Source organism: Phoxinus phoxinus (assembly GCF_949152265.1).
Source record: "Phoxinus phoxinus genome assembly, chromosome: 10".
NCBI lineage: Eukaryota > Metazoa > Chordata > Actinopteri > Cypriniformes > Leuciscidae > Phoxinus > Phoxinus phoxinus.
The window spans coordinates 19736126-19880304 of record NC_136885.1 but is presented as its reverse complement, the minus strand read 5'-3'; the positions used below and the strand labels follow the sequence as shown (position 1 = coordinate 19880304).

The 144179-nt window shown below is 37.7% G+C and overlaps 10 protein-coding genes and 2 long non-coding RNA genes across 16 annotated transcripts; 3 read left to right on the top strand and 9 right to left on the bottom strand.

Moving 5' to 3' along the window:
- The first annotated feature begins 114 nt into the window (after positions 1-114).
- On the top strand, positions 115-7304 carry rps19 (ribosomal protein S19). The gene is made up of 6 exons (XM_079625087.1): positions 115-231; positions 894-970; positions 1089-1189; positions 3971-4154; positions 6362-6416; positions 7248-7304. The coding sequence occupies exons 2-6, from the start codon at positions 894-896 to the stop codon at positions 7272-7274; spliced, it is 444 nt and encodes a 147-aa protein (XP_079481213.1). The 5' UTR covers positions 115-231; the 3' UTR covers positions 7275-7304.
- Positions 7305-8888: 1584 nt separating this feature from the next.
- Positions 8889-18265, top strand: LOC307005699. The gene is made up of 4 exons (XR_013799318.1): positions 8889-8971; positions 12318-12367; positions 13428-13516; positions 17827-18265. It is a non-coding gene; the product is annotated as an uncharacterized lncRNA (long non-coding RNA).
- A 9413-nt stretch (positions 18266-27678) lies between these two features.
- Positions 27679-77558, top strand: bcam (basal cell adhesion molecule (Lutheran blood group)). Its single transcript, XM_079626955.1, has 16 exons — positions 27679-27895; positions 61926-62053; positions 62542-62755; positions 65251-65327; positions 65486-65582; positions 66210-66392; positions 66513-66634; positions 66718-66862; positions 68298-68413; positions 69341-69482; positions 71579-71703; positions 71812-71965; positions 73155-73193; positions 73985-74126; positions 74215-74317; positions 74706-77558. The coding sequence occupies exons 1-15, from the start codon at positions 27832-27834 to the stop codon at positions 74312-74314; spliced, it is 1848 nt and encodes a 615-aa protein (XP_079483081.1). The 5' UTR covers positions 27679-27831; the 3' UTR covers positions 74315-74317; positions 74706-77558.
- A 4666-nt stretch (positions 77559-82224) lies between these two features.
- On the bottom strand, positions 82225-83740 carry LOC307006024. The gene is made up of 3 exons (XR_013799384.1): positions 83360-83740; positions 82789-82861; positions 82225-82513 (listed from the first exon to the last, which is right to left on the bottom strand). It is a non-coding gene; the product is annotated as an uncharacterized lncRNA (long non-coding RNA).
- Positions 83741-99664: 15924 nt separating this feature from the next.
- On the bottom strand, positions 99665-101600 carry apoc2 (apolipoprotein C-II). 2 transcript variants are annotated; one of them, XM_079625795.1, is made up of 4 exons: positions 101089-101600; positions 100564-100626; positions 100313-100472; positions 99665-100142 (listed from the first exon to the last, which is right to left on the bottom strand). In XM_079625795.1, the coding sequence occupies exons 2-4, from the start codon at positions 100610-100612 to the stop codon at positions 100046-100048; spliced, it is 306 nt and encodes a 101-aa protein (XP_079481921.1). In that variant the 5' UTR covers positions 100613-100626; positions 101089-101600; the 3' UTR covers positions 99665-100045. The 2 variants fall into 2 exon arrangements, with proteins under 2 accessions (XP_079481921.1, XP_079481922.1); XM_079625796.1 differs by having other exon boundaries at positions 100564-100646; positions 101089-101132.
- Positions 101601-104296: 2696 nt separating this feature from the next.
- On the bottom strand, positions 104297-105891 carry apoa2 (apolipoprotein A-II). 2 transcript variants are annotated; one of them, XM_079626623.1, is made up of 4 exons: positions 105770-105891; positions 105450-105486; positions 104822-105050; positions 104297-104719 (listed from the first exon to the last, which is right to left on the bottom strand). In XM_079626623.1, the coding sequence occupies exons 2-4, from the start codon at positions 105484-105486 to the stop codon at positions 104563-104565; spliced, it is 423 nt and encodes a 140-aa protein (XP_079482749.1). In that variant the 5' UTR covers positions 105770-105891; the 3' UTR covers positions 104297-104562. The 2 variants fall into 2 exon arrangements, with proteins under 2 accessions (XP_079482749.1, XP_079482750.1); XM_079626624.1 differs by having other exon boundaries at positions 105765-105853.
- Positions 105892-107067: 1176 nt separating this feature from the next.
- On the bottom strand, positions 107068-108688 carry apoc4 (apolipoprotein C-IV). Its single transcript, XM_079626080.1, has 4 exons — positions 108521-108688; positions 108363-108405; positions 108150-108231; positions 107068-108058 (listed from the first exon to the last, which is right to left on the bottom strand). The coding sequence occupies exons 2-4, from the start codon at positions 108403-108405 to the stop codon at positions 107875-107877; spliced, it is 309 nt and encodes a 102-aa protein (XP_079482206.1). The 5' UTR covers positions 108521-108688; the 3' UTR covers positions 107068-107874.
- Positions 108689-109861: 1173 nt separating this feature from the next.
- Positions 109862-111140, bottom strand: apoc1 (apolipoprotein C-I). Its single transcript, XM_079626240.1, has 4 exons — positions 111054-111140; positions 110601-110669; positions 110337-110475; positions 109862-110179 (listed from the first exon to the last, which is right to left on the bottom strand). The coding sequence occupies exons 2-4, from the start codon at positions 110653-110655 to the stop codon at positions 110119-110121; spliced, it is 255 nt and encodes an 84-aa protein (XP_079482366.1). The 5' UTR covers positions 110656-110669; positions 111054-111140; the 3' UTR covers positions 109862-110118.
- A 5769-nt stretch (positions 111141-116909) lies between these two features.
- apoeb (apolipoprotein Eb) lies at positions 116910-119266 on the bottom strand. 2 transcript variants are annotated; one of them, XM_079626931.1, is made up of 5 exons: positions 119165-119266; positions 118677-118746; positions 118307-118460; positions 117891-118178; positions 116910-117750 (listed from the first exon to the last, which is right to left on the bottom strand). In XM_079626931.1, the coding sequence occupies exons 2-5, from the start codon at positions 118717-118719 to the stop codon at positions 117390-117392; spliced, it is 846 nt and encodes a 281-aa protein (XP_079483057.1). In that variant the 5' UTR covers positions 118720-118746; positions 119165-119266; the 3' UTR covers positions 116910-117389. The 2 variants fall into 2 exon arrangements, with proteins under 2 accessions (XP_079483057.1, XP_079483056.1); XM_079626930.1 differs by lacking the exon at positions 119165-119266 and having other exon boundaries at positions 118677-118808.
- A 5937-nt stretch (positions 119267-125203) lies between these two features.
- LOC307005889 (uncharacterized protein) lies at positions 125204-126706 on the bottom strand. The gene is given in 6 exon segments (XM_079626396.1): positions 125204-125983; positions 126076-126226; positions 126335-126390; positions 126490-126494; positions 126498-126524; positions 126526-126706. Coding segments are annotated over 6 exon segments (936 nt in total). The 5' UTR covers positions 126646-126706; the 3' UTR covers positions 125204-125406.
- Positions 126707-130802: 4096 nt separating this feature from the next.
- On the bottom strand, positions 130803-132209 carry LOC307005795 (uncharacterized protein). The gene is made up of 4 exons (XM_079626254.1): positions 132118-132209; positions 131955-132010; positions 131696-131846; positions 130803-131603 (listed from the first exon to the last, which is right to left on the bottom strand). The coding sequence occupies exons 2-4, from the start codon at positions 131992-131994 to the stop codon at positions 131027-131029; spliced, it is 768 nt and encodes a 255-aa protein (XP_079482380.1). The 5' UTR covers positions 131995-132010; positions 132118-132209; the 3' UTR covers positions 130803-131026.
- Positions 132210-140641: 8432 nt separating this feature from the next.
- Positions 140642-141955, bottom strand: LOC307005796 (apolipoprotein A-IV-like; the record flags this gene model as incomplete). Of its 2 annotated transcripts, none has more annotated exons than XM_079626256.1 (4): positions 140642-141286; positions 141379-141529; positions 141638-141725; positions 141824-141955. In XM_079626256.1, the coding sequence occupies 4 exons, from the start codon at positions 141953-141955 to the stop codon at positions 140710-140712; spliced, it is 948 nt and encodes a 315-aa protein (XP_079482382.1). In that variant the 3' UTR covers positions 140642-140709. The 2 variants fall into 2 exon arrangements, with proteins under 2 accessions (XP_079482382.1, XP_079482381.1); XM_079626255.1 differs by lacking the exon at positions 141824-141955 and adding an exon at positions 141792-141806 and having other exon boundaries at positions 141638-141693.
- Between the last annotated feature and the right edge of the window lie 2224 nt (positions 141956-144179).

Here is a 144179-nt window from a genome sequence, read left to right as displayed (position 1 = left end):
TGCCCAGTGAACACATATAGCCTATTATACTAAATTACACTAAAATGTTATATTTAGATTTACGTTTTTTGTTTGTTTACAAAACATTCTTAATAGACCCCAACATGTGCACAGGCCCTGACTGTCTCACTGCACCATGTTCAAATCTCGCGATAACAAACGCGACCAGCCCCTGTTAACACGCCTTGGAAACCCTGCACGTCCCTCTTCGTTTTGCTGTCCACAAGCAAGGTAAATCATACTCCGTATCTTTCTAGGTTATAAAGTGACTTTTATGCATTTGTGTCACTAGTTTGATCCTATTTCCAACTTGTAATGTAGCAGTAATCATATTAACACCGAATCTCAACAAAATGACGCTGAAACGAGACTCTTAGTTTAAAAATAAAATAAAATTAGATCGCATGCTAAGAATCCCCGGTGTTCCAATGGCTGCGCCCATGCAGTCGTATTGAGGCCTGGTCTACTCCGCATGCATTACTTTACTTAACTGCGTTAAAAATACCGCGAGTTAACAGTAATAAAAAAATAGTAATTACATGGTCTAAAACACCGGTCTTATCATTTATTTGCTAGTCAATAGAGCTTGTTTGTGTACATTTTTCCCTCTTCGGTATTAACGTGGTCGTTAGCCGTATTGCTAACGCCGTTAATAAAACACACATACACTCAGAAACTCAAAACCGAACACTTAAGCTTAAGATTGAATTTAGTCTATTATTAATAACGATGTTTGTTTTTTCTCTGCAGGCTTTCTTATATGTGTAGCTCATTTTCGTATTAGCTAATAACGTTAGCTAGCTAATCGTTTTACATGTGACTTGCTCTTTTTAAAGGAAACTGTAAATTAGGCCTATATGTGACTTACATTTAGTATTGATTATCATTTTCAGATGCCAGGCGGTGGTGTAACCGTGAAAGACGTCAACCAGCAGGAGTTTGTCCGTGCGCTGGCAGCCTTCCTCAAGAAGTCAGTTTAACTGTTTGTTCAGTGTTGATTGTATTCGTCCATAAGTTTTTTTTTAGACTCCCTTTTGGGGTTGTATAAGTTATACTGTAGTTTAATTTGTAGCCTGTTGTTTTGACAGGTCGGGGAAGCTGAAGGTGCCAGACTGGGTTGATATTGTTAAGCTGGCCAAGCATAAAGAGCTAGCTCCCTGCGATGAGAACTGGTTCTACGTCAGAGCTGGTGAGTGCCATTTCTTTTTCAAGAGCTCTTGGACATGCATAACATTGAAAAAGATGCTCGAAACTCAGACATTGTAGAACGTTGCCTTTGTCAACTTCAGCCATGTACCACACTTAAAGGATAATTCCGGTATTTAACACCTTGAATCTATATTGTAGTTTGTTTTGGATGAACAAGAGTGGTGGACAACATTTTTTTGACAATGGTTCCTCTCTCGAGTTTTTGACTATAATAGAATTGGCCATGGACCCATTTAACATTGGAGTCAATGGGCATGTCTGAAAATGTCATTAAAACAACCTTTAACATTAGTTTTCAAAACTGTGCAACTCACCGAGTGATTAGTGATGTTAGTTGATGTTCCAGAAACAAAAAGTGTTGCGAAATACAGTTTCTGTCGTGTTTTATGCGTCATTTTGTAAAATCCCATTGAATTCTGTTGAAGGACTGAGTGCTCGTTAATATAAATGCGCTAACGGAAAGGGGGCTGTTTACATTTTGTCAATGTAGTCTTTTTGCTCGCTTCCGTTTCTCATAAGGCTAGCGAGCAGAGCAACTGTGCTCCGGGAGAGTAAGCGAAATAAACAAACAACCTTCATTAATTGTTACTTGTAATATGAAGTTGAATTCGACTGTGACCGTGAGTGTCCCGCGAGACATAAACATCAGTTATCGCCATCAAGTGGTCGGGAGTGTGCTAACGCTTCAGATTCAAATATTGAGCGGAAGTTACACGGTTGTGAAGTGTCTGAAAAAATAGTTCCACTATAGCAAAATAAACGGATTGGAATCATATATTGCGACGATATATTGTTTATCATCAACGAACACCACTAACCACTCGGTGAGTTTAACAGTTTTGTAAACGAACATTATTGGCTGTTTTAATGACATTTTCGGACATGCCCATTGACTCCAGTGTTAAATGGGTCCATGGCCAAATCTATTATAGTCAAAAACTCGAGAGAGGAACCATTGTCAAAAAAATGTTGTCCACCACTCTTGTTCATCCAAAACAAACTACAATATAGACTCAAGGTGTTAAATACCGGAATTATCCTTTAACCTTTCTGCAATATATTTTTTATTAAGTCTTGTAAGTGTCTTCATTTGTCAAAAGCCAGTGTAATTTTAGCTTTTATATTTAGTTATTCTTTACCAAGTATCATTATTGACAATAGACATGACTGGTATGCATGTGTTCTCAATACTAAAGTTTAATGATTGTTTATCATTTTAATATGCTATTGAATACATGGGCTATGTTCAGACTGTCAGTCCAAATGTGATTTTTGTGCATATCCGATCAATTTAGCAGTGTGAACGGCAAAAAAATCACATGAAATATGATTTTTACAAATGTTTCAAGCTACATTCATTTGTGGTTTGAAATCCGGAAAACCATATGTGGTTCGATGCCGGCTCAACATCGTAATGTCTGTCAGCCATCGCGATGGACGATGATATAGTGTAGTGTTTCCCAAACCTGCTTTTGAAAAGGACACCCAACACTGCACATTTTCTTTGTCTCCTTAATCAAACACACCTGATTCACACAAATCGGATCTGAACAGTTCCGATACACAGTGTAGACATCAATAATTTTAGATCAGATTCATATCGGATTTGGACTGACCGTGTGAACGTAGAAGTGTTAGAAATGTTAAATATGATTTATTGTTCTCAGTAAGTGTGATGTAAATGGTTCAGAAATGAGTGGCAAGCAGTGGTGTGTGTATATAAAACAATATAACAAATGGATAGTAATATATATAGGTCTGTCATGATTGATTAATCATCTGATTGTGTTTTTTTGATCCAATCGCAATTATTTGAGATGGCCGCAAGAATTGTTCAGTTTAAATTTGAGTCACATTTTGCCAAAAATTATGAACACTGTTATAAAATGCATAATCAAATGCTTGCCTTCATATCAAATGAATGTTTGTGGTTTAATCAGACTTATTGTATTATATAAATATTTTTACAGCATTAATGCTACTCGGCACATAAATTGCAAGTTTACATTTTATGTTAACGTGCGTTTTGAGCAATGAAGGCATTGAACTGCTTGTCCAACTTTTCGGTATGCAAATAAAACACTTTTTTTTTCTCTCTGGAGAATTTGCATGGAAATCTTTTGAGTTCTGGGCGCATTTCATTGTGTGAGCGAAAATACGAGTAGAGTACGTTATGAGCACCTCCCGATTATTTTCAAACGTTAAAGTTTGGCGTGCAGTACAGTCGTACTGTTCTAGCTGCTTTGACGCGACTAATGTTAAGCTCACAACCTCCCGAGTGTCTGAACTCAGTGTACGTCCCCCTTTAGTGTGGTTAACTTTGTTTTGCTGTTTTGTGGTCGATGATCCGTTTGAATGCTTTGTGCTGTAAGCACAAATGTCATGTTTTTCAAATGATGACAAAGTTTAGTGGCTTTTTAATGTTTACTCTGAGAATCTGGTGGAAAACAATGGATGGTAAAAGCAAGCAATTGTCAGGATTGGGCTCGATTATTAACGACCTTGTCCTGTTAATGTGTCAGCAGGTTCTGGTGTGTGCCGAGAAAATGATTAGACTTTCTGAAACAAGTAAAGATCCCACTTGACTCACTGTATATTTAGCTGAGTTTGAATAGTTGGGTACTGATATTAGAGAGTTGTGCGCGCTGCATTTTTGCTGTGAGTTTGAACTGACTTGCATTTGGTGGTTTCTTGGCATGTTGCCTTCTGTTGTCCTTCACTGCCCTGAATAAATCTCTTCTGACTCTCTGTCCTCTCTCAGCCTCTACAGTGCGTCACCTGTACCTGCGTGGAGGTGTTGGCGTGGGCTCTATGACCAAGATCTACGGTGGGCGTAAGAGGAATGGCGTGTGCCCCTCTCACTTCAGCGTGGGTTCTAAGAACGTGGCCCGTAAAGTGCTCCAGGCCCTTGAGGGCCTTAAGATGGTGGAGAAAGACCCCAATGGGTGAGTAGACTGCAGACTTGCCTTTGACTATATGATCTATATAAACACTAAGCCCAAGACAAATTTTCCTAAGGAGGCAATGAAGTGTATTGTATATTAGTGGTGTCCAGTCCTTCTCCTTGAGGGCCACTGTCCTGCAGAGTTTGGCTCCAACCCCAATTAAACACATCTGAACTTGCTAATCATTACTAGGCGTTAGGGATGGGCATTCGATTACAGTTTCTTAGTCGATCGTCAGGAGAATTAACAATCGACTATCGATTAATCGTATTTATTATTTATTTAACTTTTTATAAATGAAAAATGCAAAAATACAGCGTGTTTTTCCTTGATGAGATCTTTATTACAAGATCAACTTGTGGCAGTTAAACTGGATGTTAGCCTAAACTTTGAAGATATAGGCCTATGCGCTGTGGTGCTCTAAAGCAGCGGAACCTGCAGCTGCGAGCCGGCGTTCTTAAACAGACCCTTGTTTGTTCCAAAATAATAAAAAAAAGAATCATGTTAAATAGGGCTGTAACGATACGCAATATAAAACCGAAATCGCGATATAAAACGGGATCCACGAACCTGTGTCATGGTGTGGGAAGGCAGAATCACGACACACACCTTCCAACTCCCATAGTTATCCTTCCCGTCCAGATCCAATGCTAGTGCTACCACATCTTTAAATTAGCCTAATATTTTAAGTTAACATTACAAAATACGTAGACCTAAACCACAAAACTAGTTGAGGATAGATTTATAATTGGGCAATTCCAGCGCTATGGACGTGATATTTGCAGTCAAAACTTGAAATATAAATGATCAAAAAATGCATTTAATATATTGAAACTTCTGTTTATATATCATACTCCCTTAAGGAGTCCAGAGGTTGGCTCTCCACAGAACATAAAATATTCATTTTATTTTATTTTTCGTGTTCGCATTTATGAGGAAAAAAGTTACGGAAGTGACAGTTCCCTGAAAGACTGCTTTAAAACTTTCACAGACCTCAAACAGAAAGCACAAAGCCTTTCTTTAAAGTGAATTTCGTTTTGTATTAATTGTATCTTAATTTTAATCAATGTTTCATCAACAAATTATTGCCTGTATTTAATAAGTAAACATAGCAGACAATAGGTAATCACGACACGGAGGTGCCGGCGCCTGAAGTGCAGCTGGTCACATAAATGAACCGAAACTCAGCATATCCTCACAGACCTTAGAAATATATCTATTATCTACAGAACGCTTGATATCTCTACTTTTAAACACAACAATTCAAAACGAAAGAAAACTATGTAATCCGTATGAAATGTGCATTTCTCTCCGGCGCGTTCACTACGGTGAAGATCGCGAGTCAGCATCGTCAACTTCATCTTTGCAGCCGACACAGAAAACACTTGTTTATTAATAAACAATTAAAATGTATCCTTTCTATATTTTACATATTCATAATCATTACTTTTGCCGGTTCTTTGTGACTGCTTTTAGGTGCTTTATTGGCAGCGCCACCCTTACATATGAACGTGTCACCACTGCATCAGCACCGGAATTATGGAGAGATTTTTTTTTAGACAATAATCGCACAACCTATTCGATATTCTATAATTAAGTACTCGGTGACTCATCCCAACCATATATAAAAAAAAATGTGACACGAGCTAGTCTGTTATAGCCAACTCGCATACAACTTCTGCACCAGTCTACTGATTTTTGTTGAGAAAGATAAGCATGTTGACATGATCTGGGGCCACAACCTGTGACCGTCAGTCCAGTCGCTGAAAACACCCGCTCTGAGGGGACTGACGTTGCCGCGATGCACAGTTACCTCTGCGCTAACTTGGCCAACCCGGGCCGTGCCCTCTTCATGATTCTTCTTTACAAATCAAAACAGAAACTCGCAGGTAACTTAGTATGGCGCAAAATTTGTAATTGCTGCCACACAGTGAAATTCACTACGCATCGCAACCTACATTAATCGATAACAAATTAGCGTGATCGATGAAATTCTTAATGATCAATAATCGATCGTCGATTAATCATGCCCATCCATACTAGGCGTACTAGAAACTCCTAGGCAGGTGTGTTGAGGCAAATTGGAGCCAAACGGAGACACCGTGGCCCTCAAAGAAGGTTCTGACACCCGACCCCTGATGTACGTTGTTGTGACAATTGAGAATTAGTTGGAAAAACCGCAATATAACATTGTTTCCATTTCCCAGTGGGCGTAGACTGACCCCTCAGGGGACCAGAGACCTGGACAGAATTGCTGGGCAGGTAAGAAGCTGCTTATTGTAATGCTGTATTTGTCAACTTGATTTTTCATTTGTAAAAAAAAAAGAAAACATTGAACAAAAAAGGTGGGTTAAAAAATTGCTATCGATTTAGTCAAGTAGGGCTTCTGCAGTTAGTTAGATACTGTACAACAGATGGTGGTTCTCAGAATTCACATGAATTAAATTGTTGCTGTACAAATGCAGCATGAGTGAGAGCAGATCCAGGTTCTGAATGTGATGAACCTATTTTCACTTAAAAGGCCTTACAATTCAGTTTTGACTGCAGTAGCTTTGATTTAATATGTGGACACAGTACTATCTTGAGAAAGGAAATGCATGCACATCCCCTCCAAAGCCTTCGCTTGCGTTTCGCCCCTCTGTTGGTCCTCCATTTCCCTGCGAGCTACCGCTGTGCGCCAATCCGATGCTGGAGGAAGTAAACAAGCCGATTGAATTTCATGCTCGCTGGGCTGCCGTATGGCGGCATTTTATTCTGCCTGATCCCCTTAATGAGCTGAATTCAGATGAGTTAACGTGATTTTCTTGTGTTGTGCTTGCCTTGGCTGTGTTTTCTGCACTCTTGACTCTTTCCAGGGCACTGTTTATATGCTTGGCTTCTCATTGGTGGCATGAGCAAAAACAATCTTGGTGTAGACCCCAATGTTTTTCTTAATCTCCTGGCAAACATCACGTCCAGAACCTGAAAGGCTCCTAAATGTTTCTCCACTTGATTTGTTTCTCATGGATTTTGGTGCGACAGGGTGTAGGAAATAACCTGACTGATGTGACGATGTCTCTTAATCCTGATCTTTTTCTTCTTTTTCTGTTGCAGGTTGCTACTGCAAGCAAGAAATCTTGAAGTTTAAAATAAATTTTTTTGAGAAACCAACCACTGTCTTGTTTTGTTTTTCCTTCAGGGACAAAAGCTAAAAAAATAAAATAATGCTAAAGACATTGTCTTAATGTTCTTGAAAAAAATCATCCCTTCCCTCCATCATTATTAACTTGATGTTCTTTTTGTTTTCAGTTTAAATCATATTTTGCATTAATTCAGTCTCAGGTGCTTCAGGCAAGTTGCTTGCATCTTCCTAGAGTCTGAACAGTAAGGCTGGATTTGTGTAACTTGGCATGGATGCTGATTGAATAACTCATTAAGACAAGTGTCTTTATTTCCCTTCTGCTGGTTTTGGCAGAGGAATATGGAGCTGTTAATGGATAAATGCATGGCAGTCAAACCGCTGTGTCTTGAGCTGAACTGTGTTTCCTGTATGGTTGCAGTGCCATCATGTGGGCTTGTATGATATAAAGTCCATTTGGTTTGTTTCTCCAGCAAGAGTTCTCTCCTCTACCTGTGCTCAAATCATCCCATAATTATATTACAGGTGTGTGTACATATACACTATGGGCAATGTTCTTGCTCAGTTTTTTGGCTGAAGGTGGATCATGTTTTTCCCCCCCCATTTTTGTTGTATGAACTGTTGTTCTTTGAATATTAAAAGTAAAACCAATCATTTTTAATTTCCCCAATCAAGAAAATCTCAAATTATTGACTTCCAGGTATGGAGAAAAAAAATCTACTATGGAAGTCAATAGGGTCCATCAACTGTTTAATTAATGACATTCTTAGTAATATCTTGTTCAGCAGAAAAAAATAAATTCATACGGGTTTGGAACAACTTGAGGGTTGAACTTGGGTGAACTATCCCTTTTTTTTAAGTTTATTTTTTTGGTTATCTAATACAATGGTTTGACCATGGGACCCACATTTGCCTGTATAGTCATTAAGCCCGGACCTAAATTTTTAGGAATGTGAACCAAGTTAGTTTATTTCTCAAAAATGGCTCACTGTACCATTCTGTTTTACTTAAATGCACATTGATAGCAAGAATATTGATAACACTGAATTAATAGTCCTATAATAAGGTTAGGCAATTAAATAGCAGTCCAAAACTTGTATTTGTTAATGGAATAAAGGTAGTAAGTTGGTATGAGCCAATTTGTGTTTTTGTATGCGTAGCAATTTCGATCTTGATTCAATATCAATTCACAATGTATATAGCCTATTGTACAAGGAAAAATTTAGTTGAATGCAGTTTGCTTTTTTTTACTTTGGTTAAATTCAGTATTTTCTTGCATTCATTAATATTATTTTGTGTGCTTAGAGTATTGTTAAAATAATAGGATACAATGTATTCATTTTAAGTGTATAATTTGAAAAATGATAAATAATGAACACCAGAGGGTTTTATTTATAGCCAACAAGAAAAATATTAACATTAATGTTGCTTCCAGAATAAAATGGTATTATAAGTGTTTTCGACGTAATGATCAATGCACATTGCTGCAATATTTACTAAAAATGTCTGCATATACAGACACCATATACACCTGTATCCTCCTGACAGCGCTGGTTTGTTTGTAACTAATGAGAGCTCCATGAACCACGTGACCGTGTGTCGACGACGCCGGCGAGGTCAAAGCATGTTTTTCCAATGGCTCTGACTTCAACTGAGGCGCTACAAGAGATCTGTTATGCCCCATTAGTGCTCCTAAACGGTACGTGTTTGAATTTTGTATTAAAACTTACAACATTTGAAAGCTGAGACTTTGTTTCATACCAAAAGCAGGGATGACAATTTGGCGTGAGATTTACTTGGGCAGAGTGAGCCTGAAAGCGTGTCTCTCGCCAAATGCGTGAGAGTTGGGAATCTTAATCTTGCATTTTGTGATAAAGGTCGCTGGGTCGAGCAGCTAAATGGATGGCTTAATGTAAACAAATTGCTCCTCTGAACCAGCAACCTTTATTTAAAAATGTTTTTTATCGTAGCCTAGGTTATTAATTGATAACAATCACGTGGGCGTCTCTGCTAAAGAAAAAAATAGCAGTTATGCTATTTTGATTTTAGCTAAAGACTAGGCATGCAGCGAAAAATACATTCTTTGTAGGCTAATGGGGACAAGGACATCAAATCGCCAATAAAGTAATAATGTAGCCTACTGTTAATGGCTCATGGCTGGATAAGAACGGCAAATAAATTCACCAGTGGCAAAAACTTGGTATGAACCCTAGTTTTAGGCTAACTACGGTTAATGAACGCCAGATGGCAGCAAATATCAAGTTTTGTATGGACCGCGAAGCTGAGCTGCATCAAAAGAAAATCTACTCCTGGTGCACCAGTTACTTTCGTTAAGGAAAAAATGTAACAAGTTGAAAGAAACAAGTTATGTTTCTTACATAATAAATAACATACCGTCAAAACATACAATTATATCAATACATTTTGTTCACGTCGGTGTCACTGCATACAGTTGAGATGTTCCCCGGGTGATTTGTGTTTGAGTGCCGATTTGTGTTGTTTACTGTCCTGTGTTTGCTTGACACAAAGTTTGTTCAGATGTTCCCTGGGAAGCTGTTTCATTCTCTGTGTCCACAATGCAGCTCCGCGGCAGTTTATCAATGGTCGTGTAAATACAGAATCTCTTTTTACAAAATCAGTCATCAACATAATTGGCGTTATTGCGTTTGCCCTTCATCTCTCAAGAGATAGCCTGACTCATTTCATAACATTTTCATATCCCCCACTCAACTCGCCAGCTGTTTGGGAGCACCTGAACCACTCCTCTCTCTGTCTCTACCCTGTAATTTGGAAGCAAGAGAGAAAGATAAACATGTCTTTGAGTGATAGAGGAGAATGTCAAGAATGCTGGTTTAGAAGGTGTTGCTGTTTGTTCACTTGCTACTGTCTGAGTTCTGCTTGGCCTCCAACGATGCCGCCGCCGACAACCCCGAGCCCTGCAGCCTTCACGTCTATTACCTTTCTAGGGCATTGTTTTCAAAATGGAGCGAGCCTGTGGGTGTATACAGAGGAGATTAAAAACTGTAATTTCTACAATTAAAATTACAACATTGTATAATTAAGTTATTGTGCTCACTCCTGTTTAAAGTCACCATGAAATCAAAATGCACAATTCTTATTTTTTATGGAATATTGTATTTATTATAAATGATTTATCTGTGCACATCATCATCAAAAAAATTCTTATTTATTCATGTGCCCTGTGCCCTCGTAATTTTTAATAAAAAAAATGTTTCCTTTGAATGAATGAATGAATGAGGCATTTATATAGAGCTTTCATATGTAGCCTACTACTGTACACCCAAAGCGCTTTACAACCATGTCAGGGGATCATGATTGTAAACATCTCTGTAAACACCTTTGACATCTCAGATGATGTGTTTACTGGCCAGAGGGCGGGACAATCTGTCAATCTTATGAGATTGCACAACCTCACGGCAATTCATTTGAATTTTACGAGGTGGCTTACGAATTCATACGACCTTACTCGTATGAATTTGTATGATTCTTGCTACATCGTACATATTTTACGAGTTGCACAATTCATATGAATTCGTACAAATTACCTACCCGTGTCACATTTTACTCACTAATACGAATTTGTACGAATTGGTGGTGAGATAGCGTTGGATTGCAGCCAGGGCTGGTTCACACAGAGCGCGTTTTTGCTGTTTAAAATGTGAGATGCAGGTCATTGGAATGAAAAAAAGCTCAAGGTCTATGTGTTTTTTAAAAGTTGAACGTCTTTTAACTTTAACGCAGCGTTCTTAGACACTGCTAAACAGTGAGATCTGAGCGCAATGGTTTAAGACGTCCGTCTAGCTTGCTTTTACATTGAAAAACAACGGAAAATTATGCAGTGTAGTGCAAAAACGCTTTCTGTGGAACGGCCCCATTTTCAGTGTTTGTTCTGGAAATATTTTTTCCTTTACTTTTTTATATTTTTTTAAAAAAAAATCTTTGTTTCATAAGCCATTAAGGATTCAGATTCTGCTGCTGTGTGAACGTAATATTATTCAAATAATTTAAGAAAGAAAGGATGCTAGATAAACACCTATTAATTAAATAAAAATTCTTTCAAAAAACTATGTTTGAAGAGTTGTTTTTATTACTAGGGCTGAAAAGTAGAATAATCAATCGAATACTACTGTGGAATTGGTACTTCAAGCTTCAATTGCTCTGATGGTTGGAAAATGCCTTATTAAATATAAATATGGTTACCATATTAAATTTGTCAAATTGCAATGAAATGATAACTTAAATATATAATAAAGTATAAATGCAATATGTCTATTTATGTGAATGCTAATTAATATTAATATGTAATGCTAATTAATAAAAAAATATATTTTGTCTAATCCTACCAAATTGGCATGTTAAATTACCAGCCCCAATTTGTATCTTCCTAATAGTTTTTCTTCCTTTAAACTTGACTCTGCTCTGGTCCATCATTTGACAGGTGTTTGACTAGCTATGTCTGGCTGAACCCAGATCAAGTGCCAAACAGACACACTCAAACACAGTGTTTCTAACATGCATCTGTTCATAGCTCGCCTTTTGGCCTCAAAACAGGTGTTATGTCCAAGGGAGCAGGCCATGCCATGTGCCTGTTGAGTAAAGACAACACAGGCTTGTCTGCCCTGAGGCTGTGCCACACACACAGGGAGACATCACAGCCACACAGAAGATTAATACACAAAAGCACCAGGACTTACTACACCACCTGCCCCAAACACATACAGAGCATGATGGGTAGATTAACAAAGACGCCACGCAGAAGCTGAGTGTCAGCGACAGTCGGAGAGAAAGACAGTCTCAGGGAACATTCACAAAGACCACGCTCGTTTCGAAAGTGAGATGCCACGCTGTCGAATGGAAAAGAACGCTGAGTCTCAACAGAAAGTTGTGCTTCCTGTAAAGGCGCCGTCATATTTAACGTTGCTCGACTCGTTTTCACTGGCATTTCAATAGACCCCAGAGGAAACTAGCCATGCAAGTGTTTTGTGAGTGTTCCTACTCAAATCTGTTTGCTTTTCTTTTTTCAGAAAGATATTCAACACCAACAACAATGGCTGTTTACTTCAGCCAGTGGACGGTAAGATTAGATTACCCATGGCCAGGACAGAGGAAAAATTATATTTACTCACACTTCAACAGTGAAATGGAAGAGCTCTGTATAAATGGAGAACAGTTCAAACACACAACCAAACAAAAGCTTTGTTTAACAGGAACATTTGATTATATCTTAATCTTTTTATGGATTTTTTCCATGCGTTTACCCGCCCGGTCATCCTGACCCGCTGTCACAAATCTATCCTTGCGGAAGGGTGTTGAGTGGCTTTGAGACTTCACTGATAATACAGTTATTTTTGAGGAAGCAGCGCACGACCCAGAAATCCTCCAATCAACACAACACATTGCAGACAGCAGACAGTCTGTTAGCGCATGCAGCAAGGATTTAGAAGATGGAGCTTGTCGTGATGGGTGATTCAGAAACATGCTTTGTGAAGCTTCGAAACATTTGTGAATCATTTGTTTCGAACCACACGATTTCAAAAAACGCGGCTTCGTTACGTCATAACTTTTTCGATGGTTCAGTGGACACATTTGTATAGGCTAATAAAAAGGAAGAGTTTTAGTTAATAGTCTCTTATTGGCTTGATTTACCAAGCTCTCTATAAAACAAGCCCCACAATAAAAAAGTGCACATTACAGACACTTAATTTTTAATGTTAGGCTATGATTCGTTAATTGATTCAATGTTTAGAAATGTTTGTTTCTCCCATCACTACTTTTAACATTTAGCTGCAATTATGGAAGTTGCAATAATCTTTTCTTCCCTGTTGTATCATATTCAGGTGAAAATGTTTGGATCATTGTTTGGAACATTGTGGTTTGTTTGTAGAGTGAAACTGTCAGGATCCGTAAGTAAAAGGGGAGGGTTTTAAGGCACTATTCTCTGTTTGGGAACAATATTTATTCGGGGAAAAAAAAGCTAAACAAATCAAATTTAATTGAAAATGTTTCTTTTCAGTTTTGTACATCTAAGATTGCAGTGAATATTAATTATATATATATTCATAATATAAACTGAAAAGCCATTTCATTTTGCATAACTGTTGCTTATGATATCACACTGTTTGTCTTTGTTTCAGCACGGGGTCCATTGCAAGGAGATCGTAATATTCGAGGGTCTTCAAGTTTTAAATCTCATGAGAAAGAAAACAGACACACATTCATAAAGGTGAGATTGACTAAGATAAGTAGGCTGTGTACAAAAATATGTATAGATGCCACATTTAACCACTTCAGACACGTTGGCGCGCGCTCCATCTTAGAACGGTCAGCGTGTCGTCACTCACAGTAAGAATCAATGATGACACAACATTGTGTTGCTTCTGGTTGTGAAACCGCCAAGGTTTAAAGGCCGACTAGTGCCTTGAAATGCGCAACATTATTCCATGTCTTCCACTGAAACAGGAAGACAGGGCAGGACATCAGCTCCTCTCCCTTTTTTAAAATAGCCAATAGTGTTTTGTTTATACTACAGCTCGGCTTGAGCCGTTGAGCTCGGTAAAGCCGTAGTTTCCTCCTAATCTCACACTGTTTCTCTTCTTAAACTCCTCAATATCGCTGTAAAATATAGCATTCTGTGCAGAATTCAAATGGGTCCGATTCCTTTTCTGGTATGCGCCGACTCGCACATATGATCCGCTCTGTGCTATCGTATCTCTGGAACGGACTGTGTTCGTTGCGGCGGTTCACGTGACACTAACTTGAAACCAGACTCCATTTTGAACAATTGACCGATTTCAGTCACATCTTCAGTGGCTATAATGTAGGAGGCAGGATGCTTCAGATTCTAGAGAGCATTTGATTGGACAGAAAATCTTATGAGAAGCTGAAGTGCAGAGTGATATCATCAAAATCATTTATCCATATTGGCGGAAGTGAGAGACTGTAAGTTTTAAATGCTTATATCTTCTAAATGTGATTTTTGTCATTGTTTTGGAGCACACATTTTCATAATAAAAGCCAAAAAACTCGAAGAAATGCTATAACCTTTCACAGGTGAGAATGTGTTGGCTTTTGTTTTTATATTAGCCTAATTAACTCAATATTACAGGTTTTTACCATGGTACCTTTGAACATTTTTACTTTTACTATGGTAACTTTTAAATGTTGTGTTAGCTGACGCCTTTGTTTTGTTGTATTGTGTTAATTTAGCAAAATCATTTGCTGAAGTCTATTGCAGATATAGATATTCATACATGTGTCTAACTACGATTGCAGACGCTCAGTCAACTTGCTTTCGAATGTTCACGGACATTTGACCAGCTTTGATATGGCAGACGGCTTGTGTATAGTTGCCCATAGAAACAGCCACTAAGGAGGCATGCATCTATAGCCCCATTCACACAGCACTTTGAACCCGGCAAATTGCCGGCAAATTGCCGGAACGCCTTCTGTGTGAACGCAAACACGACCCGGGTTTAATGCCGGGATCGATGCCGGGTTGGGGACCTAGTAACATTGCCGTGTTCAGACCCGGAACGCGCGCTGTGTGAACAAAAGCCAGGACAAATGCCGTAAGGGGTGTGTCGTAGTGATGATGCACGAGCCTTCGCAATGTGGTAGTTATCGTGCGACTCTGTTACTCTGTTAGAAGAAAGTTTGTGTTCGTCATCGATACAAGAAAGAACGAAAAGATGTCTGCAAACTGGACTGAAGCAGAGACCCGAGAGCTCCTTGCAATCCGCGCCGAAGCTGAGATCGTTCGTTCGCCACCTTATACGTCACATCATAACGTCACGCGTCTATCCGGGACATACCCGGGTTGTGTGTGAACGCGCTCTCTGATTCCGGCAAATCACTGGCAGTGTGAATGAACCATTTTCAAACGAACCCGGGTCAAATCCCGGGTCACTTTATCCGTGTATTTTCCGGAATCTCTGTGTGAAAGGGGCTTATGAGTATGTAAACATCTGGTAAATCCAGAAGATGCGTCTAATCCAAAGTGAATTATATAGTAAGGTCTGAAATGACACAGTATGTGTTCTTGAAACATGATTTTATCAGAAACATCTACATTCTGAAGGATAATCTGTTCCCACCCATCCAAATAGCCAACAGTCACACACAAGCTTGTTTGGGTTTTGTTATGGGTTGTCTCTGTTTTTGCTCTTAAACAAGTGAGTCCTTCTTATCTAATCACAAAAAAAAGATAACCAGAAAACTCTCCTATTTCTGTTGTATTTCTCTCACCTGTGCCACCCCCCTTCAATGGCTACCATCACTTCACCCCTCTTTCAACTCAAAGCACTGTTCACTATAAGCTCTCAGCTGTTCTGATCCCCCCGAGTATGTGTGGTCTTATCTTAACAGCTTCTGACCCAGAGTCCTGCTCGCGTTTACTCCTATCAGCCCATTCCTCTCCCATTCACTTATGGAGACAATGCACATCCACCATCCCACTCCTCCGTGCAGGAATATGAATTTTGCAACACCTTGGTATTAAATATTTACTTCGGACAGTGTCCAGAGGAATGTGAACATAAGCCATGCACATACCTGCAGTTATTTATTAAGTCTCGTGTATCAGTCCAGATCCCTGCAGTTGGTCAGAGCAGCCCGAACAGACACGCATGAGTTAGGGTTATTAGAGTGGGTGAACTCTCTAGAAAGACAGGAATGGATTATTTATGGCTGGTCAGTGCTGATGGTATGATAGTTCTTCTCCAGCTTTAGCGATGTGTTGAATGGAATAATATATATATTTTACTTTGGGCAAAGTTCTCCCACTTTTCTCTACCCTCATTCCTTTCAGAGTTCAGGCATGCTGCGTGTGTAAGTGGGAGAGCCTCATAATGGGTGGATGCAGTGGTGAAGAATTGTACATGAAATGTGTGTGTGACAGTGTATTTCTCTTGCAAGATTATCTCTCTTACTGCTAACTCTCATTCCAAGTTAAGAAAGCTACCTTTGGGCATGAATTAGGACATAGGCCCGGTTTCACAGACAGATCTTAGATTAAGCCAGGATTAGGCTTGAACCTTAGTTTAATTAGGGCGTTTAAGTAGCTTTTATAAGCATGCAAGTTGCTTTCAGTTAAAAAAAGCTCAAACATGCATTTTAGTCCGGGACTAGCTTAATTCAATTAAAATTTATTTGTATAGCGCTTTTCACAATACATATTGTTTCAAAGCAGCTTTACAGACAATGCATTCAGAAATGTACATAGAAAAATACAGTTAGTTAATCATGTATTTATTTAGGGCATAACATATCGCCGGCGTTGGGTCATCTCTTCACAGGCGTTGGGGCATCTGAAGTCTCAATGAGAGGCTGGATACATAACTGGAGCTGACGAACTCTGTTTGAGTTATTATCCACAAAAAAGGCAGATGGGAAATAATTAGCGTAGCTGCTGTTCATAATATGAATGCATTTGATCTGATATAAATGTAGTATAAAAGGTATGAGATGCATTATGTGAATGCTTGGCTAAAGAGATGCGTCTTTAATCTAGTTTTAAACTGGAAGAGCAAGTCTGAGCCTCGGACAATATCAGGAAGGCTATTCCAGAGTTTAGGAGCTAGATGTGAAAACGCCCTCCCTCCTTTAGTTGACTTGGACCTAGGTACGACCAGAAGCCTCGAATTTAGCGATCTTAACGAGCGCGATGGATTGTTAAATACACAGGAGCTAAACCATTTAGGGCTTTATAGGTCAGTAGCAATACTTTGTAATTGATACGGAACTTAATAGGTAACCAGTGTAGAGATGATAAAATTGGTGTTATATGATCATATTTTCTTGACCTAGTAAGAACTCTAGCAGCTGCATTTTGGACTAACTGCTTAAGCCTTGTCTATTAAACCGCGGGATAGGATAGTAGGGGAGACTGCTACCCGAGTGATCCCTATACCAAAGGCTCATTGCTATTCCTACCTCCAGTCATATTCATACTTGCCGCCTGGCTTGCTGTTTCGCTGATTAATCAGGTATAGCTTTCATTATGAATATAAAGTAAAGTAGTAAGTAAAGATTTACAGTAAAGACCTTTACACTGGTATATATATATATATATTTCATATAAATGCTCAAAATGCTTTTGAACGGTCTATGCATCAACAAATCTTGAAAAATCTATTTGGTTTCCTCAAAGATACTGAGGAGCACAACAGTATTCGACATTAATATTGAGCACCAAATTAGTATTTCTGAAGGATCATGTGACACTAGAGACTGGAGTAATAATGCTGAAAATACTGTTTTGCCATCACAGGAATAAATTACATTTTAAAACATATTAAAATAGAAAATGTATTTTAATATAATAATATTTCACAACATTACTGTTTTTACTGTATTTTTGATCAAATAAATGCAGCCTTGAGAATAAAAGACTACTTTCAAAAACAACAACATAAAAAATCTTGCTAAACCCCAAACTTTCGAATGGTACTGTATGGTAGGCCTCAGTAATAGTCTTTTCAATGAATTTCTCTCAATCATCCCATTTCTCAATCTATTTCCTGTTATTTCTTACAGTCTGTATGCAGTTCATGCAGTTGAGCTGTATCAGAACTGGGAGAGAGAGAGCTGGTGAGCTGGAGAGAGAGTTACCAGGTCTGAGATCTTTTATCTTCCAGTCTTAGAGCTTGTCCATCAGGTAGTGCGGAGCCACCGTGAGACATTGAGACCACTGTCTACAGAACACTGACTGTCCCCGTGCCTTTGAAGGAGAAAGCTCAGGAGAGAGCTCACATGGAATGCTAATGCTACAGTCAAAGTCAGGACAGTGAAATTTTGGGACAGTGTTCCAGAAAGGAGACATTGTGTCATTGCTCTGAGATCCATTAGCATGCCAGGCTGTATTGCATTCCCTATCGTCGTCTTTTCAAAGGGACAGAAGAGACTTTGAAACCTGTGAAATGAAAGTGAGGTGTCTGCTACACTACAGGTTAATTAGGAAAATGACTAACAGCAGAAATGGAAATATGTGAGTTTAAAGTATACTTGTATAATTTCTGCGAAACCGTGTTAGAGAATATAACTTTGCATCTCACTTTGTCTCGTTCAGAAAGTCATCTGCATACTCAGAAGCAGATGAAAGTCCTGAACCTGCTTTAAGGCTGCGCAAATGTAACAGACAGACATTTAGTGTTACATTATGCGTTTGCCTGAGGCTCTTCTCCTCTACAGTAATGGGGAGTCGTGCTTCCCTCTCTTTTGATATATGAATGACCCTCTTTTTCATTTTTCATCACAACCGTGGTGCTTCTGTTACAGCTGTGTCTCATGTCTGGCTGTGTTTTAAATCTGTAGCACAGCACACACAGCATTTCATGAATAACAATGCACTGCTACTATTCCTTGCCCTATGGGAGTAATGGTTGGGTGAGTACAAAGACTCTTGCCCATTAAAGTGGCCTGCAACCTGCAAGCATAACTGCCACTCTGCTCTTGCAGCCTGATTTAAAAAAAAAAAAAAATGCAATAGCATGTTTTATTCCGTTTGTTGACCCATTGTTTCATTTCCAGCCCTGACTTTATTGCAGAATGAGTTTCTTTGGCTGTTCAGCATAGGTACGACTGTATGGTTAGTTTCTTAAGGTCACGAAATATGTACACTTGTTCCTTACCTCTATTAGCTTTAATGCTCAAGACCTTACAGCTGCCTTTAAACTACCATTTGAACTTTCTTTTAATGCTGTTCATTCTTTAATTTTCAGCAGCTTAAGTACACAAATATTGCCCTCTTTAGTGCCCTTCTGTGTGTTGTGTCCTGCATTGTACAGCCTAAGTAGTCCAGTTCTGACCTGAATTAAATACCCTTTCTTTCCTTCCACCTTTTCTTCTGACCCTTCTCCCCAATTTCTCCAACCAAGAGGCAAAACGTGTGCTGGAGGAGTGTAATCTGCTCTTCTGCTATCCTTTATTTCCATTTCAATCCCTTGTTCACAGCTGGAACCCAACCGCTTTGCATGCTGATGAAGAGTGGATCAGCCCATGTGGGGGGAAAAGCGCAAACAGACAGGAGGAGGGAATGAGGGATTATGTGGAGGAGTAAAAGAGAAGAAAGGGTGAGAGAACTGAGGAAAGAAAGAGTGTATTTGTTTGTACGCTTTTAAAAAGCACTCAGAGAAAATCTATTATTTCCACTTATAAACCAATCGATTGTTCTTGCATTTTCCCCCTTTCTCTTATATTCCTGCCAGTGGTAGCGCTCGTACTGTTGACTGCAGTGTGAAGTCATCTCTGTCGGGAAGAGTGAGAGATGCTGAGTCAGATTAATCATAACTTAGAGTATTAAGCAGCATTATTCCACCAGGAAGCGGTGAGCAGCGTTCTCTGTATGACAGAATAATTGATCTATTGTTAATAATGTCAGAGAGATGTTGAAGTTGAGGGTGTAAGAACGTGAGTCAGATGTTTGGTGGTTGTGTAGTGTTGAGGTGTGTGTGTGTGTGTGTGTGTGTGTGTGCGTGCGTGTGTGTGTGTGTGCGTGCGCGTGTGTGTGTGTGCGTGCATGCATACAGTATGTACTCTGCATAGTGTTGAAGAACTGCACCATTTCAGAAACACAGTCATTAATATAGGCCTACAGTTGCCCCAAAAAGTATTTGGACACTTAAGGCAGACTTAACAGAACTTTTCTTAGAACTTTTTTCTGAGTGAGTTTTGCTGGTGATTCAGCTCCTCTCACGTATACACAGGTATCCATGCATGTATATCATCACATCTATAAAACATATTGCACTAATGTTAACAGAAATTGTCCGGATTTTATCTCAGATTTAAAAAGTAGCTATTGTTTTATTTGAATTCATTTAACAAACTTCTTTTTAAAATATTCCTCATTCCCTGTGCTTTCTCTCTTTAAAAAAAATATATTGGTTATATTATTTGTTTATAGTGCTCACTTACTTTTTGAAGTCACATTTTTTTAAATATAATTTAAAGTCACCATGAAATGGAAATCTACTTTATAAAGGCAATCTTTACTTGATTTTGAGATGAAACGTGGTCTGGTGACTTATTCAGGTCTGCCTCTAGCAAATGGATAACCAATGGATAAAACCCCTGAAACAAAACAGTTATTACCCTGGGCATTAGCTGTTGTTTTGATCTGTATATTGTGGAGTGTCACTACTACCCTAGTAAATACCAGCCTTAATTGAAAGTAACATCTGGTTATTTTAATAATTGGTATCTTTGACGTGTTGAACTATATATACAAAATCTTCAGATTGCTGGACTAGGAAAAAGGGAGGACTATATTGTCAGATATCCTGTTTATCCTCAGTGAACTCTTTAAATAGACATTACATTTTACTATTGACCTGTAGATATGCTCAGTATTAACAGATTCTCTATCTGTATAATGGATCCTGTACTGATCTAACATGATTTGCCTCTGTTGAATGATTGAGTCTGATTGGCTGACAGATGTTTTAAGGTGTTAATTATTAGCATAGCTATATGAAGTAGTTCCAGATCTTGACTGAATTGAATTATTTGTTATTTCCTTACAAATAAATATGATAATCAATAGGATTAGTTCTATTTATTTCAAAAGGAATTTATAAAAAAAAAATGTTTTTATATAAAGCACCACTCGGATAACAAGATTTCGAGCTGTTTCTAAACAAGATGCTAAATCAATGATGTAAGAGAGAGGTTCTCCACACAAGATGTGTTTATGTGCTTACTGCGGTGTAAGCAGAATAATTGGCTGTTGAATTATTGATAATTAATGCACACCCAAGCTGTGACTTTGCTTCACGTTGTGGCTGCATTAGCACCATGCGCATTAACTTTTAATAATTCGTCATCCACCATCATCCCTTAATGCTTTCTTAACTGTAAATCCAAATAAAGCGTTTGAAATGTGTGTGTGAGAGAGAGACTGAGTGAGTGTGAGTTTTTGCAGGGGGCTGACAGAGACCCGCTTGCTTGATCAAAGGGACAGAAGCAGCTCAAGCCAACCGAGCCTGAAGAACACACTCACAATCACACACTCTCTCCCATGGGATGCTGCGCCTCACCATATGCTGAGTATTGATTATGATTCCTATTGATTTATGCTCCCGTGCCTAAGCAGTAAATGAAGCCTCAACCCTTTTCAAAAAATTACTGCAGTGAGCGTACTGTACATTACGCTGTCCTTGGCTTGTGAAAACGGCCGAGTTTCCTTTTAACCTGAATAATGTCATGTTTTTGCAGATCTCTGCAATCTATTTCCGCCAGCAGACGTGAGTGAATCATCTAGTAATTTGATTAAAGGAGCACATGGCCATTCCGCTGCCCTGCCACACTCGTCCTGATGAGCGGGTACGCCGGGAGCTTGGCAGCAGAGATCACAGTGCTAAATCATGGCGGTAAGAGGAGCTTGCTCACACTGACTGCTTTAGGCTGGGATTTCCAGCACTCTCTCTCTCTCTCTTCGGTCTCAGCAAAAAACTGGCTTTGGTGCCAGCGCTCCGTCATTGTGCCGGAGCGTGTGTCATAGGTTCTCGGTCCTGAATGCACCGTCATTGGCGGCTAATAAGATAATGACCATCATCATGAGTAATAGAGGGTGAGAGGATGAGCAGATATGGAATAATAAAGAAAGGGCTTTTTGAGCGACCGAGGAAGCAGAAACAAGGATAAATGGAATGAGGCGGAACATGGAAGGAGATTAGGCTAAGGAAATGTGGAAGAAAATAAGATTGTGAGAGGAAAACTAGGCGATGGGCAGGGATTAGCGCGCTGGTTGGGTCGATAAAGAGCAGAAGTTTGTGTGTGCGCTGGTTTGGGTTAGTCTGGGGGTCCTCTCAAAGGAGGAGGCCACTCAGGGGAGGTGACATCACTGGGGTTTGGCACTGAAACAGGCCTCACTGCACACAGATGGGGCCCCGATAAACCAGCTAACACACACGGACAAGCACAGTCTAATGGATGCACAGGTGGACAAACACTGCCATGATCTGACTCTAGAGACAAGAAATCTGAGATTAAAAATGCTCTTGTTTCCGCTGCATACTGCACTGGTTTAATCATCATGTGCAATTGTGGGAACTTGAGCTGTATTGTAGGTGTAAATATGTTTTGATGTGCCCACAGATCAGAGAGCAGTCTTTGTGTTTGGGATTATGCAATGTTTTGTGGCTGGCATGACTTATTGACACACACACTGGCTGCCTCATTAGTATGCTTCATACATAAACAGTCAAGCTTTGGTTCATCCATATTTACCACTTACTTCATTCCGTGAAACTTTTATTATTTCTCTTTAAAGCGAGTCAAGGAATTAAAAAAAAATCATCACTCTGCCTTAAGCTCCAACACCCCCATCTCTACTCAAGCTCACACACACTTTTTCTCGACTCTGTGCGGAAATGGACCTCAGGCGTGTTTCAGGCGTATATGTGTGGAAACAGAGAGTGCTAAAAGTGGATAAAGGTTTAAATTCTCCAGGCATGTTGTTTCAGCGTATGAATATTTCAATATTTTTTTTCAGAGAGAAATTATTTCATTTATGGAATTTAATGTGTGGTAAGTTTAAGTTTGTGGTATGGTTTTTAATTGAGCGGGTAAGTACTGTTTCAAGTATGTTTCTTCTGCTTTTCAGCATCATTACTCCAGTCTTCAGTGTCACATGATCCTTCAGAAATCATTCTAATATGCTGGCTTTGTGCCCAACAAAACATTTCTTATTATTTTCAATTATGAAAAAATTATGGAAAGCAAAAAAGCAGCATTTATTTTAAACAAATATTTTTTAATAATGTAAGTCTTTACCTTTAATGTCACATATTTACCTTTAATATGTGTGTGTATATAATAGTAAAACATTTAATTATTAATGCAATGTAAATAAGCCATATATGCCCATTTTAACCCCTCTAGTATGTGTGTATTGTGTTTATGTCGTATGCGAGTATTAAACAAAGGCTTTTATTAGGTGCATTGTTTCACAGGCTGTGAATTTGAAACCCACAGTTCTTTTGAGTGAGTCATCTCATGAGTTTACAGTAAACGTAAGTGTCATTGTGCACAGAGCTATGAATCCTGTTCTGTACACTGACTGTTTAATGAAGACCATGTCTTCCTCAGTTTCTCTTTTGACCTCTGGCATGAGTTAAGGTCAGGTCACCCACATTGAGCTCTGATCTGTGTGGTCTGTAGTTTATGATAATTTGCTCTGTGTGTAAAGAAAGATGTTCAGTCAGGCTGTGAGGGGAAGGAATGATAGGCTCTATTGTTCTACTGAAATCCCTCATGAGGATGAACCCTGCAGCCGAAATGTCAGCACATCCGCCCACGTGCCACATCGAAATGACTGGTACAAATATGCAAACTTTTTTGGGTTGGATCCCAACACTGCCGCCATGATGACAGACTGTTATGGCTAGATCTAAAGGATACACGTAGCTTGTGGGTTTAGTGTTGTGACGGTCATTCCTGGGAAATGGAGCAGAATGGATATGTCCTTGACTCATTCTAAAGCCCCTTTGATTTGTCCCGGGATCGTTTGATTTTGGTTCATTCACACTGCCAGTGATTTTCCGGGATCTGTGAGTGCGTGCACATCCCGGTAAGATCCCGTAAGGACACGTGACGTTCAGGGTGAGACGTGTAACGTACGCGTTGAAAACATATACACTAACGCATCGCGTACTGTTCCACAAAGCTGACGAACGATCTCAGCTTCAGCGCGGATAGTAAGGAGCTCCTGGTCTCTGCTTCGTTCCAGTTTGCAGACATTTTTTCGTTCTTTCTTTGTTGATGACGAACACAAACTTTCTAGAGTCGCGCGATGGCACGTGCGGCATCACTATGACACACCCCTTACAGCATTGATCCTGGCTTTTGTTCACACAGGGCGCGTTCCGCGACTGATCCAGGCAATTTTACTAGGTCCCCAACCCGGGATCGATGCCGGCATCAATCCCGGGACGTGTTTGCGTTCACACAGAATTTCACACTCTGGTAATTTCCCGGGATCAAAGCGCTGTGTGAAAGGGGCTTAAGACTGAACTGAACACACTTAGAGACTTTTCAACGACTGGAGCAGATTTTAAACACCGACTTTGAACACCGACTGAACGCAACTGTCTCCGACTTGACGCGTTTGGGCATGATTAGTCATAAGAATCAAATTACATTCATAATCAGCCTTACAGTCGTTAAGTGTTTTTTTGTGTGTAATTTTAACAAACAAAAAACGGTTAATTGGTGCACATTCCTCTCATAGAATGAAAGGTCCAGTGGTGTTCTATAACCGTAGGGTTCTTGACTCAATTTTAAAGACTATGTTATGTTAAAACGCCAATCCATTATTCACCAGGACACACAAGCTGAAATCTCTCTGAGGACCATCCACTGATAAGCATGCCTTCGACCGCTTGCTCAGGCTGGAGAAATATAAAAATGAAATATAAAAATGAGCGAAATCAGGAAAGTTGGTGTGGCACGCCAGGTCCAAAAAGTTCCTTGTGTGGTCCTCGAGGCTTTGCTTCTTTTGCTCAAGAGCAGCTGGACGGCAAGCAAGTCCATAACAAAAGGATATTATTTTTTTTATTCTGTAACGGAGTATAATGCACAATGAAGATACGTTTTATGAACACAGGAGAAACAAACGCTTCACAACCGTGTCTTAATTATTGATTTAAAAAGACCTCAGAGGACTTCATCAGTAATATGATTATAAAATTGATTCTATTGATATATACTATATGTTTATCTTGTTTGCGGGTTGTAATTTACTTTTCTTTATTGCGAAAGCTTTATGATGTTTGTACAGGTATGATCATAAAACAAGGGGAATAATGGCAGTTTTTTTTAAAGGCATTTTTGCACTGGTTTATTTAGGCAATTATTTCCCCTGCTTCTATACCATATCTGTCTATAAAAAGAGATGTTTTAAAAACAACAACATCTGTGGTTACAAGATTTTTCATCTCTGTGTATCTTGTGTATTCAGCATTTATACCAAAAAACTAAATTGCAGGAACACCATTATAATTTAAGTGATTTTGTGGGTAAACAAATACGCGACTGAAAAGATGTAGGCAAATACAAAATAGAGAGAGCGCATTTGAGAGCAGTTTACATAACCTATAATTGCGTCCATGCTCTTTTTGGTCTGTCCTTACTCGTTCTCTGATTTACTTGGCTGGTGTGCAGTCCTTTTTCCTTTCCCTTAAGCCCCAATTTATCATTCTGTTTCTCTCTTCTCCGCTCCTCTGTTCTGTATCCCCGTTGTTCCCCCAGGCCCCATGCTAGTCACACCCTGACACAAGAATCAAAGAGTTCTTCTAACCTCTTCTCTCCCTTTTCATCATTTTATCATTACATCCCTCTGTCATCCAGCCATGCAGAGTACTTCTGATGGTATTGTTCCCAAAGAAAAACTTTTGGTGAAACACACACACACACACACACACACACACACACACACACACACACACACACACACACACACACACACACACACACACTACAACATTCGGGGTCAACATGAGGCTCTGATGTTTTCAAAGAGCAGAGTCTGGACCGTGGAAAGGTCACAGAGTCGGTTTCAGTTACTAGTATGCTGTCCTGTCCTATAGCTGAGACAGGAAAACTCACAACTCTGTGCCACACAGCAGCTTTTCCAGGAGTAACTTGGGGCTTTGGGGCTTTTGAAGAATTTTCATGCTGCATTTTTTTTGGGGAACTTTCCGTGATTTCCGTTTAAATCTCATTTTACATATTCAGTTTGGCAGAAATTGGCACACTATGATTGGTCACATTAAAACCAATGGCATTTCCCATCATTAACATCAAAATAGTTTGAGATTATAGAGCTTCAGTGGCGGGTGGTATTATTAATGAATAAAGCTTTGGTCTGTTTGTCAGACAAAGCTATTGTATGGCTTGCGCACTACTTTTATGGTGCTCTGTTAGTTTTGTCCATTTGCATTTTCTCAGTGGCAGTTTCAATCAATCAATCAATCAATCAATCAATCAATCAATCTTAATCACTTAAGAATAAAAAATAAAAATAAAAAAAGAATAAAAAAACAACAACTAAATAATCTATAAAGGTGGTCTCTATTACCTATTGAATATTAAATATAACAGCTGACCAACATTTCAGTAGTAAATTATACATTAAAAATGATTGGTGCCGAACGTTCAAAAACAAATAAACAAATATGATATTTTATGATTATTTGAGCATAGGATCAGGAAAGTTTTACCTTATTTCGGAAAACCACATGCCACTGATGTATCCCTTTTGGAGCTTGACTGTTGTGAACAATCTCTACTATCAAAATACTAACTGGTATTGAGCTACATGAAAATTCATAATTTTTATTTAGCTTTCCACAGAAAATATAACATCATACATGTTTGTATCAACATGAGGGGGAAATGGTAACAGATTTGTAATTTATGGGTGAACTTTTACAGCCAAGCTGTTCATATCAGTCTGCCTCATCTCCGATGTTATTGTTACTGGAAAATATATATTTCTGGAATAAATCTGCCAAAGCAAGGCCTTATCATCTGTTCCTTAAAAACAGACTTTAACTTTAACCCATTTTTTAGAGGACCCTTTGAATATTCCCTAACTTCTGTGCATTGCACTGCATTTTAGGCGTTAGAGAGTATAGCTAAAGCAATGCGTGTGCATAGCCGGTGTCTATGTGAACTTTGAAGTGCAAAGAGTCACTTCAGGCGTCATGAGAAAGGCAGTTTAATACATTGCTGTGCTGTCATGACCCAAGAATAGTGCAAAATAACAGTAATGAATGACACAGCTGAATATATCACACCACATCCTCTCCCTCCAACACAAAAGATCCAGCCTCCTGTCTTCTCTCCTCTTCTTTCATCACTTTGCCCTACTCCATTTCCCAAGCCCCTCTCCTCTTATCGGGTTCGATAGCGCACTCCCTCTCCCGCACACCCCACTCTTGCCCTGAGAAAAGTGAAGCAGCTGTTTTGCTCCAGCTATCCCAGGAATGCCTGTTTGAAACCCAGTGTGGGCTTAGAGACTATTTCCAAAGGGACACACAAATGCATTGTCTAAACCGATGGAAGAGCTAGAATTATACAAGTAGTCTACATACTTGTCAATTACTCAAAGCCTGTAATCTATAGCCAATAACATGTTTTATTAGGCTACTACATATGTATAGAGCATCAAAACAGTCCTGTGATACTAATCTCACATGATTTTTATTCAAAGTAGCCTATCACCTTTTTTTAAATAATTTTTTTATTAGCCGTTGTTATACCGTGTAAAAGTCTTGCTCGTCTCTTGGCTGTATGTTCACTCCAGTAGCACTTTACTCGTTTGGGAAGAGAGAGGAGAGGGGAGGGGCGCACGGTCACCTTTTGTGCAAATATATCAGCCAAGTCACTGCCATCCGCATCAGATTTCTTGCGCCAAGAAGGACGGGGGAGCGCACTAGACTGCTGCGTGTGAGCGCGAAGGAGCTGTACCGAGACGAGACGCTGCAGAGAAATACAACGACGCGACGCTAAACAAAACCGCCAAGTTAAGACGCAAATATGGAGAGAACGATGTTGGGACGGTTCGGGGTTTGCTGCACCTTGCTTGCTGTAGCGCTGCAAGGTAAGGAGGCTACAAACGAGAATACTTTTAAAAAATCGATTTTACTATAGGCTAATTAAAAGCATAAGTTATTGTTTTTTTTAACAAATCACAAGCTTTACTTAATAATTGTCAGTCTATAAACGTAAATGGCTCGTTTGAATGTGGAGTAAATTAAGAGCAGGTTACTTTTCTGTTGGTTCTTGGAACAACCTGTTACCTTGAGCGCAAGTTGAAGTCTCGAAAGGAACTTTAGGGAGGAAGTATTAAACAGGTTATTTTGTGGCTGTCGGCGTCTATGAGGGTTTGTTGTTCATGTTTAAGTCAGGGAATGGTTCAAGGGTTAACACGGACTGGTCTTTGAGGAGGGGAGGAGGTCTTTGGTCTCTTGCTCCGCGCGCGCTGTCGCCGGATAGACGCGCTTCCTTTCATCCGAGTTGAAGTGTGCGGCTGCCAGACTCCACATTCATATCACCTCAGTATGATTATTAATATGCGTTATTGAAATTTGGATTAACAAACTCATTCTTCGGGTTTCTTTTTTCAAATCAGATAATATATTCTGAAATAGTGGTTTAAATTAAATCTTTGTTAACTCGTCACCTTGTGTTTACAATGTGGTTCACAATTTTCGACATTTAAAAATAGTTAAACTACTTATTGAATTTATTACAGACATCTTGTGTAGATGTAAAACTACCATAACCAGAATTGTGTGCTGCTGTGCCATTATCTTTTTATGTAGCCTACAATACAAATACCAGAGTTAAAATATGGGTATGCATGAACATTGTTTTTCTGTGTGACAAATACACTGTAGAATCAATTTCTAATGAACGCAACTCATTTTTCCTTTGTTAAATGATATATATTTTTCTTCAATTAACTATTTTATCAAGAGCCTGATAGAAGTCAAATAATATCTGTTAGGATTCTGTCAGAATATATGAACCTGCTTTGTGCTACCAAGGTCATTGGGCCGTATAACTGTCTGCACCCTGCGGTTCAGTTAGTAGTTTTGTTCTTTGAAGTGTTTGGCTGCCTAAACCTATGACCAATAATGTTTCAGCACAGGGGCAACGTGGCCCCTCCTCTAGCTCCGCCTCAGACTGACCATCTTTACCACCTCTCTCACATATGTGTTGATGTAGGCCTATTACCACTTTGAAAAGGCAGCCTAAATGCAAAGTAGTACACTGTTTGACTTGTGGATAAGATTTAATTTTGATACCAAATTTACATTTATGACAGACTATTTTCAGTCAGTATTGAGAATGTATTCCTCTTTAAAATGACTGTGAGTATACACTCATATAAAGAAGCTCCTTCTAAAAAAAACTTAAAAAACCCTCCCAGGCATACATTCTTCTCCATCCCAGAGGTACTTGTGTTTTATCTTTCTGTCTGCTCTTAAGGCTCTCTCTCTCTCTCTCGCTCCCCTCCCTTACTGTGGATCTGGTTCTTCCAGCGTTCTCACCTTCTTTCAGTTCTGCGGCTATCGGAAGTCCTTTTTTTTTTTTACCTACCTACCTATCTTATCCCTCTGCGCCATTCCATTGTTTGAGACTCTTCTCATGTCCAGAGTTTGAAAATACGCGTGAAGCAACAGACAGATGAAGTGTTTCTTCTGATGAGCTCAGTCAAGTCTCCAGGCTGCTGCGTTGGGGTTGAATGCACTGATCAGTGATGCTTCTGTTGCTCTGAAAGCAGGTCCTCTGAGATCTTCTCTTCTGTAGCTGTTTTCCCTCTCTCTCTCTTTAACTCAAACGTCATTAAGAATTCTCTTATTTTTTTGCATGTTCTTTAATTGGGCTGATCATGGGATCCGCAGTTACTTTCTTTTGATGCCAATATCTGTCAGATCTGATGTTCATACCTGTCCCACATGATCCGTGACTTCTCAAGCTCAGTGGGTTTGAAAATCGCTACACTTCCACAAACACTGCAGCATCTTTAATGCATCCTTTGTGCATGTCCTCAGGAAAACCTGTTTTGATGACTTTATCCTCTTTCCGGGCATAAATTTCAATTGATCTGTAGCGTTTAACTGCCAAATGACAGCGGCTGGAACTCTGCCCGTTCATTTCAATTTGTTGCCTACCTCTCCCAGAGGTGCGCTAGCCTCTGCTAGAGCTTTCATATAATTTGCCTTATAATGGAAGTCTCAGTGATTAGCATTTAAAATGGTTCCCGTCCAGCCTCATATCGGAGCCACATGACCTTGTTACTGTAACCACCAGCACTCGTCCCAAAGCAATAACCTCTCAGGTGATATTTCAACAATATTATTTGCGTTTTCAATCCCCAGTTGAGTATCCTGAGGCGGTATCGGTGCAGCACCTTGGTGGCTGCTCATTTGATCGTGGCGGGATGTCAGTAGGTGGCGTAAAAAATTGTTGAGACAGCTTGTCAGCTGAGTTTTAAAGAGCCGCGCAGAAACAACACGCTTCCCTTCTTTGTCTATTTCCCCCACTCATTTCCTTGCTTAAATTTTATCCTCAGCAGAACCTCCCCAACCGCAGCAGCTTCAAACGTGAGCACGCGCACAGACACATCACCCCCTGCAGCCGGCAGTAATTATTATGGCATTAGGAGGCTTCAAATTAAAACCTGCTCTTTGTGCTGGGCCAGCAGATAAAAGCCAATCTTATGTGTGAGGTTGCTTCTGCGAGCTCAAAGCTCCTATAGATATCCATCCACACCTGCGCTGCGCATAAAGCTAGTCACGCACACCTGTGTGTGCAGTGTCAACCCACACGTTGTGTAACTGTTCAAACCCAAGGTGCTAATTTGGCCGGTGATGATGATAGCGGTGGAAAGAGGCGGTAAAGTGTGTGATTTGGCTCTCTGCTCTGGGCCCCAGTCTCTCGGATCCGCTTTGTGATTCATGCCCGTGAGGAGGGGGGAGTCACTGCTTGGAATGAGAAGCATTCAGCAGGGGACAGGTTACATCTCGCCCCCTGACTCTTCAACCCCCCAGATTCTCTCTCTTTCTATCCCGTCTCTATTTCTCTGCCTCTCTTTCTTTCGGCACAGATGGACGCGCAGGCTGCCAGTGAAAGCAAGTCACGCAACCACAACACATGGTTTTGATCCAAGATCACAATATGGCACTTAGCTGTTAGACCATAGATACTTTTTTACACATAGGTCACATTTTCGTGGTTTAAAACCTTAATGACCCGGTAGAATGTGGAAATTAGACTTAATTATCAAAAAAACATTTTGATTTCATGTTTTAAATTGAGGACATTAAGACATCTCATCACGTGACCTACAGCATCAATTGCGTCGCTTCTCTGATTCACAACTTCTCACCTGTGGCCTCATGGGATAGTAAAGTGTCCACAGTATGCACACTTCACAATCTCGGCAAAAGTAGTAGGGTCCTTTTTGCCATCCGGGTCCTTTTTGCCCATTCTTTTATGTTGTGAATTCAGATATACTTCTCTTTTTATGTACTGTTTTTCACTTACAGTATGTAGTACGGAAGTTTTTCACTTAGGGAAGTAGGCATATTCGGACACAGGGTGTTGCTTCTTAGAAGAAAGTCTAAATGATTCATAACACCTTAAATAATAATCAAGAGTGTTTGGGCTTGTTTTAATTGTTTTGAGACCCATCATGAAAGCTTGTTTTTGGATTGGCAGCAGATCTTTTGGCAGCCGGTTTGAGGAAAGCTTGCTGGCACAAAGCAGCAGCAACCACATGGTCGCTCTGAATGAGAGATACTAAGCAGCCCATCTTTTCATCTTAATATCATCTATTCTAAACCAGTATTTCTTGATCTTTTTTTGTCTTGGATATCCCCACAAATATATCAGTAAAGCGCAAGTACCCTTTTATCAACACCAAACCATAAATGTGTTACTTTTTTCACTTTTATAATAGCCTATATACAGTACGTTGGATATCATTTAGCATTATTTTTAATGTTGTCCCTCACTATTAAAGTATTTCACTTTTAAACTAAAACAATTGATTCTCTCAGACATCTGAGCTCGCTTGTGTTTGATTTTTAACTATTCTGATGGCAATGGTGGAGAAGCTTTATAATCATTTTGTATAGTATGTTTTATATGTTTAATAATACAAAATCAACATGTTTAGCTCAAGCACCTGTGTTGGGAATTATTAAAGGGATAGTTCTGGCCCAAATTTTTTAATTATGTAATTTATTCCATCATGTTGTTCCAAACCTGTATGACGTTCTTTCCTCTGTGGAACATATTTTCAGAAATGGCTTCAGTTATTTTTCCATGCCGTGATAGTCGATGTTGTTCTGGCCTGATTGTCTTTCATTAAATTAACGAAATTCTCTCAAATATCTTATTTTGTGTTCAACAGAAGAAACAGTCAGTACAGGTTTGGAACAAAAAAGATGAGTAAATGATGACAGAATTGTCATTTTTGGCTGAACTATGTCTTTAAACAATTTTCAGTTGGGCTTGAGTCTAAAAAGACGAATTATTATTTTGGTCTACCTGAAATTGAAGTTTTAAAGTGAATGTTAACGTATTGACTGATCTGATGCTGCTGCAAATGTTACACTCCCAGACACGCAACACACACTGAGAGTTTTAATGCTGTGGATTAGCTCTGTCTGGCTTGCCTCTGTGTATGTTAGTCTCTCTCTTTGTTTTCAGTAATGGCGGTGCTGTTTGCGATCAGTGGGTGACCATTGATGTTTTCTGTGATTTACGGTTGGTATTGTGCGTGCTCCGGCATAGATAACTGCCTCGTACACACACAGAGGTTGACCGAAAGGACAGACGGCATGTCTATATAGAATCTGTAATGCCAGGAAAGAATTTATTCACGCAGACCTGCTGAGCTCTTTCACTCAGAATTTATAACCAGTTCTGATTGAGTCATTCTTTCATAAAAAAGCCGCATATCTCCCTCTCTCCTCCCCTCTTCTTCCCTGTCTGCACTCAAGCCCCCCCACCAATCCTCCCATCTTTCATGAAATCTGGGTCCTGCCCAGTCCTCCAGCATTCAAACTCTCAGCCCACACTACAAAGCATCCTGGCACGGCAGAAACAGAGATAGAGGAAGTTCGGTAGCCTGATGCCCTTTGATTTCTCCAAGGCTGCAGCTTCAAGGCTGTTATTAGGGGCATACAGGAAACAGAATGTGGAAGATATGGTGTGTGTGTGAGTGTGATGGGTGTTTTCTGTGAAGGATGTTGAAGTGGTCTGATACTAAAGTGGGGAGCCGAAGGATATGAGGCACAGTGAAAAGCTGCATCTGTGTGTTGGGGCATAGTGCTTTGAAGAATAGGTGCTTCAGAGGCTCTTTGGGGAGACGAGGTTAAGAGCGGCTGATCCATTTAGCTGTGGAGATTGTAAGGGCGATTGGCCGACGCAAATCCTGAGGCCTCTCTCAGGCATTCCTAATGGATTCAGGGCTGATGGGTTTCCTTTTGGGGAAAATATCGTTTTTTAGCGAGGAACTTAGGTCATGCTATACTATCGGCCATCTTGTAGTACATTGCCGCATCTCCCTTAGCTCTATTATACCAGTATCGATTTGGAGATGGACATTAGTTGTTCTGCATTGATTTGTTTCTCCTAGCAGTGTTTTGGGATTTGGCTTACAAGAAATGCTTCATCTTGGCGCACTTCTACAGCTTGTCTTCTGTCATCGGTGATATGTAGCTTAAATACATACAGGGCTGGGCAATATAGCTTAAAAATATATATTTTATATAAACTATTTAATATGTAAATAAATTTAAATATTTTAAAATACATATCCATAAATATGATATAGTAATATTATATAAAATATATATATTTCATATTTTAAATATGAGGATTAGAACAAAACACTAAACCTTGTTTAGGAGTTTATCTGACAAAATAATTTGGGCCTAAATACACTTTAGTCGATCTCATAATACTACTGTAGGGTGTAGGCCTACTCTAATACAACAAGCTTCAATGAAACAACCCAATGTTCCTTCATTACTCTAAACTAAAGTGACGTTTTAGAATTAGTAAAGGAGGCGTGGGCTCAACTGTTTCTGTGCAAAAGAGGGGTTTTAAAGACACTCCGTTGTTGTTTCTTATATATTTACTCATGTGTGCCGTCGCTGATCTAAACTACAGCCATTTCGCACTGCTACAAGTGTGATATTGCTCATATGTAGGCCTATATATTTCATTTATTTGCTTTTAAATAGTGATTTTGCAGCCATTGTTGCATTTCAAGATGTTAATGTTAAAAAAGTTCATAATAATAATCAAGTCATTATTTTATTAGCCTAAATGATTCACAAAAATTATTCACACTTATTAGGCCTAACTCTGATGACATCTGAAGTTTTCATGAGAGTCTTAACACTTCCATATTTGCAGGTTGTGAAACAAGTAAAAATTGAGACTATAGTAGACAATGGGTAATTAAAATCAAGCGTAGCTTTAGTTCTGGCAGGTCACGTGAGTCAAACTCGCATCAGCCGACTCTCAGCTAATCCACATCTATAGGAATACGACGCCTATCACTGTATCCATATATAAGCTCCTTCAGTATTATCAGCAGCTATCGCGTTTCTCAGGAGCCAATTACCCTCCTCCATCCCCAGCTCCTCCTCTCGCCCAGTCAGGATTTGGCATTCTGATTTCCCTTGAATCAGAATAAATTCTCGATTATGTTGTACTGTACTTTAAAATCTTGAATTAAATATATTTGCAAACATTCATGTTAGTTCTGTTCTGTTTACTCCAAGGGGGGTTATTGCTGCTCTCCATGCTAGTTCTCGCTGAGAATGGAACCATGCCGCCAATCCAAACTATGCTAATAGTCAATCATATTTGACGATAGTAGTCCTGACAGAAACAACTATTTGTTTTTATAACACCAGCAAAACCATCAAAAATACACATTCTATCACAAGCTACTTTCTCGCTATTGGTCATTTGGTCACATCTCAGTTGGACCTCCATCGCACCTGGTTTAAACTGTGCCAGCTTTACCTGATGTGACTGAAAACACAGTCATGTTGAAACAGTGCTTGTTTAAGAGCTCTTTAAACATCCTTTTCCTCACACAGACTGTGGCCATTGTCTTCATACTATCAGCTGGCAAACATTCCCTGGAGAACAGTCTTCTGATGCAAGGGAGAGAAAAGCCTTTATAGCCCTCAGCTTACGGCTGTTTGGTTAGTCGAGCGCACCCCCCAGGCTGAGCTATTCACTGCCCCGCACTCGACAGACCCTTCAAGATGTGGTCTTGCTGAAGATTACACACACATATTACAAACACTATTTGTAAACCTGATCTTTTGTTTGCACTCGCACCACCTGAAAAATATACAGACAGATTGTTCAGTTACGAGAAATGTAAAAAGTTTGGTTCTTGTTTGATGTTCACTTACACATTACAATTTTGTTTATCACTGTTTAAATATTGTTCGAATGAATCATAGTTCAGTGGGTGAAACTAGACGTCCAGGTTGTGTGTTTCCGACAGTGATTTATCATTAGCAATCTACTTCACAATCATTCTTTCTCCATTTTGCACAGTGTGTGCCTTTAACATGAAGGACACTTCTTTTCCTTGAGACACTATTTTGACTTTTTTTCTTTCTTTGAAAAAAAAAATCTGGTTAATGGTTAGCCGAGCATTGTTAACCTCTTCAACGAAAATGGACACTGTTTGACGAGCCGCATTGTTGCTTTAATAGTGCTTGACCCGTGAAGCACCACAAGGCCCTCTGGTGAATTTAAAATGGATGGAGTGCATTTGGGAGTATGTTTGTGTCTGAGGTACATTATATTACATGATTGAGAAATGGTGGTTTCTGGCCATTCAAATGTGTAAAAGCAACATTTATAATATTTGCACAGTATGTGGCCTGAGGGATTGTGTGCGAGTCAGACATTTGGGGAGGGTCTGAATGTCTGAGATTGGGGCTTCCCCGTTCACACGCTGAGATTGGGTGACCGATCACATTTCATTCAGGAGACACATGTTCAGGTGTTTACCTGCGGGAGAAGAGTGTCTCTCGCTTTACTCAACCTCAACCCCCACATCCTGCTCTGTCTCTGTAACACACACTTCGCTGTCCTGTATGCTGTAAAACCTGTGTGAACATGAGTTTAAATATGACCAGCACTAGAGGAAGTTATATAGCAAGGAGCTGAAGACTTATATTACCAACTTCTTGCTCTTGCTCTTTAAAAATTCACTTTCTTGATCAGTATTTTTGTCTCAGTTTCCACTGAGAATATGTAAACATCATTAAAACAACATGATAAATGTACTTCATTAGCAAAATTACAAACGACTTCAGAGTGTGTATATATACTGATATATATCACACAACACCTGTTTGGGGTCAGTAAGATTTGAAATGTTTTTTTGTTTTTTTACAGAAAATTCTGTCATTGTTGAAAACAGTTGTGCTGCTTAATATTTTTGAGGATTCTTTGATTAAGACTTTCATTAAATTTTATAAATGTCTTAGCTATCACTTTTTATCAACTTAACACACCCTTGCTAATATATAGCCTTTTTTTTGCAAATATGGAAAACAAACTAAACTAAATTATTGATCTTATGCAATCGTGTGCAATTTTGCTGCTTAAATATATTTATCTGATTTTTAAAGAAATGTATGCATTTTCACTGGAAAACATGACAAAGAAAATGATTTATTTTGGGGTTGCTCTAATTCTCTCTTCTTCGAAACCCTTCATCCCTGTAGATTAGCAAGCACTCTGCTTTAGTTTGTGGTTAATGACGAGTGTCCCTGGCTGATAGCTAATCAGGACGGTGGTCTGATGGACCCCAAGGACCGCAGTGCCAACTCTAATTCTGTTGCCTTTCTGATTGACACACAGCTTGATAATCATATTCAGGCCTGCGGGGCTCCAGCATTGGTCCCCCCCCCCCCCCCCCCCCTTGCATAATCTCAACCAATCAGTGATTTCCCTGTACGCTATACCAGCATGACTGACACCTAGCATGGCTACATTTCCTATTGAGTTTCAGGTTTCATACCTTGTCATTTCTTAAAGGTTGTAGCCATCCATTTGCTCTCAAATGAAAGCGTATTAATGGACAGTAATTGGTTTTGGATGTAATTTTCATTTGCAGAGAACACAGATGAAGTATGTAAGATTCACATTATGCTTCAACTCTTTTGGGAAGGATATTTCTTTACCAGCGCCAGGATCTCAGAAGATCATAATATACTGGTTTATTGAGTTTTGAGAACTAAAATGTAGCACAAATGAAAATCTGGTTATGCATTATCCAAGGATATGGGCTTTGTGCGATCAAATTAAGCTTTCATGAGGGCCAGTAATTCTTTGTTTGCTGTCTATTCCGCACAGAGTCCAGAATCTCTTAAAATACAATTAAACAGACAACGGTGGCATTTGGCTTACGATGGATTAGTTCAGTTCGTTAAAAACACAGAAGCTCGTGAAATGGTTCTGCACTAAGACACACAGGGCTTTGACTCTTTAAGACAGACTTCATTAGACGGATATTTTGGGAAGATGTCGACGCACTGGAATATAGAATCTGTTGGGCATATGTTTAAGGGACTTTGTTGGTGTCTTTGGTCCTCCTTGTGTCTCATATGGGGTGTGGAACGCCCGCTGACAGTGGCGGCTGTGACTCCACACCTTGGCTGAACTTTTTTTTGGGACAGCGGTCAGTCTAACCCCTCCGTTCCCCGCCAAGTAATCATGGTGACAGGCACGTGGAATTCCCTAGTCAATTAACAGTTGGAGTGGGAGTTGGAGTGGGCGTGTGGGCGCATATTGACTGATGCAGTGGGGAGGGCTGACGGAGCGAGAACAGAGGACACATGTTCATTAAAATCATCCATCCTGGATCAGATGGTAGATCTGGAGATTTTTCCCTCCCTCCCCGTCTCTTTGAAATGCTAGTGTTGCCCGTTTGTGAGTGTGATACTGTACCTCATTGGGCTGAAGGCAACTTTCTCACACTGCTCTGCCCTTTCCTTTGTCCTTCATTCATTCTCACTCGCTTTGTTAACGTCTCTCCTTTTCCTTTGGGGGAAGCCCCTTTCCTTTTCTGTCTTTTAGTTTTTCCTCTCTTTAGCGGCTCAGTCACTATATTCTGCAAATGGTGACATCATTTAAGTCATACAAATTGTACATACAAGCCAGTAGAATTCAGTTGCAGTTTTGCTTTGACATATATAACCATTATGAAGATATTTTGAAGAATATGGGAAACCAAACAGTTGACGGGCCCCATTGACTTCTATAGTAGCCCATGTAAAATAAAAATCTATGAAAGTCAGTTGGCATATTATTCAGCTTTGTCATCACAGGAATGCATTACATTTTAAAATATTAAAATAACAGTTCTTTTAAATTGTAATAATATTTCACAATATTACTGTTTTACTGTAGCTTTGATTACAGCAGCCTTGGTGAGCATTTTTTTGTATGAAATGTTTTGAAAGAGACTGCTATCAAACATGTTTTTGAAATAAATTTTTTTTTAAACTTAAAAAAAAAAAATTGTACCGACCCCAAACGTTTGAATGGTAGTGTTTTTATTTTATTTATTTGTCATGTGGGTCCAGGGCATTTATATCCATTTATGTCTTCTCACTTTCTGTATACATGTGACACACACACACACACACACACACACACACACACACACGCTCTTGTACCTGTGCAGCAGTTAAGGACAAGGCTACATTGTTAAGACATTCCTGGGGCTGCCGGAATGCAGGTATTAATGCGGAGTGATTAGACACAGCGAGAGAACAAGCGCAGAGAGGGGTGGGAGGGGGTAATGATAGAAACGAAAAAAGAAAGACAGAGGGGCTGGACTGGGGGGAAACGAGGGGAGTATGGAGCAATGGAGTTGGACAGATTGAGGTACAGAAATGGAACATATTGCAGAATGAGGAGGAGACCTTGTTTTGAGGAGAGGATTCTGTGTTAGTGAAGGTCAAAGGTCACTTTGTTTTCCTAGGTTTGGGACAATTCACCCAAAATTGAACATTGTGTCATGGCTGACTGTGTTTTCAGTGCTTTTTGGCATGCAGTTACTGTACAATGAATGGGAAATAAAACTTTCAAGCTTCAAAAGGGCCAAAAGCAATTAAAAGTATCAAACAAGTGACCCAAGTGACTCATGCATTTTATTTCAAATCTTCTGAAGCTGGACAAAAGCTTTGAATGAGAAATAAAATTTAAGTTATGCACTAAAAATCTTGAAATATGCCCCAGCTCTCCTCTTTACATTCATGAGTTAATGAGAAGTGGTGATGTCTAACTTGTGAATGAATTTGTTCAGTCTGACTGGCTGAGTTCAAATCACAGACTCAATGATCCAGTTGAGTTGCATTTTGAAATCAGTTTTGGTTTGTTTCTCACATTTTAAAGTACTTACGGTATATAGTGCATCTATCGAATTGACCGCTTTTATTATACGTTCATGGTCCTTTTTGGAGCTTGAAGGCCCCAGTATCAATAGACTCTAACTGCATGAAAAAAAGTCTTCAGAAATTATTTTGTTACCTAGAAGAAGAAAAAAGTCACAGCTTGGAATGATACGTGGGCGAGGAAATGATGGCAGAATGTTCATTTTTTGGGGGAACCATCCCTTTAAGTTTAAGTGTGTTGACAGTGTTTGGTTAGTATTTCAGGAATGCGTTTTGACATAAATAATATTACAGTATGTATATGCACGTGTTGATATTAGAGGTGGAAATATGCATGTGTTGATATTAGAGGTGTGTCGGTGGTGCAGTGCTATCAAAACAGGAGCGTGTGAAAATGGTCTTTTTTCATTCCAGAGAAGAGTTTAGATTTAACTGTATTTAAAAATAGGAAGTGGAATGCCTGGGAGGTCCCAGCGTAACGATAGCAGTACCAGCTGGTGATCGGATCTGCCATGGATCTGTGAGAAAGGGAGGACGAGAGCGGGCAGGGGAAGGCGGGGGTTGCCTGTTGGTGCTTCCATGGTGAGGGCAGCATTGCCAACCAATGTCAGTCGTGCCATCTCTGCTATATGGCCAGGTGGCATCAACCAGCAACATGTCCTGGCATTAACTACTACACACTCCTTCCAACACACAAGGTGGTGTAATCAATGTCAAAGTCAACCTCCTCTACCCCATGATCTGCCCTCACCCCTCCTAGAATCCCCACCCATCTCTCCATCTGCTTCCTGTATGTGCTGGACAAATGGATCGAGGGTCCATCTAACATTTGTGGGTGTCCCATATCAAAAATCAGAAGCTTGCTGTTCAGAAAACTTTCCTTACCATAGCCCTTCGTCAGAATATATGCCACTTTTAACATTCAACCCTTAATTTTAATGGTTAATTTAAAGCTAAAGTTTGTAATTACTTTGCCATTTTCAAATGTAATTGCAAAAATAATAATCTTCTAAAATAAAAGTCTGTCATTTGTTTAACAGATAATCCAGCCCAACTCACAACTTTTATTTTATTTTACATAAAAATGTTGTCATCTGTTGACTCCCCCCCCCCCCCACATCTATTTAAGAAAGTTATAAATATTATTTTATTATTTTATAAAGTGGTGCATATAATACTTTCTTATTATTATTTATTTTAATATATATATATATAAAAAAAAAAATTATTCCTTTTCTTTTAGTGAAAAACAGTGTGGAAACACCGTGGAAAGCTTTAATTTAACTAGATTTTTACTTTAGCTGTTTGGTTGAAGTGCTGTTAGGTTTAACCAATCAAAAAGTATCCCTTTAAGTAATTTAAAAGCATACAGATAAATTTCTAGATACTAAATATCATTAAAATTATGAAAAATATTGATATGTGTTTCTTGGATGCTTTTGTTTGTCAAATTACATATGACATCTAAGGTCTATGATTGGAACACTAATTAATGAACAGGCAATATTGTATGCTCTTTTTTTCTGTTGCGCTCCATCTTTACACTCTCTCTTGATCTTTCCATTTTTCCGTCTCTGGGAATGATAGTTTACAGTGTTGTGTAGAGCTCTAGATGGAGTGACAGAGAGGGAGTGAGACAGCTGGACACTCATGGCTCCAAAGATCAGCTTACACAAACTCTCTGGCATGACTGGCGGCAGTCTCCCACTCTCCCTCTCTTTCTCTCCCAACGTCTCTTTCGTTCCACTTCTCTTATTTGCTTGGATCATTGCTCTGTTTCAGTCAAACTCCCTACACACAAAGTTCTATGTGTTACGGTAGAGTTGGCATCTTGTGTTGGTTTGTCTGGAGTGGAGCTCAAGCCTGACATCAAACACACAACTAAACAATGAAGTCATGAAAACAGGATGAAACTGCTCTGGGGCAGTAAGCGTGAGCCCTCACAAACACACATTCATTCATTAAAAAAACACGTTTTAAAGGCATGACTCCTCAAGCCCCTGCCGTGTCATTCATTTATAAAGAATGGAGCGGATCGCATATGGAAAAATCTAGAGGGTGCAGATTGAGTGACAGGCAGAAACTGCCCCAACACCCTGCCCCCTTCTCTCCCTCTGCACCCCCCGTTTTTAAGGCGACAGATGGCTGTTTTCTACTCTTTTCTTCTGTCACTGTTCTCTCTTCCTCATACCTGCTTGAACATAGACCCCCGCCCCCCTCCAGCCTTGTAAACCCCTACCTTCAGCAAACATCCTAAAATCCACACTTTACCCAAGAGTTAGGACACAGCCTGGGGCGGTGCAATTTTCTCCAGGTGTGTTCCTGATGGAAGCTTTGTTTTGGAATATGGTACACAGTAGCTAGTTTCTAGTTGGTCGAAGTTGATTCAAGATAGTTATATGGTGGTTGACCGGGTACCATGAATAACAAAATGTCAAAACAAAATTGCTAAAACTAAAATGAAATCTCAAAATATAAATCTAAATGCTAATTCAAAATATTAATACATAATACAATATACTATAAATATACTAAAATAACACTGACTACAGCTTTGACCAGCTAGAAACCACTTATGTTCCAAAATACAGCTAGTTTAAGTTAGATTCTCCAGTAGAGATTTAGTACCGATGAATGATAGATAGATGCTGCATCCGTTTGCTTACTATAATAGTATATAATATGTGAAAATAGAATGTTGAAATCACAGTGTGAAGAAAAAAAAAAAAATCCGGATGACATACTACTTCCAGTAAGATTCTGGAGTGCACATTCAATGGACACTTTACGATCTAATGAGGCCACGGGAGTGGAGTTGTGAAAGGCAGTGTAGCGACGCAACTGACGCTGGTAGATCACATGACACTGACAACATGGCGGATGTAGTACGTCTGAATTTCATTCATACATCGAAGTCGTTTTCACACCAAATGTTGTTCCAGACAGTATATGTGACTTCAGACGCAGCTACAGTCTGCCTGTTGAATGGATTAAAAATCATACTAAATATCTTTATGATGTATATTGTCTGAATTTGCCATTATGATCATTAATGTCTTTTAAATTGTTACTAGTATATAATCAAAGTATAGCATATATATATATATATATATATATATATATATATATATATATATATATATATATATATATATATATATATATATATATATTTAAGCTTATACTATCTAGCACACTGCTAGGCGATTAGCCTGCTAGCTTAGCCTAGTCTGCACACAAATGTTCAGTTATACATTTTGTGTTCAGGGCAGGCAATACAAACAGCTACCCCCTGGGGTCCTAGACAAATTGCTCCTGACACAGTAGCTCTTTAGGGATTTAGTTACAGGTCTAATAGAGCAGAAAAAGACTAGTTTTCATGACTGACACTTACTCTCCTTCTTCCACACTGTAATGAGGAGTCCTCGGATAGAGAATCCATCTCCAGCTATATTGTCTCAGAGTCGAAAACAGGTACAGGCTAGGTCGAGGCAGGCAGCAAACATACACAGAACAAAAGGACAGGCAAGAGGTCTGGGCGGGTAGCTGACAATCACAATCCAATAGACAGGCAAAGGTCGGGGCAGCCGGCAAAGAATCAAACAACGAGAGAAACAGTCCAAGATAAAACAGAATAATAGTCCTCAGAATAAACGCTCAGAAATTATCACCACGGCAAATCAAGACTTTGCAACGGTGGTGGTGTGTGTGTGGAGTGTTGAAATAGTGTTTGTGTGATGAACTGCAGGTGTGTGTAATCAGTCCCAGGTATGAGGGCCTATGGGGATTGTAGTCCGAATAGTAGCAGTGAATATTCTGGAGAGAGCTCCCTCTGGTGATCCAGAGGAAGCGGAGAGGGAGCCTCTCCTGTAACACACACACCGTGCACAGCTCCAGTCACCTCGACGGTGTGTTTGTGTGATGCTTAGTGGATAAACCTTGACATGCCTTTTCATGTAAGATATGTGCGTATTCGCCTACCTCACCAGTCAGACAATGGATCACAGCACAGAAGAAAGACCGAGATTACATCACGCTTGTTTTTATCACGTTTTTCAAATACTTCTTATGTTTGAGCTCTGCGTCACACTTCTTTTACTTGTTATCATGTATGCGTTTGTGCAAGGTTCTAATTCCTCAGGAAATTAATTTAAGTAAGAAGGATTTCACTGATAGTGTTGTTTATTTGCATGCGCTGTCTGCATAGTAGCTCTCTTCGGGATTGTGCAAATCAGGTAACACGGCACAAGAATTAGTTTTTGAGCTGAAACACTGAGTGTGAAAGTGGCTGTTGAGCGACTTTACTCTTCTGATTTTCCTTGTTTCTGAATTGCAAAAGAAACAATGGGACACAGAGGAGACAGCAGTACCTCTGTTCTTATCGCTCTCTTTCACCCAAGGTTCCAGCTCACTGCCCTCCTCTACAGCTCTGTCCGACTATCCTTATCTTCACATGCCCAATGTTCTGTCCGTCCTGCCAGAACAGTTGAAGCTGAGCAGCCTGTTCAATTTCATTATTTCTTCTTATAGCTTTTCTCCTCATTGTTTTCCTTTTAGATTCAGATATCACTCCCACTGTTGCTAGAAGCCATAGTTTTAACATGGCTGCATTACACAATGACTTTCAAGGGGGGTTTGCTTTGGCGGTTGGAGGGCTGACGTTTCGGATGGCTGCCCCTAAACATAAAAACATCTTGCTTTCTCTGTTTAAGCTTTTACTCTTCTGAACAGATCTGTATATTTACATTTGTATGATTTAAGTCTGGTTTGTGGTGTTAGATTTGTGGAGTTTTCAGCATTATTCAGTTTTTCAGCATAGTATTGGAAAAATACAAAGGTTCAATTCAGTAACACTCAGGATAATCTTCATGAGTCAGCTATGTGGTAAATGTATTCATGATATACAATTCAATTTAACTCACAAAAGCAGTTTTTTTTTTTTGTCTAGACTGGATTTTAGTTTTGATGTACATTTTGATGATTGGAATTTTGATTAAAGCGATAATTTGTCACCTGCCGCCCTAATGATAAACATCTTTTTTTTTCTGGCAATGCTGGTTCTTCCTTCATGTCTTTGTTTTCTCTTTACTCTTTGTCTTTAAACTTATCTGCTCCTCAGCAGACCATGAACTCCCGGCCTGTCTCCTCCCTTCCGTCCTCTTCAGGCCCGTGTTTATAAGTCTATTTTGAGGAATTAGGCGCGTGGATGATGTATCATCAGTTCTATCGGTGTGACGAGCAGTATTGTATCTGTATGTTTGTGTATTTATTGAGGAAGTAATGAATTAGCTGACCTTGATCTGATTATTGCTCTGCTCTTGTCTGTCATTGTCCTTGGTATGGGCAGAAAAGACGTACATTTCATTACATGCCACTCTGGAATACTTTGACATTTGACAAAACAAAATCTTTACATTGTGTTTTTGTATGTAACCTCAATATTAAGTCAAAGACCTTAAGGATCATACAAGACACCAGCCGTGATGAATCCGTATTATTTTTAAGGGAAGGAAGGTAAATCAATGAGTGTTTTCAGTAGGCAGATCTGAGGGGCGGATACGGAGATGTGTTTACTGACAACAGCATTAATGGAAGGCGGCGTGAGCAACAAGCAGCGTCCCAGAAATAGAGAAACCCTTTTGTATGATCATAAAAAGAGAGATAGATGCAATAATATGTACATCCGATTCCTTATATCCTATCCACAGCCTTAAGGAAGCCTTGTCTCCACATCCGACGTTGAGTGACACATTTTAAACAGCCATGAGAGAATGTGTGTGCGATTATCTCAGTCTGGGATTGTGTCAGTGATTCCATGTGTGGTCCTCAGCATGATGTTTATTCCACCTCCCTCAATTTGTGTGTGTGTGTGTACTGACACTCCATTTTCATCTCCATTTTTGTGTTTACAGACTTTTCTGGCTCTTCTCATTAATTCTAGCACCCTATCCCTGACGCTCTCCGCCCCCCCACCCCCCACCCATTCTATCTCTCATCTCTTTAGTTCCTGGCTCCTGCAGGTTGAGACGTGTTGTGTCTAATGCAGATAAGGACCATTCTTCAGTTCACACTGCAGATCTCAATCTGTACCGCAGCTCGCACAGGCTGAGCTCTGCTCTGTTGTTAAACTTTGAATGTGCTTTTACTATTATTCACTTTTAATGCTAGCTTTGGAGGGGAAATCTTTGATATTCCAGGGAATGGATTTAAACCCTCGCTCTTCATTAAGCTTCCTAGGTTGCTAATTTAAACTAGTTTTATTAAACAGACTGTTTTTCTTATCCTAAATATAAGTCAACATGAAACTTTGTTCAGCACCCAGCGTATTTCTGAAAGGGACATGATATTCTCTAGAACAGTTCCATTTTTCCTGATTTTTGTAGCACTTTGTGGTCACCATCGTCTCACGTGATAAAGTAATTTAAACACCCATTTATTTTTTAGATTCTGATGTATTTCAGAGCGAGGCAGAATATTCAAAGAGAAAATGGATATTCACAGGGTTGGACATGATGATTAATCGGGACTTGATTACATCACAAAAAGAGAAGTAAAAAATTAAGCAAGACAATTTGGTGTTAGGAAAAGGGTGAAGCTAGTTATAATATTTTAATCATTTGTATTAATGCACACTGCAGAAATGTCTAATAATAAAGTAAATCGGGTCAAATTTGATTTCATGCTGACTTTAATGAGGGTTTTTATGTGGGGTGCTGTGATGTCTGATCTCTGATTTATAACCTCCAGCAGTGTCAGATTGAACCTAATGCAATCAATAAAGACAGGCCTGTGCATGACCTGACCTGACCCCACCTTAGACCCCGCCACCCATCTCAGTCCTCCATCCCGCCTCAGTCCATCTTAGGGGACACACCCTCCCCATCTATCTCTGTCCCCTTAGTGTCTGTCCTACAAATACAATTACCCCCTGCTTGTAAACTTGTTGACATTCCATTGTTGTCCTCTCCGCCCTTCAAATTTAGGGCTTTTCCCAGTGGATACAAAGCAGGAAGCATTTATTTTTTCTGATTTCTTATGTATGTATAGTTATAGCCGACCACTTTTTGCGACAGGGTGCAAAGGGCAAGTGGACGTGCTGGTTGAGTGTGTGTGTGTTAACAGACTGATATATGCCAGGTGTCTCATAATTGGACAGATTAGGTTTGAATATCTCATACAGATACGCAGGGGAAATGCTTTGGTGGGCAACTCATGTTTCTACACTCGTCTATCCAATCTGTTTATCTGTGTCTCAGTGCTATCGTCCTATCCGTTACATCAATATGAATGGAATGCGAACTTCTTTGCATATATGTATGCGGTGTGTGGAATGTTATATGACACAGAACTCGGAACTGACGCAGGTAATGAAAGCATGACACAAACACCCCTATTGTCCTAGCGCAGATAAACCAAAAACACAAAATGTGATTACATGTTCAACATGTGAGTGTGTTATCTCATGTGTGAGATGTTAAAGATGTTAAAACGAAAGGCCTTTCTGGTTCTCAACACGTACACAAACACGAAGTAGTTTTTGTGTTGGTAATCAGACTATATTAGTGGAGTGAATCGACAATTTCCCTTGTCCACTAAAAGCATTCTGTAATCAGTTCATCATCGCTCAAGGTTTTCCATTTCCTCTTCCTCGCTCACTTTTGGTTTGTTCCTCTGTAAAGTTCTTTCAGGATGATTTTTTGTTTGTTTTATCAAATATCATGAGCACCAGACACATTAACTCAAATTATCTTTGTGCAATTTCCGTATTTGTGAGAGTGATGCGTTAATATGGTTATGAAACTGCTCCATTAACACTAGTTAACCTGTAGTGAATTTTTGCTGATGTGCAATTGCATTATAGGCTGTTAACATGTTAAGCATATGATGGAGAGGTAACAAAATGGTTTTAGAGTAAGATAAAACACAGGCATCTATATTTCATCATTATATGGCACTCTGAAATACTTGATTCTGATTAGCCAATCGCAGCATCCTGCAGTAAAATATTGTTGTAAATGGCTATTAAACTGTATATTTGAATGTTAAATATTTATATACCGGTATATAACATATATATACTGTATATATATACACGTATACAAATAATAGTTATGTAACATTTAACATTGTTTTTAATTTGTATTTTAATATTGCATTTATTTGCTCAGTTTTGTGGTATCACCCTGTGGTCTCTTCTCACATAATCAAATCATATAGTGTAAACTCATACTCATATTTTGTGTCTATTTATATATATATTTGGTAGTTGCCATCTATTTTACAGCATAATGTACTGTCAAACAGTCATTATTACTTCGACTACAAAAAACTAGCACAACCCTGCCTTCACATGCTCTGTTGCTAATATTTAGCATAATTAAGTTCAGTTCCCAACAAATTGAATTTCCTGCTGAAATGAATAAAGGTCTGCAAGTGCCCCTCCGTGTCTGTGTGTGTGGTTGTGTGTTTTAGCGTCCTCTGTGCTAGGTGACCCTCTGTTTTAATCAATCAAAGTGGCTCAAAAGACCTTGACAGCTTGACACGGAGAGGATGAAAAGAAAGGCAGAGAGTACAGTAGAAAGATGAGGAATGATGTGAATCTGTGCTGTAATTGCACAGGAGAGAAGTGGAATCATTAAAGATAGAGTGAGCTGCGCTAACGGGGATAAGATGGATAAGCTAGCCATGAGCTGCATCGATCCCTCTGTCATACTCTCTGACTTGTTTACACGCTCAATGCCCTGAGTTACAGAGCTAGAGACACAAACCCCAAGCGCCTGTAAGACCGTGACTCGTTACCCTCCACTTACTCACGGTCATTCAAGCATTATAAAGCTAATCCGCCCTAATAGGGAAAAGAGAGAGAGTGAAACAGAGGGCTTGGTATAGTAGTGAAGGAGAGCAAGCAAAATGGAGGGATAAAATGGAAGAGTGGTTTTATACTAGAGGCTTAGCTATGTGTTTTTGCTTTGAGACACTGATAACCTGTACAGACAGTCCCGGGTGATGATGGCATGTCATGTTTTGTCCCGCCAGTCTAAACCCAGCCATAATCATACATAAATCCCCTCCAAACACTGAAATACACTGATAAAAATCGTTTGGGAAAGGAGAATAACAAGGAAATTGGCAAAAAAATGTGCAATGGTATGTTATTATTATGTTTTTTGACATAGTGGTACCATAACAATATCATGGAGGGTGTTCTTTAAGTACACTGGAATATAAAATAATGTAATATCATTTAATATATAATATTTATTTTGGCAGGTACGACAGTCATGTAATGTTACTGAACAATAATACATGCTTTTCACAAACTGTAATGACACAATTGTACAGTTATTAACATGATACAACTAGTAACGTTTTTAATATTTTTAAAAAAAAGTTAACCCTCATTTATAACACTATACTTTGTTGGTGGTCCATTGGCCGATATTATGAATATCTTGCCTGTTGCTTTAAAAAAAGTGGCCCAACATAGGATCAAACCTGTAATCCATTTTTAAATGAGTTAATCTCATTTGCATGTATAGACATGTCAACTTTTTAAATTGAGGAGATGGGCTAATGCTTATTTTGCTATCCTAGATGCATTTAGCATCACCATTCCTTGTTATTTGTGATCCTATAAGAAGACCTAAAATGAGACATCAAAACATAATGTTAATGTACAGCAGAATTTTGTAAAATAATTTTTGTAATATATATATATATATATATATATATATATATATATATATATATATATATATATATAATCTTATATTATCTGCATTAAAGTTTTTGGACTAATGGCAATACAAAAATACAGTAATATTATGATTCTGATATGGTCCCCAATATATTGTACATTTATACTGAAGTCCCTTGGTTTTACCATCTGACTATCACCATAGTACCACCACAGTACTTTTTTGCAAAGGGAATATAAAAACTCTTCAGCTCTGGAACTGAACAGTGAGTGAAACAGTGGAGAGAAACGATGAAAGGGTGTGTTGAAAGTTTGTGTATGTGTGTGAATCTGACCTTTAGCCTTCAGTTTGCTGTTAGCACTGTCAACATTGTAAACAAACTCACTTTATACCGGAGACAGGCTTAGAGAAAAAAAAGAAGCAGAAGCAGCGGGAAGAAAATAAATTCTGGAGGGAGAGATGTGAGGCTGAGAAAAAGTGAAGAGAGAGAGAGAGAGATTGGAGGGGAGGGGAGAGGAGGCAGGCAGGTGCAGGACTGACTGTAATAGCATTGTGCAGAAAACAGCAGGACACAAGCAAACCCTGACCTGCTCCTCTCCTCTTGCTCTGTCCTTCACCCTCTCAACCCCCTTATCAGCCCTCAGTCCTCCCTTCTTCCACTCAGACTCTTAAAACTCTCTCTCAGATTCTGATTTACACGGCCCAGTGCGTCTCGCTATCTTTTCCTAGCACACACGCAGACTGCGGTCACTACAGCGGCGGGGCCTCCGGTAAGTGGACCTCATGAGATCTTCCCCGGTGTTCGCTTTCCCTGTTTTCACGGGACCGGTTCGACAAGACTCCCCTTATTGTATTTCACCATGGAGACGTGCAATGTTATGATAACAGTCTCCTTTAATCCTATCGGATTAACACCGTATCATTTGATTAAATTTTCGCTCATGGAGGAAGCTGTTAATATACGCATTGCAGATGTAATTATGCATAGTCATTCGACGTTTATCGCTCGGCCCACAACAGATGCTCATTTTCTTATATCCTGCCCTCATTTCCTTCTCTTCCCATTCTCACCAACCTGGAAACGGGAAAGGAAAACGACACCAGCTTAACTATATGCCGGTTGACAGGAAAGCAGGCCCGGGGATGTACAGTCAAACATCAGCAGCCTCAGGGATTGGAGTCACTATCCCTCCCTCCCTCTTCTCCTCTCTGCTGCCAAACCGAAGCTCATTAGAGGAAAAGGGATTCCTGACTAAATAGAATGGGGCTCCTGCCAGACTGGGTGAAAGATGAGGGAGAGAGGAAAAAAGAGAAAAGTGTGTAGATGGGAGGAAAAATATTAATTAAAATGGATCACATATATCCATTCCTTCTCCAAACCGCTTATCCTCTGTATTCTTATCTTAATCAATCAATCAATTAATAATAATTAAAAAAGTTATAATTCATTGTGTGCAGTCTGTTAGATTTAGATTTTGAGGTTTTACACTAAACCCTGGGTTATCATTCTTATTTGCATGTTTTAATATCTGCTTCATTTGTGGAAATATCATTTCACTTTCATTTCAATATCACTTCAGTTAATTTGTTGTGACATTTTTGCAGGTTCCCTCAGACGCTGAAACTAAACACAGCGCATGAAAGGTTCTGTGCAGAGCTCATGAATATTTAATGAGACAGGCATTGTATCCTTTATGATTGGCTGTCTAACATTCTAGTACCGCATTGTTTCACACTGTACTTTTTTGGCACAGTAAATCAGCAGGGCTTCATACCCCAGGGTTAGATATTCAAAATGACAAATGTGAAACGTTACTGAGCCCAGTGTTAAAATCGGCCTGGTGAAAAACGTAATTGTGAGCTAAAACAAAATGTGGTGTACTGCATAATCATCTGCTTAAATCTGAAAACAAATTCTTGCTCTAATTAGATTTATTTTCAGGTATTCGTTTATAAAAGCCAAAGAGGAGAGTGAAATGTGGGCTGAAAGTTGCAGTTTCTTTGTTCGTTTGGATCGTGTTACTTCCTCAGTTTACAGTAAAGCTACAGTAAAGTTTACTTGACAGTTGTGTCAATACATATACATGGAGCCACCCACAAAGACCCCCCCCCCCCCCCCCCCCCCCGCTTCAAAAGTCACCCGGACCATTGTCCAGCTAATAAAGCACCTGAGTGTGAGAAATGTGGAGCTTAAGGAGGGTGAAAGAAAGAGTGAAAGAGCAGACAAAAGGAGAAGTGTTAACTGAAGTCAGGAGACTAGCATTAAAACTGACATGAGCTGCAGAGGGCTGGAGGAGGGAAGCATGTATTTGTGTGTGGCCTGACTGAAAGCAGACCTTCGTTTGAACTTAAGTTCATAATGACCAGCAAGAAAACATGGAGAGAGGAACTAGTATAAAATGAGATCTCAGTTTGTTTAACATTGTTCTCCTAGACATGGAGATTAAAATGAGCATTAATAATGAGCTCAAGCATTATGATTGATGTAATTGATTCAGTTTTACTCACTCAAACTACTTATATTTATGTCTGATTATTTTACAATAGTACCAGATTTTATTATAAATTGCAATAACATTTCATATTATTGCTGTCTTTACTGTATTTTATATATAGTACTAAATGCTGCCTTGGTGAGCAAAAAACATTAAAGAATCTCACCGGGCCCAAACTGTTGAACAGCAGTGTGCAATCAACAACTTTAAATCAACAGTTGTATGTTGTTATGTCTTTATTCACAATTGCAGTTTATTCCCTAATTAAAGATGTGAAGTACACTCAGTAATGTTTCTTTTTTCTTTCATTAAATTATTTTCCGCCCGGTCAACTCGGAAAAAAAACATAATTAAAAAAAAAAAAATTATTTCAAAAATATTCTCATTTATTTATGGTTTTAATTTGTGAATAGTTATATAAAAATACACAATAACTAATAATAATTTTCAATTATTTTTATATAAAGGGATTTCAGGAGAAGATTTCAGGAGATTCTTCCATGATTGACATGAATATCTGGAACCTCAGAGGACATATTTGCAGTGTTATGGGTTCATATTTATTTTTATTCCTCAGAAACGTATTTCCTGCTGGAACACAGCTCTGTTGATATGATCTAATTTGAGCCAGGATAACCCCTTTTCCTTCTGGTTATCTACACCCTAAACATACCACTCTGTCTGCTCAATATTTATAAATACAACTTACTATTATCCTTCGAAGAAAACCATGCTGCACAAAGGGAATGTTGGGACGCAGAAAGAGAGAGATGGAGTAGAGAAGTGAAGTGGCTCTGGATGGAGAGAGAGCGAGAGAGAGAGAGAGAGGGCAGCGCTTGCTGTCCTAACCCTTTTAGCGAGATTAACTCGAGCCGTAATGTCTCTCTCACATGGCCCTACTATTTATCTTCTGACTCAGCTCTCTCTCTCTTTCTTTTTTCCTTATCCTTCTATCTCAATAATGAGGTTGTTTGGTATGGCAGAGCCTGCATTGTGGATGCGGCAGCTGTAGGATTAAAACACACCAGCAGCATGGCAGCTCTCATGCAGTCACTGTCAGCACTAATACACCCCACACAACCCCTTCATCCACTCCCACCCCACTGCTGTCAATCAAGTTATTTTTTTTACTGCTGCCTGCCTCCATTTTCAGTTTTTATTCCACCTCTTTCTCTCTTAGAGCACTCCTATTTAATTCACTTCATTTTAGATGTCCATTACTGGCTGTTCCACCATTAACTGCCATCTAGCCCAACTGATTGCTCTGCCAAACAATGCATATATCTGGCTCCTGCTATAGATGCTCTTTTTTTTTTGCGAAAATGAATGGGTGAGTGCGGACATGCACTCAATTGGAGCATTTAGACTCCTTCCATTTAGACATCTCCGTCTCTTTTTATATTTCCCCATTTGCATACATCCATCTTTGGGGTTTTTGCACTCTCCGCTCTCAAATGTAACCGCCCAACCCCCAACGAGTACCCCATCTCCCTCACCAAATTTCATTCTCACATTGGTCTCTGCTCTGGGAGCCGAAGTTAGGAATATGGGGCTGTAATTGCACCGCCTGGGGGCCGGTGAGGTGATCGGGCGAGCGGGAGTTGTCCCTCAGCATTAAATATTAACTCTTTTTTTCATCTCTGCCTCTTTGCTGACATGCCCTAATAAGAATCCCATCTCTTCAGTTTTGTCAATGTCATGTGAGGTTCATTCCAGTTCCTTAGAGGCGATTTCAAATCGAGTTTCCCGAAACAGGTCATTTGAAACTTTCGAGACGGGCCCTAATATTGTGCTCCGTCCCTTCTTGTTGACCACATAACGAACTCTGATCAGATTAAGTGACATACATCAAGTATTCTGATATAATTTGTGCCATTTTGGCAAACAGATATGCTTCTATATTTAGTCCTGCAGTGCAAGCTTACATATCTAAGATTTGGATATTTTCCTCTTGTAGGAATTTTAAGTTGCTAAGTAAAAAAAGAATAAAACATCAGCTGTGTTGGCAGCAGAGGATATATTTTTGTCTGAATTATTAATCCTGGATTTGCGTAAAAACCTTCTAAGTCAAAATACACCAGCCTAACTAACCAGACTATAAATTATAGATGCAGAACAGTGTATTGGATAGCTTTTATTATATCCCCTACATAGATTTAGCATTGGAAGATGAAGTGCATGCTTAATAACACCCATCTTTTATTAATTTGTCATACAGATCATCGTAATGTGATCTTCACGTTGCTCCATTTTATTTGTGTAAATGTAGTTTCCGATGTTTCTTTCCTCTTTCTCTCATGTTATGTGTAGTTGTTAGGGCTGGCCCTCAGATTGAATGTGTTTGACTCGTGATGCCATTGTCAGGGCGACGGCAATAGCGGGGTGGAATGCCAGCAGCACAAAAGCCCAAGCGTGAACTGACCTTGTAGCCCACTTCCCACTGTTTATCCTCAGACATCAAGACACTGAGACTATTTACCTATTTATAGAAAAACTAGTGTCCTGGATTTACTATATTATCAAGAAAGAGAGAGAGAGAGAGAGAGAGAGAGGGCCTGAAAAATAACAATTTTGGTTGACTTAGTCAATATGAAATTTTTACTTTTCTAATGTGCTTCCTTTTATTGTAGTGTAGCAAGTCTAAAGACAGTTTATGTTCTACATCAGGTGCGATCTAGGTGCATGTATTTTCTTTCATGTGTTATGTGTTCTGGTTGCGCGGGGCTTTAAGGTGTGTGTGCGCAGTTATGTGTGGACGGGGTCTGGGGGAAAAAGGAGTTCCAGAAGTTTAAGGTTCGCTTGACTGTGTGAGGCAAGAGCATCGGCCACACAGGTGCTCACGTTAATAAAAGAGTATTAAAACTGTTTTTCCGATCGCTACAGTACAAAAAAAGAGCAATGTGTTTCGGATCAAAATATCAAACATGTATATGTCCTGCGAATGAATGGAATCAAAGAGTCTGTGCTCATTATAAATGCACTTTTTTTGTCAAATTTTTGAAACTCTTGACTGCTGAAAATCTGTTGACTAGCTCTGACAACTAGCGCCGACTCAAATTGGAGCAAAAAACTGTAGAAAAACTGTTGTGTGGTGTATTCCAGCCTATAGGAAATCTTGTCATTTTGAATCTGCACATAACAACTTATTATTATACATAATAACACATATTGTTACATAATAACTGCTGATAATAATAATGGTGCGAAGGTGAGAAAGAGGAACAGGGAAGGTAGGAGACCGCTGAGATTTGTGTACCAGAGTCACTAAAGTGCAGAGAAGTGTGTAAGGCTAGTGAATGATGCAAAGAATGGCTGAATGTTTAACAACCAATAGCATGCAATCATAACAGCATGACTGTAAATATATACTATAGCGTCATTTGTCACAGGTCCACGGTCCCAAAAGGAAAACAGAGAGATGCATGAGGCATGGGAATGTAGCGCTCGGCAGGAGCCAAAAGATAAATTCCCATGCTCTTTTGATGTCCTGTTTTAGAAGACTCTGACCACACACACAGACAGTCTGTAAATCTCAGTCAGTTAAGCCTAAACGCTTAAAGTAAATATTCAAGCCTTAGTCTTATGTCAGTGAAAGTATAAGTGCAGTCTAACCAGGGAAAGATTTCAGATGTGACCACTTTCTGGTTTATGGCAGTCATGTGCTTAACTCAAACAGGAATGATCAATTAAGTTAAGTAAAGTGTATTGATCATGAGGAATGTCTTCGTTTAATGACTGGCTCACACATGCACTTTCCAAAACGTACCGAAATGCTAAACAAATGCTCAGAGGTTCTGACTAGGGTGACTCAATTCACACGGTTTCAGTTTGTCTCAGTTTGTTGGTGTAATAGGTGACTGTAGGAGAAATGTCTGGCTAAGTGTTGATCAACCCATGGACTAAACAAAGTTTAGTTGTACAATTTTCCATTCTGTCTTTTTGCTTTTGGCAATTTCCTGCTACATTTATCTTATTATAACTCATCATCCCCAGTTTCACTTCTCATTCTTTCTCCCACTTATTTCTCTCTCTCTCTCCTGCTCCAGGACGTGTCTGTCTGTTTCTGCTCACCCTGATCTCTTCTCTTTGCCTTGTGACTGAGGGTTTGTGTGCCAGTGTGTGTGTCAAAGTCAACGAGAGAGCCAGCAGCTGCTGTTGGTGCTCTTGCACCTGTTCTTGTCTCATCATGGCAGTGATGACTGATGTCAGGCCTTACATGGACCCATCATGCCCCTCTCCACCCTCCACATCCATTACACACACACACACACACACACACACACGCGCGCGCGCGCGCACGCACACACACACACGCACACACGCACACACACACTCTCTCTCTTTATCTACAGTTTACTCGTTTTGTATTTGGCAGCTTGTTTGAAGATGTCAGGAAGGAAGTTCTAAATGTACACCCTCTTCCTGTTCTTAAGCAGCTGTTTTCTTAGTGTTTGTGATTAGCTTTTTTCCTGGGGTTTTGTGAGTCTTTAGTCTGCATGCTGTCGTTGTTTTAAACCTGCATGGTTTCTTGAATTCTTGAAGGAACTCCTGGCCACTCTTCTGTATAGTTAAAGTAATTACCGCAAAAAGAAAAGCATCAAAGCAATGCTATTTTAGTATTATTTATGTACTGTTGTTTATTCATATTTTGAATAAGGGTTTATTTTACTTTCAGTTTTCAATTCAATTTTAGTTTAAGTTTTTAACTCTATATCAGTTTTTTTCATTTTAGAACTTTAACTTATTTATTTTAGTTAGTTGCCAAGGCATTTATAAGTGGAAGTCCCCCCCCCACCCCCCATCAATTAGTTATAGTTTACTTTAATCAGCTTTTTTCAATTAACAAAAACAATGTCATATTTTTAGTTGAATAAATCTGCCAAAAAGTAGTCCATATGGCTTGTACACTATATTCTAAGTCTTATGAATGCATACAATAACTTTGTGTGTCAAAAGGATCTGCTGTCAGCATCGGCAGTAGTGAATGTCATCCAGCTGTAACTACTGACATTGAGGCAGCACTACTTTCCCTTCCCACTCACTGCTGTTTCCCCATCGGCAGTTCTGATACCCCGTTGCCATAGCAATCATGTTCAGCACAACATAATCGCCGAAAATTACAGCTCTCCATAAAAAATCAGCAAGGTTAACACTTTTTCTGTTTGTGTACTGTACACATGTGTGGGTGGATATTTTCTCATGAATATTCATGTTGTTTGTGTCTGAATACATTTCTGTTTAGATCATTTAAATATAAGAATCTGTTTGCTTGGGTTAGTATGCAGAATCTTTATTTGAGGGTCTAAAAAAAAGTTATACATAGGTTAAAGTTAATTAAAATTCTACATGCGTTAAAGTATACTTCTGCTTTTAGGCCTAAAAGCAATTATTACTGAAGTTTCAAGTTAGACCAGAACTTATTTGAGAATTTAAAAGCATAAATCTCAGTACATTTTGAACAAGAAAAACCAACAACAAGCAAAACTGTTGTCCAGTGGTCTGAGAAAAATAAAAAACGTTTAAATCATAATAAATTAGTTTTCTATGAAAAGTCTATGATAATCTCTCATGCAGTTTCTCAAGTGAATTTATCCTATGTTCACCAGAAAAAGAAAAACGAGTTGCCCCCAGAGATTGATTTCAGCTGTGTTCGCTGGTTGTGTCAGATGCACAGTTTTCATACAGAACCTTCTGAATAAATGAAACCTTTCAGCTGTGCTCACCCACTGTCACATGCAGTTAGACAGACATTGCCATCCATTCAGTCTGTTCTGAACAGGATTTGCTTCAGGAGTTTATTTCCAGACTGAATATAATAAAGGTAGTCAGAATAGAATGAAAAGCGTGAAAGGTCAAGTTTTATTTTGATAATAAAAGTCAACTGAAAGTGGCCAAGCAGATATAGAAATGAGAGTGAAGATACTTTTAGAGCACTGTTAGATGATCATATTATTATTTTTATTTTTTTGTGGGCAGCAATGGTTAAAATTACCTTTTACGGTCACTAAGATCAGCCACAGGGCTCCTTAGAAGGTCGTTGGTTTTGTCTCACCACAAACACACACCACATCTCAAATGCACTCTCATGAGACACTAATCTCTCTCACAGTTTATAACCTCTGTGTGCAGCATCCAAACACACTACTAAGTCGATTGATAATTCAGTTTCAGTTTTTCAGTGAACAACAATTAGCTTTAAGGAGTGAGATGTTTTTTGACCTAAGGCCATTTTAGGAACTGTTGCAAGCCGGACTCAAACATGTGAGCACCAATTGAAACATATGCAGTTACTGCTCCTGTTGCCTGAGCCCTCAGTGAAGAGACAGATGATGTACCCTTGACAGGGTGTTAATGGAAAATTGAGTTTACATTTGAAGCTGTTGGCCATGAGGGAGCGATCACCTTTCCACATATCAAACCATATGTGTATGCGGGCCTGCAAAAGTGTACAGTATGTCCACCCGGTGGAAAAGTACTGTACACACATCATTCATTTGTATAATACATCAGTCCCTATGTGTGTGCATGTGTTGGCACCAGCCAGAACATTACAAAAGGAGGTTATAAAATAGAGGGGAGGGCACATTGTTAGATTAAAAATGGCACTGAGTCTGCCCACTGTTACTTACATAATTTATCGTACTTTATAGTGCTCAAATCTGCTCTTTTTGTGAATGGCATCTATTGCCATTTGCACTTGAGATGATATTTGTTGCTTTTGTACACTTGGTAGAAACATCACAATTTACAATGTTAATAGCCTCTGTCTTAAATATATATTATGAAAGAATATTTAATACATAATACACAAATAATATTATTTTGAAGCGGCACGAAAAATAAATTGCGATTGAGGGGGAGGGATGTTAATGTCTTACATTGAAGATTAGAGGGCATGTTAATTTAGAAAATAATGATGTGCGTGGATTAATCATTTATGATAAACACTGTAACAGCAAATAAGAATAGTCGATTTCGATTTCATGGTGAATTTAAATAATACGATTGACTGAATGATTCAATGATTCACTCATAAGTCACTTCTTTCGTTCCTGAATGAATCAATAGTTTGAATAAATGATTCAGTGAGTTTTATAAGCAATGCGTAGTGAAGAGTACGAACAGTAACTGAAAAATAACCACCACTATTATACACACTGACAGTCTTGTCTGGAACGTGCAAACACAGACAAGCAGACTGAGCAGTGAAAAGTCAGTGCTGTTGAACTGTTTATTAGCTCACTGAGCCAATCAAATTCGTGGACAATAACTGTTATTTAAGAGATATAAGATTAGTAAAAAGAGGTAGGCCTACAAAAAAATTAAAAGACAGACATTGGAGGTTGAAGTGGAGAGGCAGCTGGCTCTTATCACTGCGGCGTCTGTTCTCCCACTGTGTGTGTGTGTGTGTGTGTGTGTGTGTGAGGGATAGTATTCAGCTAAAACTTTGGGGTAGAACTTCAGGGGTATAACAGAAGTCTTTTACAGTGGCAGCTCTCCGTCTCTCTGAAGTTGACTGGTTCGTTTCTGTCTGTAACTCAGCAATTGCCAGTACTGAAATGATCCATCTGTCTCAAAACTGCCTTGAGTTTTCAGAATGCAGTGTGCCGACCTGATGCGCTTCATAAATACTGAATGTGAGGGTGTGTGTGTGTGTGTGTGTGTACGTGCGGTCTCCTCTCAGTGTGAGTGTCTGTCGATGTGTCTGCTGCTCACAGTCAGAAAGTCTCCTGTCCATCTGCTGCTTTCGCCGCTGATCACGCATGCGGTCTTTCTTTCTTTAAATCCGATTATCTTTACCACTTGCTCTGACTCGCACCCACCCGCACGTGCCCTTGACCGCGCCCCATCCCGCCCCTGCTGAGGGGGAGATTGAACAGAGGAGGCACTAATTGCCCCTTAATTGCCCCTCTGTCTGTCCAGCTGCTCCCCTAGGCAGAAAAGAAGTAGTATTGATCAGACAGACATATTAAAGGGATAGTTCACATAAAACATTTTCACATTTTTATTCGGCTTCATGTCATTCCAAACCTGTATGACTTTCTTTCTTCTGTGTAAAAAAAAAAGAAAAAGAATAAGATATTAAAAAAGTTAGGACAACCAAAAAGATATGTTTTGAAGAATGAAAACACAGGTTTCCAAAGCATTCCTACCAACCCTTCCATGGGTCGTCTGCTGCTTTAAATGCTCAACCTCTTTAAAGCAGAATGGATTCTGATTGGCTGCCAATGTTTTACCTTTCAGCTGGTAAAAATCATTGTGAAAGTGATTCCGATGATCGTTATATTGTTGATGCGAACTTCCATATCCTCAAAGAATAATAACGATTAAATGTATAGTATTATTGTAGTTATCGTCTTTGGTGTGAACGGTTATTTAATGTGCACTTGTGACCTTGCGATGACCTTTGCTCTCACTCTTTGATCACTCTTTACTCTCAGTGGATATTACAAAACAGTCGGTGATCAACTACATCACCACTGCAAAGGCTGGCGTTTGGGACAGGGTCAGATAGTAAGTGATGGAGATGTAGGAGGGAGTCAAATCAAGGGAGACAGTTGAAAAAGGATAAACAGTATTATTTTTAAATGTCATATTACTACAGAGGAAAACATTGTATGGGAGACAGAGAGACCTTTGACCCCACTATAATATACTGAGATCTGTGAAGCGTTCTGTCAATCACAAGAGGAATGACACACACACACACACACACACACACACACACACACACACACACACACACACACACACACACACACACACACACACACACACACTTACACTTGTAAGGCACTCTTAACATTATTGACGCAAATAGCTACTACAAGCTTGTAGCGAATATACTTCTGGACCTGACTGCTGTGCTTTGGTTCATGTGTTGTGCTGATTTAGTTTTAAAGGGAAAGTACAGCCTCTCTTTGTTTCACTGTTTCTGTAGAGCTCAGTATGTGAAGTTGCTCTCTTCTGAACTGGTTATAACCCCTCAGACAGCGTGTACAGTATAAGAGTGGTCATGAGCTGTTTGTTTGGGTTCTGTGCTCCGGGTGGGAGTCATGAGAATCTGCTGGTGGGTGTGTTTATGTGTGTGTCTATCAGCCAGAGGGATCTAGGGAAGAGGGAGGATCTTAGAAGAGATTATTGTCTGTCTGGATGCCACACTACTCCTGACTTATTTCTAAACAAGGCAACTCCATGGCCATTTTACATATACACAAAATTACTCTTCTGTGTTTTGAAAAATCTAGTTATCTATTCTACAGTTTTTTGTCTTTTATAGGAAAATGATTACATAGAAATATTAAATATAGGTCCAGATATGCACCAATAGCCTATACTGTTTAAAATGTTGGTGTCAATATGATTTTTTTGTTTTTGTTTTAAAGAAATGCATTCATCAAGGAAGCATTAATTTGATCAAAAGTCTTAATATTAAGCAGCACACCTGTTTTCAACATTGATAAAAAATAAATGTTTCTTGAGCAGTAAATGAGAATATTAGAATGATTTCTTAAGGATCATGTCAAGACTGAAGTAATGATGCTGAAAATTCAGCTTTGCCATTACAGGAATAAATTACATTTTTTAAATATATTCAAATAGAAAACAGTTATTTTAATATTATTTAACAATATTAATATTTATAATTAATTGAGAGTAATAAATAAAATAAAATATATTGTACCAATAAATGCAGCCTTGCTTAGATTTTTTTTTTAAACTTGTAAACCAAACCCCAATCTTTTGAACAGCTGTGAAACAATAAACAATCTGAAATTGTATAAGATTAAGATATTTAAATGGATTTATTGGATATGTGCTTATATAACAAAAAACAGCTGTCAGATTCATAATTTAAAACGTGAAAAGATTCACAAAAAATGTATAAAATTTCTACACCATTTTTGCTGTTGAAGCTATTGAATTAAAAGTATCACGTTTAAATTATCTTTCACAGCCATCTCAAGCTGCATAACAAAAACAAGTTTTTTTTTTTTAAAGGAAACTTAATGGAGAAATTAAAAACGCATCAAACATTTTAAATATTCATGATGTTGCTTAGTTTTATATTGCCTTCAAAATCATTGCAAATATATTATGGATTATAAAATATATCGCCCAGCCCTACTGTGGACTCCTACTACCCGATTTCACGAGAGTAGAGGGTTATCGGCCTGCTTTTTTCTCGCTCTCTCTTGCACCTGCTTCTGTGCAGCTGGGCTTCATGTTTTTAGGCAGCGGGAACACAATGGCTGTTTCAGTCTCACAGCGTGTGGATCATTTCTCACTGCGTGTGACTCCGAGACTGCTGCAGTGAAAAGCCGTCTGGCAAATCATTATGAGTGTTGTTCACTGCCGCCCATCCAGCCCTCGATCCTTCCCGCCAAAACAATTCCAATTCTCAATTAAAACTGACATCATTGCTATCACACAAGTAATTTTTGGTCTCTTTTTCCTTCTCTTTGCAGTATGTTTGGCTTCTGTAGAAGTCACTGTGACCCCAAAGTTGGAAGTGATTAAAGGAGAGGCCGCCAAAATGCCCTGCAGCTACAAAATCTCTAAGCCCACCTCTAATGTTGTGGTCCAGTGGTTCATTGTGAGTACATGAATGACTTATCACTTTTTTCATTTAATCTCTCACTTGTTTTGCTTTTCTTATTTTATATACAGATCATGTAAAATGCTGGGTCCCACTTTATATTAAGTATCTTTAACTACTATGTACTAACATTTAAATAAATCATTTGATACAATGCACTTACTGTGCACATACATTGTACTTGCACAATAACTCATTTCAGCTGTAATAATTTTTTTGTTTTTGTTTTTTTATTTTAAAAAATTACACTGTTGACCCTTTCCTTACACCTTACTCCACCCTTAAACCTAACCATACCACCAAATCCGTCCTTAACCTTACCCCTTAACCCACCTCAACAACTAAAGTAATTTGCTATACAACATACAAACAATAAGTAAGTACATTGAACAATTATTTCTTTTTTGATGTAAGTACATAGTAGTTAAAGACTAATGACCTAATGCTGTACTGCATTGATGAATTTGTGTTTCCATCATCCTCAGGAAGTCGCAGGTGCAAGAAAGCAAATCGCTTACAAGTCTTCGCAAGATTTTGGTGTTGATGCTGGCACACCGTTGACAGAACGCTTAACCATGGGAGAGGACTTGTCCCTCTCCATCTCCCCAGTCATGGTGGAGGATGAGAGAAGCTTCTTCTGCCAAGTGACCGCAGGGCCTTTGGGGACGTCTGAAGCTAAGACCCATATCAAGGTTTTCTGTAAGTCTGACTGAAAACGAATGCATGTCGTATTTCTTCCGTCTTTATTAGCTTAGCCTACTTGGTTTAAACGCTTGTGTCCACTCCTCTCACAATTTTCATAAACTCAATGGGACATATGGCCAGCCATTTTTACCCCTATTCATTAGTCCCGGGTGTTGTTTTGAGTTGCCCGGGGTCAATTATGGCCGTACAGATTGCATTTGACACTATTGATTAATAGAGTGATTGCACTTGTCATGTTTGATGGATGTCATTTTAAGAATTATGAGAGTCAAAGAGCTCTATGTGCATTGAGCACTGTGTTAATGACCACTGACCTAAAAGCAGAGCGGCTAGTCGTTGCCTCACTGATTCCAGAAATGCTGGGAGATCTTATACTGAGAAAACACAATTAAGGGAGGAACATCTAATCAGTGATGGGATGAAGTGTGTGTTTTCAGTAGAGTCTTCATGATGGGCTGACTAGCACAAATGTAAGATGTAGAGCTAGTCTAGATATTATAATCATGTTTCTTGTGTGCCAAATAATACATAAACTAAAATAGAAGTTAGAATAAACAGACTTTTTTTGTCAGAACTGCAACTGTCAGAATTTGACAACTGTAAAAATCACAGTAAAAAAGATTGTCTCGTTTTCCTGTAAAAGAATAAGACGCATTGACTTGAAACAAGAAAAAATTATGTTTAATACGCTACTATTCAAAAGTTTTTAATACTTTTATTCAACAAAGATGCATTCAAATGTTAACACAAATATTCAATTTCAAACGAATGCTGCTATTTTGAACTTTCTATTCTTAAAAGAATTCTGAATGGATTCCACGGTTTCTGAAAAACAAAATACAAAAAGATTGAATTGTTAATATATATTATTAATATGATTTACAAATAAATGTTCTCAAATTAATGAATAGATATTATACTGAAAAAAAGACAAAAGTGCGTAAGAAATGGTTACTTTTAAACATACATTTATATATCGCTATTAGCGATGAGATGGCACCCATTCCATAGAATGAACTTTTTATTCTTTAGTTGAACTTTATAGTTTACTGTAAAAGGTGGTGTAACACTGTACAGTATGTATATTATATATTATAGACCTCAGTCAGGGTATATGGCATATTTATTACAATTTATGGTATATTTAATTTATCACGGTTTATAGATTTTTGATTATTATTATTTTGCGTCTCTAATTGGCCTGCATTAGATGGTATTGAACTTTCTGCCCCCTGCTCAGCAATTCATTATTTCTTTAGAGACCCTCCCTCAGCTGTGTGTGATAGGGTCACTTTATAAAAAACTAGACAATTGTTTGTGTGTAGGAGGGCGTAGGCTGCGTAGTATAGTGTGTGTGTACAGATCAGAGAAAACAGCAGAACAGACTCTTTGTTCATTTTCTGTCCCAGACTGCATGGAGCGAGAGAGGCAGTAATGGCTGTAATAATTGTGAATGAGAGCAGTGGGACTGGAAAACAATGACATCTCCTCCCAGGAGACGAACGCTGCTGCCTGCTTCATGGCTAATGGCTGCACCAGAGGGACGTGTCCTTATGTAGAGAGAGAAAGAGACATCTATCTCCATGCAAACTCACACATGTTCTCTGTGCTGGGTCTTTATTTTAAGTGTCTTTTTAAAATATTTTTGAGAAAGATTAAGACATGAGTGCGATGCTTTGATGACTGAGAGACCGACCGAAACTAAGTGCTCTGGGAAGAATGGCAGGACTGTTAATGTTATTAAAAATGATTCCGTTTATTTTTGAACCAGATGACAGCTGGGAGCAGTGATATGGTGACCTTGCGTGTGAATTGGTGTGTAGGGGAGTGGCTGCAGCGTGATTTGGAAATGGAGCTGGAAGTGTTGTGTTAATGCATCTTAATGTTTGCTTTTTAACATATTTAGCTGATTTTTCATGTTTCCATGTGCAAAATTAAGCAGCAAATTCACAAAAATTTCTGCACAAGTTATTTCAGTGCAAAAAACCTGATTCTTATTCACCTACTAGCTCCAATCCAGATATACCTGGCAAAACCATTTTAAACTGAGTGAATGTCATTCTTTTCGACACAATCGTGCATTTGCATGCAAATTAGGCTCGTTATATTGTGCCATATTCACAAAACTCAGCACAATTTGACTGCCACATTTAACGTCGCGGTATTACCGCCCCATATAAAGCAGGTGGTTAACTGAATTTTATTTAAAAGAGATGTTTGTGTATATTTCTTTTGATCATGGCAGCAATTATTCATTAAAATAATAATAAAAAGTTGAAGAAAAAAATTATAAATGGGCTTCCTGGGTATATATGGTTTAGCACACATTTTAAAGAGCTGTCATGATTCTTTCATTGAGTTCCCCCTCTATGTGTTGGTATTTATATGGCCAATTGCAGTGGCCATTTGCATGTAATTGGTTTAGGAAACCATATCTCAGACTTGATTTAAGTTATTAATGAAAATTATCTTCCCTTTTCCTCCCACAGTTGCTCCAGAGAAGCCGATGATAACAGACAATAATCAGGCCATCACTGTCAGTCATGACACTACTTCCTCCTCTGAGGTGAATCTCGTGTAGATGTTTTTAGCTATATATGATAGCTATGAGTCTTGAAATGTATATTTAATTTGTGCAGCCTTACAATGACTTAATGAAAAGCTTTTAAAAAATCATATAACAGCATCTAGCATGTTAAATTTCTGTGTGGTATGTTTGTTTAGGTGGGCAAGTGCACCAGCAGGAATGCTTACCCTCAGCCTCGTATTATCTGGTTTAAAGACGACAATCCGCTGCCTGATGAAAAGAGTCTATACGAAAGTAAGTGCTGAATCTGAAAAGTGGTCAGAATAAGTCAGCTCTTTAAATTCTCTTTCCCGTCCATTGCAGTATTACTGGAATCTTAGTGGGGTCCAAACATTTGGGATTTAAATGGGGGACTTATAAACACTACCGTTCAAAAGTTTGGGGTCATTTTTTTTATTTTTTTTAAATAATTTTATCCAGCAAAAATGCGTTAAATTGATCAAAAATGACAGCAAAAACAATTACGTTGTAACAAAAAATGATTCTGTTGAAAATTTAAAAAAATTATTGAGCTCCAAATCAGCATATTAGAATGATTTCTGAAGGATCATTTTAACTGATGACTGGATGATGCTGAAAATTACATTTTAAAATAGAAAACAGATATTTTAAATAGTAATATTATTTATCAATTTTCATCAAATCAAATAAATGTTAGCCTTGGTGAGCATAGGAGACTTCTTTCCAAAACATTTTTAAAAAATGACGACCCTAAACTTGTAAGCAGTAATATATATTATATTAAATACCTTTTAGAATATATGCATATATAATGTATTTTTTAAATTAGGATTCTGCTACTCCTCTCACACTTTTAGATCTCTTACTGTAAATTTTATCTTGTTCCTCTTTTTTTTCCAGAAACATATATGATACCTAGTTTGGTGAAGGAAGCCTCTGGCCTGTACACCATCACCAGCACGCTGTACATGCAGCCGGTTAAAGCCGATGCTAAATCAGTCTTCCACTGCACGGTGGAGTACCTCATGCCAGAAAACAAAACCCTACACGAGAACTCTGATAAATTCAACCTCTCATTGCTCTGTGAGTGACACACACACACACACACACACACACACTCACACTTACAAAGAAACAGTAACCCGTGCCTCATGCGTCAACTATGCATTTCAAACTCCTCATCCTGTGCTCTCCTCCAATCAGATTCGACAGAAAATGTTTACTTCAAAGTGAAGAATCAGGGGCCAATCAAAGAAGGGGATGATGTGGAGATGGTGTGTGAGACCGATGGAAACCCTCAGCCAGAGTTTGAATTTACTAAAGAGGTGAGAGGCCATGTAATATGCTAAATCACAACCAAATGATCCAATATATTATTTTCACTCCCGTATTTACTCTCACTTGTAAGGACTTACTACTGAGCGGACAGAAAGGCACATTACATATGAAGAGTGTCACTCGAAAAGATAATGGAACCTATACGTGTGAAGCTCAGGACTTTGATGCCTTAGGAGGGGTTGAACTTACCAAAACTCTACGCTTAAGCGTGCACTGTAAGTATCAATTCCAAACTCTACAATAAATACAAATGTGGGCAAGTTATTAAATGACACGCATAACTGATTCTTTGTTAAACATTCTTCATTACCATCGCTAATTCAGACAAGATTTACAGAACAGTAAAAAAGAGATTTCCAAGAATAGTGTGATATCAGTAAAATGTGCTCATGATGTGTTAAAAATTGTCTGGATATTATTCTTACATGGTCTGACTCTGGAATGAATCGTGACATTTTATCTGTTGTTTCTCTTTAAAGAAGTATTAAAATTGCACACTAAGTTCATTAAAAATGGCAATCAAGGCAAACGCTTCTCATTATGTTTGTTGTTATTTTTGTTTTCTTTTATATAGGCAACTATTAGAGTATTTATTATTATTATTATTTTTTTTAGCTTAAGTTTTTTTTATTTTGTTAAGTGCTTTTCAATTTGTATTTAATTCCATTTAGCTTTCATTTGATTTCAGTTCTAGTTTAAGTAATTTTAGTACTTGAACTTAAACTTATTTCAATTCACTTAGTTGCCAAAGTAACATTTATGTTTCTCTTATATTTATTTTATTTTAGCTTTATTTCAATTATTGAAAATGATTTTGAATAGCTTTAGATTTAGTTTACAATAACATCACTGCTTCTCAACATCAACTGAAAAGATAATAATTTGTAAGTGATTACAAGGGAACACAACTGTTCCTAATGTTTATACAACACATGCATTCTGCTGCTGTGAACACTTTAGTTGCTATCAACACAGCAGTTGCTAATTTTTTTTTTTTCATCCATGACAATACAATATATTTTTACCAAATCTTTGGATAAAAAGTGTTTAACTTTCCAAGCACAGATGTTTTGGAGCTATTCTGATTCTGAAACACCCAGATCCTCTCTATGTTGATACATTAGAAAAGAGCAAAAGCTTTTTCTGAGAAAATGGCAAATGGCAGTTGTTAGGGTTAGTCAGTAATGTTTGAGGGTGGGGCTTAAAAAAGGATCATTGTTAAGTTCACGTTTAGTTGAATTTTCCATCACCTCATAGTAGGGATGCATAACGATTAATCGCAATTAATCGTTTGCAGAATAAAAGTTTTTGTTTACATCATATATGTGTGTGTACTGTGTATAATAATTATGTATATATAAATATACAAACATGCATGTATAATTTTCAGAAAGAAATCTATTTATATATTAAGTATTTATAATTATATATAATATAATTATATTTAAATATAAAAATGTATATAAACATATACATATTTTTTAAATATATACATGCATGTGTGTGTATTTATAAATACATAATTATTTTACACAGTACACACACATATATGATGTAAACAAAAACGTTTATTCTGCAAACGATTAATTGCGATTAATCGTTATGCATCCCTACCTCATAGCTACATTAATTCTTGTGTCACTCTGTCAGATATTGACCCTGTGGAAGTGACTCCAGAAGGCCCCTTGATTGTTTCTAAAGGAGATGCTGTGGAGCTTCAGTGTAAGACCAAGTCATCTGTTGCCCACACCCTGCATTGGGAAAAGGCAAGTATCAATTTCAACAAGCTTCCATCCCCTCTCCAGTTGTTCCTAGAGTACCTCACTTTGATCATTTGCTACCCTTCATATTGGTCCAAACCCTTAAGAGTTTGGTAAATCTTTGAAACACAAATTAAAATAGTTTTAATGAAACTTGAGATGTTTTTGGCCCTCCATTGAAAGTACAGGTAACCCAAACATAAAAGATCCAAAAAGTTAATCAAGGTGTTAATCCAAGTCTTGTGGAGAGAAACTTTTGCTTTATATAGTGAACAGATTTATTTTAAGCTTTTATTCGCATATAAAAACACATATACGCATCACAGTAAACATGAAAGGTCGTATATAAAGCGATTGCATGTCTTCACAAGACTTGGATTAAACCGCTCGATTTATATGGATTCAATTTAAGACACCTGTATGAAATTTTTTAATCTTCTACATTTTGGTCCCCTGGACTTTCAATGGAGAGACAGAAACCTCTGTATCTTCATTTTTGTTTCAAAGAAGAATCAAGGTCCCCTTTGTACATTCTGTACACTCTCATTAGAGTATTAGTATACTGTCCGCTTAATATCTGCTAACACTTTATTGTGTTGGTCCTCCAACAGACACTCTACTGACTATAAGAAACTTTGCAAGTACATGCCAACTTATTCTAACTCTAATCCTACCAGTCTACTAATGCTCTACTAACACATGAGAGTTAGTACCAGTAGACATGTGGTGCAATGTTACTTGTAGTCAACAGAATGTGTAAAAGGGACCATCAAAATAAAGTCTTGTGGGTTTGGAATGACATAAGGTTGAAAAAATTATTATTATTATTATTATCATATTATATGGATGTACACTTTTTGGCTGATAGAAATAGTGGGTTATACTAGATCTCATTTGAATCAACATCTCATTTCATCTCACTGTATTTCATAGGACTCAAAGATGTTTTTGAACCGGGGTGCGTTGACTATCCAGGAAGTGACTCTGGCTCAAGCTGGTGTGTATATATGTGTCGGAGCTGTACCTTCAGTGCCAGGTCTCCGAAAACAAGCCAATGTCACCCTTAACGTCAGAGGTACTAAGTGCATACACAGACACATACAGCTTTATTGTGGTTGATCAGTGGAAAGTGTCAATACAAGCTGTCATCAATGACAAAACATGTTGCATTCAAGAGATAAAACATGAGTTGTCAACAAACAGTGTATGCTTGTTATACCAGCTGGTTTCCGTTGTGTGAACATTGTTTAGATGCAGGTAGGAGTTCAATGTCAGATGGAAAGCGTGTTTGTTTGAAAATGCTGCTTAATCTAGAGTAACTTGCAGCGATTGTAAAAACATTCAAATGTTGGTCAGGCCAGTGTCATGGCTGACCAGTCGAGCTTAATATTAAGTAAAACACCATTCAAAATCTCCATATCAAAAATGAAATGAAACAACATTATGAAACATTTAAAGACAAAACTACAATGGCTCATAGTTGTCAATGGGTATTGGGAACAGATCGTGCGTTCACGTCCTCACAAGTTCGTTCTCACGTGTTTGTAAATCATTTACAATATGATGTGCACTTAAGTGATTTGGAGTCATTTTTCGTTATTTCATATTTACCCCCCCAATGTCAAAAAGCCTTTTACCGCTAATGCTCCATAATGAAGAGTAAAGAAAGCACATTAGGTGTGTAATTGATGCTGATCTGTGTGTTTTTTTCATTCTTGTGCTGCCAAGAAGGATGATGGGAAATGTTTGTCTCTTCATAAACCAGCTAAATGATTCTGTTTTTGTGGCAGTAAACAAAATGCTTACAAACTAAATGGCACTGTCAACATCCACATTTACAGCTAATTATGATCCATAGATATTTGCTTCCGCTATAAAAATAACATTTTTACACCCCCAACTCAGGGTGTAAGACTTTAGACTCCAGACTTTAATTAAGCTGCTCATTTGCATTCGTGTAAATACGTTTATTCTGATAACAATTCCTGAATGTTTAAAGAGTCCAAGCTTGCTTAGCTAGATAACATGGGAAGTTCATAGAGTTGTTATAGAAGAAAAAAAAACTGCATCAAAAGAACAAAAAAAAAAAAAAAAAACTCATCCGTTTTCTGATCCTCAGACCTTTTGCTCAGAGGCAGAGCACTTTAATTTGGTTCAAGGCAACTTCCTGAAATGCCTGTGGTGAAAATGAATGGGAGATATATTTCCAAGACCACTTAACAATGTGAGCAGTTACTGTTTAACTAATTCCTATATTAAAACTCTTAATATATGAGTTAAACACTTTGTCATCCTGCAGTATGTGACAGTAACACTAGGCAGGGTGCCACTGCCATCTATCTTATCTGTGCAATCAGGAAAACTTTCATTCTACAGTTGATTTCCTGGTTTTGTTCTTTACGCCTTCATGGCATTTATAGTATTCATGTAGTTCACACCTTCCTGGTTTCCACGAAAAGGATGGTGAGGAATGTACAGTGTGGTCCATAAATTCTTCGCTGTTACTCGAGCACATGGAATATGATGTCTGATGTCATGGCTATTGCGTAGGATGCAGCCACTGTTTTCAGAGCCATATGGATAGCGTTGGGAAGTCAAATCCAAAAGAGTCGATTCCTTGACTCTTAATAGCCCTAGTGTCGGAGTCGACTCCAGCACAGTAATTGACTCTCGTTGTCGACTCCGTTGCTGTGTCTGAAATCGCTCACTTGTGTGTAAGAGAGCTGAAGAAGCTGTTGCAGAAACAACATCACAGTCAAGTGGTTTTATCCTACTTATGTACAATAAAAATAACAGCCAAATATGTCGTAATTTTATACAAACCTACATGCCAGATTTCGTGGTTTCATCGGTTTGATATAATTTGGTTTGCCATGGTATCCTAATTTGTGTTCATAATCATTAAAAAAACTGCCAAAAAGAATAAACACATTAATGTACATTATTCTATGTATTTAGACTAGATATAGTTTTTTTAGTTTCTAGATATCTCCTGTCCAAACAGCTTCTTTCTTTTTTTTGCGCTATTAAAAGAGATGACACGTTTAGCGTCCTCACCCAAACATTTGGATGTCTTTGATGAAAAGTAGATTTGTTAGGATGATCATGTGGAAGGTTTAAAAGGCAGGCTTAACTTGCGACTTGTAATAAACACATGCTTTTATTTTGAAGGTGTACCTGAGATTGATGCTTCAGGGAATGGTTTGGTTGATAAAGTGGGAGAGATGGTCACTCTCAACTGCTCTGCTCTTGGCTATCCTTCTCCACAATTCATCTGGAACCCTTCTGGCAAACAGGTGCGTTTGTGTGCTTCTAATAGATTCGGTTTGAACCTGATCTTTACATCAGAGAAAACTGTATTCATTGTATTTTGTAATGTTATCTATCTGTTTGTTTGTGTGTAGTCAGTGACAGTAGTGGGGAATAGGGTGATCAGCACGGTCACTCTTGAGGCCACAGCTGCGGTTCTGGCGAATGGTGTGATGTGTGAAGCATACAATAAGCTTGGAAAAAACAGCAGGAACGTCAAGGTGTCCATCAAGGTGTCCATCAAACCAGGTTTGTGCTTCCTGCTCATACAAACTGAGGCAATGTTAAGATTGGAATACTACACTCTAAAAATGACTGGGTTAAAAATAACCCCACTCGTAATCCTGCAGTGGGTAAATATCAGAGAGAAACTTCCAGTTTTATCTAGTTTAGGATCTAGTTTATCTAGTTCGGACAGTACTTTGGGACACAGTCACGTGACCTTATTTTTGTCTGGTTAATTTATCCTGTAGCAACCAGATATCTCAGCTAAATAAGAATTCTGTTATGAACATTTTTTAAATCAAATTTTGTGTAAGAATGTGAGAATTTTGTAAGTCTGCTTAAGTCGAGAAGATCTAAAAAAATCATGGATGTTGCATCTAGTTCATTTAATACACTTGTGATGGACAAGTGCACAGTGCATTGTGGGATACCGTATCTTACGCAGTGTGCTAAAATGTTATTGGTCATCCTGAACTGATATATATTTTTTAGAGGGTGGGATATTGGGCAAAGGGCAACATCACTGTATAAAAAGACCATGTTCGTGAATATTAATGTTGCTCTGTCAAATCTCAAGTCATGCACAGATGTGCTTGAGTTGCATGGCCTTCATACACTTCACAATAATTTCAGTTTTGTACACTACTTATCAAAAGTTTGGAGACTGTACAATTCTAGTGCAAAAACAGAAATGTTGTGAAATATTATTACAATTTAAAATAGCTGTTTCTGTTAATGTTAATAATATTTCTGTGAAGCATCATTACTCCAGTCGTCAGTGTCACATAATCCTTCAGAAATCATTCAAATATGCTGATTTTGATGCTCAAGAGAGATTGCTTATTATTTTATTTTTGAGAAAAAAATTATATGTTTTTTTTTAGAAATGATCCCAAACTTTTGAACAGTAGTGTATTTACTCAGATATTTTTTACATCACAAATCCAGATGAATTCTGTAGACCTCTGAAATTTCAACAATTTAACTTTAAAGTATGAATGGAAATGACATGTAATATCTCTATTTAAACAATTCAAACTATCAGCCCGTGCAATTTAATTGGGCATGAGGCTTCTGAATACTTAATGCAAATAATTTTTTTAATAGTTTTTAGTATGCAATTCTGAACATACCTTGTGTTTTAACAGACCCAGATGCATGTGTAAAATGTTAGCTGTTCTCTAAACCTCATTCTTTTATTTCATCTGTGCAGGTCCAGGAAATGGCTCAAATTCCAATGACGCTAACCGAGGTAGACACTTGTCCCAGCTCTCTCTGCTCATCCTCTCCCTCTCAGGACTCTTTCTTGTACATACTCCATAATCTAACTCTTCAGCTCTTTACACTGTATATTATGTATTGTTTCCAAACACTGTGTATATTGTATATTGTATTACGTATGTGATCTTTGTATGATGTCTGTCCTCTATTTTGTTGATGGTGCACCTTTAACTTTCCCCTTATTTGGGACAATAAAGGATTCTGTTCTATTTTACCTTCCTCTCTTTCCTTCCGCTCTGTGTCTGGGGTGTTTGTCGCATAATACTGATGTCCTTTCCTTTCATACTTGAGCGTGCCAAATGTTTAGCTTGTGCAGTCACTTTAGTGTGTGTGTGTGTTCGTCTTCATCTCATTGATGGGCCTCGTTATGTGTGTGTTTGTGGGTTAGTGCTGGAGTGTTTTTTTTTTTTTTAACGTGTGCTATTCAATGGTACTCAACTTTCTCTTTCCCATAATGCTGCTCGAAGGAAACCCCATGTTTAAAACAGGTCTGTATAACCCCTGCTTCTTTTCTGTATGTGTGTGTTTGTATATAATTTCTCAAAACTCTGACCTTATTTATCACTGATCACTTTATGGGTCTCGCATTCACTGTCGACAAAAGAACAATTGGTAATTGTTCTGGTTTACTTCCTCCCCACCCTCCTCAACACACCCATTCTCCCTCTGTGTCCCTCTTCCTCTTCCTCTTCCTCTCCCACACATAAGTATGACTTCTTCAAACTCACCATTAACCATCAACTTCTCACCAACTCTTCTCAGCGGAGAAACAGCAGGGGGGTTCGAGTGCGGTCGTGATCGCCGTGGTGGTGTGCGTTCTGCTGCTTCTCATCCTGGTGGCTCTGCTCTTCTTCCTCAGTAAGAAGGGGAAGCTGAGCTGTGGAAAAAAGGACAAGAAGGATGTGTAAGTAAACCATTATAACCAATACCTGCAAACCACATGTCCATATATTCATTCTCATCTCTTCTTTATTTGTACTTCCTCCTTGCAGGGCATCTGAGGAGGTGAAAGGTGGGATGGTAGTGGTGGAGATGAAGTCCAGTGAGAAAGGCAATGAAGAGGCCGGTCTGTTAAACAAACCTCATGCATAACAGGTGAGGGGTCAAAGACTAGGTTTAGCACAGTGGTTCTGGATTTGTTTTAGAGCTGTGTGTATATATATGTATATATATATATATATTATATATATATATATATATAGGTTTTAGTAATTAACTTTCAGCTAGTTGCCGACATTTCTAATTTATGTTAAAAAAAATTCAAATCTAATATTTTATTTTATCAATTAATAAAAAATATATAGTTTTAATTAACTATACCAATTTGAATATATTAATATTAGCCTAAACTGATAGCATGATTTTTTTATTTATTTGACTAATAATTTACTGCATCAATGTCACCTTTAAGGATTGTATTACTTTTGGCAGTGATGGCCTGTAACAATACGTTCATTAACAACCTTTCCCTTTTTTCCCACAGTGTTAAAAACGAACAAGATAAGAGACAAATAAGAACAAGATCTCCAGAGACATAGAGTATGACGTGATGGAATTAAGAGTGCTCTGATGGAGGAGAAGAGAGAAGATGGTGGACAAAGAATATGTGGAGGAGAAGAGAGAAGATGGAGGACAAAGAATATGAATTTGTTTTTGCTGTACAGGTTTTTGTTTTGGGGGGTGGTAGGGGGTTTGTAGGACGGGGGTTTGTAGGACGGGCTATGATGTTGAACTGAGGGTGGGTTTCAGTTTAGAAGTGGGAGGGGCAATAAATGTAAATCTGGCACTACTGTGTCCTGATTGCGTAATCAAGGCAATCTTTGTCCAATCAGAAATTTACTGGGCAGTACAACTCTATAGAATAAAGCGTGACTTAATGCAGCTCAGTGTTCATTTGCCCAAAACAATTCAGAAAAGTCACTGTGGGCACTGGATGTTGCTCTTCATACTGTGCTGCACCCTGGTTATGTTGATTACTTCACGTTGTTGAATAGTGCAGTACAGTCACTTTTTGCATTACACACTGCACTTACTGTGTACGTTTTTGATTGTGAATTAAACACATGCCATTATCCCAAGTCGTAGACCCTACAGACCACTATACGTTTTGGTCATGATCTGCATGGAGCATATGGATGTGCCATTACATACACTGTCCGGCTGTACATTTAACACTGGTGAAATGTTCAAACTCTGTTATTCATATCAGCCTTTGTATAGTCAAACATTTATGTTTTTGCCCATATTTAAGACCATGTCCTAAATTCCACACTATATTGTCTTACACCTCTGTTTTGAGAAACTTTTAAAAACCAAAAGCCAGAGGTGACACAAAGAATGAAAGTGTGTGAGAATCTTTCGAAGCATTTTGTTTGAATGCACAGACCCATTTAGCTCAAGTCTGAGAGTTGTGGAAGTGGTTCAGAATTACAGAACTAACTCAATCATCTCATTTCCTCTGTACTGCACTGAATTTAACTCGACAAGCTTGGACATGTTCAAAGACTTTAACCCAACTCTTTAATTATTAAACATGGGTTAGTAATGGGACAGGTCAGGCCTATCTTCTGTTTTTTTTTTTAAATGGCTCCTCGTGGGATTAAGCGTTCATTAGTATATTCTCACCTGAACTTTTCTTTTTGAATGATTAAAGTGCTAAAAAGTGATAATATCTACTTAATGAGCACAAATCTAAATGCACATGCTGTCTCAATATACTTTTCTTCAATTTCTTTTACCAACGCTATAAATATCACTAGGTTGACATTATTTATACATTTAGAGAAACATATAAAATTAAACACCTTCAGCCTTTTTTTTTAAAACTTATACTGTATGTTGTTGCTCTGTATTTAATTGTTAAAGGCATAGTTCACCCAAAAACGTATTCTGTCATTCCAAATGTATATGTCTGTATTCCATGGAACACAAAAGAAGATTTTTTTTTTCAAGAAGAGTTTCAACTCTCCATAATTAGTGGAGTCCTAACAACGCTGGACCTCACTAATTATCATTGTATGAATGGAATAATAATAATAATTATTATTATTTTTCAATATCTTCTAATATAGGTTTGCAATGACATAAGGGGGAGTACATGATGACAATTTAAATTTTTGGGTGAACTATACCTTTCCATTCTTAGAGTAAGGAACACTTAAGGGACAGATAATTTTTCCACTGGTGTTACAGAGTGATACTCTTTTGTGTTATTTATCAACATTGATAATCATTGCAGCTTTCATTTTGTTTTTAAACCAAAATATGAACATGGAGTGTAAAAGCGATTTCTTTAAGCTCGTATGTAATGTTCCAGGGTTTCGTGTTTTGCATATATATGTATTTTGTATCTTTCTCAGTAATAATAGCACACTGTTGGCACAGCTGGAACATTCTAGAATCACTATGTTGTTGGAAAACCCTGTCATTTTTTCCCCCAGGCCCTAATGTTTAACAAAGCCATGAGCCTTGTTATTTGCTTCAAATAACAGATTCACAATCTGCTGTTTTTTGAGTCGGATCTTCTGCATGTCAGAGCAACACCCAGAGACAGTTTTTCAAACACTACGCAATTTCTCAATAAGGCCATAGACACATATGCACGTACATGCAGTGCTTTTCTGTACCAACAAAACAGTGATTCTAGATTGTCAGCAGGTTAAGTACAATTGAATGAGGTTAAAGAGAGGACTGAGGAGAAATGAGATTAGTGGAGGGTGGGAAAGGGTTTTCTTTGGATATAACATTATTTTTCTTTACCTACTGAGTCGTTGTATGTAGTTAAGTGTTAATGAATCTGTATGCTTTAATATTCCACTAGACACATGGAACATGAGCTAATACATCTCTGAACATCTTTAACACTGGAAAAAGTATGATGGCCAGTTTCTTAAAGGCCTCTGTCTCAGACTCCTCATGGAATTTATTGTACTTTTTATCTTAATGCTATTTTTCACATTTACTGATATCATTTTGCAAAATGTACTCATATGTTCTGTCATTGCGATGTGTGATTTAGAGTTATTTGCATACCAAGATATTTGAACACCAATTTTTTTTAGAATATTGTAAAAGGAAAAGTTTTTCTTGAAGAGGATATAGGCTACTTGTCTTAACTACTGAATGTTTTTTGCAAATTTAGCTGGCATTGCAAGAAAGAAGAGCGCTGTTTCGAAAAAGGTGTCCTACTTTATGGTTGTCTGTATGTATGCTTATGCCCTCCAGGTCTACTGTATATTTTGTGGTACGCATTTGTGAACTTTGTAGCTTGTCTTCTGCTGATTGGAACTGTGTAGAGTTTATACTGCCAAAAAAAACAACAACAACAAATCCCAAACTGTCTCATGTTTTGTGTCCAAAAAGTTCTAAAATTGCTGTAACCTTGAGGTAACAGTTTAAATGGCTGAAACAATTGAGTACTGTATGTTAAACATTGTTTCTCACCTTAACATTCATCTTGAGTTTCCCTTTGGAGTTTCAGTTTTTGTTCTTTACCTGTGATGACAGTTCAGATTTAACAGGCTTTTATCTTTTGTAACAGTCAGGTAAGTATATCATGCGTGATCTTGTTAATCATTAAATTAACTCCCTCAAGGGATTTCTACATGTAAAGACACCCATGTAAAGATACACGCTTCCGTAATTGAATGACATTTAACTATGATCATTACATTATGTAATCTGATAGGCGTGGGGTTTGGTTATTTCATCTTTGTGAGAATAAACTCGTATTTATTGATATGCAGCTATAGGAACCTTGCTGAGGATTGTGTTCACTTGCAGTTGATTGTAGAATGCTTTTAACACGTTTATAGAGCTAAAACAGATTTTATCTTGAATTCTCTTTGATTTGTGAATATGAAATTCAAGTTGTATAACAAAACATGAAAGTCTCAAATTGCAGCAATGTCAACCAGAGAGATTATTGTAAATCAAAAACCTAAACTAAACTCCCTATACACAGAGTTAGGAAAGGCCCAAACATTTTCGTCGTGATATGGAGTCTCCACACATTGTTTTATTTATTTATTAGGCTACATCAAATAATTCAAACTCAAAATAATGTTTTATTTAATCATTCATTTTGTAAGCTGCCATGAATGTTTGATAATGTACAGTGAGACAGGCATTAGCCTATAGACAAATATTGAGCAGTAATGACTGGCTGACTGTATTATCACTTAAGATATGATCACATTAATGCAATTTTGCAGGCAAAAAAAGTCAGTTGCCTGTTGTTAATAGTGTAGCGCTATTAAGTGCTGCTCACAGAATTCGGTGTCAAACTAAGCAGCAATCTGATGGTCAACGCGTGACCAACTTGTTGAGCCCATTGGTAAATCTGTGTTGGGGAATATGTTGTACTCATGCAAAATTCACAATAAAGAGGATTCCTTTTGAAATTACTTGATTTCGCCCACGAAAATGTACAGAACAATAGTAAATGTGACAGCACCTTTACTTATTGAGCTGTCAGAATGGTGGTGGTCTCATGTCTGTATTTTACAATGTTCTATTTTGCATATTTTGTGATTTTCTTTGCCATTTTGTAGTGTGAGCATTTGGCACAAAAAAATTTAGTGTTGTGCATGTAGTGCACTAAAAGTCCCTTTGATGTACTAGATGAATTGTGAATACACACCCTCAAGATAGGTATGTTTTAAAATAGTGATCTTCCTATACTAGACAGTGTATTTGGACAGCTGACACAGCCAATATGTGTCAAACCTTCACCTACAGCCTTGTTCATCCTTGTCTCGGCAAGGTACTGAAATTCCTCCTGTGTTGAAATTTGCATGGAAGGGGATCATTTCTAAATAGTAGTCCTACTAGACAGCCAGATGCACCCTCAGGTGTGATTAACTTTATTTGCTTGTGCTGTCCACTTGAGTTTGGGGAATGAGACAGATATTCAAAGCATCATGCGGATCCCTCTTAAATCATTGATTCTGACAGCTCATTCAGCCTTCAAACCATCAGCACAGGAACAAATGCATGTTAATGCAGTTTGATATTGAGATGAAAATAAGAACGGAAAATGGAAATTAAATGTATAATTGTCTGCAGATAAGAAAAGATGTTTCATAGGAAAGGAAATGACATGTTCCAACAGGCTGCAGTTGAAAAAGCTTCTCGTTTTAGATCGGTAGATATTCTAATGGATAGAATTAGGAAGGATACTTGGAGAATTATGTGAATAATAAAAGAGAGAGAGGATGTGTGAGTGAGTCAGCTATATCAGATGCTCTCAAGCACATTGCTGTTCATTTCACTTAGTGAATGGAGACACTGATGTCTGAATCTATTCCATTGATTTAAGGGTGATTCTCCCTCATCAAAGCAAGTGCCTCTCCATCTTCTGCCAATACCAATCCACTCTACTTCTTGGTAGTATGCGAGTGAGTAATTAAAGGTGCACTATGTAACTTTAGGCCCTCTAGCGATTAAAAAATCTAAACAATGCATTTTGCGGCAGAACATTTTTTAACACATAATTACCCAAGTACGCAATTTCCCCAGAAAACTATTCCGTCAGGTCTAAAATATGAACACTTATAATAGGCTTAATAAAGCAAATCAGGGTAAGACAAAAACACGTTTTGCAAGAAGGATTGATGTACTGACTCATTATTTAAAAGAAAGATACAGCCCCTTTTTTATTGTTTCACTGGTCCAAAACCAATAAACCAGTGTAATTTTTGTAACATTATAATATTTATTTTTAATTAGCTTTTATATTTATATTGTTACGAGTCGATCCCTGTTTCAAAGTTAGTCTAGGGCACATGTGTCTTGTGAATAAATGTTCTATATTTGGTGTTATATCGCTAGATACAGTAGGCAGGGGTGTGAAGTAACGATTTTTTTCAGAAATTTTACTTTTTTGAGTAGTTTAAAAATTGTGTAATTTTACTTGAGTATAGGCCTACATTTTAAGTGATGTATTGGTACTTTTACTGCGCTAATTTCCTCCCGTTTATCGTTACATGCTTGTTTTAAAATTATATTTTTATCCATCAACGTGATTGGATCGAGTAATCGGTCTCGTGACTGTCATCAAATCATTCTGCATAGAAAACTTTAACCGCTGTTGTTACTCGTGGCTGCTGTGAAAGTGCATTCTTCAAGGATCAATTCAGTCGAGATATCAGCGTCTTCCTCTAATATGCTAAGGTACATTTCTGCTTACTATCTTTATATAGCCTAGGCTGGCCAATCTACAGGGACTAACATTTTGTGTGAGTTTGGGGTATTGCGTTCATGCGATAAATTCCCGCTCTCATTGACTTCATATAGAGAAGCGCGCGCGATCTGTGCACTGACGCGACTCTTAAAGTCGGCATGAAATCAAAATTGACCCTATATTTACTTTGTTAGCGGATATTACTAGTCTTGTGGTGAACAATTAATCCGTGCAAGTTAATACACGGAAAACAATTGTTTGCCGAAGTTATCTTTAATCAAAGTCTGAAAAGTTACTTCCGGGTCTGGAATGTTTCTTTTTCTGATGACATAGGCTGCGTTCGAAACCGCATACTCAATGAGTAGGTACTTAATTTCAATAAGTAGCTACTTACTTAACGAGCGCTAAAAGAGTAGGTACTTTATAGCCAAATCTCGTTAAGTATGAATGCGAACCGGACATCTGCCATGTTGACGTTATCATGTGACCTACGCCGCGTTATCACAAGTGCAACAACTTAAAAGATTTGAACGACACGTTTAATTCATCTATCTGTAAATATCTTGATATTGATTAAACTTGCTCATTTTATGGTATTTTTAAAGAAACTGCTGTCCATTTATTTTGTGAATACATTTAGGGTTGATTTAAGTTCTTATATTTAACCCTACTTATATGTGACCCACCGTTTTATCCTTAACGATATTATTTATTTTTATAATGAAATCCCCAAATTGTCATCTTTTGAATATGTTGTTCATTTCTATTTCTATCTAATATGTTGTTCAATTATATTTCCAAACATTTTCATCCACAAGCAAAAGTGGCTTACTGCTGTTTTCCTCTTTTTCTGTCGTTTCATCCCTCAGGTACGGTGGCCGAGAGAGCTCAACGCGCTGCAACTGAAGAAAACACATGCAAAAAAAAAAAAAAACATGCAAATAGAAAAAAACACATGCAAATAGAAAAAAACACATGCAAATAGAAAAAAACACATGCAAATAGTAAAAAACACATGCAAATTAAGAAAACATCTTCATCAGTTTCACAACACACGTGTGCTCCAAATACTCACAACACAACCAAATACAGAAACGCGCTGCAAAAGTTCACAACACAACCAAATACAGAAACGCGCTGCAAATAGAACAGAACACAACGGAAATGTTTCCGGGGAACCCAATAAGTGACGGACCCGGCTGTTACGTGCTTATTGCTCGTGAGCATTTGCAGCGCGTTTCTGTATTTGGTTGTGTTGTGAACTTTTGCAGCGCGTTTCTGTATTTGGTTGTGTTGTGAGTATTTGGAGCACACGTGTGTTGTGAAACTGATGTAGATGTTTTCTTAATTTGCATGTGTTTTTTTCTATTTGCATGTGTTTTTTTTTCTATTTGCATGTGTTTTTTTCTATTTGCATGTGTGTTTTTTTATTTGCATGGTTTTTTTTTTATTTGCATGTGTTTTCTTCAGTTGCAGCGCGTTGAGCTCTCTCGGCCACCGTACTCAGGCCTATAAATATCAAAAAATGCATTTTTTAAATGTATTATAATTACTTATTTAAGAAAATATATATTAAGATATTCAACCTTTTTCCTGTGTATACAATCTCATATTATGAATGCAAACATAATATGATATATATATATATATATATATATATATATATACACCTCATGACTACATTTTCATTCAAACAATTAATTAAAGCATTAATTAATTAAATAAATATATTTGATTTACTGACAACAATGATAAATATTAATAAATGAGTAAATGAATGAATGAAAGTCACCACACAATAAACAAATGCATATACAAGTCAACACATGAAACAAAGCTTTATTCAAACTACAATCATGTAGACTACAGGCGCTGAACCACATCTACTGCCATCTCAACACAGCGGTTCCCATTCTGCGGCTTTATTCTGATGAACCAGCCGACCACCAGAGGTGAGCCGTGCCGGAGGTTGTTGCGTGATGTGTTGTGCTTCACGATCTGAGGCAATAAGGGCCGGTGGAGAGATGGAGGGTCTCGTCCATGGCACGATCTTCAGCTCTGTGCTCCTCATCCTCAGTGCTCACACCAGTCTGCTGACATTTCAGATCCTACAAAAATGCACAAACATATCACAAAAGCAGTCATTTTAACAGCACAATGTCATTTGATTTCAGTATTATTTAGAAGACAAGAACGCTTTTTTTCACAAATGCCGCCATCATCTTTCCTTGTGGTCCTCCACCACAACAGCTGAGCAGCAAATGCACAGAAATAGAGTATCAGAAAAGTGCTTTAATAGTTCTGTTTGAAATTACAATAATTAAAATAAACTACAACTTAATATTTAAATAGTTGTTGTTATTAATTTCTGTAGTATACTCACTCAAAGCCTTTGATGCAGCATCAGCTTCATGAGCCTCTCTCCACCGGATAAACACACATCTGTTCTTCTGTCCCTGTAACATCCAGACAAGACTCCCATGACCTCTGTGGACCTCTGACCACTACATTTACATGTTGAGGTTGTTTTAACTTTTTATCCAACATAGATGTTCCTCAATTTATCAACAGTACTAATGGACAAATAAAATAGATAACTTATGTTTAGTTAATTTATAGATTTGTTCTACATAATAGCACATATACCACTCAGATGTATATTTCATGTTGTGCAACACTGCAATACTTATAAAAGATTTTCCTGTCAGATGTAAATAGACGTTTAAAATAAGCGTCTTTAAGATGTTTATGTAAATCCCCTTTAGAGACGTAACTTACGTGTCCTTACTGGAGCTCCCCTGTCAGCTAGAGCTATACATAATAAAACGTGTTTTTACAGCAAAATCACAACTATACTATACTGTCTAACTCCTTTACATCTTCAACAGTTAAAACGTTTACTCTATAGTAGTTTAACACATGCAATTTTAACACAAGGAACCGTGTTTACTCACATTTGAAACCCCGCGCGTCGCTGATCTCTGTGATGTTTGATAATGACGTATCCTCTCGCGTGGCCTCCTGGGATAGAAGAGTATCCATCGGACTGCACTCGAAAATCTGTCTGGAAGCAGTAAGCCATCCGGGAACTCCTCGCCTACTCTTTTATGAATACTGATGTTTCGAACGTACTTCTTCCTTCACGTACTGTTTTCGCCTACTATATAGTAGGAAAGTAGGCATATTCGAACGCACTTAAGTCCGAATCTCGCGATAATTAGTACGTCACCCAGGTAATTCTCGCCTACTCTTTTATGATTCGTACATACTTTTTCGCTCGCCTACTCTTTTCCCCTACTATATAGTAGGGAAGTACGCGGTTTCGAACGCAGCCATAGACTTGACGGCTTGGGTTAAACGCTTAACCACTCCCCTCAACCCGTTACTCTGCTATGGGCGAGAGATGGAGAGGAGGAGCGCTAAAGTAAAACCCTGCCCTCTGTTCAATATTCCCTTTCACTCGGAAATGCTCACAACACTTGAGAAAAGTCGTTTGCAACTTCCGGTTCACGCGGACTTTAACTTGAATTGCATTTCTGACAGTGTGTGACTACAGCCCGTATATAAGTGTCCCCGGATATAACTTCCCTATTTAATGCACAATTTCCGCTACAAGTTATATTATCAGTATTACAATGTGAGTAAATGTAGCCGTGTAAAATGTAGATGATGCCACTCTTCTAGACAATGTGCATTTACGTTTAAATTGTAATATATTTAAAGGCATGGAATTACAGTGTAATTAGTGTTAGCTCACTTTCTTAGGCTTGTTCAGTAGGCTACATAGTTGAGGTTCTGATAATATTAGTAATTCTCATTTATTTATCAAAACACTAAAACTGGTACCGTTTTGGAGAGAAATTAGGTATTTTTTATCTCTCTATTTAGGCTAACCCATCTCATGGTGTGTGTCTCTGTGTGATGCTGAACTATCATATGAGTTTCTAAAGATTTCTGAATTCTTCGCACATTTATGAACATTGATATTTTATGTGCAACAATATCAGGCTCAGTGGCCTTACACCTCTCTTTTTTTTTTTTTTTTTTTTTTAAACAATATGATTTGGAGATGAATGTTAGCCTGGCTAACGCCAGACCCAATTCTCGTTGAGACTTGGGTCTGGGAACCACATGTGCATTGTCTCGTATTTGAGGCGTGGTTTACGAATGCCCGGCGCCGTTTATTGGGTGCTAAGAATGTCTATCAAATGCGCCTGTACGTAGCTCATAGCCAATCGTTTCCATTAGATGACGTATGTAGAGCGACAGAAATTAGACAAGGAAGAAGACGATGGGTAAGATATTTTTGTGTAAACAATGACGTTCAGCGACTATTGCCGTTTGTGCAAGATAAACATGAGGGTCGAAGGTATATATGGATATAAACAAACTGCTTAGTTGTGTCGCATAGATGTCGTCATTGTCTTGCTGCTCCCTCCCTGTTCTGTGATTGGTTCCCTAGATGAGGCAAAATCTGGTCCATGGTATCCAGACTGCCTTTCAGAGTGAATAAAATTGCGCTGCGCAAAGGCAGTATGGGGAAACCCAGGCTAGATGAATGTACTGATTTGATGCATTTTAAAAAGATGGATAATAGCAAAAACTTCCGTGCTGCCTCGGCAGCAGCGGGGGCCGAGCTGCAGGGAACGCTCACTTGAACACCCTCCTCGAAGAGTGACGAGAGAGCGGAGCGTGCGAAGCGGCAGCCTCTCACAATGCTCACAATCAGCCCCCTCGAAGGCTGACGGAGCATGCTCCGCTCCCAAACACATCACACAAAGTTTGTGTGTATCCCCACCCATGAGATAACGAGGGCAGGGAGAAGCACACAACTTGAATGATTGTTTGGACGCCATATAGAAACAATATTGAGCTGTATGATTTTGTGACAGACAACAATAAATAAGTCAGGCAGTTTGACATAGAGCGCTTGCGAGGCACAGAAGCTAACGCGGTTCAAACCGGATGTGCTTTTATACTCTCCTGGTCATGACGTCACCCCCTGTGACGTTCATTCTCGCCATTGGACTAGTTGATACATGTGCTTCAGACGCAATCACGCAGGAGTGTTCTCAAAGCGGCATTTACACATTGCGAGTTCCCTCGAAAGGGAACATCAGTATTTTTTACTTTCCTTAACAATATCACTCAATATTACTATTAAATACTATGGTAATGCCGTAACTGAGTCATGCCTGTCATGACATTACCTTCACTGCCTTCCCTTATAATTTTTTTTTTAACATAGTTAAAATCTACATACTGTTTCTTTGTAAATGTATCTATTTAGCTTTACTTTTTATTTTAGTTTTAGTCAAGCAGCAGAAGTCGTCAGCGGTGTACGTGTATTTGTTTCTTGTCTCACTTTTTCCCACACTCTTCGCCTGACCAGGAGGGGTGGGGGTACTGGTCTGCTCATCTCCAATGACTGGAAATTTGATCCTTTACCATCTTTGTGTGACAATAGCTCCTTTGAATTGCAAGCAATTACTATCACCCACCCCATTAAAATGCATTTTGTAGTTGTTTATGTCAGCTAGGTAACTTCTTGGAGGAGTTGTGTGTTACTTTCATCCTTCCCTATGGCACTCCTTTGGAAATACTTGGATACTTCAACATCCACAACCTCAGGCTGCTGACATCCACATTCTGCTTGCCTCGTTTGACCACAAGTGAGTGTCTACTGTGGCTACTCACAAATCAGGTAACAGTTGGACCTTATTTACTCACGCTACTGCTCCATTGATCATATGCTGGTTACTTCACTGCACACTTCAGATCACTGCCTCTTCACTCTTAACCTCAACCTGTCTACTGACACAATACACACTCCTCAAGAGGTCACCCTTTGGAGTAACCTGCGCTCATTCTCAGCCTCCCACCTATCCTTTATGGTCTCATCCTCACTTGCCCTCCTCTCAGTTATCGAAGTTATGAGACTGGAAAGGTCAGCTTCCAAATCATCAGTACTCATCTTGCTGGATATGTCTGATGCTTTGAAGTTAACCACCAGATCCTCCTGCCAACCCTCATGACAAAGGGCATCTCACAAACCGCACTCCAAGTCAAGTTCAAGTCGTACCTCTCAGGTAGGTTCTTCAAGGTGTCATGAAGGGGTGAGGTGTTTAAGTCACAACATCTAGCTACTTGGCTGCCTCAGGGTTCAGTGCTTGGACCACTTCTCTTCTCCATCTATATGTCATCACTAGGGTCTGTCATTCAAAAACATGGATTTTCTTATCAATGCTATGCTAATGATGATACGCAACTCTACCTTTCAATCCAGCCAGATGATCCAATGGTAGTAAACCTTGGAGTTGTGATTGATGATCAGTAACATAACTTCACAGACCACATTGCAAGAACTGCCCCGTCCTGCAGATTTGCCTTATACAACATTAGGAAGATTAGGCCATTCCTATCGGAGCATGCAACACAACTCATTGTCCAAGCTCTTGTTCTATCCAGACTGGTCACTGGACTATTGTAATATTCTTTTCGCAGACCTTCCAGTACTCTCAAACCTCTTTAACTGATCTAGAATGCAGCAGCGAAAGTGGTCTTTAACACCATTTTTACACCTCTCTTCATCAATTCGCACTGGTTGCCAATAGCCGCTCGCTTCATATTCATGGCACTGATGTTTGCCTACAGAACAACTACTGGCTCTGCACCTCTATACCTAAACTTACTACTCCTAGCTTGCATTCTACAAATGAATAGCGCCTTGTGGTGCCATCCCAAAGAGGCACAAATCACTTTCACAGACCTTTACCTTGACTGTTCCAAGCTGGTGGAATGACCCAATTAAGAAATGGCTAAAGACGCATATTTTTCGTCAACACGTGACCTATTAAAACTAACACTTAATATTATATTATATTTGATTTATATTCCATCTGTTTCTTTTTTATTTAACAAAAACATCTTGCTACGTGTACTGTGCTAGACTAACTGGAACTTGTCACAGCACTTACATATATTTTTCTATTGTTTTCATCATTTGTAAGTTGGTTTGGATAAAAGTCTGCTAAATGATTAAATGTAAATTATAAATGTATTTTTAGTACTTACTTCAACTTAAATGTTTTAATTAGTTGCCCAGACAACATAACGAGACAATAATTGAATTTTTTCATGTAATATATGTTTTTAATATCGGTTTTAATTCAATACCAATAAAAATAGTTGATGATTAGATCACATGACCAGCTGAATACTACTGACTTTATTCTGATTAACATCCCTTTTTACTTGAAACTGCATCCCACTGCACTGCTTTTCCATTGCTTTTCTGTAAACATGCACTAGACGGACACGTTTGACTGTTGTGCTCGTGACTAATATCTTTTGCAGCATCTTGTGCATTACACAACGTTCTAAACATACAGCTCTCAAGTTAAAAGAAGTTAAATAAATAAAAAATACCTTGTGGGTTTTTTTTCCACTTACTTGCTCTCGTGTTAACCGCAAAACGTGTTCTGTGTGAATTACGCCTAAACAATGTTAAAGTGTTTCTGTGGAACTAAGGCCAGCTGTGTGTGCGATCTGCCTGGACATGCCGTCAGTCTGTGTTTTCCTGCTGTTATATCAATCAGTGTCTTAGAGTGTTCTGTCTCACATAGACATGTAAAATAGTGCTTGGTATGACAGAGAAGAAAAAAACTGCTTACACATTTGCAATTTTGGATTAGGTAATATTCTCTAAACATTCAGTCCTTTTAGGCAAAGACAATCAAGATGCAAATATCAAGAAATGACTAAATTACTGTTATGTCTTTACAGTTCTTCCCACAAACTGAGGGCTGTCTTCTAAACAGCTTTCATACTCTTTCCACTGACTCATATTTTCTTACTCATAATCCCTTTCTGTCATCGAATGTAGTTTTGTGGCTTGATTTCATCGTGATTCCTCCTAAACTGCTAATTGCACATCTGCACGTGTGTGCTCATATTATATATTGTTGCACGTACACTTAATTTGCTCTTTAATGACGCAGTGAGCGAGACCTCCTCCTTTTGTCGCTATCCTCGGCCCTCCATTACACCCCCTGCTGTGTTCGGGTTCAGAGCAGAATGTTATCAAACCAGCCTTGAAGATTAGCGAAATTATCTCGCTTTGCTACTTCAAGTGAGACATTTTTTTAATTAGCTGCTTTTGTGATGAGTTTATTCTTTTTTAATTAGATTCTGTGACTGATAGAAGAGATTTCAGTGACACGCGGACCAGCAGGCGAAATGTGGGTGTATTATGGTTGTCAGTGTTTGGGAGGGAATTTCTCATGCTTTAAAGGAGAGATAGGAGAAAAGCCTTGACATTACTCACATAACTGAGCCCTTTCTGTTTATCAGTACAACTCAGGCTTTAGTCCACCCCCAAGCACTCTTGATGACCTGTCTAGCTCTCAAGAGTGTGTGTGAACGTGTCCCTTCCATATTTCTTCCTGAAAGACAAGTACATTAAAGGGAGATTTGTTTTAGGATATCTTTACTTCCTAAAAGAATATGTGTGGGATACTTTTATGCACATATGAGATAATTTTTATACAATGGGAGTGTGAATGAATTAATCTGTGAGTTATTTTCTATATTTCCTTGTTTGCACACACGGGTAGTGCCTGAAGAAGTTTCTTCTCTTTACTCATGGAGTATAGTGTCTGTGAATAGTTTTACTAAAACAAGGAACAGGATAGCAATGTCAACATTCTTTTGTCTTGTGGGTTTACATTGTGCATTGCAAAGACAATCCCTCTGGAGTAACCTGTGGTTAAGTGGTTTACTTTAGAGCCTAATAATGATATCTCATCATTCTCGGGTCAACCAACCATTGTTATTAACATCCATCCACTGTTATTAAAATGCTTCTCAAATGTTTTTCCAGGGGCCACATAATTATATAACTCACAAAGATACAAAAATCCAAACTGATCACACTTGTAACACAGCTAGTCATTCTTTCAAAACCTGATCCCATGCTTTCATTACAGTTGTACATATTTCAGTCCACATAATCATTTTCAAATTCAAGATTATTGTAATATGCAATGATAACAAATTTGTTTGAATCACCCAAACACAACATATACGCTCTTCTTTCAATTCAGTACTTTTAACAGGCAGTTCATTTAATAGCAAACAATGCATGATACCGTACGTGTTTCAAATCACCCTCGTTGCTGAAATAATTACAGTAACACCAGCTACAGATTCCACATTAGAAAATACACTTATTAACTAACTTATAACATAAACTCCATAATGTTTGTAATAGTATTCATGGTGTAACACAGTTGAAAACATATACTGAAATGTTGGAAAAACTTTTGATAATCTGTTGTGATATTAGCACTAAGAGTTTTCAAAATGCACACCTTACTTGTGGAAATAGTAACAAAGCGAATAAAAAACAAACTGTAAAGACATCTGAATAACTTTGTCCGTGAAATGTGCTTTTAAGATGTGAATTCCTGTAAGTGCCATTATAAAAAGCTGATGACAGGTATTGTCAGTGCTTTTCACATTTTCATGTACTGTTTGTGTGCACGTAAGGTGTAAGTAACCTGTGGAGTATATGTAATTGCTCCTGCCCTTTTCTTGAACAATTGTTTTGTTATGTTAAATCTCTTGAAAATATTTGTGGTATTTTATGTTGGTATTTAAAAGTGTGTGACAGTTTTGTATGTCCTCAGGCTACAAGTTCCCTTCAGCATTCTTTTATGGTGTGTAGACAAACAGACACAAGTGTTGTAAAAAGGAAATCCTGGGTGTTTTGAACACACTGGATGTGTGTGCACACGTCTGTATCTATAAACGCAGTCATGCATTTTAGCAATGTATTCTCAACACACACACACACACACACACACACACACACACGCACACACACACACACGCACGCACGCACGCACGTACGCACACACACACGGATATGCAGCTTGTTCTGTCATTTTGTCTCCTCAGAAGTTGTTAAACATGCTATTTAAACCACAGTGGCAAAAAATTAATTCATCCATATGGTTCCCTAGATTCACTGGCAGTGGTTAAAATAAATTGAAAAAGAAAATAGTTAAAAACAAGAAAAAAGGAGAGTTTTATTTGTATTAAAAATTTGCTTTGTAGACAAAATATGTCTACTGCTATTGGTATGTGATAAAATGGTTTTGATAGGTGGTAGATAAATATGTGTGGCAGCAGGAAATACAGTGCTACTATCACAGTGGTCGATTTGAGATGTGAGGCCGCTGTTTTCATTACAGGTCCTCTTCAGCTACATTTATTGTAAAACCGTTTGATCTCTCTGGATCCATACCAGCAAAAAAGCCAATCAAATGCAAAAACAGCAAGACGTAGTTTAAAATTCCACTCAATCCAGAGGTGAACCTCCATTTTCCATTAGATTGCTCATGCAGTTTTATGTCTGACAAAAATAATCGTTATTAGGCCATATGTAAATATTAAGTTATCAACAAATATATTTTGATAAGTTTTTGGTTTAATTTGATCAAAGTGGTTTTAGTAGGCTATGTAGCTATTAACTATATTTATTATTATTATTATTTATCTTTTTAAAGTCACTGAAAAAAAAAGCAGTCTTTTCTGCTAATTGTGTTCTCTGGGAGTCAGTGTTATTTCAGTATTATTTAAATAGTAGCCTATTTATTAATATTTTGAATTAGCTTTTATTTTACATATTTTCATCTTAATATTTATAGCAATTTCTATGTGTTTTTGTAATTTAAAAAATATATATTTTGCTTTCAGTTTTAGTAGCTAATTTTTGTATACTTTAGTAGGCTTACATTATTTTAGTTAGTTGCAATGCTTTTCATCTAATTTTTATGCTTTATTTAATTTAATGATTTATGTTTTAATTTATTTAATATTTAATGTTTTATTACAATTAACGAAAACGTTTTTAACAGTTAAAAACAACCCCGTAAGCCCGTGATCTTTATTTTATCGCTGGCGGAAGTAGAGATGTGTGAGCGTGTTTTGTCAACATCGTGGGAAATGGAAAATCCGGAGTGGAATTGGAATTGAGTGATTATAAGTATTTTCGTTTGTGGAAAATAAATAACAAACTATGGCCACCAAGTTCTGTCTAATGTGTAGGCTGAATTACTAATTAATTGGGCCTATACTTTAAAGTTTAATCTTAATTAATTAATTTTACTTGTTGTATTAATATATCAATGGTGCTGACATATTCAGAAAGGTAGACAAGAGTTTTATTTAGCCAATTAACTTTTAGCAAAAACAAATGCCATTTCAGTGTGTGGATTACTATTAGCACAGACAAACGAGCGTGAGGTATTATCCACTTATCACCAAACATATTATTATGTTGGTAACCTTGAGCTTGAATGAATGCGGTTATTATGAAACGCAGGTGTCCTTTTATCTCAACACACTTGAGATCAATATGGTGGCTGTTGAAGACTCTAGATCACTCAGTCTGTATTAAAAGCCCTTCAATGAAACCATTAGAACAGAGAATCAGCACTCACTTAGCGGCCTGGGGAAACAATGGAGGAAGGGAGGGGTGGCATGGAGCAAATGTCCACAGAGAGTTTACACAGCGACATAAACAGAGGTGGTAGACAGTCTATCTATCTGCTATGCAAAAGAGGGCGACAGAACCCAGCACCATTTACTCTGTAGTCTGTTGCAACTGTTTGACGTGCGGAATGAGGCACGTGTAATAATTAGACAAGAAATGGAATCCAAATACAATGTTGTAGCTGATTTAGGGGAAATGAGAAGAGAGCAGATGGGGAGAGAAGATGAAAAAGCACTTACTGAGATACAGAAGAATGTTTTATGGACAGTATTTACACTCCTTTAGTTTGAGATGGCAAAGATAAATAGAAAGAAAAGACCATTTATACTGCAGAAGCATTTGCTCTACATGAAAAGTATGTTCTCCTGTAGAAATATGTTGCTAATGTGCTTCAGTTTATTGTTAAAGACCAGACACATGAGATAGATAAATGGAAAAGGAGGAGTAGAAAGCATGCAGTGTGTTGGGTCTGTTGAATGATGTCCATCACTTGGAGGGGAATGTGCGTCCTCCTGGTACAGTAATAAGTCTGCTTTCCATCTCTATTGTAGCTTGAAATTCAGATAAACAGAGGAATTTCATTTAATGTGTAAGAGATTGTTCAATATCTGGAGTGTTTAAAGAACAAGTGCACTGGTCTGTGTAAATGAGAACAAATGACAGATGTTATGGAGGTGGATTACAACAATGGAAAGACAGAAAGGGCTAAGATGGTTTTTCAAAAATAAACAGACACAACAGAAACAAAGACAAAAACAACAAAAGTTATTTTTTCTTATTCCCCATTGACAACTTTTGGGCTTTATTTGAAGTATTACTGAACAAAATTTCGTTACACTTTTAAATTTGGTAAAAAAATAAAAATTAATTTATTTAAAAAAAAGAAGTTTGTTTGTTATTGAAAATTGGTTCATTGTTGTTGTTTTAATAATATATATATTTTTTTAAAGTACCGTTTTTTTTTTTTTACTGGAACAACTGCTGAAACAGACACACCTATTGAAAGACAGATAAGGGGAAAGGATGTAGTAGGCCAAGAGGGATCTGTTGGGATGGGTGATGGGTGGAGAAGAATGAGGTAGCGAGAGAAAGAAAACAAGAGAGATAGATGACAGTGGAGGAAAGACAGATGGTGGAGTGACTCCAGTTTTGGTAGAAGTATTAATGGACACAGCTGTCACTTCTCTCTCTCTCTCTCTGTGTGTGTGTGTGTGTGTGTGTGTGTGTGTGTGTGTGTGTGTGTGTGTGTGTGTGTGTGTGTGTGTGTGAGAGAGAGAGCGTGCGCAAGCGAGCGCAAGGGGGACGTGCGTGAATCTTACTAACACTCCTAAAATAAGAATTTGAAACATTTGATTTTCATTCTCTTTTTCTCTCCCACTGTTTGCTAAATCCGGTTTCAAGTTTTGCCAGTGAGTCACCACGTGGGTGCAAAAAGCAAACATTTTCAAGCAAAATATATAGTGTATTTCATTATATTAGCCTATATTATATTTTTAACCAGTGACCATTTTGTTTAAGGCGAGACACTACAGGTGAATAGGGAAATATTTGTAACTAGCAGATATCACCATGAAACTTTCCCAGTTGATTACCTACATTAAGATGAGAAAAAAATGTATTACAAGTTTTCTGTAATTTATTGTTTAAATATGCAAATTAGGCATTATCTAATTAAATATGCGCTAATTTGCCTATATTTTAAAAAACGAAATCTCAGAATTGGATAAAGCCAGGTTCAAAATTATTTTTTCATTGTGTTCACATATTAGATGGGAAAAAAATTACAGAGGGATTTATGGATATCTACTTTTGTTATCCTGTAAAACAGAATATTCTGTCAATAGCCTTAAAAAATGTATTTTCGCCATGTTTTTTGGAATAAAATGTTATATAAATCAGGCTAGGAATAATATATTTACAAATCCCTCTGTAATTGTCTTCATAATATAACTAGGTACAAGACTGGAAAGTTTGGTGTGTATAGGTGCTACTGAAGAGGAGATTTCGGACTTGGAGTATGAGAGAAAAGTCATTTTGAGAAAAAGGCATTTAAAGATTTGTAATGTAAAAAATCATACTTTTTTAGTGGAAACAACTATTTACTGACACAATATCTTATCAAATCATTAGCAACAACAATACAAACCACCTAAATCACATCAAAACTTATAAACACAGCATTTATGGCCTTCAACTGAGCAGAAAAACAGTCAAAAACACACATCTGAGTGTCAGAGCGCGTCACGTGATGCATCTGAACCAATCACGCTGTCAGAAATTGACATCAGCCAATGAGATTTCGCTTTTAGGGTTAAATGCCCCTTTTACTTTCACGATTGGTTACTGATTAAAAGGAAATGACCATATTTGGATCCGACAGCATTGTACAGAAGAGAGAGAGCTTCACAGACGTGTGCGTGATTAAAGGAAGAACACAGAGATCGCGGAGCAGCGCGTTGATTTAGAACGGCAACTTTTGTTGAATTTCAGAGAAATCTACTGACGCAAATAGACAAAGTGTAGTAAAATAAAGACCTAAATGTGTATTTTGGACTTTTTTTCAGCACAAGTCTGAAAGAAAACATGTTATTGAAGACAAATAGCCCAAAATCTCAAAATTGACCAGTGAAAAAAAACGATGTTTTTGCCTGCCGTGTCTCGCCTTAATTATTTTAATATGAATAAACATGTTTTTTTCGTTATGTACTAAATTTATTAAATATTATTAATTTATTATGAACATGAATGCTGAACATGAATGCTGAGGTAGGCTATAGACCAGTGATTCTCAACAAGGGTGTCGGGGCCCACTATAGGGGCCTTGGCAAACATCAAAGGAGACCTCAAGATGACCTAAACGGATTTAAAAGAAGACAAAACAAGTTTTGGCAAACTAGAATATTTGATATGTTATATTATAACTAGACCTAAAAAAGATAATGGGAGGCCTTGGAGTCATACAATAATAATATACACCTTCTGCCATCTAGTGCTAATAAAGGAAACAGCACAGATTGAACATGCGTTGGCCATGTAATTAACAGTAACACTGGCCGAAATGTTTAGTGAACTCATTAAAACCAAAGATTAATTCAATATCAAGTCTCTCTCTCTCTCTCTCTCTCTCTCTCTCTCTCTCTCTCTCTCTCTCTCTCTCTCTCTCTCTCTCTCTCTCTCTCTCTCTCTGTGCCTCATGCAGCATTAATGGCTTTTATCAAAGTGAATTAGGCATGAAGAATAGAAAACCTGAGGTATCCCAGTGGACTGCACATCAATGGAAAAACTGAGAAATGTAAAACACTCGCTCAACACCTGAGAGCAGAACATTAGCCTGGAGACACTCCTCCAGATAAAGAACCCATTAAAGAAAGGACACATTAGCATAACTTTATTGTTTGATTTTTCTGGTTATTATTTATATATTTGTCAGGTGCTGTCTGCAAGGAGAACAAGTTTATTTATACGATCACATAGAACCACAGATAATCTCAGAGAAAGAGAGTGATGGAGAGATTAAAGACAGAGAAGGGAGGAAGAGAGGAGATCTGTAAGATTCAGTTATCACAAGGCAACACCCATCTGAAATTAGAAAATATAAGAAATTAGTGTATATAAATATAAGACTTCATTTTCTAAAGCACAGTATGTTTATATTGACTTTAGCTTGTGTTTTTTTTGTTAAAGTCTGTCAGACATAAACATACACACAGATGTTTGTGATACACACATTACTCTCACATATATTACAGTAACAGCTTCCTTACATCTGGCAGTGTTGGGTTTCCATGCTTTATGGGGACTTATACATAATGATTGTTATTCTGTACAAACTGTATATTCTATCCCATAATAACCCATACCGTTAAACACAACCCTCAGAGAACTCTCTGCATTTTTACGTTTAATAAAAAATAATAATATTTAGTATGATTTATAAGCTGTTTTCAGATGGAAAACTGTTCTTGTTGCCTAGCAACTGTTTGTATAGTTTACGTTTGTTTTTTGAAAGTTATATTACAGTTCTTCTCAATTGCTAAAACACTAAAACCCATTGGCTGAACAAAGTTGTTAGTTACCTGAACTCATTTAGCTAATTGTGCAGTCTGTTGTCAATACCTGAAACCATTTCACATGGTAAAACACAATTTGCAGATCTCACTTAGAATTTTCAGCAAAACTCTAAACACATTCTCATTCTCAAAACATTAGATTTTGACCGGTATGACTGGTATTTCTCGTAAAGAGTGTGTGTGTAACCCCGGTGTCCTGGCCACATTCCACCGACATTGGCCCCTACCAATCATGGCCCCCTAATAATCCCCATCCATTGAATTGGCTCTATCACTCTCTCCACTATAACTGGTGTGTGTGTGAGCGCACTGGTGCTGTTGTACTGTGGCTGCTGTCGCATCATCCTAGTGGATGCTACACACTGGTGGTGTTGAGGAGAGACCCCCTGATATGATTGTAAAGCGCTTTGGGTGTACAGTAATACATATGAAAGCGCTACAGTATATAAATGCCTCATTCTATTCTATTCTATTCTATTCTATTCTATTCTATTCTATTCTATTCTATTCTATTCTATTCTACTATGATAGAACATGTTTTAGTTCATCAAAAGACAATGATGGAAACATATTAAATTTGTTTTGAGATTAAAAATGTACTACTCCCTGAGAACTATATGTTTTGAACAATGTGTTTTCTATATTTTTTGGTGTATTGTTTACTGACTGCTTGATAATGTATATCATTTTGATCACTTTGTTTATGATTTGAGAGTAGTGTTTGATTTTCAACACAGGTAAAACTGTTTTGAGGCGGACGTTTCATTTTGCGAGAGGAGTCAGAGGTTTTATAAATAGTGCTTGAAGATGAGGTTTTGTGTTTAATGTTTTCAGAAAAATGGAGCAAGGTTTCAGAAATCGTGTTTTGGCAATTGAGAAAAACTGTAAACTGCCTGAAAACAAAACAGGGTTCATAAACTGTCTCAATATGTTCCATTTCTGTATACAGTAATACAAAGTATAAACTATACTATAATCACGTCTTAGTAAGATATGTCTATTCTTCTAGGTTCTGTTGACTGAACACGTAATAAGTATGTGCATGACGTCACCGTTTTCACAAATTTGTGTTTTTGTAGTTTACGCGCGGCGGAGACAATAACGGAATAATTTTTAAAAAACGTGCACTTTAAAACCTGCTTTCAAAAGTTTGTGTTTTCCCAAAACGCTGTTGTCATATAAGTTAATGGCCAAAACATATAAACGTGTGTGTGTGTGTGTGTGTGTGTGTGTGTGTGCGTGCGTGCATGCGTGCATGTGTGTTTCTACTTAACCATATTTTGGGGGCAAATTTGTACCCAGAAATAAGCTATATCTGTCATAACCACCTTGGGAGTTTTCGCATTTGGAAACAATAATAACGTAAACTTTTTCTTAAATGATAAAAATGCAGAAAGTTTTCTGAAAGTGTTTGGAAATAGGTTAGCTTATGGTATGTATTTACTGTATAAAAACAATAGAAGTCTATATGCCCCCATAAGTAAGTGTGTGTGTGTGTCCGTGCGTGTGTGCGTCCGTCCGTCCTAGTAAATCCTACTTTATAGGGGCAAAATGTGAAAACATGAAACCCCAATGGGTGTGTGTACTGTTCACTACTTGTTTTTGCCATTTTTTTCTATATTCCACGCTCTAATTGTGAATGCTGAGAAAAAGAAATCTATTTTAAAAGTTAATGTGCCAGATATATATATATATATTTTTTTTTAAATAGGGAAGCCCCAGTATAATATATTTGTTATCTTAACCAGCCATTTGCAACCTGAATAAATATAAATAATGAATGAATAAATAAATAACATATGTCAAAAGAGATGATTAAACAGTGCAAATCGACATCATCGTTAACTTTTTGCTGCCTTTTCACCCTTTTTTATGCTATGTGAAGGCCATTCGATAGTTTTGCCAACAAGATAGTAAGTAACATCAGTTAATAATTGATTGTCACTGTTGCACAATATTATAAGAGTACATTCACGTTTGTTTTTCTTATCAGGCTTAGTCAATGAATTTCACATTACGTGTAAAACTCACTTGTGTCTTTAAACAGTTTACAATATTATTTAAACAGATTTAGGAATATTACCAACAGAATTAGATCAATAACACGCTTGTATTTTGAAATTATAATAGTGAATGGAGATCTGAAATCAATCAATTCTCCGTAGAAAGTATAGATAATAGTTTATTCTATTTTCGATGTGGCAGGTGGTTAAACAAGGTTGTTGTTCTGAATTCCTTTCAGAAAGCTTTTCGTCTGAATTCAGCTGTTGCCCTGGAGCAAAGTACATGTCCTGCTGTGTGCCACGGCCGACCCTTTGCTCTCTGCCACTAGCTCTGTTTGTGCAAACCTGCTGATTTATAAATATTTAAACCTAAAATCAGTCTGTATGGAGAGCATGACTATGGTTATAGTGTTCATATGGGGTGAAACATAAAGAAATATTACTGTCATTACTTTAATGTTGTACATTATCAATGTACATCATCTTTAAGTTGTTATTCCCTGATAATCTTCTGCCTGAAACCACAACCGTTCATGGTCAGATATGTAACTGTAGTGTTATGCAGGTATTGCATCTTTAAATCAGTCTAAACGATTGTAATGATGCAGATAAGTAGAAATGATTATCGACAAAAATATACAATTGTATTCAACAATCAGCATATTAGAATGGTTTCTGAAGGATCATGTGACAGACTGGAGTAATGATGATAAAATTCAGCTTTGTCATAACAGGGATAATAGAAAACAAGTGATAATATTTCACATTATGTTTTACAGTATTTTTGATCCATCAAATGCAGCCTTGGTGTGGATAAAATACTTTTCAAAAAGTCATATATTATTTAAAAAAATCTAGCCCCAAACTTTTGAACGGTAGTGTATAGACATGCTTTATTGTATCATTTAGTATACTGAATATCTTATATGAAATGTGACAGAACAGTCTGTAAAGTAACCATAAGTAAATGTATAAATAAAAATAATTTGCAGTCTTGGAACCTTTTTTCACAGATATGGCTACTTGAGGAAGGTTTTGTTGTTTCATTGCCAATGGTTAATGGTTGAAAAAGTTAATCTAATGTTGCATGATAATTATGTTATTGCGTATCAGTTTCAGCAATGTCTGATGGACTTATTTTGTGTAATATTTACATCTTTGAATTATTAAACAAAGAGGATCATCTTATGCTGCTAAAAGGTTATTTAATTTATGAAGCTCATTATATTGAAATTCCTTAATTCTAGTCAGTCATGACAAATTGTACTTAACTGATTAACCAGTCTAGAGAGAGAGAGAGAGAGAGAGAGAGAGAGAGAGAGAGAGAGAGAGAGATTATTGCATTCCTTCATAATGCCTAATGTAAACAGTTGCATCCTTTGATCCCTCTAAAAAGACTTCTATTTGCAGATACCATGTAAATTAATCCAATTACAAGTAATTCTTCATGGCAGTGTGTAAACTTGCACATTTTATAGCACTTATGCTTCCAAACGATTGGTAATTAGAGTGTTCATATGTTCGATTTGTTTGGTATTACCTACGCAAAGAAAATGGCTTGTTTTTCTACAAATGTGGAGTTTTATTGCAATGTGCTAATGCTCATGGACACAGAACCACTAAAAGTTGATATCATACAAGGATTTATTTAATCTATACAGACTACAATGAAACAGTCGATGATTGTTTTAACCTAGACGCATGTTAGAGGTGACCAGGTAACAGTCAGTAGCGTAGAATCTCTGATCTTCATCCAAAAACAGCATGTGGTTGAGCATTAGACCTGATTTTACTTCACATCATACTTTTCCACTGATGTGCGTCAGGGTGCTTTTGCAGTATATTGACAGGGCAGAGGCCATTGGGAGATAAGAGTTCAAAAGTCATGTTTTCACCCCAGACTGTGCCGTCTTCTTGCGGGATGCATGTAATTGTGATTCCAGCGTATAGTGACAGACTCAGGACCAGAAACAGATGGAGCGGTGTTGAGGTCTGATACTGTGTAACTTAAGAGCTGTCTTGAGGGTACAAAATGTGGTACACCTGGTCGTTGAAGATGCCGGCGTAGGTGCTGACGGCACGAACGGTCTCGTCATACAGGGTTCTTGATGAGGGAGGAAAGAAAATGTCAGAACAAAATGGATAATGAGTCTTCATGGTCAGGGTGTTATGAACATTAAAAGCTCTTTATTGACCATGTAACAGTCTGAAAGCCTAGAGGAGTTGATAAAGGGAATATGTGTGAGTACTAGAGTAACATAAAATTGGACTTACTTGGCTTTCTCTTCCAGCTTGTAGCCCTTGATGCTCTCTACATAGCTGCTGGCAGTGTCAACGCTCTGGTCGTAGTAGGACTTCAGGCTGTCCACCACAGTGGCAATGGTTCCCTTCTCCTCCTCCTCTGCCTGCCTGGGCACACGGAAGCTCTCCGCTCCTGGAGGGGGAGGGAAAGTTTGCCCGATAAGTCCTTCTTCTTTAATAATAATAATCTAATTGTGTGTGTGTTTATGAGTGTGTGTACGTACCCAGAGCAAGGAAAGCAATGAACACCGTGATCGCCAGAAGCTTGTTCATAATGCCAGGTAGGTCTGAGGGATTCAGTAAAGCACTGGTCAGATAATGACAGCACAAGAATGAAAATAAAAATATGACCAGAAGAGGGCAGTGTTTTATCCCTTGTGACAAACTCAATTAAGTCATCAATAAGCTATAAAAAGCATATATATTCTGTTACACTAGATTATGTCTGGTGTTGCTGAATATTACAAGGCAGTTCATAAACAATTAATTTTTGTTTATTTTACTTTACTCCTACTTTAAAAAAAAAATTGTAAGAAAGCATTTACTTAACCTTAACCTTTTTTTCATGCTTTTTTAAAATATTCCTTGTACAGTCCTCTATAAAGACTTGCGTCATGTGCATTATAGGAATTCAGCAGATTTATGGATTCATAGCTAAACAGTCAAGCACCATAAAATCTGTCCTATTATCTGAACATTTTTATAATGCTCTTTAATTAATGCAAGAGGGAAAATATGGCTGTACTCACAGTTTCTCTTCTGCGGAAAGTGTGTCAGATGGGTTAGAGGCAAACACTCTTTGGCCTATCTTATATATATGGTTGTAGATTTATTGACCTGATAACCCAAGTGCCAAAGTGCAACCGTCTCAGATAAATGCTATGTGAGTGTGTATGTGTGTTTATGTAGAGCGGTGCTTTTTGCTGGGGTTTGTTGTAAGATAAGAAAGACTAAAAAGAGATTACTTGTTAAAAAGATATGGCTTTTCAGTCTTCACATAAAGAGACAAACTGACTGATCACATTATACAAACGTGCTGGCTTTGATCAACAGTCTGACATTTAAGAATAAGGAAAGCTCATACCTGAGCTCTTTTATTATGATAATACGCTACGATAGCGTCTTTTATATTCTGTGCCCCATCCACCAGCAGACAGATAAATTCTCACAGGCTCTTGTCTTGCGTAATTGAACTTCAACACGTTTCCAAATAAAGTCCTAAGTCTGTTTCACCATAGACACGTCAGCCTGTTATGGCTACTTCAGGTTATTTGTGTAAAAGTGTGTTTGTATTTGGAATCAAGGTGGGATGTTTTCGAGTTTATGAAATCAATTTCCTCCCAAACACGGTTGTATAATATCATGCTGTGGAAATGTTCTTGAACAACATGGAAAGATATGAAAAGTGAGAAATCACAGTGAGGTTTCTATGAACTTTAATCATAATCGTGACACTGTTGTCACTTAGAAGGATATTAGGTTTTCTGTATTGCTTGAAAATGCCCCAAAATATTAAATAGTTGAAATTCTTTACTATTGTACATGCGTGAATGAGAGAGAGTAGAGAGAGAGAGAGAAAGAGAGAGAGAGAGAGGGAAATGCATGTGTTATGCAATATGCCAAGTGATGAACCTCAGCAGGTGGTTACCTTTGAGAGCTTCAGTTTTGACTGACACCGATAAAACACTCTTGTTGCACACTTGGGGGCATTATTACATTAAAGAAAGGCAAAGTGTCAGTTGGTCAGATCGTTCTATAGCCACCTTAACCCTTGTAATGCATTTAAAGCTGTATACACCTGTTGCATGAAATGTTTCAACTAAAACCAATGTCTTAAGTTTTGAATGTTGCCATGTTTTTACCATGCTATTTCTACATTTACACCCTCATTATTGATTCTTTGACAAGTACAATTTTACAAGAACTACAGCAAAAGCCAGTGTAATGCAAGAAAACTACACATTCTTTTTCTAACAAATCAAAACAAAAATGGCATCAATATTACTCTGAAATGTTTTCAAGCAAAATATATACATTTTATTTGCATAAAATTTTAGATGAAAAAATACATTTTCATCAATAGGTGGCAGCAGAGCTTTTTCAAATTTAGATGATTTTATCTATGAAATGTTATAATTTTATTTTGAATTTGTGTGTGTGTGTGTGTGTGTGTGTGTGTGTGTGTGTGTGTGTGTGTGTGTGTGTGTGTGTGTGTGTGTGTGTGTGTGTGTGTACGTGCGCGCGCACATGTTGTGTGCGAGCATGTTGTGTGCGCATGTTTATAAAGTGCAGCTTCAGTGGGAAGGATAGAATGTGTGTTTGAGTGTTGGAAAGGAGGCTAAAGGTTTTTAACAGAAGTAATTTGAGACAGATCTAAATCAAAAACAGCATCATTTCACGTGTAAAGCCCCAGTTTACTTCTGGGTCAAAACTGACCCGGACGCAAAAGGTGTAACAATTTAGTTTAAATGGTTATAACTATTACATAAAAAATTTAATAAAAAATGTTTTCAAAGTCTTAACACATATCCAAAGATTAACTTTTGTACTAAAAACTATAGTTTAAAAAAGAAAAAGTATGTTCCACATTCAGGTTATGGACCCGAATGCATTAGTAGGGTTAACATACACTAGGTGTTCTGTATGGTTACTAAGACATTGCTAGACGGTTGCATGAGTTTTCTGGGTGGTTACAGTCTTAAGTCTCTGAAATTTCAGACCCTAAAAATAGCTATGGGATTTTTTTTCTTCTGTTTTATCATCAGGCTTTACACATGAAATTATGCTGTTTTTGATTTAGATTTGTCTCAAATTACTTCTGTTAAAAACCTTTAGCCTCCTTCCAACACTCAAACACACATTCTATCCTTCCCACTGAGGCTGTGTTTTTTTTTTTTTTTTTTTTTGTGATGGTTGTTCTTGAGTCCCTTGTTTGTCCTGAGGAGTTAAACTGCCCAATGTTCTTCAGAAAAATGCTTCTGGTCCTGCAAATTCTTCAGTTTTTAGCAAAGCAGGATAAAGATAGATGTCCCACTCCCAATTGTTCTTATTTTGTGTAAATATAATTTATTTAGTATGCCCTTCGAAAGCAACAGTACAACAGTAGAATCAACAGTACAACTTAACTTACCTTGATTTTCAAATTCAAAAATATTGGAAAGGGTTAAAATATGTAAAGATCCTGGAAACCTGAAGAATATGCAAGACCTGAAGGTTTTTTCTGACATTGAGCAGTTTAACTGCTCAGGACAAACAAGGGACTCAAGAACAACCATCACACACACACACACACACACACACACAGACACACACACACAAAAACATCATCCAGGTAATGACACACTATTAAGAATCAAGGGTGTTGTAAAGTTTTGAACGGGGTCATTTTTATAAATTCAGCTATTTTTTTGTCTTGTGGACTGTATGTAAAATATCTTGATCAGGACAGTACTAAAAACATATCATGCATTTTGTATGATCCCCCTTATTTTGTTAAAATGAACATTGTGCAGATTCTGTTAGATGTATGTAAACTTTTGAGCAGGACTGTATTATTATTATTATTATTTTTATATTATATTATTATATTATTATATCATATATTATATTGTTCTTTTTATTAGTTTACACTAAATTTCTATAATCCAAAAGCTAAAGGTGAAAATTGTATGAAAATAGGCTTTTCATCATGGACAGAATGAGTAGAGTATACATAGGTGCTTTTTAGCATATTATTTGATTTCTATTCTGTCGAATAACACATTTCTTCAAGAGTCTAATTCTTATGTTCATGTCAGAGTGGGACTGTGGACCTTATCAGTGGTCATTACACAAGTGTTCAATGCATGTGTGAAAATTGACCTTTCAGGTGTTTAAATACATCATGTTTAAAGTAATATACCCATGTTTTAGTTTTGTGCTACAGTACACATTAGTTAATCACATCCAAAACCAGGGTTTGCATTTTCCAAAGGTTTTTATTTCGAATGAGTCTTGTTTCTTTATGAGGCACACAAAATCACATGACCGGATGTTATTTTTTTCTCTGCACTAAACAGAACAGTATCAAATTCACAGATACAGTATATACATGCAAAAATGCAACATGTTGACTGTGCTGGACACCCAGCTGTCAGATCGTTTCAGATTTGGATCTATTATTGAAGCAATGAAAATGCATGTTTGCTTGGTTGAAGTCGTCAGTGTTTGATGAGCAGTGGACTCTATGCCTGAGGCAGGACGGTATCCAGCACTGGCTTGATGCTGGTGATTGCTTTGTCCAGGTGTTCGCCAATGTAGGGCCGGAGGTAATGGCCATAAGCACCGAGAAGAGCCAAACGAGCTTTGTCCACCACAGGCTCCAGCTCACTGGCCAGACCGCTGGAAGAAGCACACATGGATTTACTCACATGGATTTACTGGAATGAATGATGTTAGAATGATGGCGTAAGAGCCATATGACTAGTTTGAGGCAGCCCTCACCTTATAATTTTGATGGTGCTTTCAACTCTTGGGCTCTGCTTAATTTCACCATAAATCTCCTGGGCTCTTCCTCCTGTTGGTGTGCCCTCTAGCATTGGCTGAGCAGAGTCTTTGACCTTTTCCCAAGCAGTGACAATCCTCTTAAAGAAAACTGCCTTCAGTCCTTCATATTTCTCAACTAACTCCTTGTCAGGCTCGGGCCATTGCTGTGCCCAGACACACACCGACACTACAGGAGGAAGAAAAGACCTTGAGAATGATATAAAAGAGCACTGTGCCCACCTAAAACAGCATGCTTACCCACATTCATTGAAGAATTTCTGGTTATTATGTGTGAAAATAGAGTTTGTGTCAGAGAAAGGTCTGCACCATTATGTGCACTGGTAAACTGCTGCTCATCGTAACATGTCTACATGCTGAGATGCCACTTACAGGTAACATGTCAGTCATTCATTTATTCAATACTAAATGCAAATAGACTTTTGACTTATTTTACTTGTTTGAATTAAATCTGCCAAAAACTTTCATTTTGATGAGCAAATCGAAATGAACAGGCCTTCTGTTCTAAAATATCTTTCTTTTGTCCAGTTGTGCACCAGTTAACAAATTTTTAAGAACTAGTTTTTACCTTGGAGTGCAAGGATGAGAGCAAATGTCAGCTTCATCTAGGAGAGGAGACAGAAATTTAGACATGATATGCTTGGAAAATATGTGAATATCACCAGTTTTCTCTTAAAGTTTAACTCTTACATGTATTTAAAACATGCACAAACACAAAGCAAAAATTCAAATGTATAAACAGTCAAGATGCAATATGCATTATTTTGCATTTGCGGGGAAAAAAGAGATGCATTTAAATTCTTTTTAAAATAGTGAGGCATTGTAAGTAGTTTATCCCCATGTTAATGCATGTATAAATAAGAGCAACATAGTGAAGACTCACTTTACCTTGTGCTAGTGAGATTCCTGTAGAGAGAAATAAAGGACTGGAGTCAACTTCACCAGCTGAGTCTGCAGTTATATTGTCTGCCGTCCATCCCTATATCTGCCTGACCGCTTGACCAAACAAACGTCATCACACACACACTCAATAACTCACAATCAATCACACACTCATGCTGCCTGTATACACACCCACGCTGTTCCTACAGGGCAAACATGTACACCATAGTTTGTCCACTCAAAGTCCACTGTGTATTCAAAGTATTTGTGTATTAATAAGGCATGAGAGGATACTTATGAAATCACTAATGAAAGACATTTATGTGCTCTGAGTGTTTAAATATGCATTAAGGATACATTTATACACTTAACAGGTACTTTTATACAAAGCAGCTTCGAAAGCAAAGCAATGCAAAAAGAAAAGCAAGAAAAGCAAAGCTTTATATATACTTTTCTTATTAAAATCATTTCTTTTCTACCCATTATTAGAGTGATGTTAGATGTATAAACTTAGAGAGAAACATTTCAGTTCAATTCACATTTATTTGTATAGCATCTTTCACAATACTGTTATTATAGTTTTGGGAGACCTAAAATATTTCACTTTTTTTATATATTTCTCCATAGAAACCTTTTGCGACCTCTTATTTATTAAAGACGTTGATGTGAGTGTTTAAATTATACATTAGATACATTAAGGATAAATATATACACTTAGCAGGCACTTTTATGCAAAGCCAGCTTCAAAAGAAGAAGAAAAGCAATGCAAAAGGAAAGAAAAGCAATGCAAAAGGAAAAAAAGAAAAGCAAATCTTTATGTATATATAGTATATATACATAAAAGAAAGGATATGGTTAATAAAAAAAGTAAATATTTTCGAGAGAATTTTTTATCATTTATTGGTATATATCCCAACAAATGATTAAATATTATCTGGAAATATTTACTTTATTTTTTTCTATTAACCATATCCTTTCTTTTCTACCCATTATTAGAGTGATGTGAGATGTATAAACCTAGAGAGAAACATTTCAGTTAAATTGAATTTTTATTTGCTAAGCGCTTTTCACAATACTGTTGTTTTAGGAGTCCTAAATTTTTTTAATGGTTTTCCATTGACCCCCTTTGAAACCTTTTTTGACCTGTTGGGTGACCCTATACCAGTTTTATAAAGTGCTGGCTGTAAAGTACACATTTTATTAGTGTATATATTTCCCCGGGGTTTAAACCCAAAATCTTGGCGTTGTTGCACCATGCTCTAGTTGAGTTACAGGAACACAAAGATGAGACAAGAGAATTTTTTGTAACAGTTGCAATCATAAATTGCACATGATGGCTTTTTTTAATATATTAATATGTGAATATACTTCTCAACACAGAAGTCTCTAGGCAATCTGAAAGGCTCAATAATGCATTTTTACAGTTTTTAGTCATTCAAATAAACATTTCTCATTTCCTTACATTATCTTAACCTATTCAGCACTAAATTTACTGATTGTGCTTGGACAGCAATTTCATTTTTTTCTTGCAAGAGTGCCAGAATCAATATTCTTGACTTTAATGTACATAAACGAATAATGGTTGAGCAAAGGCTGTCCAAAGGTTGTGAAAAGCTTTCAACATGCCAAATTGACAGAATCAGACCCAGCGAACTTTCCACTTTGGAACATAACGTGTCTAATCTACAACCCGTGGACCTTTTTTTTCTTTCTTTTAAATGTTTTCAATTAGATTAAATTATTTGGCAAATATTTATCATTATTCATATTGTATTCTTTTAGCATTTTGTCTCTCATTTTCTTCCTTTATTCTTTTCCTGTTTCCTACTCCATCCACTGTTTCTCATTCAAAGATTCCACAATCCATTTGTTCTGTGATATTATCCAGCACGTTTATTAGTTAGGTGTTAAAAGAAAACATTCTTTATTTCTTTTTCTCGCTATTTGTACAGTTTAGTTGCACTTTTTACATTACGTCATGTTTGCATTATTGCAATGGAAGGACTACATTGGAGATATGATTCAGTGCATTAATTCCACAATATCAGTATGCTTAAAGCTTAAGTGAGGTTTGATCGGGGGGCTTTTTGTTCCCTAAAAGTCTGTTCTGCTTATTTATCTTGGGTTGATCTGAAGGTGGGCACTTTTCCTTTCAGTCTCTCCCAAAGGGAACTTGCACTGTCTTTAGCCCACTCCATGTAAGAGTCAGCTACAGGTTTAAGATGGTCCTCAAAGTACATGCCAACGAAACCAGCAGCTGTGCTGCCAACATTTAGAACTGTAGTCTTTGTGTCCCTGTATCAGTCAGACACACAAACAAACAGAAGTAAAACAACATGTCCACACTCCATTTTAGCAGTGACTAAACAATATGTATTAGCTGTACCTGTACACCTGCTGTGCTCTTCCAAGAAGTCCAGCATTGTCTGGAGCAGCAGAAGGCAACGGGTTGGACAATGTCAAACACACTAGGGGGGGCGTAGATTTACAGATTTTAAAATAAGTTGCATGATCGATATTTCCATTGATTTTTTTGTCTATATATCTTTAGTCTTTTATATCAAAAGCAGCGATAAATAAAATATATACATAGACAGACCTTGCAACATCACCACCAGAACAAATAGCACCAATCTGGACATCTGGCAGAACAATCAGTTAAGATCTTAAATTGGTAATAGATTTGGAATTGCTTACATATACGTTATTACAGTGTGGTGGTAACAAGTAAAACTTAAACATATAGTACATATGTACCTTTAGAGTTAATGTAGAAGTGGAGAAGTAGATGTAATTTTTTCTTCTTCAGAAGAACTGTCTGCCAGACGCACTGTTGTTTTTCTGAGGCTTTTGCGATGAGGTTGTCTTTGGTTCAGTGTTATCTTTGAAGAGTGCCAACTTGCTCCAGCAATGCTGTATTTGTATCAATTCAGAGAAACAGATCACACCATTTCTGAGTAGGCACTGTCTGCTGTTTACTTAGCAAAAAAAGTTTGGGGTACAATTTTATATTTATAAACTTATAAACTATCAATAATATATAAATGTAATTAAATAAATACAAATCACAATTATATTTTATATAGTATTCATACTATAGTATTAGTAATCATATTTATATATTTTGCTGTTTTGTTTGTGGGGTGTTCACTTGAAGGTGGGGTCGGGGTCCATATGGCCCTGAGCCATTTTACTTTCTCCATTAATCTTATGATTTTTTAATTAGCTTTGGCCAAAGAAAATGCAAGAAAGATATGGAGAATAATATGCAGTATCATTATCAGATCAGTTCAACAGCATGCTGGTTTTTGGTTTAGCAACGCATACAGCAACCTTCATGCTGTTGAACTCATCTAACAACTACATAATATACTAGATATTGTTACAATAATTTACATTCGAACAATGATATATTGGTGGTATATATTCCTGTTAAGTGTAGATGCACAGCAAAGCCTTCCATAAAAGGTCTATAAATATTAGATTATTATATCAGCATAATTCCTGTTACCAGCTGACAGTTTTTCGCTGTTAGCACATATGGAGGATGTTTCAACCTTGATCCTTTGAGGTACTGAACAGAAAAACAAGTTCACATTTGTTGCATTTAGGCCAGAGGAATTCAATAGTGGGATGTAATTCAAAGAAAAGGGGTCAGTTAGTCAGTCCTCTTGACTGCTGAACTGCATGGGTTGATATTAATCATGGGAAGTAATGATCATTAACTGAGGACAAACAGTGACTTTAGCCTGATGTGGTCTGATGCTAGAAGCCCTTTGACCTATGATTTGCAACTTTGCATACTGGTTTATATATTATATATTGATTGACCCTTTATTGATTGGTGTTATATTGATGCTATGGCATCATTTATAGTTAGTGTGTGCCTGTATATTGCTCTTTATTGGTTTATCTGCTTTTAGAAATAACTGACTAAACTACTAAAATTGATTTATAAAATGATGTAGCATATTCCTGTTATGTAGGTTGATACAAATATATATATATATATAAATAATAATTCAAATTTATATTCAAAATAATTAAATATTTCATTGTTAATATGAACACATTTCAAATGAAACAAACACAAACTGGTTCTTTTTCCACTGTTTATTGTTTTGAAAAAAATTCAGAATGAATTTTTAGATTTCACATTTTTCCATAATATTTAACAGCATCCCACAAAATTGTAAGATACTTTACAGATTTCACAAATGACAAGCATCACAGTTTGAAGTCGTTTTAAACTGTAACAAATGCACCAGTTGGCACATCATGGTGGGGGTGATATCACATATAACAAAGTAATTGCAGGGTTGCAGAGATGAAGGGTATGGTCATCAATATTTATTTTATTGGAAGGTTTCAGACATCTTCTGCTTCATCTTCTCATACTGCTCACTAAACCAGCTCCTGCCAAGACAAAAACACATTCATGTTAGAAAAAGCCACAGAAATGTGAAGCAGCTTCTATGCCAGTACAAATACAACACGACCAGTTTAATAATGCATTTTATATATAAATATAACATGTAAAGTAAAGTTGAATTGTGAATTATAACGATCTTACTTGGTTTTAGTAGCAAACTCGCTCTGATCCAACTGTTGAAAGGTGGTCTTGGTCTTCTCTGTCAGGTCATCTGCAATCTCCTTCACCTGGGTCTGGAAAGTGGCGAAACGCTGCTCCAGTGTGGGCTCTTCCTGGGCCTCTGTTTAAATTTCAGGTAAACATTGTAAATGCATGAATCTCATTTGTACTGATGTGAAATAGCATTATATATACCAAGAACTGATGTTTAATATGTCTTAAGAATATTTTATCTTAGACAATTACCTGTGTGTACAGCAAGTACAAGCATCAGCACGGCTGCAGCCAGGTACAGTTTCATCTTTTCAGTCTTTTCTGTAACACAGAAAATAAAGCGAGTTTAGAGAGCCAACGATCACGGACAGTGGTGATTTCGACCAATTTTAGATAACATTATTTGATTACCGTAATAGGCTACGTCACAAATGAACGTAACCCTAGTCACAAACAGTGCGTAGACGGGGTAAATAGCCTACTGTTTTAAATAACATGGGAAATAAATGTAAAAGCTGGTGAATGTACAGATGCTGACAAGGAATGAAGCCTAGATGTCGCCAATATACTATTTATTTACTTAAGGGAAGAAAAGAACGTCTGTTCTATTGCTCCACTGAAAAGCTCGCTAGATTCGCTGCTTACTCAGTTTAAAAGTTTGGAAAGTTATCATGAGAAGAATAAATTGAATGTAAATTGTCATACCTTGCTTTTAGTCCTCAGGAGAATTGGGTTGAGATTGTGATGACCCACAGATGGCTTGGCCCTTTATAGCTGGACTGAGCTGACGTAGTGTGATAACGCCACCTCTGACCTATCAAGACCTCCTGCTATCATTCACTCTTTTTTTTTTTGCCATGTCGCAAGTGGCTTTAGTTAACATCTTTGAGGTGAGTCAACTGCTTGCCATAACAGCTACATTCTCATTTTGTTCAGTTATTCCTGATACATAACATTAATGACTAGCAGTGCCATTTGAAACAGTCACAAAATAAAACAATGTTACAAAACAGTAGGCATTTTCTTTATCTGGTACTCTGGTGCACAGTTACTGTATGGTACAACGTTAATTCATTATACGGGATTTAACAATTTCTTACATGCTCTTCTCAACACTTACATACTAAACTATCCTGAAAGTCAAAACAACAGTGTCTGCGGACTATAAATTCAATAAATCTTTCCTCAGTCAAATTCCTCTAGCAATCCTCTGTCTACTGCCCCATTTGCACAAAACTTTTAAGTTATGCTCAAAAAATAACTTTTACCTAAAATAGTATTGTGCTTCATTGGCAAAGTCATTACTTATTGAATATACAAGATTAAAAAAAGAGGATCTAAAACTGTAGTTCCCATTGTAGCTGAGAGCAGTTTTGTATATATCGATTTCAGTACTGTCTATTTAAACTGGTCAATAATGGTCACGTTATACTGGCTAAAACGGGAACTAATGCTTGGAGGAACCTCTTATCTGTAATAGAGAATGCACCATTTCTTTGTGTCTATATGGAGGCGTTGTACCAGGTGAGGAAAGAGAAGAAGTGGGCAAAATGCCAACATTTGGGAAATGCAAACAGATAGCATGTCACGTCTTGCTAAGATGGCACACCTTCACCATCCACTTTGCTGTCAATTCCTTTCCCCCTAAGGTAATAAAATATGACTGTCCATATGATGATGTATCTTTCTGGACATGCTGGATGTCTGAACATATTTGCAAAGAGATTCTTCCTGACTGTAAAGCAAAGATAATGTTGTAATCTTAGCCGTAGTTGTTTATCAGCAATTGAAAGCATACTTCTGTCAATCTAACAGTGTGTTTTGTATCTGGAGGCGCAGAACCTTGTTGTTTGATGTAAGGACACAAAGGTTTACTCCGCAGCTCTTTAACCTTTTAGCCACATCATAACATGAGATAGAGAGACTGGATTTGGACTAAAGTAAATGGAAGTTGTTTATCTCAGTGTAGTTGCATAACCTTGCTTCATATCTATGGCATAACAAAGATGCAGGACTGCCTGCTTTGAAACCACCTTTGGATTTTAGGTCAGCAAGATGATTATATCTCTAGTCAACTTTATTGACCCAGTGACATGCATAGCCTTCTTAATTGCATTAAATAAAGTATTGCATGTTCAGTGCTGTAGAGTATTTATGTCATATAGCCTACTGTGCTTAAATGCCCAAACATATCACCTTATATGCCAAGTATTACTTCATTTTCATGAAGCTACAGGTCTGGAAATGTATCTATTTATTTATTTACTTACTTTCTTACTGTGAAATATAGACACATGTACATAAACTAAAACCATTTAGGTCTGTATGATTTTTTGTTGTTGATAGAAAATAATTTTATTTGGGATGCATTAAATTAGTCAAAAGTGTTTAGTCCAAATTGTTGGAAAAAACATAAATGCTGTTATTTTTTACTTTAATAAAATAATCCTTAAAATTTGTATCAGTTTGCCGTTTCCAAAAATATTAAATAATGTTTCAACATTTACAATAATAAGAAATGTTTCATGAATATTACAATCATTTCTGAAAGATCATGTGACACTGACGACTGGTGTAGTGACTGCTGCAGTATAATTGCTGTGGAATAATTTTGCTAAATATATTACAATAGAAAATATATTTTATGCATGTTAATATTGAACTTTTTATATATAAATATAGAACAATTTAATTGTATTAATAGTTCCCCTTTATTAGTTTTTACTGTATTTTTGATTAATAAATGACTTTTTTTTTTCAACAACATTCAAATATCTTAAATTATTAATTTCACTTAATGTGTTACCATTTATTATAATAGTATCATTTTTTTATATTTTAAGTTCCCAAGCCAAGAGTTAGAATATTGCACTACTGATCTTAAATCTGTCCTGAAAAAATGTCCCCATAAGGTCAAAATTTACTGGTATTACTTTCCTTGTAGGGAAGTTTGGTCCCCATAACGTTGGGAATAGGTACAACTACATTATGAGGACTCTCCATAGGAGTAATGGTCTTTATACTGTACAAACTGTATATTCTATCCCCTTACACTGCCCCTATCCCTAAACCTGCCCATCAAAGGAAACATTATGCATTTTTACATTTTTAATAAACATTGTTTTTTATGTTTTTTAAGCTATTTGAATTATGAGGACTCATGAAATGTCCTCATAAACCACGTTTAAGTTGTAATACCAGTGTAATACGCATGTCATCATACAAATTTGTGTCCTCATAAATCACATAAACAAGTGCACTCACACACACACAAACTCAGCAGTTCTTGATGAGCGACGGCCAATGAACTGTGTATTTTTGATTCTCTTGGTCAAGAATATATCTCTGCCCTTTTATAGATTTTTTCCCCTCTTTTTTGCAAAATAACATGCTTTCTTGTACTATGGTACATCTATTAAAAGACTCGATCGTGATAGAAAATGCTGATGGAGAAGAGTGTTCAAAGTGCTTAAGTGCAGCATGCAAAGTGTTGAAAGCGTCTAGACTCAAAAAAGGGGAAGTGAGGCTCTGTGCAAATAAGGACATAATGTTTATGCGGGATCACACCAAGAGGCAGTGATCTGCAGTTACCTCTGGGGCTACTTAAAGTGGTTCTTTTGTTAGTTATCTGCAATCATTGCTGCATATTTTAGACCAAAGCCATTCAGACAATCCTGCTAACTGCTTACAGCTTTCCTTGTCATGCATGCATGCATAATTTGCCACCTCTTTTTCTTTGTTTCACATATTCGATAGACCACAGTCTTTCATTTAATGTGAGAATCGAAGGACTCATCCTAGTGCCTATAGTCGGCGACATGCTGTGCCATCTCAGGTTCATTGTTTGACCTTTGAGACAAAAGATGTGTTTCAGGGCTAGTAATTCTTCGTTAGGGAAAGATTGCATAACACTGCAATGTGATTTTGCTTGCTAATGACATGAAATGTTAACTCTTCAAAAACGTACATTGTACAACCCTGATTTTTTTGTTTTGATATTGATTAAAAACTTTTAAGTAGGTGTTTCTAATATACAGGAACAGGCCTGGGCTGTGCTTCTAAAGCTTTTGCATAATATTTGTTTTGTTTTTTCTGCCAGACCAGCTGCATGATTAAAAGCTAAAATCTTCAGATCGAGACACAGTTTGCTACTGAAAAGGAATGTTGTGGTATTTCTCTTTCACCACAAGCTAACTACCAAATCCATCCATCTATAGTGAAGAAAGGGACTCTTTTCCCTTGGAAAACAGGGAGTAACCAGGATTACGAAAGATCTTTTCAGGACTGATGCTCAATAACCTGGTTATGTAATCTTTTCCTTCTTATTATCTTTTTTTTGTGTATTTTATTAGCTACACAGACTTTTTTTAATTAAGAAATTGGAAACAGCAATAACAAAAGTAGGTTACAAAGACTGAAACTATGATGATATAAATAATAATAAAAAATTAAAAAGAGAGAGTGAAATGAAAGGTGGAATCTTCTGGTAAAATGTAGGTCCAATACTAGACAGATGAAACTGTTTGTTTGGTAGTGCATTGTTTGCAGTCTCAATGCATTTGTTGTTGTGGTGTGTGTTGCTTATCCAGATGTGAGTACAAGATAGCAGAGATTAAAAAGGAAAAACAAAGACAGTGAACATAACCAGGGGCACAGCATGTTCCTTTATGCTGCAGTCCCGCAGGCAAATAAATGGAATTTGGCAACAGATCTCAACATGTCTTTCTTGAGATTCAAAGCAGCGAGAGAGAGAGAGGAGAGAGAGAGAGAGAGAGGGAGAGAGAGGGAGAGAGAGAGAGAGAGAGAGAGAGAGAGAGAGAGAGAGAGAGAGAGAGAGAGAGAGAGAGAGAGAGAGAGAGAGAGAGAGAGAGAGAGAGAGAGAGAGAGAGAGAGAGAGAGAGAGAGAAACAGGATAGCGGTTTGAGAACAGACCCTTTGATCATCAAAGCTGAGAAACATAGATCTGAGAGTAAAAAGTTCTGTGCATCAAGAGTTTGAGGAGAGAGTTTACTGGAAATGACAGAAAAGGTGGATCCTTCTCAAATGGTGACAGGAAGTGTTTATGTTTTTTTTGTTTAAAAAAAAAAAGGGATCATGTAAAACAAAGGTTCCTGTCAATGCACGTCGTTGTTAAAAGTAAAATGTGCTAAGCTGTTTTGGCCAGTGGATAGTTTGTTCCCACATCATTCCCGAATTCCCAAATTTAGAGTTTACCTTTGTCTTTAGAGTGTTATGAGTTGTGTTTACTATTTAACCCATGTCTACAAACATACACACACAATATGAAAAAAAAAAATGATTTATTTGGACATTGATAATAATGCATTTAAATTTATTTAAAAATCCAACATTAACATACCTTTCCTTGAACTCCAGAACTGAGGAATGGTTTATATCTCGGGTTACTGGAGAAGGAAAGGTGTGACCAGTAGATTGATCTTGCCCACACAAGTCCTATTGAAAAAGCAAGAGGCGGCAGAGAGATGCGTGACAGTGAGCTGAAGTTAGAAATGAGGGAATAAGGGGGTGAATAGAATCCAAAGTTTACAGCGTAATTGCGAACACCGGTAAAAAGTGGAGCAGTCAAGTCTAAACATACAAACACTGAAATGTGAGACCATGCTAAATGCTAACCTACTTGCAAGGCCATATGTGTTGTTCTCTGACTTTTATTACAGGCCTATATTAATAGTTGTGTGTGACAGTGCATAGCCAGACTGATTTCTTAGCTTGTTATTAAGAGGATAATTCAGATTATGGGCCAGAAATATACTGCAAAACAACCTGAATACTTTAGGCACCAGCATTACCTGTTTTTTGTTTTGTTTTTAAAGATGCACTACTGTTCAAAATTCTGGGGTACCGTTCAAAAGATAATTGCAACTTGTCATCGAATAATTGCAAGTTTAAAAGGTCACAATTGCGAATTATAAAGTCAGAATTGTGAGATAAAAAGTCACCATTGCCTTTTTTATTTTGTGGCGGAAACAAGATTCCAGTTTTATGTTCACCAAGGCTGCCATAAAAACGGCAATATTATGAAATATTATTACAATATAAAATTAATGTATTCAATTGTAATATATTTTTACAAATGTAATCTATACATGTGATGGACTTTTCAGCATTATTACTTCAGTGTTACATGATCCTTCAGAAATCATTAGAATATGCTGATTTGGTGCTCAAGAAACATTTCTTATTATTAAAGTTATTAAAGTTAATATAATGTCCTCATTAATGTTAAAAAACGGTTGTGTTGCTTAATATTTTTTGTGGAAATAAGTAATATATTTGTCATGAGTCTTTGATGAACATAAAGAACAGCCTTTATTTGAAATAGACATTTTTGTAAAATTATATGTCTTTACTGTCACTTTGGTCAATTTAATGCATCCTTGCTGAATAAAAGTTTACATTTCTTTAAAAGTGTTTTTTTTCTTTTTTTTTTCGTTTTCTAGTGTTGGGGATGTGTGTGGGATTGTTAAAATGAGTTTGGTGGGAACTGGGAACAGAAATATACTTTGCAATACACTTGAAAAGAATCAAAAGAGAAACTAGTTGTGTCGTAGGACGCACATTTATTGCAAACAAATTCAAACACAGTAGTGCACAACCATGTAAAGTAAAGGAGCATTTACATGAGGATTTGAGGCTAACAAAATAATGCTATTTTTGCATATATTCTTAGTTCAGCAGATGAAGGCACTTTTGAATTGTATGTTAAATGGTGCCAGGTTGGCCCCACTTACTAGAAAAAAATCTCTTAGATAACTTCCATGACAAGTTGATTGATCTTAAAATGACTCTACTGTAAAGACATTATGGAAAGTATATCCTCAGACAGTGGATTAATACTGAGAAAGTAAACATGGTGAGTACATGGTATTCTTTTGACCAATAATGGACAGTGCTAGTCCAGTCGAGTCCGGTTCTTAACCACTTATCAACGTCTCACAGAATGAAAAAAGCACATTTCAGTAAGACAAAACCTCCCTTCTTGTTTCTGTTTGGTGTTAACACTAGATAAGTGTGGATCTCTTAAGCTTGAGTGGGAAGAGCTGCTGAGGCCTCCTTGATCTTGTCCATGACAATCTGAAGCTGCTCGCGGATCTTCTCGGAGTAGGGGGCGAGGAGGCTGGTCAGCTCATCCATGCGGCCATCTAGGGAGGTGCGCAGTTCCTCTGCGGTCTTTTCCAGCTTCTCCTTCAGAGCTCCAGCCTGGACCTCCAACTGCTCGCTCACCTCCTGCGCCTGGGACTTCATCAGCTCGCTAATGGTACCCAATTTCTGGCTGGCACCATCTTTGGCCTGGGTGAGGTATGGCTCTAAACGGTCCTTCACGGCATCAGCGTTTTGGGAAGCACGAGACTGCAGCTCACCCATGTAGGTTGCCACGGTGCTGTAGGGAATGAAAGTGAAGATTTAAAATCTTTAAACATTACCCATGTTGTCATTAGTTAAATGCTTTATCCACATTTTTCATTTTAGCTTGCATTTAACCCGAGCAGTCCCACTTGCTGAAAGAACATCCAGACTTACGTGCGGATCTCCTCTGTGTCCTTGTTCAGGCGTTTCTTTAGTTTGCGTGTGTATGTGTTGACACGGGCTTTCACATCATCTGCGTTCTGCTCCACCATGGTCTTCAGCTCTTGCGCGTACTGAGTAGAACGTTCCTTGGCATCGGTCATGTCAGTTTGCAGTTTGCCAGCAAGGAGCTGGAGGTCTTTGGTCAGCTGACCAGCAGCGTCAGAGGCGTATGGAGTCAGCTGGGTTTGAAGACTTTCACTGTATGAGCCTAGCTCACTCATGGTGTCAACAATTAGGGTACTGGAAAACAAACAAACAAAAAGCACTGGTCACATACAATGCTTCAGCAGCACATATATGCTATTTGATAATGTAAAGATGAGTACAATGGTGCTGTAGATAGATGTTAAAATGCCTGCTGAACTTACTCAAGCTCTCTGCTGAGCTGGGATTCCTTGATGTTCAGCGCCACACCGTTAGCATGTGTGTTGAGTTCGGACACATACTGCCAGAAGCGGTCCACCATCTCCTCCCACCTGGGTTGAGGGGCATCAGCCTGGAACAGGCTACGAGCATGGCAGCCTACAAGGGGTGTGAAGAGACTGTTAACTTTATGCCATATTAAGTCATTCACAAATGAGAGAGCTAGATCATTTACAGTGATTACAAAGCTTAGCAAGTGACATTTATAAATGATGTGATGTAGTAGTTGATAAGATACACTATAAAACATTTAATTGCAAAACAGATAGAAAAACAAAACTATGAGTGAATGGAGATTTTTTTTTTTTCCCATACCAGTAAAAACTGCCAGAGCGAAGATAACCACCAGAGACCTCATTTTGATGGACAGACAAGTAAGTTACACCTGAGGAAAGATCAACAGAAAAAAAAAAATCAATATCTTAAACCGTTACCACTGGCACAAAAATATATATAAGATCTTTAAAGAGAAAAAAATCAGATCCATGTTAACAGAAAGTATAAACTTTGGAAATTAAAACTTTAACCTTATTAATTATCATGTAGGCTATTAAATAATTTAAATCAAAACATTATTCTTTAAAAGCTACTTCTAAAAATGCACACAAAACAAAAACTGCATCTGAAGATACGAGTATGCATGCAGGATTTGCTTTACTAATACGCGTTCAATAGTCTTCTCTGTGACCGTTAACTGGAAGTTTAGTAAGCAATAGTTTTACTGACAAACTGGTTATCCTAAACGGTTAGGTAAAAAGTTGTTGATTATCCTACTTCATTAGTGAAGAGCGAGCGTTACTCACCTGAGAAGTGATTTTTCTCCGTGTAGACGGAGAGGGGATGTTAGGTCTTTTATACAGTCCCGGGACGCACCCGCTGCCTTCACAATCGCTGCCACGTGATTTCGCCTTTGTTCGGCGCTCGCGCATCATCCCACGCGTCACTGACTAGGCTACAGCAAGTGTGCGAAGTCCGCATCTTTTCTAACCAGGAGGAGATAAATTGTGCCATTTATATAATTTCTTTTTGAAAAATGTAAGGGCAGATTTCCTTTTTTATCATGTTTGGGAATTGCTCATGTAGGCTATGTTATAACGGCAACACTGCGTGCGTCCCTATTAAATAGCTAGATATGTAAAAATAATATCGTTGGCAGTAGGCTACATACATGCAACATATGTATGATTGTCTTTAATAACAGGTAGAGATATTTCATAATATTAATATTTTATTTGTATCATTTTTATTTGTTTAGTTTCAGTATTGCTAAACAATTCAGTAGGCTATAGCCTAGTTTTTGCCCTCAAACGGAGTTTATAAAGTCAAACAACTTTATACATGTTCAGATTCCTCGTGATTAAAGAGACAATTGAGCCTAAAGGTAAACTTTTTTTTGCAGGCGCCAACATTGATGCTCGTACACTGCAAATCAACATGGATGAGTCTATTTGCATTTTAATAGAGACCTGGGCCATAGGCTATATTGCTCACTTCACACATTCGGATTCGCATTCATGAGCAACGGCAATGTAACAATAGAAGGCTACACAAGTAAAAACAAATGTTTCTTTTACATCTGCCTTCCTTGTAATTTTTGTTACAATATATAGGCTAGTTATTTTATGATGTTATGGTGTAATAGCCTATGTAGGCAAATGATGTCATAAATTTCAAACTACTGCTGATTGCAGCCCGTTTGATCACAATGCCCTTCCACGTCTAAATGGCATAGTGTTTATCTGAAAAGATAAGACATTCCTTAGTGTTCTCTGTAACGAGTTAATATAGCATAATGTATACAGCCCTACATTTGTTTTAGCGGTTCTATTCTAAACATAACACCACCCAACAACATGCCTTGGGTAATTATGTTTTTTCTTTCGTGTCAACGTAAGAAAGCCTTATCACCCTCAATCTGATTCCACCTATTCAGTGATCTTTAGCCTCTTGTCCCAACTTGTCCTCTTCTTCTGGCTCAGCTCTGTCTGCAGCTGATGAAAACAAACACGGCTTTAGTATACAGAGGGCCCAGTATGATCACTGCATGCAGACTTCTGCTATTATACTCCTCTGTACGTTCAATCTACTGTTGATCCTTCTGCGAATAGATTTTATTTACTTATACATTTTATTTTTATCACTTATAAAACTACTCTATTTTATTTGATGGTCAATTTTAATGTTCTTGGATGTTTATGCCTCCTAAGGATGAATCAGGTTGTCTTGTCACTGTCACACTTCATATGATGCTTCCGATAAAAGCATCTGCTAAATGGACTATCGTAAATGTAAGATAGTTTTGATCAATGACGTTTATTTTGTGTTGCAGTGTGCCACATGACCACTGACTGACACTGATGAACTGCTGTTTATCACCAAAATGCTGATGCAATTATATCAAAATAGATACTTCCCATTTTTGGAAATAGAGAGTTTATAGGGCAACATATAAATACTGCAAACTATAATGACTTACAGTGTATACAAGAAAGACATTTTAACTGACTATGAAAGAAAAAAAGGCAAGATTAAGAAAGATTCATGACTGTTATGGTTGCTTCAGACCCTTCTTATGCTTTTGTATTACCCTCTTGATGGATTAGTTTGATGAAAGCATTGCAAACAGAGCTCCCTCTGTAATTCTTTTTTTCTGTTTTTGATAACAGTTCTTTCATAAGGGGAAGATCGGTGCCAAGTGTTGGACAAAACATTTTCCGTGGGTTTACAATTAGGCAGGAGTGAACACATTTTTTTTTGCACTGAATTTTCCTCGTGAAGTATTTGACATGCGGTTTCACCAGATTATTTCATTAGTTGGTGTTGCATCTAATGAATAATGAAATGGGAGAAAATGTGGCTGAAAAATGATGACTATCCTGTTTTCAAAACAAACAAAAAATACATTTAGCTTGATGATTTAATTATAAGCTCATGAAAGGACTTGGTTGTTTATGTCCCATGTGGTTTTTGGATAAATGTGTGAAAGGTAAGTAATGAACGCATGTAACCTCGGCCAACTCATCATTTAGCAGAATGGGGCGACTAGGTCCAGTGTACCGTGTGAGAGGGTCTGATAACATCTATTCTTCATCACAGCCATGACTCAAGCAGATGTACAGACTGGATTTATCCAACACAAACAGCACAAGTAGGCCTATACTCTAAAATGAGGGTGGATGAACTCTAGTGACTCTAAGGTTTTTCTCTTTTCTGGCTTTCTGTGGTTTGTGATCAAGTCCTCAGTTGTGTCATTGGGGAAGATTGTCTACATTAGTCATTGTTTTCAACATTCAGGCATTCCAGGTCAAAGGCCTCTCAGCTGCTTTGTGTCGGAGAAATCAGTCATCTGTATTTTAATCTGTCTTAACCCCTTGTTTCTGTGCAAAAAGTTATTTGGTCACACTTTATATTAGATGTCGGTAACACTTTATTTCACAGTGTCCTTATTACATATGTTACATGTACTTAAAATTACGTAAAATTATGCATAATTACATGCAACTAACCCTCAACCAAACCCTAATCCTACCCTAACCCTATAGTACGTACATGTAGTTAATTAATATTACTCAGAACTTAAATATATAATTACACTGTAACAATGACACCTTAAAATAAAGTGTAACCTATAGATGTCTTTAACTATGTACTTACATAAAAAAAGTTGTTTGGTACAATGTACTGATCGTGTTCATGTTGTATTGCAAAAAATACTTTTGCTCCTTTTAAGGTGGGATATAGGAGGTAAGGTAAGGGAAGGTAAGGTAAGGGTCAACAGTGCAATTATAGATGTTACAGAATTTATGTATAAATATTTATATATTTATATATATTTTTATTTATAATTACAGAAATTAAATACAGCTGTAATCACATGTTTTTTTTTTAAATTAATGTAAAAACATGTATCTGCACAATCAAATTATTAATTTAAATGTTATTACACTTCATATAAAATGGGACCAGTTATCTTGTGCTGCTAAAGTACAAATAACCAGGCACATGCAGAAAACTCAGCAACATACACAAACTTCTACAAATCCCCTACCACCCCTTGCATGTTTTTAAAATGAAATGTTTTGGCTAATTTGATAATGCTCAGTTACCAATAAGAATGCAGCACTCTTAGTTACTTTTAACAATTCCTACCATGTTCAAATCAGTTTGTTTTCCCAATATCAGTGCAGAATGTGCTAAATTAGTCTGGAGTTAATCGGTGTCTACAAATGATCCACAAAACAAATAACAAGCAAATAGACTACTACATACCATTAGACTTTGAGTAGAGTTGTGATTTAAAATTCAATTAACCTAAATGTAAAAAAGCACTAATAGTAATGCAAATGAAACAAGAGTTTTTGTTCACTGTATCAGATTCCTTTTCTGTTTAAAGTCACTTCAGTTTACACATTTAGCAGATGCTTTTAAAGAGTCTGTTTGCCTTCCCTGGCAATTAGATATATAACCTTGGTTTTGCACCATCTCTACTGCTGAAAAGCAAAATTTAATCCAGCTTGATGCTCATGCTAGTTCTGGTTTTCTGGTTGAATAGGACCCTCATCCTCTGTGCATACAGGCTTTAACTCCAGTTTGATCAATAGTATAACCAGTTTAGGCTGGTTACAGCTGTTTTTCCAGGAAGTGGTGTCTTGATAATGATGACGTGCTTGAATGGACTCTTGAATGTGAGGATTAGATTCTTTGTGTGAGGTAGAAGATGAAGGTTGTTTTTTGTTTTGATGGGAGTGTGTGGGAGACTCTTGGAAATGGCAGAACATGTACTTTTTCAAACCTGCAAGGACAGCTCCCGACATGTTGCCGCTGGCATTTATGTGGGATTTTTTTGTGTTGATCATGATGTAGGTGTTTATAATTTTCTGGCAGCACACATCTCAATGCATCCATTAAAAAGGAACTGGCAATCAGTCAATAACAAATGCGTTGCATGACCTGTAAATCTTAATCATCTTATTTTTGTGGTGATATGAAATGATAGTGGGCATCCACTAGGTGGCATGTGTGGTGCACAAAACTAGTACATAGTACATGGCAGCACCATTGTCCACATAATAACTTGGTGATTGGTGCAGCTCTTATTTTTATAAATAGGCCATTGTTCCAATGACCTATAGTTACAGAGGTCCATTGTCAAATAGGCCTTTGGGAAAAAAAAAAAAAAAAAGTATTGTGGAATAATGCTATTGTTTTTCACTTACTTGATTTGAAAGACTGTATTATCCAATCATGTCACTGTTAAGACAAATTATACTGTCCCATCCTTACTAATAGTATACAACTAATAATGGCATTTCGTTTTGACTTATAACAAGTATACTAACTATAATACCATTTAAAATTTTGATGCCAGTAAGATTTGTTTTTTAAAGAAATTTATATTTTATTCATCAAGGTTGCATTAAATTGATCAAAAGTGACAGTAAAGACATTGAAAACTTACAAAAAAAAAACTATTTAAAATAAATGCTGCTGTTTTTAACGTTATATTCATCATCATCATCATCATCAAAAAGAAAAAGAAAAAAAAGTCAACATTGATAATAATAAGAAATAGAGTAATGGCCGCTAAAAATTCAGCTTTGCCAAGACAGGAATAAATTACATTTTAAAATGTAATAATATTTGACAATATTTACTGTATTTTTGATCAAATTAATGCATCTTTGGTGAGCATAAGAGGCTTCTTCAAAAACGTTAAAAAAGTTTTTACAAACCCAAACATTTGAATGGTAGCATATATATCCAAACCTCAGCATAACCTTAGAAGTTTTTTGGGATCTTAAAGAGGTAATATTTAACTAATGAAATACTCCTGTATTTACTGATGTCATGAGTTTTGTTATTTTGTGTGGAAATTTAAGTAAAATAAATATATATTTATCCTTAAGTTAGCTTTAGAGGCAGAGTGAGATCAAAGGCTAAGTTGGAGACTGTTTAACAGTTAGTTGAGCCATAGGCTACAATTCAACAAAGAGGGCGATTTCAAAGTATTTTCAAAGTGACACACTTTCTGCTGCCAGTTGGTGGCGCTATGACTTTAACTCACAATAGTTACATGGATGTGATTGGCCTCCTACAATGAACATATAGCTGAGGTTTCATCAAAATCAGTCAATGTATGCAGTACAAGTTATACATACACACTTCCTGTTTATTTATTTTCACCATAAATGTTTTGCGGCTGCCTCACCATGACTAACCCGTTTGAGATATCAAAAATCAGCTGGAAATTTAGCTTACTCAATGTCTTGACTTCATGCTGACTTAATTTGGTGAATCCCTATAGGAGGAGTATATAAAACTCAAGAGCATGTGTTTTTCAAACAAGCCGTAATAGCCGACTTGTTGGGCTGGCATATATGACTTATAATATAAGAGTATAAGAGTGCAAAAGTGGTTTGGCCTGATAAGATCTTTAAGTCTTAAAGATCTTATCAGATAAGACCACCCCCCCCACACACACACACACACACATACTTTAACGGCTCTGATGGCCGACGATGTGCAGTCTCAAGAGTTTTTGAGCATGTTAAGGGCCCCAAAAGTAGAAAGAAAATAAATTACCATAGGAAAAAAATAGGGCCCTAAAGATTAAACATACCTGCTTGAAACCAAGTTTTTTGTTAATAGATGATAAAAGACATAATACCTTTCCTCATATATTTGAAAATGAGAATGCTAGAGTAAACATAACTAGGTATTAAAACTTGCCATACATCTGTCATTCTGTCACCCAGTAACTAAGAAACATTTGAGACGTACGTCCTTTAACAAAATATTTATTTAATTTAAACTAATTAATTTCAAATATTACATAAAAATCATTGTGCAAATCCAGATACACGTTTTTCATTGGACCTTGCGTGTTTTGTTTCATGGTTGTGAATAAATACTTCCATCAGGTCTCTGTAATGTCAGCAGCAGTTGTTAATGTCAACCACAGAAAGTGAAGAACACACTTTCACATTTAACTGTATCTAAGATCTAATTACATTAGCAGCAATTGGCAAAAGTCTGTTGGTAGAATCTAACTTCTCTTGACAAAGGACTCATACAGGGAGGTGAGCTGGTCCTTCAGGTCCTGTGCGTAGGGGTCCAGCTTTTCCTTCAGGTCTTCAGTGTAGGGTGTGAGACTCTGCTGGACCATCTGGGCTCTCTCTCTAATCTGGGCCTGAAGATCCTCAGCCAGAGGGGTCACGGTCTTCTGGAACTCCTGCAGACGTTGGTCAACCTTCTCCTTGATCTCAGCAGTGTAGGGCTCCAGCTGAGCCTGCAGCTCCTTCACGCTCTGCTCCAGGTTTCCTCTCAGCTCCTCACTCTTCTGGAGCAGAGTGGCCTTCAGGGTCTCAGAATCCAGGGATTCTGCATATGGAGTCATGGCTGTCCTGAGCTCCTCCACTCTCTGCTGGATCTGGCTCTTGAGCTTGTCAGCATAGGGCTCCAGCTGGTCTCTCACAGTGATCAGGTCCTGGCCCAAACGCTCCCTCAACACTTCAGTCTCTTTGGTGATTCTGGTCATCAGCTCTTCAGCCAGAGGATCCATCTGTTTCTTGAGGGTGACGGCATATTCACTGGCCACATCGGCACTCTGGGTCAGTCTAGCACTGTTAAATGGAGAAGGAAATTTGAGTTTCATATCAGGGCACAATAAATCGTCTAAATAACAGTGTCCTGCAGGTAAATATTCTTGACTTACTTGACATCCTGTCCCAGTTGGGAAGACCTGATCATCTTGACAGTTTCATCTGCAGTTTGTGTTGCCTTTGAAACATAGCTCCAGAATGCATCAGTCAGCTGCTCCAGCTGTGGCTTGGGCTCATCAGCAGAGAATAGGCTGGCCTGGCAAACTGTTGATGGAGCATTTCAGTTTGATCACATGGTATTGTTAATAGATTCTGTACATTTTTCAAACCTTAAAACATTTTCATATAGTCATTTTTTTCTGAATTTCTCACCTGTAAATACAGCAAGTGCAAGAACCACAAGAACCTTCATGGTGTTCAGTTTTAGTCTACAAGTAAAAAACACGTTTAATGAATGTCTCTTTATTTTGCATAAAATGTACAATGTGCTATATTTTGAATTTACTAAAAAGTGTGAAAGTTCTTACCTGTGTCAGTGTGTTTTGATTGACGCTGTCCTGTCTGAAGAACAAGTGTGAAGGTTGCTGTTTCAAATCTGTATTTATATAGCATAGGGAGGTGATTGCCATAGTGGAAACCCAAAGTCCAGTGGGTAGTGCCTTGCTGTCACTACTCCACATCATAATGCCCTGACTGTACCTATTATCAGCAAAGATTCCTGAATTCAATACAGACTATGATAACTATTGGACAGTAAATTTTACTAAATGCCGATATAAATATTGTTTTAGATGAACACATAAGACTATAGTAAATAGTCAAAGAAAAAAAAGAAAAGAAAAAGAAAAATAGTAAAAGAGGTTTCTCAATAAAGGAATCATTTGGGAAATGTTTCTGTAGACTCATAGTTGTGTTTTTTTTTTACAATTACAGGGGATTCAACACAGACAATCTCATTGTAATTTAATTCATTTTCACATAAAGACGTTTTGAATACCGCCATTTACTTAAACCATAAAACCAGACAGAAGCTGATGTTGAACCTTTGAACTAATAACAGTTAACAAATGATACCAGACTTTGTTCGCTTCCAGATAAGATTTGACACATCACTCAAAGATATGTTTTTGATCCTGGATGAATTGTTGAGCTCTATAAATTCATTTTGAGAAGATGGATATATTTCCTACTCTTATGTCTTAAAAGTTTGCAGTAACTCCTTTCAGTTCATATTATTTTAATGAACATGTCCAGAGCTAAACTGACCTCAAGTGATTCTTAGGAGGTGTTATTATCAGAGTCAGGGACTATACACGTAACACTCTGTCAAGGTTATACATGCCTGCTAAACACCTATAGATAAGGGTGGCTGTTTGACCTAGAAACAAGCTATGTATGCAGACTACATGGGAACTTGCATTTTTGTAGGTAAAAGAGAGCTCAAACAAAATGACTTATAGCAGGTCAAGTTAATATTTGTCAATGCTATTTGAGTAACTCAAAGAGCATTTTATCTGTTATGTTTGTCTAGTGAAGTTTCATTTTCCTTTGGCTAAATGAAAGACCTTAAATCTGTTTCACTAAGACAACAATGATTATGAGTAGGCCTTAAATTAGCCATAATAGCCAATACATGTAAAATCGTGCACGTATAATTTACCTTTGAAAATTTGAAGAGCAACAGTACAATATAGCATGTTTTGCCATTATTCGTTTGTTTTTACCACTGTTTTGCTGAGATGAGCAAATCAACATTTCATCGTTTAAAGAGTCTCTGTTTTTATGGATTTTCAAACAGCCCACAAAGTGAAATAGTATCAGAGACTGTTTAAACGCTAAATAAGGCAGCTGTAGTCCCACCTTCCGGTACACAAAGTACACCTGTTTGTTTGCTCTTGGTGCATTTCTGCCACGTCATAATTACTATAATTACGAGATGACAACCTGTGGTGTTCTACTCTGAGGTGACGTCCGCTGATGTCTTATACGTTTCTATGGCAACACTCTCAATGCCAAAATGATGGAGCCTTTTCACAGATTGTGATGACTCGGTTTAACGGTCATCATAGTAAATCCTGCAAAGTTTTTTATATTTTAATTTTTAACAAATGTATGTAAATATCACTATACTTTTTTTATCATATTACCTTGCATCAAAAAAAAAAAAAAGAAAAAAAGTTAACGCTGCTGTGAGGGTGTTTCTAACGGAGTGGCTGTGGGAGTGACGGTAAAATTATTTCTCTCATCTGACTGCCTTTATCATCTCTCTCAATTTTTTTCTGTATGGTAAAGATCATATTTACGAGTTGAACAAACATGAATGCCACCACAATGTCGTAAATAAGTGGGAAGCTTGGGATTTATGAGTTTGGGGCGTGTCAGTGAGAAACATGGCGAGTACCACAATACTTTCAGGTATTTAGCAGGGGGGCAGTGTTTCGGAAGACACTGAAGCATCCCCGGGCGCCGCCATTGGCTAGCGGACCCCCACCTGCTGTTAGCATTCCATTGACTCCCATTCATTTTGGCGTCACTTTGACAGCGAATAACTTTACATCTGAGGCGTTTAAAGACACCGTTTGTCCATTGTTTATTTCTAAAGAAACACAAAAATGTATAAAAGGCTCCATTACCTTTTATGGCCCCGTAGAAGCAGTTTTTGTAAAAATAGGCTAACGATTGCGTCATACCCGCGCGACTCTGTCGCACAAGTCGAGAAATTACCGTATGGACAGGCAGAGAAGCTCGCAAGCAATCGGGAGGACGTGGAGGCATAAAGTCAAGGGAGTAGCTCATAGAGAGTGATAAAGTTGCTCCCGCTGTTAGCTCATGGACAGCTAATACTCACGCTCTCCGTCTCGGCGAGATTCGGAAGGGAATGATTCAGATTTCCTCGGCACAGCTACTAGAAGACCTACAGGTTGCTCACGTCACATCTACGTCGTCAAGCTCAGTTTGAGCCTGCGCAGTTCGCCTGGCGATCAGGAAGTGAGTGCTTCTAATTGACTTCACTTCTCTCCGTTGAAACCATAGACAGTATATAAACTGGACACAGCGACCCCATAGGTTTCAACGGAGAGAAGTGAAGTCAATTAGAAGCACTCACTTCCTGATCGCCAGGCGAACTGCGAATCTGAGGGAACTATTCTCTGTTTATGTAATCTATATATAAAGAGCGAGAGATCAGCCGTTCTCATTATCGTTCTCATATTGATCTCAGTGAGGAATAAGATATTCCTTCCGCAGAAAATACAAGTAACTATCAGGAAAGACAAGGGGATTTTGTCCGGCTAAAAACTCTTTCTCTACGATGTGCTCGTCTAACAATTTGCGCTGAGATGTCCACAGGATTTGGAATTAGTTACGTCACCTATATGTTTCTTTGCTCACAGCTGATTGGTCAAACTTCAGTCTGAGATCTCGAATCCAGAACTTAACCTGCCCCGGAGCAGGCTAGCCGTGCAGCGTAAGATACCATGGCAACAAACACCGATTAAAGCCGAGCTACTTTCATAGTACCTAAAACCCAGGGTTGGAGGAAACTAAGCTGAAACATAGCTGGCTAGCCACCTAAACCGGCTTCATGGTACAGGCCCCTGGTCTCATGTCATGCTTTATGTCTGTCATGTGATCTCCTGTTAGTCATGTGATCCTGCCATGTGTTCCCTTGTCTGATGTGTCATGTTGTCATTGGTTCATTGTTCATAGGTGTCCTTGTCTTGTCATTAGTCTGATATGTATTTAAGCCCTCATGTTTGCCGTGTGTCTTTGTCAAGTATTGTTTCCTGTTGACCACTGTTTGTAAGTTCATGTCTTGATTTTGAGTTTTTTTGTGCCACGGCATATTTCATGATTAATCTTGTTTGTAATAAACTGCACTTGGGTTCTCTAATACTTCCCTCCAGTGGATCCCTTACACATTTAGTGAACAATCCGTTTTATTCACATATTTTCTGCCTTGCACAAGAAAACACAATATTAATAGGGTGCACATAATATATTTAAAGACAAAAAATACATGAAACATGTATTTTATTTTTTTTGTAATGTCTGCCTGTACACACTACCAATGCAATGACAAGGAGAACCTTCATCATTTTAAAAAATTACACATCTGAGTAATAATTATAAACCTTTATTAATTATCTGCATCTTTGTGTTTATATTCATGCTGTTCAATTTGAAGTCCTATTGTGGAGATAGTGGTTGCATATCTCAATTTATATACCAGAGAGAAGAGATTGTCACGATAGAAACCCAAAGTCCAGTGGGTAGTGCCTGACTGTCATGATTACTCCATATCAAAATTTCCTGATTGTGAATTTTCACAACAGATCCTCACGTTCAAAGCAAACAATAAACGATTGTTAAACTGTGTAGCTAAAAGCAATGGATATTACAAACAAGCCTTTGATGTCACGTCACAACAATAACTATGGTATTTCAGCAGAATTTACATGTTTGAGGGACAATTTATTGTTTAGATTCGAGGAGGACTATGATTGTTTAACATTTATATAGGACTATATTTTATGTTGTTGTTTAATTTAGGGCTGCTGTCAAGAGTGTCCATCCAAAAATGTCCTTTGGGTTTGCCTCAATTTTTATTGTTTGTTTGTTTGATATTCTTTTTTTTTTCTTGTCAGAGATTTGCTATTTGATTTACTAATATGCATCTCACATGCTCCTTTCAACAAAAGCACCATTTTGTAAATGTTATTTATTATTATTTGTTTATTTTGTATTGATTCATAACTAAAATAGAAATGGGGCATTTGTAAACTTGCAAGAAACAGGAACATCACACAAAATTTTCTCAGAAATAAAAGTTTCTTATTTATTCTAAATAAATATCCACTGTTACACACAAACAAAGAGAGTTTTCAAATGTGAAGGACATCGGATGTTGCATACTGTCATTTATGAGACTGTATACAACTTTTTTTTTTGGCTTTAGTGTAAGGCATGGTAGGTTGAATGAATGGAGGAAAACACGGATCAAATATGTCAAATAGAGTAATTCTGTAGTTATGTTAATGACAAAGTAAGAAGTCTTTGAAGCATCTAATATCTCTTGACAAAGGACTCATACAGGGAGGTGAGCTGGTCCTTCAGGTCCTGTGCGTAGGGGTCCAGCTTTTCCTTCAGGTCTTCAGCGTAGGGTGTGAGACTCTGCTGGACCATCTGGGCTCTCTCTCTAATCTGGGCCTGAAGATCCTCAGCCAGAGGGGTCACGGTCTTCTGGAACTCCTGCAGACGTTGGTCAACCTTCTCCTTGATCTCAGCAGTGTAGGGCTCCAGCTGAGCCTGCAGCTCCTTCACGCTCTGCTCCAGGTTTCCTCTCAGCTCCTCACTCTTCTGGAGCAGAGTGGCTTTCAGGGTCTCAGAATCCAGGGATTCTGCATATGGAGTCATGGCTGTCCTGAGCTCCTCCACTCTCTGCTGGATCTGGCTCTTGAGCTTGTCAGCATAGGGCTCCAGCTGGTCTCTCACAGTGATCAGGTCCTGGCCCAAACGCTCCCTCAACACTTCAGTCTCTTTGGTGATTCTGGTCATCAGCTCTTCAGCCAGAGGATCCATCTGTTTCTTGAGGGTGACGGCATATTCACTGGCCATATCGGCACTCTGGGTCAGTCTAGCACTGTTAAATGGAGAATGACATTTGAGTTTCATATCAGGGCACAAGAAATAGTCTAAATAACAGTGTCCTGCAGGTAAATATTCTTGACTTACTTGACATCCTGTCCCAGTTGGGAAGACCTGATCATCTTGACGGTTTCATCTGCGGTTTGTGTTGCCTTTGAAACATAGCTCCAGAATGCATCAGTCAGCTGCTCCAGCTGTGGCTTGGGCTCATCAGCAGAGAATAGGCTGGCCTGGCAACCTGTTGATGGAGCATTTCAGTTTGATCACATGGTATTGTTAATAGATTCTGTACATTTTTCAAGCCTTAAAACATTTTCATATAGTAATTTTTTTCTGAATTTCTCACCTGTAAATACGGCAAGTGCAAGAACCACAAGAACCTTCATGGTGTTCAGTTTTAGTCTACAAGTAAAAAAAAAAAAAAAAACACTTTTAATAAATGTCTGTCTTTTACATAAATGTAAATAGTGCTCTATTTTGAATTTTCAAAAAAGTGTGAAAGTTCTTACCTGTGTCAGTGTGTTTTAATTGACGCTGTCCTGTCAGAAGAACAAGTGTGAAGGTTGCTGTTTCAAATCTGTATTTATATAGCATAGGGACGTGATTGTCATAGTGGAAACCCAAAGTCCAGTGGGTAGTGCCTTGCTGTCACTACTCCACATCATAATGCCCTGACTGTACCTTCAACCACACAGACTTTCAGATTCAGAACAGATAATGATAACAGTGGAACTTTGTCTTTAAATGCAGTAATGCATTTTTTGATGAAATTTTAATTGGGCCAAAAAGTTGTTTGGGCTTAGCACTTAACATTAAACAGATGTAATTAAAGGGAAGTTTAACTAGATTTCCCTGCTTCCTAAAACAAACAAGAAAAGTATACACAATATTTGGAAACATTAATTTAATTAAAATCTTAAAGCCTACTGAGGCCCTGTCCAAACGGAGATGCATTTAGCTGTATACGTACACATTTAGTGTTTTTTATTGGCGTTTCGTGCAGACGGATCCGGCGTTTTGAGAGACTAAAACCGCTATTTTTTGAAACCAGGTCCCAGAGTGGATAAATCTGAACGACACGGTTGCGTTTTCGTGTGTACAGCCAATTCGTATATTTTGTGAAACGATGATGTCATCACCCCACGTGTCGACTAGTCAGACACTGCTTAATCACATAACAGCAACAACAACTGCCGACTACATGTTTGTATAATAATATAATATAATGCTAAAGAAGCTACTGAGCCTCTTTTATTACTTTATTCATTATTTACTTGAATGTATTTTTATTTTATTTCTTTATATTTTTCTTATGCTGTGGTGCTGGTCTTGTCTGATCAAGACAATTCGTATTTTGTAGGGATTGGCATTTCAAGCAAAAATAATATTCGACGATCGCTGGGAATTATTTGATTATTACTGTACGTTCACACCGCCGGCGGCAAGAGCGTGAAATTGGCCGGAAGCCATTCATTTTCAATGAGAGCCGGCGGCGACCTCTGGTGAGGGGCGGCGCGGCGCGTCTTGGACGGCGAGAGCGGCGAGAAGAATTGAAATTTGTCAACTTTATGGTAATAAGCTATGACGCGGTTCGGCGGCAACCAGCGGCAACCAATGCCGCAACCAACCAACCAAAAGTTAATTATTTCTGTTGCGGGTTTCCCGTTATTGTACGACGTGTCCCTGTTTACATACAGGGACATTAATAAAAAGAACGACAAAAGGAAAAAGGTGTCTGAAATTGTTGGTGTTTTGTTACTTTCACATTTAAAAGATTTTAATAGGTTAACTTACACCCTACGTGTGGCCAGTATGCACAAAATAGGATAGGCTACTGATTTATGTTCAGTTCTTATTTGCTTTGTGGCTCCTTTAAAGTCGGCATGAAATCAAAATTGACCCTATTTACTTTGTTAGCGGATATTACTAGTCTTGTGGTGAACAATTAATCCGTGCAAGTTAATACACGGAAAAAAATTGTTTGCCGAAGTTATCTTTAATCAAAGTGTGAAAGTATACTTCCGGGTCTGGAATGGTTATTTGTCTGATGACATACGGCTTGGGTTGGTTAATCGCTTAACCACTCCCTCGAACCGTTACTCTGCTATGGGCGAGAGATGGAGAGGAGGAGCGCTGAAGTAAAACCCTGCCCTCTGTTCAATATTCCATTTCACTCGGAAATGCGTCACAACACTTGAGAAAAGTCGTTTGCAACTTCCGGTTCACGCAGACTTTAAATAAAGTTTAAAAAAAATCACGCATTCTAAAATCTACGTCAGAGCGCCAGAGAGTCCCCGAATCTCACGGCGTCGATGGCAGGGCGGCGAGAGCGAATTTTGCCGCTCTCACCGGCGGCGGTGTGAACATACAGTTAGGCTATTCAAAAAAACACACCCCTGCCCCACATGCTCACCGGCACAACGGCGCTCGCTTAAATTCCACTCCGATATTAAATTTCTCAGTAAAGGCCCTTTCACACTGGACGCGATTTTGACGCACGAATAATTCGCGCACTGGTTTTCTTTTTTGATCAGCTGTTTGTATGCGGCGAAAAAAAAGGCTTTTATTTTTTCCGCTTCGATGTCGATTTTTTTTTACTTTTGCGGCGACAGAAAAGGCTTCAGCCAATCACAGTGGATTGTTTATTTGATTGCATGTAAACGTAGCCCTGATGATTTTAAGAGGACAGCTCACCTCAGCAGACTGCCAGACGCTGCTCCGGACCGATTGGTTCCCTGAAGTTTGTGGTTTGTCTCGTCAGATGCTTCAGATGAACAGCACTGTCTGAAGGAGCTCCTCAAATTGTCCCACAGACACCCGAAAGTAAGTGCGGAACCGGCCATGATAAAGTTCTGTGCAAGATTACCATAGCTACTCCCCTTCAGACTCTCTGTTCTTTAAGATTGGGTGCACCCAAAACCTGTTCTGTCTTTTAAAGCTCGTCTTCACTGGATGATGATGATGACGTAGGCCTATCCATGTTTTCTCAGCTGTCGGCGCGAAAGTTTTGAAAGTTTTTGAAAGTTCTGAACGTCGCAAATTCGCGTCGCGGCTGATGTGAATGGTTTTGAGACAAACAATTATGCGAACTATTCACTTTTTCGTTTCGATTTTTCGTTGCGCGTCTGGTGTGAAAGGGCCTTAAGCCTGTTGTAGCCATTAAAGAAAATGTATTTAGTTTCATATTTATGTTTAAATAATATGTTATTTTTTTATTTCATCTATGTTGATTTATGAAAGTGAACAGCCTGAGTAATCATAAGATGCGCAATTTATCGGGAGACATAATTTTGACCACATTAAGTTTTGTATAAAGCTGTTCTCCTCAATACATTGTGTTCATCCACGCTGTTTCATGCCGATTTACTACCCACGCACAGTTAATAATTCCGCGAATAACTTTTCGAACAGAGATGGCGACAAAGAGTCGTTTGAATAGTTTTTGATATTTTTAAACACAAAAAAGTGCCGGACTGCAGCTTTAAATACAATTATTTATGGTCCATTCTAGGTACTGAAACCAGACAGTGCCCCAAGTTTTAACATTTGACCTAATAAAATAAGAAAAAAGTTCTGCACACCCTTATAAGATCTGACACATACCCAAAGCCTTCATTCTGTGTCTGCTGGCATTTTTACTCATTTAGCTTTAATTCTAGGAGATAAAGGGATTGTTCGTCCAAAAATTAAAATTAGACCATGATTTACTCACCCTCAAATCATCCTAGGTGTATATAACATTCTTCTTTCAGACGAATACAATCGGAGTTATATTATAAAAATGTCCTGGCTCTTCTGAGCTTTAAAATGGCAGTGCATTTTTGTTTCTGTTTAGAAGTCCATAAAAGTAGATCTATCCATCATAAAAGTGCTCCACATGGCAGTGGGGGGTTAATAAAGGCCTTCTGAAGTGAAGTGATGATTTTGTGTTAGAAAAATATTAACTTTACACATTGTTGTTACAAAGTAAAATTCTAGCTTTCGGTCATACGCAGAACTTACGCTTAAATTGTGTAGCTCTCTCCACAACAACACAGACACAGGTCGGTTCCTTGAAACGGGCGTTTTAATTCTTTGGCTCATCTTGTTTACGCCGTGAGAACTCGTTGGCTGCTTGTCATGAAAAGAGGTCCTTGAGTCCTTTGTTTAACAAAATCTTGTCCCCTTTTGACTTGAGACAACACTTAATTTAAACTTAAATTCAACCTTCAGAGCCTACTTAGGCGTCCGCTCATCATCAGTCCATCAGGGGCGACGTAATACTTCGTCATTTCCGCTAAAGTGACGCATTCTCGCGCCTTACGTTTAAAGAGACATAAATGAATTTACATAACATTACATCAAATACACATTTTACATTGTATCTCTAATAGATGAATGCATGAAATGATGGATTTAATTATAAATGCGTTAATTATGAAACAAATGCATAGAACATATTGGTAACCGCAATTACAAATTGCAACTTAATCAAATTTTGACGTGGGAAGCGTAGTGTGTCATGGCGTAGCGTAAATATCAGCAGTACGTCGCATTACTTGCATAAGTTGCGCTTTACACTTAAGTGAAATCCATATGTTTGTTTGGTTGGAAGCTACACTGTTAATTATTTGACTGTAAATTTACCTTAACAACAGCAACTGAAAAACATTCCCATCACACAGTCAAGAATAATCCTGCAACAAAGTAGAGGTGTGTGATTTACCCAGGCAAAGCATTTGCACACATCAATTTACATTATTTACATGTACTGTTTGCAGAGGAAGGAGTAAGAGCCTGTTGCCTGTCCATCTCCCTATGTCTGTTTCTGTTTGTACTCTGCCTCCTAGATTTATTACCAATTCACAGACAAAATGGCTCCTAATATCTCCAGATGTCGACCTGTTTTTACTGTAGAATAGCACAGCTTCCTATATCTTTTTCACAATAAAAAAAATCAGTTGTTTTGTAACGCACCTCATTTTTCTGTTGACGAGACAGACAAGGCCTGCTCCGTTTCACGCACACAGCAGGGGAGAAAATTATGAAGAAGCCATAACTTATTTGAGATGAATTTATTCCACCATTGCCCAAATCCACAACACTATAATTTATCTAGTTAATAATAACTGTCATAATACCCACATAAGGCCACAGCTTACCTTATAACTTTATTTCCCGGTGGTCACCCTAGAAAAATGCTGTGGGAAAAGAGAGAACGCTGTTAGAGTAACTAAGAAAAGCATTAAGATTTATATATCTAAATGTCGTATGCTCTCATTGACAAATGCGGAACAGTTAATTCATGCGTTCATGACATCAAGGCTAGATTATTGTAATGTTCTTATGGGTGGTTGCCCTGCCTGCACGCTTAATATTCAAACTACAGCTGGTCCAAAAAGCAGCAGCTAGAGTTCTTATCAGTACCAGGAAGTATGACCATATTAGCACGGTTCTGTCAACATTGCATTGGCTCCCTATAAAACATTGTATACATTTTAAAATATTGCTGATTACTTACAAAGAGCTAAATGGTTTAGCTCCGCAGTACTTGAGCGAGCTCCTAACGCATTATAGTCCATCATGTCTATTGCGATCTCAAAATTACAGCCAGTTGATAATACCTAAAATATCAAAATCGACTGCTGGATCCTTATTTAGCACCAAAATTTTGCATGGTCAGCCGGAACCGGGAACACTTCCCATAAATCCTGATGTACTCGAAGGATGGCGTCTACGCTAATATTAGTCTCTCTGTTTATCCCGAGGTTTACCACAGTATTGTACACTTTTCAAGGCTTGTACCTATAGGAACCTTTTTCATGGTTTGCCTTCTCGAGCCACCAGGCATTGTTTTGTGCGGGTGGGTGGGTTCTGTTAGAACGGTGTGGTGTTGGCGGCCCCTAAGTTAATACCTAATGATCATTGTGACAGAAGTGAATCAATCAAAACTAACTTTAGCTGGACAATAACTTTATTCTAGAGCTGCTGTAAAGCCAAAACAATCTCTGTTACTTTAATTTCCTAATATCACTGTAAAGCTGCTTTGAAACAATCTATATTGTTAAAAGGGCTAGGCCTATATGAAGGTGACTTGACTTGACTTAAGCAAAGCTAAAGTTAAATTTTCGACGGTAGCTAACATGACGTCTCATAGTTACTAACTTAATATGGTACAATTAACACTACAACCAATGTCTGTTCATTCAAATTTGCGTGCTTAAACCTAGACGCGAGTCTGCTCCAGCTAAGTTACAAAAACCTGACAACAGAACCTACAACTATCTGACATTTTTGTAAAAATTGAGTTACTCACATATTCTTATTCTGTGACCACTTCTTTACATTATGTGATATTGTTTTTTAAGTTGTGTACATTTTGGAACTTTTTATTTAGAAAATAAAAAGGTTATTTCTACACAGTCGAATGGAATGCAAAAATTTTAAAGCTCAAAATCTCAGAATGCAGATAGAACCTTATATTTCCAAGGTGGCGATATTACAGTTACTGTATATGGTTAAACTACAGGAAAGTAATTTGTCACTTTGTCATATAATTCATTTTCACCAAAGTTGATGAGAAGTAGGCCTACCTATAATCTAATTTGACTGAGAGATGAGTGGAATAATGCATTTCTCACCACTAGACAGTACTGCCTACTAGTGAAGCTATATGGGTTAGTTTACCCTTTATGAAGATTTTTTAAAATACAATTGTTTACATTAACAATGATCTTATCACTTCCTGCAAGGAACAAAACATATATCATGTGCCAAGAGTATATCAGCATTTATTAAAAATCAAGCCTAAAGTGAAAAGTCAACCTCAAATGAAAGAGTTGTAGAAAAATGTTCACATTTATTTAAAATATTATATCATATTTTAAATATTGCATTTTGAATAGTCAAAATTATTGAAGGATCACAAGAAATCCCACTCATAAAATGCCACCATGGTCCAAGGAGGCAAGGGAGGCTGAGCCTCTTAAAATATGTGATGTGATAAAATTAACTGTTGTTTTTAATCAGTCACTTATTATACATATTGTATTATAATACATAATGGTCTGGTTTCACAGACAGTGCTTATAGACTAAGCCAGGATTAGGCCTCAGTTCATTTAAAGCATAAGTAGCTTTTATAAACGTGCCTTATAAAAAACATTACTGGTGTGCATCTTGAGACACAACTAAGGCACAGACATAATTTCCGATATGTCAGTACAGGTTGCTTTCAGTTTAAACAGCTCAAACATGCATTTTAGTCTGGAAATAGACCTAAGCCATGTCTGTGAAACCGGGGGAATGTATTTTATTGCAATGATTTTGCACTCTCATTCAGTGCAAGATGACCACTAAGGTCCACAACACATAGTCTAGCATAATCAACAGTGTAAGCAGTGAATTATTAAACTCATATTTGTTTTCTGAATTGGACATGGCAATCTTCTACATATCAGGAAAAGGTCCATTTTTAGAAAGTTCTCAACCTTATTTAATCTTTATTATGTTACAAGTAATCAGTTGAGATGACCTTTATCATTTCTGCATCTATGTTATGGAGTTGCTTTAAATAATATTTCGTCACTCTTACAGACGTTTAGAAATATTGTATTATGTCTGAGTATTATATAGTGTAAATGCCACACATCTCATGGGTAGATAACAAGGACATAAAGGGCTACTTAAAGGTACAATATGTAAGATTTTTGTAATAAAATATCCAAAAATCTCTTTCACAGTGTGATATATTTCCTGCAGTTGTGTACTTACAATATCCCAAAAGTTCCCAAAGATTTTTGATTTCAGAGAAATTCCAATAATGGGCCATCCCGGAATCCCTGTCCACTTGTCGCCTGCCAATGATGAAATATCCGCGTTATCCCTGATTTCCGCTCGTACTGCCATAGTAATCATGGCGACAGACGTGGACAACAGCGTTACGTCTAGCTGCTCACGCTGTTGTTGTTTCGTTCAAACATTATGGACCATGGCAAGCAGACTTTGTGACAAAAGGAGAACTAAAACGAGGATCAATATCAGTGTGGTGTTTTCGAGATGCCGAGAGCTCCTCGTCCGCAACTAACTTCGACTTGACAGAGCACTTGCATGTAAGTTACTTTATTAGACAGGTGAGCAAATGTACAGAAAACGAATCAATGTTATTTAGTTCAACATGATGAAATGTTCGAATATGATCAGTATGTTATTAATGTTGATCTAGCTTACTGCTAGTTTAATACAGCCAACAAACTAACATAGAATAACATTATAACTTTCACCACACTCAAATGCAGTTTAGTGTGATAGTGTAGACTGTAGACCAAGTGAAACAGCGCTGTGTTACCTCACAAGTTTAATTCGTCAAATAAACTGAACTGTGTGAATATTAATACAGCACTTGCGGGTTGTTCAGTAGAATTAAATATCCTTATTCCTTTATATCCGCGGGACTCTCGTGTGCCGCTGATATCTGTCTCTCATTAGCAATCGCGCCCTACTTTATCCCACAGTCATGTTAAAAAACATCAATGTATTCACTCATCCATAAACATTATCAGATCCATCAGCTTGACGACAAGTTCCATAATACAGCTGGAATTTTGCGTCATCAACCTACGCATTTGTTATTGTAATTTGATGAAATTTAATTTTTTCATCTTTAATTAGATGCAAAAAATTAATAATTTGAATGATAATTCGGCTATGCCAATCTACGTCACTGGACATAATATTCAGAAACATTGTTAATAAATGGCAGGTGTTTTATTGTTGATAAATAAGACAAATGATACACTTAGCATTGAAGCAACACATTTTCTGTCAGAGGTAATAAAGAGTTGCTAAACTGAAATAAATATGCAATAGTTTTTACAGAAAGAGAGCAAAATTTCTGCATCTATATATAGATGGATGATTAAGATGTAAACAACAGGATTTTAGTAAAAAAAAATCACCTATCTTATATATTAGTGTTTGGCCTATCAACTGTAAGACATCTTGTTGATGCCTAATTGTGTGATTTAGGTCATGGTTATGGGAGATATGTGGGATTTTGGAGTCACAATTCTCATGGAAGGAAAATTGTTTTGTTAGTAACAAAGGAAGAAGTCTTTGAAGCATCTAACTTCTCTTGACAAAGGACTCGTACAGGGAGGTGAGCTGGTCCTTCAGGTCCTGTGCGTAGGGGTCCAGCTTTTCCTTCAGGTCTTCAGCGTAGGGTGTGAGACTCTGCTGGACCATCTGGGCTCTCACTCTAATCTGGGCCTGAAGATCCTCAGCCAGAGGGGTCACGGTCTTCTGGAACTCCTGCAGACGTTGGTCAACCTTCTCCTTGATCTCAGCAGTGTAGGGCTCCAGCTGAGCCTGCAGCTCCTTCACGCTCTGCTCCAGGCTTCCTCTCAGCTCCTCACTCTTCTGGAGCAGAGTGGCCTTCAGGGTCTCAGAATCCAGGGATTCTGCATATGGAGTCATGGCTGTCCTGAGCTCCTCCACTCTCTGCTGGATCTGGCTCTTGAACTTGTCAGAATAGGGCTCCAGCTGGTCTCTCACAGTGATCAGGTCCTGGCCCAAACGCTCCCTCAACACTTCAGTCTCTTTGGTGATTCTGGTCATCAGCTCTTCAGCCAGAGGATCCATCTGTTTCTTGAGGGTGACGGCATATTCACTGGCCACATCGGCACTCTGGGTCAGTCTAGCACTGTTAAATGGAGAAGGAAATTTGAGTTTCATATCAGGGCACAAGAAATAGTCTAAATAACAGTGTCCTGCAGGTAAATATTCTTGACTTACTTGACATCCTGTCCCAGTTGGGAAGACCTGATCATCTTGACAGTTTCATCTGCGGTTTGTGTTGCCTTTGAAACATAGCTCCAGAATGCATCAGTCAGCTGCTCCAGCTGTGGCTTGGGCTCATCAGCAGAGAATAGGCTGGCCTGGCAAACTGTTGATGGAGCATTTCAGTTTGATCACATGGTATTGTTAATAGATTCGGTAAATTTTTCAAGTCTTAAAATATTTTCATATAGTAATTTTTTTCTGAATTTCTCACCTGTAAATACAGCAAGTGCAAGAACCACAAGAAACTTCATGGTTTTCCGTTTTAGTCTACAAGTAAAAAACACTTTTAATGAATGTCTCTGTCTTTTACATAAATGTAAATAGTGCTCTATTTTGAATTTACTAAAAAGTGTAAAAGTTCTTACCTGTGTGTTTTCTTTAATGTGTTTTAATTGACGCTGTCATGCCTGAAGAACAAGTGTGAAGGTTGCTGTTTCAAATCTGTATTTATATAGCATAGGGAGGTGATTGCCATAGTGGAAACCCAAAGTCCAGTGGGTAGTGCCTTGCTGTCACTACTCCACATCATAATGCCCCGACTGTACCTTCAACCACACAGACTTTCAGATTCAGAACAGATAATGATAACAGTGGAACTTTGTCTTTAAACGCAGTAAAGCATTTTTTTTAAGTTTTAATTGGTTCAAAATGAAAATACATAAAATATATATATATGGCTTAGCACTTAACATTACACAGATGTCATTAAAGGGAAGTTTAAAGAGGCTATATGCGTTTTTCTGAAATTTAAACTCGCGACTGACACCTGTGGCCAAAAAATAGAACTGCTCTTCCTTTCTGCTCGCTCGTACGTGCACACTTCACAAGTCATCTGCTGCAAGGAGGTCAGGTCAACATTATGTTTACAGAGGTAAGTCAAATACATATATTGTTTGAGATAAGTGTTCTGAGTGATCTGAAACGTTTAACATGAACGCGCTTGGCGTCACATCCGCAGACAGCGCGGGAAAAATCCGACCCGACAGAAAATAGGAAAAATAGGATACAGGCTTATAGGTGCACCCAATGTGAGCAGACAAGGTGTCAGTATGCTCATCAGGAGATGTTTGAGTCATAAATGGTAAAATAATAAGGCTAATTGTTTCGTTTATTTTGAGGAAAAAGTTCCATATAGCCCCTTTAACTAGAATTCCCCTGCTTCCTAAAACAAACAAGAAAAGTATACATATTGGAAACGTTAATATAATTACAATTTTAACACCTAAACTGAGTTATCCAGAAAAATCCAATTATTTAAGGTCCACATTCGGTCCTAAAACCAGAGAGATCCCCACATTTGAACATTTCACCTAATAAAACAACAATGACAAAAGACGTTCTGTACACCCTGATAAGATCTGACACATCACCCAGCCTCTTGATTCTGTGTCTTTTGGTATTAAGTTTGTTTACTCCTGTCATTTAGCTTTAAATCTAGGAGTTAAAGGGGTGGTAAAGTATGATTTCACTTTTCTAACTTTAGTTGGTGTGAAATGTTGCTGTTTGAGCATAAACAACATCTGCAAAGTTACAACGCTCAAAGTTCAAAGCAAAGGAAGATATTTGCTTTTAAAGAAAAGGAAAACAAACGGCTGGAAGGGACTATACGACATTCCTACCGGGTTAGTGACATTAGCAACCCTAAAATGTACATAAACCCCGCCCTCGGGAACACACAGTCCATGTGGAAAAGATGAAAAGTTGTTGTATAAGAGTACATTATTTTGTTTTGTAAAGTATATGCCTTATGCTTCGGACTCTGGGTCCGTACGAATTAGCTCAAATGATCCCTAGGGAATTTTAATAACTAATCATGAATATGATTAATATTTTGCATATTACAGTTACATTAAATTGTCGAAAGTGAAAGTGGATTATATGAATATATGAATAATCAATCACAACGAATTATAATTCCTCATTCATATATCAATAATCTTACTTAACTTCGATTATGAGATAATCCTTAAGGGAAATTAATGTAATTATCAAATCGTTGTTCGTCCAGCGACCAACCGTTAGATTAAGTGATCAATTTCTCAATAAAGCTATCCTTTCTTATAAACTCCAAGAAATATTAATATTCTGGTCGTGAACATTAATTTTCCGGGGTTTATAAAATTAAACTACTTAATGTAGTTAATTATTGAGCGCGGTAGCTCTTAGATCGTAAACCTCATTGACTCGTATTTATTAACTTTCAACATTCAGAAACAGTCATATAATATATGGTTTTAATAAATGCACAACTACAGAATATATAGACTACTACACATAGTGATTATAGGTTTGTACATATCTTACATGTGGACAAACAAGACGAATAGAATGGGGGCGCGCGCGCCGAAGCACGCGCTGAGGTTGTAGAGAGAGAATGAGAGAAAGAGAGAAGGGGGGGCGCGCGCGCCGAAGCACGCGCTGAGGTTGTAGAGAGAGAATGAGAGAGAATCATCATAGAATAACGAAATCACAGACCTTTGAGAGACATCAATGCATCAACCTTAAAACATTAAAACTCGTTAGAGTTTGATACTTGCAAAAGGTTCGTTTGTGTGCACGAGCTGTGTTCAGCCTGCGCGTGTTCTCGGAGCAGAGTGCGCGCGCTCGTGTCTCCTCGGACAGGGCGCGAGTTTTGAAGAAGGCCTCTTGTGGAAGTTATGTTATGTTACTGAAGGAATTCAGGCTTCGTGCGTTCGACTCTTAGGTGGAAACGAACAAAGTGGAATTTGAAAATTAAACAAAAGAACTTAAAG

Excerpts from the sequence above, each read along its gene's own strand:
- rps19 (XM_079625087.1), top strand. The coding sequence starts at position 894 with ATGCCAGGCGGTGGTGTAACCGTGAAAGACGTCAACCAGCAGGAGTTT. Across the intron at positions 4,155-6,361 it reads GTGGAGAAAGACCCCAATGG|TGGGCGTAGACTGACCCCTC; the intron begins GTGAGTAGACTG and ends TCCATTTCCCAG. Across the intron at positions 6,417-7,247 it reads TGGACAGAATTGCTGGGCAG|GTTGCTACTGCAAGCAAGAA; the intron begins GTAAGAAGCTGC and ends TTTCTGTTGCAG.
- bcam (XM_079626955.1), top strand. The coding sequence starts at position 27,832 with ATGGAGAGAACGATGTTGGGACGGTTCGGGGTTTGCTGCACCTTGCTT. Across the intron at positions 69,483-71,578 it reads TGTCACCCTTAACGTCAGAG|GTGTACCTGAGATTGATGCT; the intron begins GTACTAAGTGCA and ends TTTATTTTGAAG. Across the intron at positions 71,966-73,154 it reads CAAGGTGTCCATCAAACCAG|GTCCAGGAAATGGCTCAAAT; the intron begins GTTTGTGCTTCC and ends TCATCTGTGCAG.
- apoc2 (XM_079625795.1), bottom strand. The coding sequence starts at position 100,612 with ATGAACAAGCTTCTGGCGATCACGGTGTTCATTGCTTTCCTTGCTCTG. Across the intron at positions 100,473-100,563 it reads CATTGCTTTCCTTGCTCTGG|GAGCGGAGAGCTTCCGTGTG; the intron begins GTACGTACACAC and ends CTCCCCCTCCAG. Across the intron at positions 100,143-100,312 it reads AAGCTGGAAGAGAAAGCCAA|AACCCTGTATGACGAGACCG; the intron begins GTAAGTCCAATT and ends TCCCTCATCAAG.
- apoa2 (XM_079626623.1), bottom strand. The coding sequence starts at position 105,486 with ATGAAGCTGACATTTGCTCTCATCCTTGCACTCCAAG. Across the intron at positions 105,051-105,449 it reads TCTCATCCTTGCACTCCAAG|TGTCGGTGTGTGTCTGGGCA; the intron begins GTAAAAACTAGT and ends TTCCTCCTGTAG. Across the intron at positions 104,720-104,821 it reads AGCACCATCAAAATTATAAG|CGGTCTGGCCAGTGAGCTGG; the intron begins GTGAGGGCTGCC and ends TGCTTCTTCCAG.
- apoc4 (XM_079626080.1), bottom strand. The coding sequence starts at position 108,405 with ATGTCCAGATTGGTGCTATTTGTTCTGGTGGTGATGTTGCAAG. Across the intron at positions 108,232-108,362 it reads TCTGGTGGTGATGTTGCAAG|TGTGTTTGACATTGTCCAAC; the intron begins GTCTGTCTATGT and ends CGCCCCCCCTAG. Across the intron at positions 108,059-108,149 it reads AGAGCACAGCAGGTGTACAG|GGACACAAAGACTACAGTTC; the intron begins GTACAGCTAATA and ends TGACTGATACAG.
- apoc1 (XM_079626240.1), bottom strand. The coding sequence starts at position 110,655 with ATGAAACTGTACCTGGCTGCAGCCGTGCTGATGCTTGTACTTGCTGTA. Across the intron at positions 110,476-110,600 it reads TGTACTTGCTGTACACACAG|AGGCCCAGGAAGAGCCCACA; the intron begins GTAATTGTCTAA and ends AAATTTAAACAG. Across the intron at positions 110,180-110,336 it reads GAGTTTGCTACTAAAACCAA|GAGCTGGTTTAGTGAGCAGT; the intron begins GTAAGATCGTTA and ends TTGTCTTGGCAG.
- apoeb (XM_079626931.1), bottom strand. The coding sequence starts at position 118,719 with ATGAGGTCTCTGGTGGTTATCTTCGCTCTGGCAGTTTTTACTG. Across the intron at positions 118,461-118,676 it reads CGCTCTGGCAGTTTTTACTG|GCTGCCATGCTCGTAGCCTG; the intron begins GTATGGGAAAAA and ends CACCCCTTGTAG. Across the intron at positions 118,179-118,306 it reads CAGCTCAGCAGAGAGCTTGA|TACCCTAATTGTTGACACCA; the intron begins GTAAGTTCAGCA and ends TTTGTTTTCCAG.
- LOC307005795 (XM_079626254.1), bottom strand. The coding sequence starts at position 131,994 with ATGAAGGTTCTTGTGGTTCTTGCACTTGCCGTATTTACAG. Across the intron at positions 131,847-131,954 it reads TGCACTTGCCGTATTTACAG|GTTGCCAGGCCAGCCTATTC; the intron begins GTGAGAAATTCA and ends CTCCATCAACAG. Across the intron at positions 131,604-131,695 it reads CAACTGGGACAGGATGTCAA|TGCTAGACTGACCCAGAGTG; the intron begins GTAAGTCAAGAA and ends TCCATTTAACAG.